At 38.0% G+C, this 104997-nt stretch overlaps 13 protein-coding genes and 2 non-coding genes across 28 annotated transcripts; 9 read left to right on the plus strand and 6 right to left on the minus strand.

The window, feature by feature from the left end:
- Positions 1-3867: 3867 nt before the first annotated feature.
- On the minus strand, positions 3868-10808 carry LOC137743523 (transcription factor Pur-alpha 1). Of its 4 annotated transcripts, none has more exons than XM_068483436.2 (5): positions 10027-10808; positions 9904-9951; positions 4826-4966; positions 4468-4707; positions 3868-4333 (listed from the first exon to the last, which is right to left on the minus strand). In XM_068483436.2, the coding sequence occupies exons 1-5, from the start codon at positions 10321-10323 to the stop codon at positions 4181-4183; spliced, it is 879 nt and encodes a 292-aa protein (XP_068339537.1). In that variant the 5' UTR covers positions 10324-10808; the 3' UTR covers positions 3868-4180. The 4 variants fall into 4 exon arrangements, with proteins under 4 accessions (XP_068339537.1, XP_068339536.1, XP_068339534.1 ...); XM_068483435.2 differs by having other exon boundaries at positions 4468-4710; positions 10027-10678; XM_068483433.2 differs by having other exon boundaries at positions 4468-4710; positions 9904-10323; positions 10463-10667.
- A 6754-nt stretch (positions 10809-17562) lies between these two features.
- Positions 17563-20766, minus strand: LOC137743522 (uncharacterized). 2 transcript variants are annotated; one of them, XM_068483431.2, is made up of 9 exons: positions 20605-20766; positions 20134-20284; positions 19906-19993; positions 19712-19771; positions 19229-19291; positions 18934-19134; positions 18726-18837; positions 18380-18597; positions 17563-17949 (listed from the first exon to the last, which is right to left on the minus strand). In XM_068483431.2, the coding sequence occupies exons 2-9, from the start codon at positions 20247-20249 to the stop codon at positions 17857-17859; spliced, it is 951 nt and encodes a 316-aa protein (XP_068339532.1). In that variant the 5' UTR covers positions 20250-20284; positions 20605-20766; the 3' UTR covers positions 17563-17856. The 2 variants fall into 2 exon arrangements, with proteins under 2 accessions (XP_068339532.1, XP_088536571.1); XM_088680445.1 differs by having other exon boundaries at positions 20134-20291; positions 20605-20756.
- Positions 20767-24077: 3311 nt separating this feature from the next.
- LOC137741544 (uncharacterized) lies at positions 24078-25706 on the plus strand. Its single transcript, XM_068481239.2, has one exon. The coding sequence runs from the start codon at positions 24400-24402 to the stop codon at positions 25369-25371; it is 972 nt and encodes a 323-aa protein (XP_068337340.2). The 5' UTR covers positions 24078-24399; the 3' UTR covers positions 25372-25706.
- A 1109-nt stretch (positions 25707-26815) lies between these two features.
- Positions 26816-30097, plus strand: LOC137742381 (expansin-A15-like). 2 transcript variants are annotated; one of them, XM_088680446.1, is made up of 4 exons: positions 26816-26866; positions 28979-29049; positions 29273-29585; positions 29794-30097. In XM_088680446.1, exons 2-4 carry the CDS (start codon positions 28989-28991, stop codon positions 30095-30097), a joined length of 678 nt encoding a protein of 225 aa, XP_088536572.1. In that variant the 5' UTR covers positions 26816-26866; positions 28979-28988. The 2 variants fall into 2 exon arrangements, with proteins under 2 accessions (XP_088536572.1, XP_088536573.1); XM_088680447.1 differs by lacking the exon at positions 26816-26866 and having other exon boundaries at positions 29031-29049.
- Positions 30098-36765: 6668 nt separating this feature from the next.
- Positions 36766-55156, plus strand: LNO1 (Nuclear pore complex protein). 4 transcript variants are annotated; one of them, XM_068483856.2, is made up of 18 exons: positions 36766-37180; positions 37285-37493; positions 38210-38378; positions 39015-39161; positions 39481-39605; positions 40410-40522; positions 40718-40857; positions 41186-41348; positions 41520-42528; positions 43349-43501; positions 44560-44617; positions 44726-44859; positions 44925-45049; positions 45706-46033; positions 52421-52619; positions 52729-53460; positions 53578-54675; positions 54789-55156. In XM_068483856.2, the coding sequence occupies exons 1-18, from the start codon at positions 36820-36822 to the stop codon at positions 54899-54901; spliced, it is 5376 nt and encodes a 1791-aa protein (XP_068339957.1). In that variant the 5' UTR covers positions 36766-36819; the 3' UTR covers positions 54902-55156. The 4 variants fall into 4 exon arrangements, with proteins under 4 accessions (XP_068339957.1, XP_088536556.1, XP_068339955.1 ...); XM_088680430.1 differs by having other exon boundaries at positions 52732-53460; XM_068483854.2 differs by having other exon boundaries at positions 52729-54675.
- Positions 55127-57118, minus strand: LOC137743926 (chromosome-associated kinesin). Its single transcript, XM_068483857.2, has 7 exons — positions 56751-57118; positions 56456-56533; positions 56257-56309; positions 56021-56157; positions 55864-55928; positions 55642-55700; positions 55127-55507 (listed from the first exon to the last, which is right to left on the minus strand). Exons 1-7 carry the CDS (start codon positions 57046-57048, stop codon positions 55418-55420), a joined length of 780 nt encoding a protein of 259 aa, XP_068339958.1. The 5' UTR covers positions 57049-57118; the 3' UTR covers positions 55127-55417.
- Positions 57119-64948: 7830 nt separating this feature from the next.
- Positions 64949-69846, plus strand: LOC137742587 (uncharacterized). Of its 2 annotated transcripts, none has more exons than XM_068482497.2 (5): positions 64949-65423; positions 65545-65738; positions 65848-66157; positions 68467-68556; positions 69304-69846. In XM_068482497.2, exons 1-5 carry the CDS (start codon positions 65328-65330, stop codon positions 69337-69339), a joined length of 726 nt encoding a protein of 241 aa, XP_068338598.1. In that variant the 5' UTR covers positions 64949-65327; the 3' UTR covers positions 69340-69846. The 2 variants fall into 2 exon arrangements, with proteins under 2 accessions (XP_068338598.1, XP_088536321.1); XM_088680195.1 differs by lacking the exon at positions 69304-69846 and adding an exon at positions 68710-68979 and having other exon boundaries at positions 65187-65423.
- A 1836-nt stretch (positions 69847-71682) lies between these two features.
- On the plus strand, positions 71683-74010 carry LOC137743058 (E3 ubiquitin-protein ligase SIRP1). Of its 4 annotated transcripts, XM_088679662.1 has the most exons (3): positions 71712-72043; positions 72153-72276; positions 72599-74010. In XM_088679662.1, exon 3 carries the CDS (start codon positions 72628-72630, stop codon positions 73765-73767), a length of 1140 nt encoding a protein of 379 aa, XP_088535788.1. In that variant the 5' UTR covers positions 71712-72043; positions 72153-72276; positions 72599-72627; the 3' UTR covers positions 73768-74010. The 4 variants fall into 4 exon arrangements, with proteins under 4 accessions (XP_068339077.1, XP_088535788.1, XP_068339079.1 ...); XM_068482976.2 differs by lacking the exon at positions 72153-72276 and having other exon boundaries at positions 71683-71921; XM_068482978.2 differs by lacking the exon at positions 72153-72276 and having other exon boundaries at positions 71726-72043.
- A 287-nt stretch (positions 74011-74297) lies between these two features.
- LOC137743057 (Pyruvate kinase family protein) lies at positions 74298-77691 on the minus strand. The gene is made up of 3 exons (XM_068482975.2): positions 76832-77691; positions 75730-76191; positions 74298-75349 (listed from the first exon to the last, which is right to left on the minus strand). The coding sequence occupies exons 1-3, from the start codon at positions 77042-77044 to the stop codon at positions 74537-74539; spliced, it is 1488 nt and encodes a 495-aa protein (XP_068339076.1). The 5' UTR covers positions 77045-77691; the 3' UTR covers positions 74298-74536.
- A 1559-nt stretch (positions 77692-79250) lies between these two features.
- On the minus strand, positions 79251-85400 carry LOC137742546 (glucosidase 2 subunit beta). Of its 2 annotated transcripts, XM_068482447.2 has the most exons (16): positions 84970-85400; positions 84758-84874; positions 84264-84359; positions 83768-84007; positions 83201-83433; positions 82807-82899; positions 82595-82675; positions 81659-81950; positions 81455-81559; positions 81259-81360; positions 81085-81142; positions 80897-80965; positions 80148-80235; positions 79813-79874; positions 79621-79672; positions 79251-79545 (listed from the first exon to the last, which is right to left on the minus strand). In XM_068482447.2, exons 1-16 carry the CDS (start codon positions 85118-85120, stop codon positions 79483-79485), a joined length of 1902 nt encoding a protein of 633 aa, XP_068338548.1. In that variant the 5' UTR covers positions 85121-85400; the 3' UTR covers positions 79251-79482. The 2 variants fall into 2 exon arrangements, with proteins under 2 accessions (XP_068338548.1, XP_068338549.1); XM_068482448.2 differs by lacking the exon at positions 82807-82899 and having other exon boundaries at positions 84970-85256.
- Positions 85401-86248: 848 nt separating this feature from the next.
- Positions 86249-89463, plus strand: LOC137742353 (antitermination NusB domain-containing protein). The gene is made up of 7 exons (XM_068482203.2): positions 86249-86784; positions 86983-87059; positions 87162-87296; positions 87629-87683; positions 87841-87928; positions 88884-88982; positions 89069-89463. The coding sequence occupies exons 1-7, from the start codon at positions 86480-86482 to the stop codon at positions 89207-89209; spliced, it is 900 nt and encodes a 299-aa protein (XP_068338304.1). The 5' UTR covers positions 86249-86479; the 3' UTR covers positions 89210-89463.
- Positions 89464-90560: 1097 nt separating this feature from the next.
- On the plus strand, positions 90561-90648 carry LOC137743960 (small nucleolar RNA R12). Its single transcript, XR_011069565.1, has one exon. It is a non-coding gene; the product is annotated as a small nucleolar RNA R12 (small nucleolar RNA).
- Positions 90649-90752: 104 nt separating this feature from the next.
- Positions 90753-90841, plus strand: LOC137743951 (small nucleolar RNA SNORD24). The gene has a single exon (XR_011069557.1). It is a non-coding gene; the product is annotated as a small nucleolar RNA SNORD24 (small nucleolar RNA).
- Positions 90842-94448: 3607 nt separating this feature from the next.
- LOC137741747 (TATA-box-binding protein) lies at positions 94449-98225 on the plus strand. The gene is made up of 10 exons (XM_068481469.2): positions 94449-94623; positions 95252-95371; positions 95844-95931; positions 96272-96343; positions 96711-96761; positions 97001-97045; positions 97145-97237; positions 97628-97729; positions 97831-97904; positions 98013-98225. Coding segments are annotated over exons 2-10 (645 nt in total). The 5' UTR covers positions 94449-94623; position 95252; the 3' UTR covers positions 98014-98225.
- Positions 98156-101397, minus strand: LOC137741746 (2-oxoisovalerate dehydrogenase subunit beta 1, mitochondrial). The gene is made up of 13 exons (XM_068481468.2): positions 100956-101397; positions 100399-100510; positions 100246-100281; positions 100054-100113; positions 99899-99956; positions 99708-99805; positions 99491-99580; positions 99316-99384; positions 99098-99184; positions 98829-98924; positions 98665-98742; positions 98476-98562; positions 98156-98380 (listed from the first exon to the last, which is right to left on the minus strand). Exons 1-13 carry the CDS (start codon positions 101150-101152, stop codon positions 98345-98347), a joined length of 1104 nt encoding a protein of 367 aa, XP_068337569.1. The 5' UTR covers positions 101153-101397; the 3' UTR covers positions 98156-98344.
- Between the last annotated feature and the right edge of the window lie 3600 nt (positions 101398-104997).

The raw sequence follows: 104997 nt of genomic DNA on the forward strand, positions 1-104997 counted from the left end.
TTAATGGGAAAATCTATGGAAGTAGTGGAAGTAATGGTAAAGAGAAGGATAAGTATTATGTGCCTCCAAGAAACTAAGTGGGTTGATCTTAAGACAAAGGATCTCGAAAACTCAGGTTTTAAAGTTTGGTATTCGGGCACAAATAGAACGAGAAATAGTGTTGGCATGATCATGAATAAGACCCTGACACAAGATGTTGTAGATGTCAAGAGGGTATGAGATAGAATTATGGCACTTAAGATTGCAATAGGACAAGAACTCATCAATGTGATTAGTGCATACGCACCTCAAGTAAGGTTGGATACAAGTTTGAAGAAGAAATTTTGGGAAGACCTTGGAGACTTGGTGCAAGGAATCGCTCAGACTGAAAAGGCATTTATAAAATAAGATTTAAATGGACGTGTAGGCAAGGAGATAGGCAACTATGGAGGTTTTCATGGTGGCCATGATTTTGGGGAGGGAAATGAGGATGTGAAGCCATCTTGAATTTTGCAATGGCATATGATCTCTTCTTAGCCAACACCTTCTTTAAGAAGAGAGAAGAACATGTAATCACCTACAAAAGTAGGTCTTCAAAAACACAAATAGATTTTCTTCTAATAATGAAATGGAATCGTATAACTTGTAAGGATTGCAAAGTTATACCGGACGATAGCTTGGCTAATCAACATCGCTTTTGTTGATGGATGTACATATCAAAAGAGAGAGAAAAAAGAACAAGATCTTAAAGTGCCCAAGGATTAGATGGTGGAATCTAAAAGGAGAAAACAAGTCATTTTCAAAGAGAAAGTAATCACCCAATATGTTTGGGATACAAAGGGGTAAGCTAGCCAAATGTGGGGTTTCATGGCTAGTTGTATCCAAAAGTAGCAAAAGGGGTTCTAGGAGAGTCCAAGGGTTTTGCTCCACACCAAAAGGAATCTTGGTGGTGGAAAGATGAGGTACAGACAAAGTTAAGGCTAAGAAGGAATGTTGTAAACCTTTATACAAGGATAAAACCGACGAACACGGTGAAAGCTATAGAATAGCAAAGAAAAAGGCAAAGAAAGTTGTGAGAGAAGCGAAGCTAACAGCTTTTTACGATATGTATAAGCAACTAGATACCAAATAAGGAGAATTGAATATCTATAAACTAGGTAGAGCAAGGAAAAAGAAGACAATAGACCTGAACCAAGTAAGGTGCATCAAGGATGAGAATGGAAAGGTTCTTGTTATAGAAAACGCAGTCAAATACAGATGGAGAGGTTATTTTCATAATCTTTTCAATGAAATACATGAAAGGAGTACTTCTTTGGGGGAGTTGAGTAACTCAGAAGAGTGTAGAAACTATTCCTTCTACCGCCGAATTAGGAAAGAAGAAGTGGTTGTAACTTTGGAAAAGATGCAACATAGAAAAGCAATGGGCCCAGATGATATATTGATCGAAGTGTGGAAAGTCTTGGGAGAGTCGGGTATAGCATGGCTCACAAACCTTTTCAATAAGATTTTGAAAACTAAGAAGATGCCAAATGAGTGGTGAAAGAGCACTTTGGTGCCTATCTACAAAAATAAGGGCGACGTACAAAATTGCATGAACTATAGGGGTATTAAGTTAATGAGTCATACAATGAAGCTCTGGGAGAAAGTAATTGAGCATAGATTGAGGCAAGAGACACAGGTCTCAGACAACCAATTTGGGTTCATGCCAGGGCACTCAACCATAGAGGCAATCTATCTCTTACCAAGATCGATGGAAAGATATAGAGATATGAAAAAAGATTTGCACATGGTCTTTATAGATTTGGAAAAAGCGTATAATAGGGTCCCAAGAGACATTGGTTGGAGGATTTTAGAGAAGAAATAAGTATAAGTAGCATCTATCCAAGCTATAAAAGATATGTATGATGGAGTAAGGACTGCCGAAAAATTCATGAAGAACAAACCAAAAGCTTCCCCATAACTATAGGGTTACATTAAGGCTCATCTTTAAGTCCTTACCTTTTTGCATTGGTAATGGATGAGTTAACGGGACATATTCAAGATGATATTCCTTGGTGTATGCTTTTTGCAGATGATATAGTGTTGATAGATGAAACTCAAGAAGGAGTAAACGTGAAGCTTAACCTTTAGAGAGAAGTGTTAAAATCTAAAGATCTTCACTTAAGTCGGTCAAAGACAGAGAGTATGGAGTGCAAGTTCAGTGCGAACGGAATCTCAAATGAGTTAGGGGTGAGAATTGGAGATCAAGAAGTACCAAAGAGCGACCGTTTTCGCTACTTAGGATATATCTTGCAAAAGAACAGAAAGTTGGATGGAGACCTTAACTATTGAATACAAGATGAATGGATGAAGTGGAAGAGTGCATTGAGTGTGTTGTGCGGTCGTCATATGCCACTAAAGCTCAAAGGAAATTTTTATAGGACAGTAATAAGGCCAGCAATGCTTTATAGCACGAAATGTTGGGCGATGAAGCATCAACACGTACATAAAATGAGGGCAACAAAAATGAGAATGCTTCGTTGGATGTGTGGGCACACGAGAAATGATAAGATTAGGAATGATGATACCCGAGGTAAAGTAGAAGTAGCTGAAATTGAAGGAAATATGAGAGAAAATCGATTATGGTGGTTTGGACATGTGAAACGAATGCCCATTAACGCTCCAGTTAGAAGATGCGATTACTAGACAGATGTTCAAGGCCAAAGGGGTAGAGGAAGACCTAAAAAGACTTTGGAAGAGACTATAAGAAAAGACTTTGAGTACTTGGATCTAACAAAAAACATGGCACAGACAAAACGGAGCGCAATGGCGTTCTAAGATTCATACAGCCGATCACACTTAATGGGAAAAGGCTTTCTTGTTATTGTTGTTAGTCATAATTTAACAAAAATTTTCAAAATGACCAAAATGATTGATAGTGGACTCATGAACCACTTTTATTGATTTTAAATCTCAGGACCAAAATGAAGAGTTATGCCAACCTCATATAGACCATTTTAGCTAAAACGCCCAAAAAAAAAACAGGGAATTGCTATGGAAAAATACACTCGTGAAAAGTGTAGAATGAGATTTATTTAGTGCTAATAACAGTTTCACACAAAAAAATAAAAATAAATAAATAAAAAAGGTCTAAATCGTCGAAAGCCGTCGCAATTTCCAATACATAAGCATCTCCAACACCATAATCGTTAACAGTGGGTTTATAGTTGGGGTGGGGTTCACGAGCTAATAGGATCGAGGTGTCGGGTCGATACTTCCTACGTATTGCGATCTATTTTACAGCGATGGGTAGGTATTTGCCGAGGGTATTTTAAATAAATTGGCGAGTCGTTTTTAAGGATATTTTACATGAATTCAAATTTTACAATGATTGGTAGGTAGATACTTAATAAGGCCATTTCTGTAAAGATGTTAAATGGAGGGCCTACGGGGTTTATTCACTAACTAGTAACTACGATGTCTTAGGCTAGCTCTGTTTCATTTCAAGCAGTTCCATGAAATAATAGGTCAATCTGTAAGGCAAAAGTGCATGCATGATGCCTCGCATAAAATTTACTTGGGAAATGAAGAATAACTAAATAAATATAAGCAGCACTAGCGGTGTAGATATAATGTGCAGCACAAGCGGTGTAGATATAATGTGCAGCACTAGCAGTGTAGATAAAAAATTTGCGCAAGCTAAATCATCTCTACAATCTGCCAGCAGAGTGACGACTAGTATAGCCCTCCTCAAAACCAAGTTTTTACCATCGTCGTAATTTTTAACATTCAAAGGAAGCATCACCAACCACAAGGTTACTACTAAAACAAGCGAAAACCTGCACCACAAGCTATAGTACTCAAAACAAATAAAGTAGATGCATTTGTGCTACTGAACAAAATAAAGCAGAGCTGGAATGGTCATTACTATTAATCTGGAAGGTTGACACACTATCAAACTCAAGTTACAAGTATCTTGTCTGTTTTTTGTGTTATTGATTGTTTAAATTAAGCTTGGCAATCATCTCCGAATTGTATGTTCAGCAAACAGAAAAACGGATATTATTTCAGACTTGAATGAGTGAACAGAAGAAGAGAAGAAAATAACAGAAACACAACTGTAAGGAGAATCCCACCCCTAATCAAACACCTACTTGTACCTCTAAAGCAATCTTGATATACTGGAATTATTGGTTTAATCACCAAACCCGAGGGGAGGGATTCATCTCTGGGGGGAATCCACTGTCCGAACATTTGCACCTGTCATTCCTTCAATTCGGTCTTTGGTTATCTCCACAAAGTGACCTACTATTTCATAGAACTGCTTGAGCCCTGACAGCGGAAGAATTATGGAGGACCGATCAGAACCTGCAACCTGTAAATTTAACATAATTCTAAAGATATTATGACTTCATTTACTGTCAGAAACCTAAAATTAAAAAGGTAAAACGAACAAGCAAATCCTTCTAGGGTCTCAAAGAAAACATTCTTTCACTTCCTGAAGCATACCTCGGATATTCTTAGGAAGTGACCCCTGTTATTATTCCCAAGATCAAAGAAGAATCTCTTTTGATCAGCTCTGATCACTTTAGATATCCCCATGTTACCAATTTCATCTTGTGCCGGCAACTCAGCGGATCTGTCATTCAGTTCAGAAGTTGGAGCAGTTTGACTACTGTGGCCAGATATGAAACCAGCGCCTACGTCATCTGAAAGCCCAACAAGACGCTCTGAAGGTTCAGAACTTTGCTGCTTTGACATGGAAACAACCAGGTGGAAATTCACAAGACTTGTGAGTCACTCCCAAAAGAGAAACTTAGATTACCTAGAAAGCAGGAAGGAGTTCATGTATGAAAAACAAGGACACCTGATTTGGCAGTATAAAAAGCCTTGATGCTTCATTGATCTCCGCCAAAATGTTTCTAAATGCTGCCCACCCTTCATCTCGGGTGCTTCCTGCAGGAACAATGATAGTACTGCGATTTCTACTCACAGAAGCTTCAGAAACCTGCACCAAACACGTCATCAGAGCAGTAAAAGGTGAACAAGAATGTGGAGTCTAGCCCTGGAATTGCCATCTCCTCAAAATGGTTACAACTCACACAAAGACAACAACAAAACTAACGCTAGCCCTGGAATTGTCTTCTATTTCAAATGGTTACAACTAGTGAAAAGACAATAATAAAAAAAAATAACACAAGATAGCTTCAAAGGTCGTTGCTTGACAAATAAAAGTTACCGTAGGCCATAAAAGACCCACATCTTCAGGGGCTGTCATCAATGGTAAGGTCTGACACCCTAATGTCAACCATATTAAAGATTCCTATAACTAAAAAGTCAGGGCAGGGGAAAGAAACCAGAGCTCCATGTCCAAACTATGGAGTTAAACCTAGAACCATCATTGTTTAATGATGGCGGTCAATTGATGTCTAAGAATAGGGGCTAGTGAGCACCTAAACATTTCAGCGTAATCCAGTAGCCCCAAAGTTAAGAAGTTAAATCAAGGTTGTAACATTTTAGGGGTTCAGGTGAGTGCACATTCTTTGTTAATATTTCAATCCAACATTGGAAAGCATGATAAGGTGGTAAATTCATGTAATGTAAGTGGAAATATGTGAGATATTAAATTATCAAAGAATAGAAAGTTGGGGGTGGAATAAGAGTAGATGTTGAAATGTGTTGCAACGGAAGGAGCATCAAACTCAGAACTCTTGTACAGAGAAATCTCTCGTCAGTACACACATTTAAGTCTGACTTGGTAAACTACCACATCATCGCGTTTTGAAAGGGGACTAAAGAGAGGTCTGAGTTAAGTAAGAGTTCTACCTGTACCAAAGGAAATCTATGCTTGTGGTTGTTCTTTTTCTTTTCTCCCAGACACAAAGTGGTCTTTAACAATTAATTTTTCAGAAACACAAGAAACAAAGAAGACAAACACTCGAAGGTCAGTACACAAGGTTCGTAACTTTGGAGAATGTGAAATGGTTTGTCTGAAAGGGCCATAATGTTTTGTTAAAAGTTCTTTACAAGAGTTTAACCTTTGACCGCTGATTGTGAAAATTTAAATTTTACTCAGTATGGAGCATGCCAGTAACTGGTTTCTCACTTGACATTTGATTGTAGTATGCCTCTCCAACTCAGGAACCACTTTGCTTCCATATCCGAAAGGTTAAATAGAAAATTCATTAAATTATTTAGGATACCACATCTTAAAGCATCTGGTTATAAATTTGAACAACAGTTTAAAGTATTGATACGATGAATACAAGAATAAGCACTAGATTCAGATGGTGTTCAAGAGGGGCAAAACAAACAACTCAAAATGAATAACTTAACCTAATTAGGATAAGTAGAAATAAAATTTAAATGCAACTGGGATCTAAGAAGGTCTTCAAACATAGATAAGTTCCTGTGGCAATTTGCAAATCAGGATAGACAAGAATACACGTGTTGCATTCATCGTTCATTGATACCCAAAATGAAAATGAAGAAGTACCATGCTATATAATACATGAATGCATGCTTGAGCACATAATGAAACTTATATATACAGTTATTTTCTAATACCTTAGAAAAGAGAATATTTTTAACCAAAAATCATATATGGACGACTGAGATTCCCTATGGTTGAGATCTCATCCATCCGCATCTAATATAACAGTTGAGTAACGTCTTTGTTATATTAGATATCTCTCTATGTGAAGGTGTGTACATACACAACAATGTTTTAAGCATTTGACGCCAAGTGCCATAATAGGATGTTAGCATTATACTATGCTCTAAGTTGTTGGGGAAAATAAAAATAAAAATCCAACAATTAGAATGTCTACGAGTTGGAGATCTTAAGCAAATGGTATGTTTCCTATTGATGTCAGATTTTCATCCACCGACTTAAGCATAGAATCTTTCCCCTTAAATTACTTGACATCAATTAATATGAGAAACAAATACCATTTAGTAAGTAATGTAGGGCTCCATGTTATATCGAGCCTACATAAATATTCAAATCATTCACAAGCTGCTCGCCCAACAGTGGACATGAGCTACTGAAGAGTAGAAGGGAGAGATTGCTATACTAATAGTTCTTCGACTGTTCAACAGTTGTGTCAGGCACAAGTAACTTTTACCTTGGTCGTAATAAGATTTGAGCAGTGACACAAAAATCTGGAAGTTGGTTTAAGATATTGATGGCATTTAAAATTTATAGAGTACCAATATGGAAATAAGGGGGTCATTTGATTTCTTCCTAAGGAGTACGGTGTTGATGAATTACACATAAAACCATATCAATATGATAAAATTTCCGAGATAAAGGTGAATTTTCTAGCAAATCCCCAATAAGTTGAACGTACGTAGGATGTATATATCTGAAACAAAGCTAGTTTACTGAGTTTAGCTTCATCTCCACTGGACATGAACTCACAAGTCACGACCATCAATCACAGGAAAAGCAATTAGTTGGGTTCCCAAAACTTCCCTGTCTTCTTAGCAAATGCAAACACAGAGGGGGTAAAATGACGATGGACAATGGTTTTTCACAACGCTAGCCCTAACCATGTCTTTGGGCAGATTGGAAAACCAAATATCCTACCTGCTTTAGACAAAAAACCTAAATGGCTTATGTTATGAGAAAATGAAAAGTGGAGAAAGTGAAAAGAAAAGCTAGAAGAATTACGAATTATTCATTCCCATGATCTAGGAATTTCAAGTTTTGGTTTCTCAAGTTCTATATTAAACATATAAATGGTCTGAAATTGTAATGATTTGGGATAAATGCGGATTAATGTTTATTTTTAGAAACATCTAAGTATTTTCCTTTTGGACATAAAATTGAGATTTCCTAAAGCTCCCTTCAGAATTTCCATGAATTTAATAAAATAGCCATTTTTAGGCAACTTTTACTTGTATTTCTACCGATCTTTCCATCTATATCCAAATTTTCAACCTTACCCTTGATACACTATTATGCTATCATATGTCATGAAAAGTAAGGGCGTGTCATCTGCCATTGGTCAAAGGCAGGTGAATAAAAACCCCCAAGACTAAAGATATTCCTCAATAGAAATAAAGAAAGGATAGTTTTATAAAAAATAATGAGATACAAACAAAGTACGTATAAGTACAAAGGTGACTCGAAAATCAATTAAAGACACTCGGGAAACATGGACAACACACATAAAATGTCTGCATTTGACATCACTACCTCCGATGGTTAGTCAACTACACTTCACATGAAACGGATCCCAAAGTGTTAACCAATCTCCATCTCTACCGTTATCTCAAATATCCTTTTAATTCTTCTTACCTCACAAAACCATCAGAGTTATTTGAAGGACCCATACATTCACCAACTACATCATCCTCCATCCAAACCTTGACTTAACAAGTGACCATTACCCCAAGTGTGTTGGAATCTTTAAGAGAAAATGCTCAAAAAGAAGTAGATGAACTACTTCAATATGAAATTTCGGGGATACACTTTCAAAACTTAGGAATTAGAAACATTTAGTGAGAGAAAATTTCAAGAGCAACATTAAACTAGAAAAATCATCCTCATTATCCATGAGAGAGGAGGAAAAAATACTTATGAATTTGGTGGTGGTGGAGAAAATGCTCAAAAAGAAGTACATGCCAAAACTACTTCAATATGAAATTTCAGGGATACACTTTCGAAACTTAGGATCTAGAAACATTTAGTGAGAGAAAAATTCAAGAGAACCGTTAAACTAGAAAAATCATCCTCATCATCCATGAGAGAGGAGGAAAAAATATTTATGAATTTGTTGGTGGTGGTGGTGGTGGTGGTGACTTCAATATGAAATATCAGGGATACACTTTCGAAACTTAAGAATTCGAAACATTTCGTGAGAGAAATTTTTGAAAGCAACATTAAACTAGAAAAATCATCCTCATTATCCATGAGAGAGGAGGAAAAAGTATAGCTTGAGTATTTACAACAAGCTATACATCTCTTTTGTCCCCCAACTAAAGAAGCCAACTTCTGAGGCATTTAGGGGACTCTTCATAGAATCAGGCTCTTGAGCTTGCATACAATGTGAAGAAAAACAGAATTCTAAAGCAATTCACTATGAAATCATATCCATTGACTAATCATCAGCATAGGTTTGTGTGCTTCTTCAGTTTAGATATCCTATCCCTATCAATTTCAATAGTTTTCTATGAACTCATCTCTTTTGTCCTCCAACTAAAGAAACCAGCTGTTGAGGCACTTTAGGGAACTCCTTATATTATCAGGCTCTTGGTCTTGCATAGAGTTTGAAGAAGGGGTGGTGCTATCAACACACCGAACACACCGATGATCGAATGAATTGAAGAAGACCAAAAGAACATAAATTAACAAGGAGTGTGTGGGATGTAAAAATGGGTGTGCGGATAGCACAACCCTTGAAGAAAAAGGGTTCTAAAACAATTCATTGTGAAATTAAAATAGTCCTTGACTATTCATCTGCATAGCTTTGTGTGCTTAATTTATCGACAGTTTCCCCAAAACAAGGATTAAGGATCTACATATCTATACCACGTAATCCAGAACATATGTAAACACCCATAAACATATGCATACAGATGGAAACGCAATTGTTTGCATACAAATCTTTAATTAGGAAAAAAAAATCCTGAATTCAGGGCCAGGTCAAGGTGATGAGGCAACCGCAGATGCAAGGCTAAATTGATGTGTGCCCAGTGCTTAGTCAAATATCATTATGCACAGGCCGGCAGATGCAAGTAAGTAAAACACCAAAAATTGATCCTAAGTAAGTAGAGTCTGTGAGTATTCAAGGATGTGGTTGGAAATTAGCAAGAAAATTTGATGGGATGGGATGCCTGTAAGATTTTGAAACAGACGATAGAATATATTTAAAATTAAAAAAATTTAAAAATTTAAAAAAAAAAAAAAAAGAGAAAGGGATAAGGGGATAAAGGGACCTTCAAGAAGCGGCCCCTGCGATTTTCGCCAATGTCAAAGTAGAAGACCTGAGGAGGAGAAATTAAGGTCAGCCAGAAAAAGAAAATAAAGAAGAAGAAAGCATGAGGAGGGAGGGAACTTGCCTTGGTGTCGAGCTGCAATTCCTTGCTGAAGACTTCCTGGTCATCGGAATTGACATAGTAATTGAAGAGGTCGAGAAACCAAGAGATGCCGGAGAAGGGAACGATGATGGTGGACCTGGTGGCCGACGTCTTCTCGGAAATTTTAAGATAGCGGCCGCGAGGGTTCTCTTTGAGATCGAAGTAGAAAAGCTTGTGCTCAACCTGCAGCGTCTTACACAGGAGCTCGACATCGTTACCACCACCTCCACCGCCTACTGCCGCTGCACAGCCTCCTACGCCCCCCGAATTCCCTTCCATCTCCAAATCCTTCTGTTTATGTTATTTCGTAATTTTAACCTAATCCAAATAAATAAGCACCAAATTTGCCACTCCACCACTAGTACTAGCTAGTTGTTTCGTTGAGAGTCAGTCGTGAGAGTTGAGAGTTGAGACATACCACCGACGCAAGCTATGGAGCTCTGGTTGGTTGGTAAATTGCTACTTGGTAGATGTCAGCCCCTAGATCTCACTTCTCAACTTGGAATTGCTCCTCGATTGCTAGTTATGCAAACTAGGGTTTTGGGCCCATGTGAGGGCGAAATTGAACCACTCATACTCTCAGCCTCCAGTTTCCACCCTCCACTTCCCATCCCCCTACATGCAAGTTTCTATTATATCATTTTCTTTTGTTTTAATTATTCATTTTATTTTGATTCATCAACTGTACCAAATTTGCATTTTCGTTCCTCGACGCCAAATTTGCCTATTTTCACACAAAATTTCCATTTGTTTTCCGCACAACTACTTTTTCTCGTTTTCATGAAGAAGGAATATGTAAAAATTAACAAATATGCATTTGTTTTCCGCACAACTACTAAACATTTAAATTAACAGTTAATGAGTGTTTAAAATGTGAGTCAAGTCTAAAAGCCACATGGCGTAACATGTAAAAATTGAAATTTCGTGGCACATTTTGCAAATGAACCACAAACCTTGTGATGTAAAGTACAGTTAACCCTATTTAGTTTAAAGTTTTATTAATTTTAATCAATTAATGCATATTTAATATTTTATTTTAATTGAAGACTAACGGAAGCGACCAAAATTGTTAACTTTTGACATCATAGTGATCATACTGACTAAATTGAACACAATGACTAAAAGAGATTTTGACCCAAAGTTCAGTAACCAAAAAAGTTTGTAACCCTTTATTGGGAGACTTTTAGGTTGAGGTGGACTTGGGCTTTAAGAACGTCATCTTGTCTCCTTTGGTGTGGATTCGTACCAAGTTCCAAGATATCTCAAAAGAGTTAGTTTGTCTTAGGAAATATCCCAGTAACATCAACGGCTCGAAGATAGCATAATTAATCAAAATAATGACTTCCTCAAGTGAAGCGTGGTGTGGAAGCTAGAAGATTATCGGTTTAACATAAGAGAGAAGGGATTTGCATGGTTGCATGGCATTCTTGACTGGATGATTAGGGTTTTCCTAGGGTGATAGTAAGGCTTCTAATGGTTGAGATGTTTAATGGAAGGTTGTGGGAGTTACTAAGGTTGCATGGATGATGATTGAGGCTTGGAGTATGCTTCTAGGCTAAGTGAAACTCTCTGGGTTTACTTCCTGGTGGTTCTCTCTTCCTGCATTTCTACTCTATCTCTTCCTGTTATCTCAATCCCCTACTCAAATGGTTTCTCCCTCCTTATGTAAGTGAAAGGTTCTTCTCTAGGCTTTTAAGGAATCTCATTTTGTGGCTTGGCCTTCCCCTTCCTCAATCCCTAGCCCTCCTACTATTTCCCTTTTGGTGTAAGGTAGTTGCACTATTGAAACATGCAATCTGCTTCTTCCCGAAGTGCATCTTTCCCAGGTCGGCCTTCCGCAGTCGCTACTTCTGGTAGCGCGCCTTATAGCTTTCACATGTTGGTTGTTTGTGCAAGCTGGGAATGGAAAGTTAGCATTAAATGCCTGACTTGCTGAGCTTAGCATGCATTTAATGCAGGAATCTAGGTTAGTCCTAACGAAGAGGGTTGGCTTGCTAAGGAAAAGGGTAAACTAGGTTAGTTCTCTCTCAATGTTGCCTGCATGAAATGCAAAGAGTATTAAGCTTGGATCTTTAGGCTCCCAAGCAACCCAGAGTCTTCCATAACCCCGATTCCACTTAGGCCCAATAACCTTCCGTAACCATCCACACCATAATCCACTTGACAAGCCCTTAATATGTGACTTGGGTGTAACATGAATACTGACCAGCATGAGGAAGCTTGGTGTGATTTATGTGAATATCCAGCTTAATTAACGTGGCATGGCATATTTGTAAATATATTCCTCATCAATCCTGCGCCTTGGCATATGTTTGGGCTTGAATGTAGGCTTTACATGACAACTGGGTCTTGAGACTTGATTGGATTGGTGTGTAACATTTTTGGGCCCCAACACCCTTAAAACCTTGATTGATAATGTAACTAGGTTAAAACAAGCGGAATAGTGAAAGTGTTTTTCTTTTATAATTGATAAATAAGAGAATGAAGGTTTTCCCTTTTCTTTTTTTTTTCTTTCTTTTTTTTTATTGTTGAGAAAACATAAAATTTTATTAAATAGGAAGCAGCCCAACAGATATTGGGGACAGCCACAATGCCCAATCAGCAATAAGACAAAAAAAAAAAGGAAAATCATAACCTAATCCTTATCAAACAAAATGCTACCACTGCTGCAACCTTTTCGTCAGAAGCTACAAGAGCAACCGCCCTCAGAAAAACCAACTCCTCGTTGAATTCAACGAAGGTATCGCAATGCAAAACCTTTAAACTTGCAACAATGAAGTATTCTCAACCAAATTTTGCCACCAAAATTGCCGCACCAAAGAAGATTCACCAGATCTGAATCACCATCACATGCCCCTGCAAGTAGAACCAAGAACCAAAACAAAAAGGAAGGAGATGGGGCTAAGGGGGCATTTAGAACATTGTCGGTTTGGGCAAAGCCGCAACATGCTTGCCCCGATTTTTTGGCATGTCGGTCGGGTGCGGAGCAGTAAAAGGATATAGATCTGAGAGCCAAAACAAGTGAAATGCAAGTGGCTTTAAGCAAAGAATGAGGAAGGGATGGAATGTGAGGAGGAGCAAATGAACAAAGTGGAAGAGAATGAGTGTTGGGAGTTGAAGGAGGATAGTTGTAGGATGGGGTTGTCAAAGGCAAAACAAATACCTAGAAACGACAAAAGACGCCGAGAATAAAAGTCGTCACCTCACAATTCGACATCTATAGGCAGTGAAAGAGCAAGTGGAAAAGCAAGAGAGTTGCTGCCAATCCCTACCAAAGGAAGAAGTAAGCCAGAAGAGCAGGGGAGTTTTGGTTTTCTCATTGATAATCAAAGAATGGAGGTAATTTCATTACACGGTGTAACGTGCAACAATTAGCTAAAAAGAATTATAACATTCATTTCTATTTTGCACACACATTTTCTCCTTCTGGATGTCCTTATTCTTTCTGTCTCTCAACTCTCGTTTGATTTATTCAATCCAATAATAAAAAATGAAGAACAAATCAAATAATCAGAAATGATGAAGGGTGGACATGAAGAGAAAATTTGCATGTGAAAATTACCTCCCTCGATATTTCAGATGCACAACCTCATTATAATGAGGTCTGTTAAAAAGTGGGAATGATTGAGATGGGAGAAATATTAAAGCGCAAGCCGTTTGAGTTGGGACAAGAAATGAATAATTGGCCCTTGTTGCAAAACGAATAAATTAGGGTAAATATCAGTTTACTATCCTCAAATTTCGTGGTTTTCAACATTTAGTACATGAAATTTTTTTCGTCCCAAAGTTATACCTAAAGTGTTAATTTTGGGACAGTTTCATATATCCGTTAGTCTGACTGTTAAATCTCCCGTTAGTTGATGACATGGCGCATATGTGGACAATGACTGGACATCACGTGTCATTAAGGGAATTAAAAATTCAAAAAAAAAAATTATTTAAAGGGAGAACAAACAAAAAAAAAAAAAAAAAAAAAAACCCAAATCCCCATCCGTGCTCACTCACCCATCTTCCACCTCTCTTCTTTCTTCCCTCTGTAACACCCTATTTGGCTCCCCCTTTTCTCTCCCCCATTTTTATCCCCCCTTCTCCACAACCACCTCCTCCTCCACCATTCCTCTCCTAACCCCACCCTCCTCTTCCTCCTCCTTATCTTGCATCCCAACCCAAACTCAGACCGAAACCCCCACCATCTTCCTCCTTATCCTGCACCCTAGCAACAGCACCACCACCAGCCACCGCTCGATACTTTATTCCTCAGTCCATGGCCCAACAACACCCATCACACTCTCACTCACTCCGAGCTCTGCACATCATCGGTTCCACCTACTTTTCTCAACAAACTCGTCGGATGACTCGACTTCGCAGTCGTCCTAATCTACTCACCAGCTGATTCACCCAGTTCATCCAGCTCTAAGACATTACCCGTATTGGCATCTCTGGTTTTGTGTTCCTCGGGTTTCGGATCTATCATCTTCCATTCGTCAAACGATCGACCGTCACGCGACTGCACAATTGTAGGTGCAGACGACGAGTATTTGGGGGGAGGTAGAAGATGGGTATTTGTTAACCACGCGCTCCGACTGCACGAGGATCGACTGCATTCTCCGAGCCAATGGTGGTGGTGTTGTTGCTGGGGTGCAGAATAAGGAAGAGGAGGAAGAAGAGGGTAGGGGTTAAGATGGATGTACAGAGGTTACGATCGATTTTTCAAGATTTGTCGTCAAATTTGCATGGAGAGTGAGTGATGAATAGTGGGGGGAAGGGGGGAATATGGGGGTTGAGGGAATGTGGTGGTTGCATAATGAGAAATGGGGTCGTCGAAGAGGATAAGGGTTGAGTGTGAAGTCAAAGAGGGAGGGGGAAGGATGGATGTGCAAAGGTTGGGTAAGTGCAGAGGAGAAGGGAGAAAGAAGGGAAGGGGGTCGAGGTGGGGAAGACGATAGGGTTTTGGGTTTTTTTTTTTTTTTTTTTTTTAATTATTATTTTTATTTAATTAATTATTTAATATTTTTAATGATGCGTGATGATAGGAGCATATTTATGCGCCTTAGTTTGCTTGTTTTCTTGCATTTATGTTGCTAGTACTTAGTAATTTTAGTACCTTAAGCTATTTTCGTGTGTTTGTAGGTCCAAAGGGCTAAAGGAGCAAAAAGATGCATTTTGGAGACTTTTGGAGCACTTTTGGGCTAAGGATGGATAGCTTATGGTTGGAGCCAAAGTGTTGGACGAAATTGAAGACCTAATTGAAGACCAAAGTGTTGGAACCTTGTTCCCTTTAGTTCTAGGACATTTAAACCTTTCCTATATCCTTAGCCGTGCATTCCATCAATTCCAGCACCTCCATTTCCACCATTGCCGTGCATAACATTCTAGCATTCCACTCCTTCATTTCAGCCACACTCCCACATGCATTCATCATCATTCACCCTAGCTTTAATTCACATGCTTTCCCAACAAATAAAACAGTCATTCCACATGCATTTGCAACCCACATGCACCCTTTAATCATTTAACCTAGCTGTCATTGCATATGCATTCCTTTAATCCACATGCATCTCCATAAATCATTCAACACATGCACCCATAATCATTCTTCCATCCTTGCCGTGCACATGCATTTCCTTCATCATTTCCAACCCACATGCACCCAGAAATCATCCTTGCCGTGCACATTCACTCACCACAAACAAGCCACATGCACTCTCACTCTTTAATCCATTTCAAAGCACATGCACATTCACCCTAATCACTCACATACACAACCTGCCATCATTCCAGAAAATCACCATCATTGCCGTGCATCCCATTCAACTTTGCACATGCATTCATCATCATAACCTAGCTGTCATTCCACTTTAATCCACATGCATTCCCTTCATAAATCAGCCACATGCACTCATAAGCATTCAACCAACTTTGCACATGCATTCATCATCATAACCTAGCTGTCATATTCCCTCTTTTTCACCTATAAATAAGCATCCATTGCAGCCACAAAACATACACTCTTCCATTTCAGAAAACCATCCCTTGGTGCCGTGCCTTAAGGCACCATTCCATCAATTCCCTACTAATCCAAACACCACCAGAAATCCATCCCTTGGCCGTGGCTTCCCATCCCTCCAAAACACTATCCTACCACCCCACTCCATTCTACATCATCCATAATCCCCAAAACTCACCTTAGACTTTGTGCTACAACAAAGAGGAAGAGAAGCGGGCCTAAACGTTCATACAATTCAAGTTTGAGTTGTTGGAATGTTTAGGTGTTTCTTTTCCTTTGAATTCAATGTTTAATTTCAATTCTCTTTGTTTTGTACGTATGAGGAACTAAACCCCCCTTGGCTAGGGGGGGGATTCGAAATATATGTTTATGCTTGCATTTTGATTTGATTACTTCTAATTGCGTTTCATAAGTTGTGAATTCAATTTGTTTAACTATTTGATTGATAACTTATTTATGTATGTTTATTGAGAGTGCACACTTAATTTTCATGCATGAGTATGACGCTAGAATATAAGTGAGTTTCACCTAATAGTTACGAACTTATATTCACAAGTAGTGGAGGTTGCTTATAAACAATCGCGTTAAACAAATTCTTGGCATAAGTTTCATGCATATTCCATAGTTATGAATGCCTAGTCGATGTTTATAATTTCCGTTGAACTTAATGATCTTTGTTGAATGTCTCTATCATGCGTATTCCATAGTTAGGGACTTTGATTAGGAATAATTTGGTTGTAATGCGTATTCCATTCAATCCAATGAATCTAGGGAAATCTGAAAGTTAATTTAAGCAGATCTAATTAACTTGTAGCATTGAGAATTCATGGTTTATTGACATACAATTGGAAATCATTTTATTTTGCAAGTGTAACATGTGTGGAGATGAACCCCTTGGCTAGCATCCATTCATTCCATTTCATCAATTTCATATTTACATTCTGTTTTAATTGCAATCTGTCCATTTAATTTAGTTTCGTCAAAACCTTAATCCCCCTTTACTTTAATGTCAAATTAATTAGAAATCAATTTAGTTTGTGTTCATAAGTGTTTTGATTCAATTTGTTACACGAATTCGTCCAAATTCACCAAAGTGCTCAAAACTGCCCAGAAAGTGTTTTTAAGGCAGTTTTGAGTGTTTTAGGTGATGTTTGAGTCTTTTAGTTTGTTTAAGTGTTTTAAAGTTTAGTTTTGCATTCTTTGAGTCTAGTATAGTGTTTTATATTGTGTTTTTACGTTTTTGAGTCAATTTCCAAGAGATTTTGCAATCCCTCCTAATCCCCGGTTAAGAATGATCCCTACTTATACTTATACTACAATTGTCAAAAAAGAGAGTTTAATTTGTGTGCGTATAACATTCGCATCACGTGACGTCCAATCATTGTCCACATGAGCGCCACATCATCAGTTAACGGAATACTTAACAGCTAAACTAACGGATGTATAAGACTGTCCCAAAATCAACACTTTAGGTATAACTCTGGGACGAAAAATACTTCATATACTAAATGTTGAAAACCACGAAACTTGAGGGTAGTAAACTGATAAGATTTTCTGTACTGTAATCAGTTACACAGCCAGACAATCGATAGAAAAAAAAAAGAAGCAAAATTATCATGAGGATACACATTCTAAAATAACCCTAAATCATTATTGCCAACATAACAGAACGCTCTTGAGAAAGTGAACAAATATTACAAAGGTAACATCCCACTGCAACTACATATAACAAGCAACAACTTTTGAGTTACCTAAGATCCAATTGCTAGCACCATAACAGATGACTGTTATCTCGCATGTACAAGTCAAGACTCTTGGGGCGTCTCAAATCTCGTTGGAGTGTCAATCCCCATCATACAGCAAATGCCCGATATTAAGATTATAAGCAAAACGATTCCCTGAATCATCACAATAAAAGACATCATCAGTATCGTGGATACTTGCATCTTAAGGAACTAGAAAAATATATAGGCCACACGTACTTGTCATTATAATAAATCCACACAATTACCATGTCTGAATAGGGATGTATGAGTATATTTGCATCTATGGGCCAAAGAGAAAAAGGAAACGGAAAACTTTGTGGAAGGAGCATTGGACATCCTGACGACAAGTAATAGTTACAAGAGTGTCCATATATGAATGGAGTGGGCAATTATACTTTTTAGCAGTAAAAAAGATGTAGAGGTGGGTATTAACTTAAGTTATTTTGTCTGAGAACTATCTGGGTACGATTTGGACCATAGGGAGATATCAAAATGTAGTGGCTACAAACTCTTATAGAAACCATAGTGTAGCAAAACAAAAGATGTGGACAAGGATACTTACAACTAGAAGTCCCTCTAGAAGAGATGATTTTAATAGACAAACTTCATCACAGGCCGTAGAATTGGCTGATGCATTTCCTGAACCACTTTCGGCCAGAAACCTTTCTAATTCTCGATGAGAAGGATATTGGATCGACTTACTGGGATCTGAAACATATAGAACTCCATACTTTGCCCCAGATTGATCCAAGGAATTAACAAGCTCAGAAAAAACTTTACCTGCAAAAATCGAATTGAAATATTTGAATGACCATCCATGTCCTAGAGCAGTGTGACTGAGTACACAACCAAAAAACTTATATGATTCATATATATCACAATATACTAACAGTTTTAACTTAACAGACCTTCAGAATGTGGTTGGTCAAGTTCTTTGGAAGATTCAGATCCTTTATGGCAGAACACAACCAAATCTACTTCCCCATTGGATCTCTTCTCCATCCTTGAAACAAGGTAATCCTGCCATATTTTTATTGGGGAAAGAAAGACATCAGATCTTTTTCATAGACCAAACATGTTTCTAAAGTAATATACACGATCGTCAAGTTAATTTACATGGAATGATTGCACATTTGTGAGCTTTTGAACATTTTCACCCTCAATAGAGCATGACCCCAATAAAGCAACATTACTGAGTCCTAAATCCTGTCCACAAGTCTCTGAAATCTCTGACACCAAAGAATTTTCCATAGAATCATCCTCCGGTGCAGCAACATAAGGGAAGGCCATGGAGAAATTGGATCCTGAGAAAGAGGTCTATTGAAGACCATGGAATGGCAGCTATTAAACCAAAATTTTCATCATTTATATCAACCAAAAGACCACAAGCAATTGGGCAAACTCTACCTACTTTCAGCAAGTCCACAAGAGCTGGATCTGCATGTCTGTTTGCAGGAATATCTGAAGATTGTAACTAAGAAAAGAAAGAAAGCTCAAGAAATAACAACGACAAAGGCTTTTCTCTGTATTGCAATGTCAATAATAAAGCTCATCAAAAGTGAAAGCTCTCTTTGGTTCTTAGAGAGTGATTCTTATACTCATTCAAAATCTTGGAAATTTAAATCCAAATTACATCCACGTTACTTCCCCGGCATTGTTATTTATGCAAAGCAAGCAACTGTTTTGATTCTAGAAAAACAGTTTACAATTTAATCCCCTAAAAGATAAAAACGTAAAGTAGCTAGACACCTAAGCAAATAAGAACAAATTGCCTCAGCACTGTATAACATCCTCGGCCACCACAAAGGTTCAAAGATGAAGTAGCTTTCATCTGAACTGGGAACATGTATATGGAAGTTACCCGATGAAAGGAAGACAACATCGAAATTCTTACCTCCTGACCCACAAAGACAAGAGCCAGCTCCAGAGGCTGATGAACGTTGTTTGCAGAGCACTATGGATTTGAAAACAAATACATAAATATAACTTGGAAAACACATCAATAGCACGAAAACCTAAAGGATAAAAAGAAAGAAAACCAAAGAGCACAATAAAAGAAGCGCAATAAACTATCGGAAAAGAAAATACCAGTACGTTGGACCAGCCACCTTCGGTAAGAAGAGACTTTGCTAAATCCTTGGGGGATATTGTCTGATAATTTACGGCTGCCTTGACTCTGTTTTCAGAGAGCATGTAATCAGTAAAAAATGATAAGAGTATCTGATGGTAAGTAATGACTAATGAGACTAAGAAACTTGAGTGGATTGGTAAAATAAGGTGTTAGGTGAAGGAAGGAAGGACGGAAGGAAGGAGTACATATGGTAATGAGGGGACCAGAGGAAAGCTGGCACTGTGGAAGCTGAAGTGGAAGGTGCTCCTGCAAGCGCAAGCAAACCCACCAAAACTAGCATCAGAGGCTGAGCTGCCTTCATCTTCTTTGCTTCGTTGCTTCTTTGGTTCTTTGCTTCTACACACAGCCAACCCACACAACACACAACAAACACATATGGATCAGATTCAGCAGCAAACCAAAACCACAGATCAAATTTTTGGGTTTTCCTTATTGAATTCGAATCTAAACAATCTAACTTTAAACAGATACATCATATATCACACATAGATAGACTAATTGAAACTGAGATCGATCGGTCGATTTAAAGAACAAAGTGCTGAAATAATCTAATCCAGTATGGGCGATGGTCGCGAAATGCAAATCCAAACGGAGAATACCCGAAAAAAGAAAGATTGGGAGATAGATCGATCGATATCGATCGATCGGGGACGAACCTGAGGGATGAAGGATGACGGATGAGGCTGAGGGATTTTGGTGGATTTGTCGGAAATTATAGAAATCAAAAGTGGAGAATCGATTAAGTTATGGCCGCCCTCTCTTCTCTTTGGGTACGGGTTGGGGAAGCACTTTGGATGTCAAACCAGGCCCTCGTATCCAGCCCACCTTTTATTCTCATCCAGCCTGCTCTTTTGTTTTTGGGTCAAATCCCGCCTGTTTTGAAACCGCCGGGCCCATCAAACTGTTATTTTTCCCTTTTAAATTTGGAATATAAATCATCTCCAATCGAGAGATTTTGTAATGTACCTGGAGTGGTGAGATACTTGTGTTAAAAAATTAACAACTTTAAAAATAAATTTTTTTATTACTTGTATAATGATACATGGTGTATCACCCATGTCCCGAGCACAATGAACAATTTCTCCATCGAGGCTTGCTCTGCTGCGCTTTTTTTTAAATAAATAAATAACAGTTGATATTTAACAAGAGCTTATTTAATTAAGAACAATATTTTGTTATTTAAGGATGAGTATGAACTTCCACTCGAAATTTTTTGTGTTCGAATCACGGAGATTTGTAATTATGATCATAACTGTTCAAATTATGAATCACTATATAAATATTATCTCTGCAAAAAATTTTAAAAAAAATAAAAAAGAATTAAAACTTTGTTGTAATCAATCTATTGTATCACATAACTAAATGTTTCGTAATGTTTTTACCAATTTCGTTCATTTGTTTTTATACAATTTGACGATTAAACGATCTTAGTTTTAGTTGATTTTTGCATAGGCGATATTTATAAACTAATTTATAATATGAGCGATTCTGATTATAAATACAAAGTATTATTCTTTAGTTAAATCTCATGACAATGTTGAATAGGAACTCTTACTCATCCTTTGAGTAGCCAAGTATTATTCCTTAGGAACTTAAAGAACAATACTTAGTTACTCAAAGATGAGTAGGAACTCCTACTCAAAATTTCTCAAAATTGTTCGTTGTCAATTTATAGAACTTCATGTTTATAATCAGAATCGTTCATATTATAAATTACCACATAAAGATCACATTTGCAAAAAATCAATTAATACTAAGGTCGTTTAGTCATTAAACTATTTAAAAACAAATGAACGGTATTGGTAAAAGTATTATGAACCGTCTATGTATTTGTTACAATAAATTGACTAAACGACCTTAGTTTTAATTTATTTTTTGCAGAGATAATCTTTACAATGTAATTCATAGTATGAACGGTTCTGCTCATAAGCATAAAATTCCGCGATTAAAACATTAAGACTTTTGAGTAAGAGTTCCTACATCTTTGAGTAGCCAAGTATTGTTTTTAGTTAAATCTCAACTATTCAATCCTGAATAAGAAAGTGTGAGAGAATTTACATAGCCTCGTCAACATTTTGTTTTTAGAGAATTTCCCGGTTGATTAAAAAATGGCATCCAATTTAATTTGCATAACCAATCATTCCAATCCAATTTTGACGATTTCAATAACTTTAAAATAATTGACTTGACCGCTAAATTCAAAATCCAACACCTCTAGTCTTTGAAAGATTTTACTGGACTTCCCGACCTAGATTCCCTAGGTTGGGTCTTGAGCACCAAGTTCCTTAGTCCGAGTCTCAACGTTTCATATCCGAGTCCTGGGTGCTAGATTCTCAAGTCATTAACAAGGCCCTTGGGTCCTCGATTTTGAGGCGCCAAGTCTTCTAGACCATATTCGGAGCGTCAGGTTCCTCAAGTCGATCTTGGGTGTTAGGGTCCTCATGTTAGGTAAGGGCTCATGGTCGTCGAGTTTGATCCAGGGATGCAAGTCTTCGACCATAGTCATGGACTCATGGGCATTATGTTTCGGCTCTAGGGATTTGCAAGTGGTAGACCTTTCTCACCAACCCACTAGTTCGAACTCTCCCCGCTCTCCTTTGTAGTTGAATATTGTAAATTATCCCTTGTGGTAAAAAAAAAATCAAAGTGAAAATAAAAGATGATTGGGATTTGAGTTAAGTGAGACAATAGAAATATGAGTTACGATAATTACGAATTAACTTGTCATTTAGGTAAGCAGAACATATACCTCTCACGTACAAGTGAATATAAATATCACTATATCATCAACATAGTACTAGTGTCAATTTTTTTTTTCACTAATTAACTTGCAAACAAAACTATAGAGTTGAATTCTTTAAATGAGTTTCATATGTGGGGCTGTGTTATTAAAAAAGAAAGCGAATATGCGTGTGAGTGTTGGGTGGGGGTTGTATGGATTTTGTGTATCTTGAAAATAAGACGTTGTGCACAAGATTTCCACCAGAAATTGAATGTAAAGGGGTCAAGCTTTGCTTTTATTTATCTCTTCACCTCCAGCAGGCATCTGATGAACGAAGCTCTTTGTCCTTGATGGATATGAATGGACGGATGGACGGATGGACGGAAGGACTCATCATCCTTTTTAATTAATTATTACCCCTGTTTAACAGGTTAGCTTGAGAGTGAGTGAATGATCGACCATCATATCCCTCAACCAATTCTGGTGAAAACCATCTTTAATATTATATTATTATCTATTCTATTCTATTAAGACCAACTCCAATGGTGGGCTAAAAGCCAAATTACCCCCCAAAATTTCCCTCCAAACGCACTCCAACCAAGGGAAAATTTTGAGCTAAATGCTAAATGCTAAACCAATGCCAAATTCCCCCCGAAATTTAGCCCTGAAATCGAGGTGGACTCTACCTAATATTTATCGGAATTTAAATTTTTTTAGATTAAAATGTTCATAAAATTAATTTATGATAGTCTACATATTTTTTTTAAAATTTAATTTAACAAAAAAAATAGCCTAAATTCATTCTTTAATAATCTCGGGCTAAAATTTTAGGGTAGAATGGTTGGAGTAGAAAAGCTGTTTTTGGGCTAAAAATTTAACTTTTACCCCAACCATTGGAGATGGTCTAAGAGAATAGCCCTTGTCAACTTTTTTTCCTTGTTTTTATCAATTTTGCTCTCACTTTTGAATACACAATATTGACATGAAGAGGGTAAAATAGTAATCTTGTACCTTTTGACTTACCCTTTTTTTTACAAAATGGCAATCATATTCTTATTTTTCCTATTTTACCCTCACTTTTGATACACAATATTTATATAAGGAGGATAAAAAACAGTAATTATGTAATATTAAGATAAAATATGCACTTATTAAGAGAAATTGTTCACACATACAAAATGTATGTTCTCTGCTAGTTATTATTATTATTATTATTATCATCAAAATGAATTTAAGAGAGAGTAAGTACGGTATGTATATTGCTCGATTGGCTAGTCGCTGGTGAATTGATTGATATTTGACGTAAATTTAGTAAAGTAAAAGCTTAATTTGCAGAGACCATGACCAGGAGGAGATGAGAGGGGACAAAACTTGTGAAGCCCCCCGCCCCCGCCCCCCACTCCTCTTCTTTTGTCATGTGAATGCTATTAAGGCTATCTCTATCTATCTATATATCTTAGCTCTAGCTGTAGCTAAACTTAAAATATCATCATCCACACCGCCCACCCCACAACATTCCCGTTCTGGTTCACGTTCTGTACTAGTATGTTTTTGTCTCCATCCAGCTCCTGATGATTTTTTCAGAACCGGATCGGATCCCCTGCACTAGCTCCATGGATCAACCTTGAATACTATCCACTACTTAATATATTAAGGAGCTAGCTTGCTTCAGGGTTTAGGGTTTCGGGTTGAAGCTCTCGATCTGATTCTGATATCAACCTTGCGCTCAATGAGAGACCTGTCCTTGTTTCTAATCAAGAACTCTCTTGGAGTCAAGATGAAGAAAGGGTTGAGAAACTTTTGCAACGATGATGGCTCAACCTCTACCCTCAACCAACATCACAAGACCACCTGCACCGATGCTGCTGCTGCTGCTACCTCCTCTAATCCTGCACCACTTCCGGTTGTTCGCTCTCCTACTACTGATGATAATTACTATTTGCAGGAAAATAATACCAGCAGTATTAATGATTCAGATCATGATCTTCATCAGCCGCCGACGTTGGAGGAGATGATACTGAGGTTAGATTTAGAAGAGGAGATTGCGAGATCATCAAAGTATTCAAAACCTACAGATTATAACAAGTACAAGTACTACAAGGGAAGAATGTCTTGCGTTAACAATTCTGATATTTTACGGTCCGCAAGGAATGCATTAAATCAGTACCCTCGCTTCTCGCTCGATGGCAAGGATGCCATGTATCGCTCCTCGTTCAGAAACAGCTTGGATCATGATTTTGAGCATGATCTTACAAATGCTTTTACAAGGACGGAACTGCAGTACTGTAGGCTGCCAGCAACTGTAGCAGGGGAGAGGGTGAAATGGTGCAAACCAGGAGTAGTAGCCAAGTTGATGGGGCTAGAGGCCATGCCAGAGCCTGTGATGAGTAGTACTGGTAGTAAATTAGACATTGCTAGCAGTAGGATCATCGATGTCATGAACATGAAGAAACGGAATCTCATGATCAGGAGGAGAGCTCATGATCATCAGAGACATGAACTGGGGAGAAGACTTGTTAGTAGTTATATGGATGTCAATGGCAACGGTAAGCAATGTGATCATAGAATTTTCAATAAGAAAGCTGCAGCAGCTGGCAAGAGGACTGCTGCTGCTTTCTCCTCATGCACCACTTCCAAAACTACGAGTGCAGGTTACAATAATAATTACGGTGTCATGAAGGCAGGTGTTGCCAACAGCTAGCTAGCAGAAGAGAGGCTGGTTTTTCCCGTCTAGTCCACCAAACTGCGTGCGTATGTCTTTTGTAATTCATTAGCTTCTCACTGCAGATCAGCTTCGGATTTCCATTCCATGCATCTGTCCAGTGATTAAGCTAGGTAGCGCTCCTTATTAACAATGACAGCCGCTTTTTTTTTAATATATAGGTCATATGTACTTGGCAGAGCAAGTCTCCCTGGTTTGTATAATGTTGCAACATTATTGTCACATTGCATGGCCCCTCAACCATGATCGTGAAGACTAATACTCTCATCTGTATATTTCTGTTTTGTACACCATAAACCAAAGTCCTTTTGTCATCTTAAAAGGCAAATATGTGAACACGCATGCTTAAGTAGACGTTCATCCGTGTGGTGTGGGTGTGTAAAGCTAGTTTTGTTTGGCAAATTTACCGACAACTGTAATTCCAATGATGATAGTGTGCTACAGGATCATCTTTTCATCATCCAAGTGCATGCCAACCCAAAAGTTATAATAAGCTTTAGAGATTAAGGTCGCTAAACATTAGTTAGAGTACCAATCATGTTCACTAGTGCTGTAGGCTCTTTTAAGCTGTAAAGTTTGGATATTAATTTGTATGCTATAATGTTACATTTAGCAGGGAATGGTACACTATGAGCTTATGACTTCACAGATTCACTTATAATTTAGATGAAATATCAGTAAAAAGAAAAAGAAAAATAATGGAGGCTAAGCTAATAATATTATTTACAGAAATAGTTTATTGTCATGAGCAAGTTGGGCAGGTGATTCTTATTGTTGCCAACTTGTGAACTAATTAATATATTATTACATTATATTCTTGATAGAGCAATTCCACTCCTAAAGATTTTGCGTCAGCACTCAGCGCATTTATCCACTCAGTGAACAGTGATAGACCACAATGAACAGTAATAGGCCAAGAGCATCTCCACCTCTAAAACTAAATAACCTAGTCAATTTTATTAAAATATGATTAATTTTTATTATAAAATAATAATTTGATTTATTAAAATATTATCAATTTTGTTAAACCCCATTTAATCCACCACTCCCACTCCCCCTCAAAACCTCACCATGTCGCACTGTTCCCCTGGAACCTTCCTCTGCATCTCTCTCTCTCTCTCTCTCTCTCTCTCTCTTTCTCTCTCCCCATTCAGATTTAAGGAACTCTTCTGGTCTTCCCCACAGAAAAATGAAACACCGCAGCTGTAGTAAGGTTCCTCGGCCCACCTTTTCCATCCTTAGCTGGTTTTTCCTAGAAAATCAACCAAACAGCCAACAAATCTCACAAAAACCAGTTCTTCCTCAAGGGTTCTATTGGAAGGTGGCCTTTTTCTATCCAAATTTTCAGAAAAATAATTTCTTGAGCTCGGTATTGCAAATTGTGATATGGGTTTTTCTTGGTTTGCCGGATTGCTTTCTGGGTTTGTTTATCGTTGTTCTGTTATGCTGCAGCTCGGAATCGAAGGTTGTCACGGTCGATGCCCCAGCTGACGTTAGATGGCCCAGCATTTGGGTTTGTCGATTTTGAGCTGGTCTCTTGCCTGGCTTGGGCTGAGTGCCAGCCTATTTGCTGAGTTGAAGGGAAAAGCCTGGGTACCGGATCATTTTTTTGGCTGGTTACCGACCTATCAGTTCCCTGGTGGAACTGCTCTTAGTAACACCGAGAGCCTAGAAGCGGACAAGGGCAAGCATATTGCTTTCAAGTTTCAAGAAAAAGAAATTATATTACTTGCCTGCCGGGCACCACGGCCAGAAGGAGGAGAAGAGACCAGTTTTAGGAATCAAAATAAATAATTTATATACAGATAATGAGGGAAAGATCGACTTCCCCTTTTACCATGCAACCTTTTAACTTGTCGAATAAATAAAGTCCTACTTTAACTATAAACTGTCATGCAGCGAATATAAAGCATATACATGGTTAGGTGCGAGTGTATGGCAGACTTTATTTGAGAATGTTTATGTAAGAATGACTTATCTCACTTAGTATTACGATTTAATGATATTCTTTTTTATTTGTAAATAAGAAGTTTTAGATTCGATTTTCGTTAAAGGTGAAGAACCACATTATTATGACAAGTCCATTGTAAGACTTAGCCCGCTCCCTCATCTCCTTAGTATAGATACTATCATTTGTCAAAAAAAAAAAAAAAAAAAAAATAGAAGCACTTACGTTTGTAAGTATTTATACTAGATGCGCTTTCATCTCAAGCTACCAAATAATATTTAAAACATTTTAATCATCTAGAAGCGTTTATGGTCATTTTAAAAGCATTTCCGATAAGCGAAATGCTGAGGAAACTCTCTCAAAGTGGGACTCTCTATGGACTTTCCGCCACTTCATTATTTTGAAGTGAGTAATACTAAAAATATGGGAGCATTTTTGCTCATCACTATAAACTATAATGTATGCTCATCATACACTTAATCATCCGTCACGTGATTTCACTTAGCTATCATTAAAAATTTTCAAAATTGAAAAAGTAACATTTAATATGAAAGTTAACTATAATAAGATGAAAGGACACGTAACAAGTGATTAGGTGTATAAAGAACATACATCATAATTATGATGGTGAGCAAAAATACTCTCTTAAAATATTCATCAATTACCACCACTGCTCTACTTGAGCTTTAGGGGTGTTCAGTTCACCACTCTCTTGCAAACATACGAAAAGAACTAAAGAAGGTCAAAAGGCCACTTGACTGCACTAACAGCCAGGCAAGGCATAAAATTGCCATTATAGTTATTTTTTACACTAGAAGAGAGCGAGAGTTCAGCAAAACTACACAGTGAACATCCTAATTTAATTATCAACCTATATAGTGTTAGTGGAAATGTGGAATAAATTAAGCATTATTCTATTAGTTTGAGACTTCCAGTGAGTTGTCGGCATCTTAGTTTTCTATATTCTACAACTTGGCCATTTACGTAAGTCCTTAATCTTCTCCCATCGGCCATCTCTGTATCCAGATCTATAGGTATCGTTTGGTATGCAGACGGGACGGGACGGAACGAAATGAGACGGGATGGGACGGGACAGGACGGAACGGAACGGAGCGGGAGCAAAGATGCCCTTGGATGGAAACAAGGAGGAAGAAGAAGGAGACGGAGAGGTTATAATTTTGTGTTCCACGGATGTGGAACGAGTCGTTCCAGGGGGTGAGGTGGAACGAAAATTCACCCAAAACTCGTCCCGTGGAACAGCTCGTTCCACCCGTTTTAGGCGCACCAAACGTGGGACGGAATGCCTTGTCCTACTCTGTTTCGTCCCATCCCACGTACCAAACGGTACCCATATGAACAATACATACATACATACATACATATATATATATATATGTTCCATCTTTCTCCGTCAAACTTCACCATCAGTTACGAAGGCTCCCAGTAAGCTTCTTAACTTAGTTTACTTCCCAATATCCATTTGTTTATCAAGATTTAAATTAATCCCTATCTCGTGTATTTCTCATCAAACCATGTTATTAATTTTCTTTTTTTCTCGCTTTCTGGCAGGATATGGAATTTCGATGTCAGTATATCATCGTAGCCCTACTTACGGTATCGATTTTGAAGACTGTCAAGGGTTTTGGAAATGGGTGGACAAATGCACATGCTGCCCTTTTACGGAGGCAGTGATGCCTCTGGGACAATGGGTACGTACCCACAATAACCTTTCTAATCTTTACTGTTCCCATCAAAATAGAAACTAATTAAACATGCATGGATATATATATTTTCTGCTGTAACTTGTAGAGGGTAGATATTTAGAATTATATACACGTGTGCTATCAATAAAATGAATGCACGTACGGTGGTTGTTCGGAAAAGTGAAATAATGTGAATTAATTGGGGGGGTGGTGGTGGGTGGTGGTGCAGCTGGTGCTTGTGGTTATGGGAATCTATATAGCCGGGGATATGAGACAAACACAGCTGCATTAAGCACTGCTTTGTTCAATAATGGATTGAGCTGTGGAGCCTGCTATGAGATTCACTGTGTGAATGACAAAATGTGGTGCTTACCCGGAGCCATTACAGTAACCGCAACCAACTTCTGCCCGCCAAACTTGGGTATTTCTAATGACGCCGGAGGCTGGTGCAATCCTCCACTGCGACACTTTGATCTTTCACAGCCCGTTTTCCAACACATTGCTCCCTACAAAGCCGGAGTTGTCCCTGGTCACTACAGAAGGTAACCAATTATATCCTCAATTGGCATATATTTAATACTAACTTTAACTAACTAATAGCACATGACATGATTGATCCTGTGGTCTAGCATCACTCAGTCTTTACTGTGTTAGACGAAGTCTTGAGTTCAAATTTTATGGCCACTGGACAACAGTTGATAAATGAAAATACTAATGTTAACTAACAAACCAATTAATATTGCAATGCAGGGTTGCTTGCAAGAAGAAGGGTGGAATCAGATTCACAATAAATGGGCACCCCTACTTCAATCTGGTGCTTATAACCAATGTTGGTGGAGCTGGTGATGTGGTGGGTGTGTCTATTAAGGGTTCGAAAACCAGTTGGCAGGCTATGTCCCGGAACTGGGGTCAGAATTGGCAAAGCAACTCCTACCTTAACAGTCAATCCCTTTCTTTCAAGGTCACAACTAGTGATGGCCGCACACTCATCTCCAACAATGTAACTCCTCCCAACTGGTCTTTCGGCCAAACCTACACTGGATCCCAGTTCTAATTAACTTACCAAGTATCAGTACTAATTAATTATAGTCTATAGAGAAAACATATGAATCATACATGAAGAATGTGAGACCCTTTTTTAAAATGGCCTCGCAACTCGCAGGCAGCGATTTGAGTCCAATACATTTTGTGTTGGGCTGGCTTTTCAGTGGCACTGTGAATATTTCACAAAGGGCCACTAGCTTAGCTTGCGTGTGTATTTTTGGTTTTCGTTTTGATGTATTGGCTGAGGTGAAGGGGATTTGTTTGTTTGTCACCCGCCAAGGCAAAGAATGCAAGTCAATTCTGCATTGTATCAGTTGTTAGCTGAGTTTATGTTCTTGGAATACATTTGCGAAATAAGTAGTTCCTTTCTAGTTCCATTTGTGTCACCATCAATGGTATGAAACTATACTAATAGGTGGTTTACTGACGTGTTGAAGAATAATTTGTAATGATTTCGTTCTCTTTGCAAAAACTCTTTCACCTGTAATGCAACATAATTAAAATCAAGGGTTAATCTTAGTTTACTACCTTGAAGTTTTGTGGTTTTCAACATTTAGTATATGAAGTTTTTTTCATCTCAGAGGCATACCTCAAGTCTTAATTGTGGGACAATCTCATACTTCCATTAGTCTTTGTGTCAAGAGCTCTGTTAAAACGTGACATGGCACTTTACTGAATGATGACTGTGCAAAAATGTTGCACTGTGGGCCCCACATAGACATATAAACCCAATTAAAAATTCAAAAATATTTTTTTTGCCTATCCCTTTCTCCAGCAAGGAGACTGAAAAAAAAATATTATTATAACCTCCATTCTTTATTGCCTACACCTTCTCCAACCACCCCCCATCTCCCCCTAACAACCCACTGCCAAAGCTTCCCAAGCCGCCATTTTTCACTCACCCACCACACCGAGAACTCACATGCTTCACTTTCCTCACTGCCTCCCTCTCATCCTTCACCTATCTCGCTGTCATAATTATCTCCTTCACCAACCCTCTCGCTGCCATAGCCGTTGATTACGGCGATCCAAATCCGTACACCTTCTGGAAGATTCCACGGTGTGTTGAACATGGGCATGATGGTGATCGACGGCTTGGATCTGGCTGCGACGGTGAATGAGTTGTCTACGATCGAGTACCCTGACCGGATTGGGACGAAACGACGGCTTCAGATCCTGGCTTTGTCCGTACGATTTTAGAAACAAATTCTTCGAACCAGGAGGAGTCCATGACCTTGGCGACGTCTTCAGATCTTGGTGGTAGACGCCATTGTTGTGGCAGAAATCGATAGTAGAGAAAGCTTCTGGAAATAGCTCACCGCCGCAGACCAGATCCATTGCAACATAGATCTTGGACTTGCTCGCCATGACCTTTTGGAGCTGGACGATGTTGGGTGCTTCACCATCCTCATCATAGAGGACGATGTTGGGGTTCATTTTTAGGTTTTAGGTTTTCAATTTTAATGTTTTTTTTTTAATGTTTTAATATTGTTATTTTTTAATTTTAATTTTTAAAAAATTTTGACACGTGTCATTCAATCATTATCCACGTATGCGTCACATCACCAGATAACGACTTAACGGATGTATGAGACTATCCCAAAATTAAGACTTGAGGAATGACTCTAGCATGAAAAAAACTTCATATACCAAATGTTGAAAACTACAAAACTTCAAGATAGTAAACTGAGACTAACTCTAAAATCAATCATCCAGTCACCCGGGAGAGTAGAGGAGTTCACTCCAAAAATTGGTTCATGGGTTTTTCATCAAATAGATTATAGGCACAATTTTCTTTACCAACATATCAACAACCACAAACGTTAGACATGATATGTTGAGTCTTTCTTGGAGGCGACAGATGGTTGTCCAAGCAGCACGGGCGAAAATCCACCAGAAGAAGATATGATGGGATTTGAACGATTTGTTTGCACCCAGAACCAGAAGAAGAAGGTGAATTTTATCTCTTAAAACCCGAATAGGTTGTGGTTGTTAAATCGGTATGCAGTTTTGGATGCCAAGATATGAATGATTAAAATCCAACCACTGATCACTCTCGTGTTCCTGAAGAGATTTTCTAGAGAACGGTACCCATATGTTATCATACAAGTTGAGGAAAATTTATTTTTTCAAGTGTTTATCTATTTGTATAATGACAAATGATGAATATGCTCGTGTTCCAGGCACATTGAAATATCTCTCATGGTCCTGGGATCACGCCTTCAATCGGTTTAGAAAGGCTCCAATTCTATCTCTGTCTATCTCCAACAAATCAAGGAAATTGCAGATTCATCACATGCTGTGGGTGCTTTTGTCTCCGATTGTGATCTCATTCCTGCCACTTTACATGGTTTACCTGATGAGTTTGAGTCCTTCATTGATTCTATCATGCTTCGCTTGTCTTCTATGTCTCTTGATGAACTCCACAGTCTTTTACTTACCAATGAACTTTCTATGACTCGAAGGAAGACAGTTGCCTCTGCAATGAAACCATTTTAGGCTTTCTCAATGCAATCTCAGCCTCATCTACTTCCTACTTCCCTCTATCTTTGCTGCTCAGTCTTCACCTCTTCAATTTGCCTCTCGATACAACTCCAATCGTGGTAAGCCTCCTCGGGGTCAATTTGTTTCTAATCGGGCCAATCGCAATCATCGTGGTAATTTCACTCCTCATCGTGGTAATCGGATCTATTAAGGCTTGCGAACTCACCAAGGTTCTTTTACCTTCAAAGTACCCTGTCAAATTTTTTATTTTACCAGTCATGAGCCTATAGACTGTTTCGATCGTATGAATCCCGAGATCTGTGGTCGTATTCCTCCAGCTAAACTTGCTGCCATGTGTGTGCATCATTCTGCTAAATCCTCTCAGCCTTGGTTAATTGATTCTGGCACTACATCCCACATCACCAATGATGTTGCTAATATTTCTTCTCCCACTCCCTACACTGGAGAGGACAAAGTGTATATTGGAAATGGTAAAGGTTTATCCATTCATAATGTTGGTTCTTCTACTATGCACACTCCTCATCATTCTTTTAAACTGTAGAATGTTCTTCATGTTCATTCCATGGCACATAATCTTTTATCTGCTTATCAATTTCTTAAGGATAATGATTGTTCATTGACTCTTGACCCTTATGGATCCACTGTCAAGAATCGTATTTCGGGGAGGATGCTTTTGCGGGGACCGGTTAGAGATGGTTTCTATCCATTGCAAAGTTCCAATAACTCTTATCCTGCTTTACATTCTGCTTTCTTCAATGTTAAAGCTCCTATCAAAGTGTGGCATCGGCGCTTAGGTCATCCTTCTTCTTTAATATTTCGCAGGGTTATGTCTACTAATAAGCTTCCAGTGCATGGCAAATCTACGGTTGACTTCTTCTGTTTAGACTGTGCTTTAGCTAAAAACCACAAGCTTTCTTTTGGAGTGGCTTCTTCAACTACAACTCGCAGTCTTCAACTGTTGCACTGTGACGTGTAGGGACCTGCTTCTGTTCAATCTAGTAGTGGTTTCCAATATTACTTACTTCTTGTTGATGATTTTAATAAATATAGCTGGTTTTTCCCTTTGAAGGCCAAATCTGATGTATTTTCTACATTTGTTGTCTTCAAAAACTATGTAGAAAATTTACTTGGAAATAAAATACAAGTACTGCGTTTAGATTCAGGGGGCGAGTTCACTGGTCATTCTTTTGCATCATTTCTTCGTATACATGGTATACTTCATCAATTTAGCTGTCCACATACTCCTAAACAAAATGGTTGTGCTGAGAGAACGCACATACATCTTGTTGAAACAGCTTAAACTTTACTTGTTACCTCTCATGTACCTCATGTGTTTTGGGTTGAAGCATTCTCTACTGCCATATACCTTATCAATCGTCTGCTAATCTCTGGTATTACACTGTCTCATTGGGAAATTCTCTTCCATCAGCATCCGGATTATTCCAAGCTCAAAGTATTTTGATGTCAATGCTTCCCATGGCTCAAACCTTATGTTCATAGTAAACTGGATGCTAAGAGCAAAAATTGTGTGTTTTTGGGCTATAGTCTTTAACACAAAGGCTATCGATGTTTTGATCCTATTGACAACCGAGTCTACATCTCCAGACATGTGATTTTTAATGAAGACACATATTCTTTTCAGTCCCTGCCACTTCATCAATCTCAATTTGACAGTGTTTCTCCAGTTTCCTCATCTTCAATGGATCTTTACTTTACCAAGTATACTCAACCTTTTATCCCTGATGTTGCATCTTTATCTTCCCCTAGGCTGAGTTCATCTCCACCTACAGGTGCTTCTCATCTTGACAACTCTATTGTGTCCCCATCTGTGCCAAGTCATCTTCCCATTTTTGTTAATGTTCATCCTATGGTTACCAGATCTAAGGTAGGAATTTACAAACCTAAGGCTTATGTAGCAACTAAACATCCATTCCCAGTTCCTCTTGATTTTGTTCCAAGCACCTATTTACAAGCCTCTAAGTATGCTCACTGGAGAGCTGCTATGCAAGATGAATATAATGCATTACTTTCTACAGGAACTTGGTCTTTAGTTCCTTCTCATTCTACTCAAAACGTAGTAGGCTGCAAGTGGGTGTTCCGTATCAAGACAAAAGCTGATGGTACTGTCGATCAATACAAAGCCCGGCTAGTAGCCAAGGGCTTCCATCAGCAAGAAGGAATTGATTTTCAAGAAACTTTTAGTCCGGTTGCTAAACTGGTTACTATTCGAATTCTGCTTACCCTTGCTGTTCAACACAATTGGTTTTTAAACCAATTAGATATTAGCAACGCCTTTCTTCATAGTGATTTAAAAGAGGATGTTTACATGCAGCAACCCCCTGGTTTCATTGATCATTTCTTTCCCAGTCATGTTTGCAAGCTCAGAAAATCCTTGTATGGATTAAAACAAATGCCTCGCGCTTGGTTTGATAAACTGTTTCAAGCATTGCATGCTCTTGGTTTCACCCAATCATCCTCTGATGCCTCTTTATTTGTACTGAATGGTTCTCAGTTGGTTATAGTTCTCGTGTATGTGGATGACATTCTCGTCACTGGGCCTAATTCTACTCTCTGTCATCAGTTTATTCAACAGCTTAGTGATAGATTTCCAGTGAAGGATCTTGGTCTTTTACACTACTTCTTAGGGTTGGAAGTTCAGAGGTCTACCAAAAGGATATTTCTTCATCAAACAAAATATTTGCTTGATCTTCTCCAGAGGACAAATATGGAGGGTGCAAAGCCTTGCTGCACACCTCTTAGCTCCCAAAAACTGGATCACAGTGGGTCTCTTCTCTCCAATCCGACTGAATATAGGTCTCTTGTTAAAAGACTTCAAACCTCACTTGGACTCGACTAGACCTTACTTTTGCTGTTAATCAATTATGTTAACTCATGCATGTTCCGCAAGACTAACATTTTCAAGCTGCTAAGAGAGTTCTTCGTTATCTCAAGGGTTTTGTTTCACAAGGTCTATGGTTTACCAAAAGTTCTGTTGATCTCTCAGCCTACTCCGATGCTGATTGGGCTGGCTGCACGTTTGATAGGCGATCCACTAGTGGCTATTATGTATTTCTTGGTTCAAATCTCATTAGCTGGAGTGCTAAGAAACAAAGCACAGTTGCAGAGTATAGGTCTCTGGCTCACACAATTGCAGAACTTACTTGGGTCTGCAAAATTCTTCGTGATCTTCACTGTTCTCTTCCTAAACTGCCTACACCATGGTGTGATAACATTTCCGCCATCTCATTAGCTTCCAATCCTGTCTTTCATGCTCGTACTAAGCATGTCGAAATTGACTACCACTACATTCGAGAACTGGTTTTAGCTCATCTGCTTAAAATGCAGTTTGTTTGCAGTGCAAATCAATTGGCTGATCTACACACCAAGTCCTTGTCTAAAACCAGGTTTCGCTACTTGTGTTCCAAGCTTCCTCTTGGCATCAATTTTGATTCCACATCTCGCTTGAAGGGGTGTATTAGGAAAGATGATACGTCATCCATTTCTGTTAATGAAAAATAGTTTGGAAAAACTAAATGTGGTTAGTTTTATTATTAGTTGTGGTTAGTTAGAATGGTAAAAGTTTAGTTAAGGAAGTTAAGAGTATAAATGTAACGAGCCCAGGGCTATAAATATACACATCCATGTAATTGTTTATTTACTGAATGAAATACAATCTTGTAGAAGAAACTTTGCTTTTCTTTAAGAAGTGGGTCGGGGAAGACATGGGTTTTAGGTTTTTTTTTAATTTTTTGTTTTTTTTAATTAATTATTTTAGGGTAAATTGTTATATTTTTAAATGCATAGAAATTTTTTTTTACCACGAGGCACAAAATTGACAGCCACGTCAACACAAATGTGGATTTCATATTTAACATGTCATAATTAACAAATTTTCTAATATATGTATAAAATTAAAATAAAATAATAAGTAAATATAGAAAATTAAAATGTTTTAAAGATATTGTATAAGGTTGTAATCGATCCCAAATTTTAAGAGAGTAAAATGTAATTTATCTAAAAGAAAAAGTGAAAAAAAGAAGAGGAAAAGAAAAAGCGGAAGATCAGCATCTTCCACGCACGCACACCATACATGATCAAGGGTAAAATAGTCGCTTCACTGTCCACTAACCTAAAAACCATTAATAAAATGAGGGACAAAACCGGCGACGCACTGTATTAATGATAGTGATCCACGGGCTTTTTTTTAGAAGGGTATAATTTCTTCAAATGAACAGTAGTCATCCACCAGCTTTTAGAAGAGTATCATTTCTGCAGACTCATTTCATTTGCGTTAGGGCAAAAGGTGAGGCGGTCAGTGTTCCCGCCCAAACTCATCATGCTCTAAGTGTTGCTGTTAGGGTTCCATCCAGAAGAAGAAGAGAAAGAATGTCAGATAGTGGGAAAGTGACTCGAGTGGAAGAAGAAGTTGAAGGAGAGCATGTGGAGTCGGCCGACTACATTTTCAAAAGGATCGGCGACCCCCTCCCAATCACGCCTCATGATTCCAGTTTCGATCCCCGAGGCAGCCCTTCCCGGCCTCTCGCCGTCTCCGAGAAACACGGCCTCGTCTTCGTCGCCCATTCCTCTGGTTAGCTTCTCGATTCGATTCCTAACTCCGAATTGATTGATTGCTTTCTGATTTCGACCAAACAAACATATAAATCAACTGTAATTGTTGTTGTTACTTGTCAGGGTTTTGCGTTGCGAGGACCAAAGATGTTATGGCTTCGGCCGCTGAGATGGAGGAAAAGGGAAGCTATTCTTCTGTACAGGAGCTGAGTATTGTGGATGTTCCTCTTCCCAACCTACACATTCTCGCACTCTCTACCGACAGTTCTACTCTCGCAGCTACTGTAGATGCAGACATTCACTTCTTCTCCGTCGAATCACTTCTCCATAAGGTGCTTTTGCTCGCTTTCACTTCATCTCCATTATGTTTGTTATTGCTCTATTTCTGTGGATTTTCGATGCTAACTTGGTCTCTGCAATTCTGTTGTTCTTGTGTCTATTAATTAGTATCACATCAAAGAGCATCGCCTCCTTCACTCGAGTTCGAATTCCGTCTTAGATTAGAAGAATTAGAATATGGAATTGTTCGGAAAAAGTAAAGTATTACATCAATTTTTTTATTCATTTTGGGTAAACCAGCATCACTTCAATTTTCCGTGTGTCATGTTCATTCTTTTTCCAACTTCAGCCTCTCACTTTTGAACCATGTGCATTTTATTTTCACGGCTCTGATCGTACTTGTTATATATTTACACTAACATACTAACTTTTCCCACCTGTAATCGTATTTCGTTGTCTGTGTGGTTTAAGCGTGCACACTTTCAAACTGTTTAGTTCTTAAGGATCACTAGCCATTTCAGCAACTTCCATCAGAGGCCATTTGAATTGAACCTAATCTTTTCTAGTGTAATCCTTGATAATTTTATCTTCTGTTTTTATCTTCTAACCCTTGGGCCTTGGCTGGGGTGTTATTTCTTATATGTTTTGAATAGGATTGGGGTAGGTCCTGGGATTTTCCTTATGACTTGAACATTTCTGGAACATCTGCTTTTACCACAAATACAGTTTTTGTTTATTCCGTGTTTGGTTTCTTCCCATTTTTATGCAGGGTCTCAAACCATCATTGTCTTGTTCGCTCAATGAATCCAAATCTATCAAGGATATGCAGTGGACAAGGAAACCTGAAAACCTTTATGTGGTCCTTTCGGATCTTGGGAAGTTATCTCATGGATCGGTTGGTGGCCTTATGGAAGATGTAATGGACAATGTTGATGCTGGTATTTCTTTTTTCACTTCTCTGATGCAATCTGTGAGGCACATCTTGTTGATTACATGAGTGTCCATATGCATGTCATGAACTGATGAACATGATCATCCTGCATACTTGCCGTGGAGTTCATTATATATTTACTGCATTGTCTTAATATGGTGCATGACAAATTTGTATTTACGGTTTACACACATGCACACACAACCGCGCACATATTGTGAGTTCATATGTGTGCATGACTGTATGTGCATGTGCATAAACAGTTCTTTTTCCTACTCCAGTAAACTTCACTTATCACAAATATTTATAACTTTTAGCCATTATGACTGAAACAGAAAAATTGTGATTGTGATGTATAGAAATGATATAAGGTAGCTGTGCAGGCTCAAGGTTTCAAGTATACGCTAGTGTCATTTAGTATCTAGAGAACCTGTTTATGTATTATAAATAATTATTTGAGCAAATCCTTTTATTTCTTATCATCCATGTGTTGCCCTTGTTTGAGGAATAGTTTCAGTTTAATCATGTTTTGTTTATGGGTATCTGCAACAATATGTGAAATGCATTCCAGAGCTACGCAATAATTTCCTACCCTTTTACATAGGTGCAACTAATGCTTGTTTTGACGTGTGTTTTGTCATAGTTGGATGGAGTTCTAAAGGAAACTTAATTGCCGTGGCAAGAAAGGATAATATCAGCATTCTATCATCTAACTTTGAGGAGAGGTCATCTATGTTAATTTATTTCAAGCCCTGGGATGAAGATTCTGATGAAAACTGCATTGTAAAAGGTATGTTGCTTTTCACTGTTACATTTCAGTATTATTTTTTATTTTGTTCAGCATTATTTCACTGTTCTTAAATTATTATTTTTAAACAAGAATTGTCTTCGCTGATATATCAGCTAGATTGTATATATTACCATTGCACAAGTACGTTTAATAGATAATATTCTATGAAGTCTTCCACCTGCATGCTATTAATTTTCTGTAATGTTTTATATCTGGACCTGATTTTGATTTCTCTTTTCTTGAAGAAAGGCTATTATATTACATTTAAAAGATTGATCGTTATAAACCTCTTAAACTAAAGTGTTTCCTTGATCATCAGTGGATTCTATCAGGTGGGTACGCCATGATAGCATCATTCTAGGATGCTTTCAACTGACTGCTCATGGCAATGAAAAAGGTTACCTTGTTCAAGTAATAAAAGTCAAGGATGGCAAATTTACTGATGTAAGTAATTTGTTTATGTATTTTATCTTCAACAATTTTTAATCTATTCTTGTATAATACTTGTATGGAATATATCCCCTCACTTTTGAGGATTGGCTTGGCTGGCCCTGTGGGTAACTAAAGTTGTCCGATCGGACCTGTTGGGGAAACCTTGACAACCCACCTGTTATACATAGTTGTGCAATAGATTACCGCTAAAGGCCACTATTAAACTAAATGAAATTGAGTAATTGATAATGTAAGTTAATTTTAAAATATTAAAACTCATAAATATATATATATATATATATTTTTTTTTAAACCTATGCCGAATAGGCTTTAAATATATGGTTGAAGTTGTTTAAGGAGATTGGTACAAGCTGGTTTTACCGAGGGATTGTTATTCTTTTATGATAGAAAAGCATAAATTACTAGGAAAGGGGAAGAAGGCGAAGGTCTTATGAAGTGGTATACAGTCAGTAGAAGGGAAGATCTATGGGATAAAGTTCGGTTATGGTCATCTCTATGGGCATCGGTTATTTCATAATTTAGAGGTTTTTCCTTTTCAGAAATGTGGCGTAATTGGAATGCTGATATTAGTTAGTTTTGTGACGTTTTTGTAGTTTCTAAGTGGCAGGGTGATGTTGCTATTTACCCTGTTTTTGTGTGTGCTTTGCGGACGTCTTGCCCACTCTTGTATTTTATTGTTTCTTTACAATAAAAATTTGTTTCTTCTTAAAAACCAATTTGGTTCATGCCTAGAGGCATGCCTTGGCCTCTTTTTTGAAAAGTAAATGTACACTTAACTTTTTGAGTTCTTTGTAGGATTCTTGCAAGCCAGTTGTGATATCTTTCTATGATTTGTTTTCAAATGTCATTGACGACATTCTGCCCTCTGCAAGTGGACCATACTTGTTATTGAGCTATCTGGAGCAATGGTATGCATTTTAATTTATATCACCCATTTTGAGAATTGATTTTATAGAATTTAGGCTGCTGCTCTCAACTTTCTTGCTAAGTGCATGTGGTTCTATAACTTTGTATGATTGTCTTTTGCATCTTTTCTATTATCTACTAAACTTTTATATTTCCTATAATGGCAATAACTAACTTATTCTTTTGGTAATTTTCAGTGAACTTGCAATTGTCACTAACAGGAAGAATGTGGACGAGCATATTGTGTATCTCAGTTGGTCGCTAGGAGAGGAGAAGAATGAAGTTGTAGTTGTTGATATTTTCCAAGATAGTTTGCTACCAAGGATTGAGCTTCAAGGTGTTTAATTTTGCTATCTAGACTTAACTTCTAATGGTTCAGCTGATTGTATCTTTTTCTTAATGTTTAGTATAACAGTGTCATTGCCCAGTTCATTGTGCTTTCTCAGCATATTGTTGTGGTTTCTTATAGACCTGTCTCATCCTTATTGATTCTCACTTACAATGTAACGTTTTAATGGCTGAAATTTGTATGGATTTTCAAACCTATAAGTGGTTTGCCATGTATGGATAAATAGTTCATTCATTTACCTTGTCTCACATGTTATCTTTTGTTGGTTGTAAGTTTGATTGAATTAATCTGTGCTTGCTTGTGTCCCTTGTTTCAGATAATGGTGATGATAATTTGATTCTGGGGCTCTCAGTAGATAAAGTTTCAATAAGTAAAAAGATTAGTGTACGGTTTGGAGAGGAACACAAAGAACTCTCACCATTTTGTGTTCTGATATGTCTTACGCTAGAGGGAAAACTGATTATGTTTCATGTTGCCAGGTACTTTCCTGCTCTCCTAATTTTCCAACCATTTTATAAGTGTTGAATGGTTTTTTGTTTGTGTGGTATAGCTATTTAAATTTTATCTTTAGTCGTGCTGCAGTGTAAGGATTATTTTCATGAAACGTATCTTATAGCTATCTATCTTAACAACTGATGAATTTTCTGTAGTGTCAGCGGCATTACAGCCTCACCTCCGGTTGTTTCCTCCCTTTCTGATGGTGAGGAGGATTCCACTGCATTGGTACCTGTAGAAAGTGGATCAACTAAACCTTCTTTCCAGCTGGGGAAGGAACAATTTGAAAAGGCTTCTATGGATGTTCCATTGGTTATTGAGGACAGAAAAGAACTTGACAGAAAATTAGGTCTTGATGTCCATGTCAAAGATGACTTGAAATCTCTTAACGCGAATGAGACAGTGATGCCTGGACTTCTTACTCAAATACTCAATAAAGAAATTACTAGTTACAAGGAAGTGGAGCCCCTGAAAAACACTCAATCATTTAAAGCTGAAGGGAAACAAGAAGTTATTGTCCCAAAGCGACATGAAGATGTAGATGGAAACCAAATACAGCTTCCTGGACTGGGAAACAGAAATACTGAGCAAGCATCTACCAACGCTTCTCTTCAAGAAGGGCCTAATTATGTGTTCAGTGACTTTAGCAAGACAGAGGCTCAAAATATTGAAGGACGAGGAACTGGGAGCGTATCTTTTGGTGGTAACGTTGCTGCTGATGCTGCTATAAAATCAAATTCAAATGATAAACGTAATAATTTTGGGATGGGGACAGAATCTCCCGGAAAAATGGAGTCAGCGGGTTTCCAAAGTGTTTCATCTCAGTCACGGTTTGGTGGAACAATCGTATCTTCAAAGGACACTGACGTGAAATCACCACTCATAACTTCAACTTCTATTCAAGGCAGCAGGTCTGGAAATGCTAGCCAAACAAAATCTATTAATATCAAGGATGTATCTGTTAAACCTACTTCAGTCAACTCTTCTGATAGGCTTGGGGAGATTGGCAAATGGAGACCATCAGCGGCAACTGGAAATATTGTGTCAGTGCCTTCCATTTCAAGCTCCCAAACCTTATCGCATGGAAGTTTTTCCTTTGCGAATTCTCCCAACCAGTCAAGGATGCCAAACTCCGAACCGAATTTATCAAAACAATTTGGCAATGTAATGTACCTGTCTGTGGATTTCCTTTTGGAATGCATTACTGCACACCTCTTTATTCCACGTTAGGATAGAATGTTTATGGTGAACTCCAAGTTGTCTTATCCATTATTGTTTAAATGCTAACATATTTCAACTTCAAATTAAACCATTGCCTGCTCACACCATTCGCAGTTTTTACCCTATTGTTTGTAATGTACCTGTTTTTTTGTTTACTTTTGATGATAGGGAAATCACTTTTGTTTTGGACAGGATTAGGTTTCTTGTTTTCTTTTGGATGTCTATGTATGAGCAGTTTAAAAATGTCCCTTTAGTGTTATTCATTGGTACTCTAGTTGTTCTTGTGTTTGTAGAAGGCTTTCCCTAGGTAGACTGTTTGTTCTTCTGCTTTTTTGTCATTATTTTTATTATGTTGTTTCCTGTGTAAAAAAAAGCTTTGGTTAGAAGATGTGATTATGAGACAAAGGCTCAGGGCCAAAAGGGGTAGAGGAAGACCGAGGAAGACTTGGAAAGAGACTCTAAGAAAAGACTTGGACTACTTGAATCTAACGGAAAACATGGCTCAAAACCGAGTAGTGGTGTTCTAGGATTCATATAGCCAACCCCACTTAGTGGGATAAGGCTTTGTTATTGTTGTTGTTGTCGTTGTCCTGTGTGAAAAATTATAGTCTGTCTATTTTTCTGTATGCTTTCTTTTGGTTATTATTGATTTTATACATGCGCACAGATTCATTTTGCTTCCCTATACGCTACTGGAGGAATGTTCTTGAGACTGAACTTGTTAATTTTCAGAGTTCTTAGTCTTTTTTTCTTTTTCGTCCAGATCAAAGAGATGACCAAGGAGTTGGATATGCTTCTGCAATCTATAGAGGGAGCAGGCGGTTTCAGGGATGCCTGCACCGTTAATCAGAAGGGGTCAGTTGAAGAATTGGAGAGAGACATAGAGACTCTGTCTGACAAGTGCCGACTTTGGAAGGTGATATTTCCTACTGCCACTCGGGCCAAGTTTAGGGGCTAACAAATCTAATAATTTTGTTGATGCCCAAAATGGGGTCCATATTGGACCAACTTAGATCCGACCGTAAAAGCACACAAACACAAGAACACATAAGATATATCGTGGTTCACCTGAGGTGGGGCTACGTTCACATTGGTGTAGATCCGTTTCCACTATGTAAATGTGAGTTATATTGTACAAGAGGCTTGTTGCCTTTGAAATAGTAAAGTGGCTAAGAATGAGCTCTCTCTAAAATGCGGGTGAGGGATCCCTTTTATAGTACTAGGGTTCCATTTCCTTTTCATAGCTCGTGTGCTAAACAAGAGGCCCAAATAGTGAGGCCAAACCATAGTACAACAAATTTAATTGGATGACCAAACTGAACCTAATAATCTAACTGATGCTGCACTTTACTCTTCTGTTTTGTGAAACAAAAGCTTCTTCCTGTCTTGTGCACCTAATAATCTAACTGATGCTGCACTTTACCCTTCTGTTTTGTGAGACAAAAGCTTCGTCCTGTCTTGTGCAAATTATGAGAAGTTAGCAATGCTGATTTCTTCTGTAGGATCTAAAATCTGCCAATTGCTTTTTTTCAGAAAGAGTGCACTTCTGTAACAGGTTGTTTCAAGTGTATTCAATCATCGTCCAGAAAAAGCAAATAAACCTTGCCTGTCATTATAGTTTCCTGTCCATATTTCTTATACCTAGTATGCCACCTATGCAAAAAGGGAAAAACAGTAAGAAGTTATGGGGGTTTATGATGGTATTGTTGACATAAGTGTTCGAGCTCTCAGGTGGAACTTGCGGGGACGCATGCTTAGACTTTTAATCAGTCTCAAAATATGCTATTTACTGTGCATTGAAAAAGTTTTCAGCACTTGGTAGTTAGAGAAAATCCCACAATCTGAGTTCTTAAATGATTGTGTGTTATTTTAATAGGATTGTGGATGTTTGTTATTTGGTGGTACTACTTGATTTTCTATTTGATTATTGTGTGTTATTAATGTTTGGAACTCAGTTGCCTTTGTACTCTACAGAGCATTATGGATGAACGACTTCGAGAAATACAACATCTGCTTGACACAACTGTACAAGGTACTTGTACTAAAAATTATTCATTTTGGTTGGAGAATTTTTCAGATTTACACATGGAGGAGAGTATATCATTCTTTTATTGAACTGATGATTGTCCAATCGGTTCAGTATTGGCAAGGAAAATATACATGGAGGGAATTGTGAAGCAAGCGTCTGATAGACGATACTGGGACTTCTGGAATTGCCAGAAATTGAGTTCAGAACTTGAGCTTAAGCGGCGACATATTTTAAAAATGAACCAGGTAGTTCAATGTTTGATTTGTTACCTTGACATAAGATAGTTCTTACATACTTTTTTCTCTTTCAGGATTTGACTGACCAATTAATTCAGTTAGAAAGGCATTTTAATGGCCTTGAACTCAATAAATTTGGTGAAAATGCTGTAGCTCGTGTCAGTGGAAGAGCCTTGCATAGTCGATTTGGGCCCCCAAGGTACATTGAACGTACTTTCTTAGCATATGTAAAAATAAGAGATTAAAGTCATTCCACAATTTCCTTAATTCTTTTTATTGAATGTAAATTAGATGAATAGATAAAATCGAAGGCACAATATGATATACAAGGTGAAAACGTCAAAAGGAAAACCTAAAGTCTAAGAAAGCTGGAAGGATGTCAATTGAATAAATGAATAAGCAAGTGTTTATCTCATTTATAGCTTTATAAGTACCATCAATGCTCTGGGTACAAACAAGCTGTGTCAAAGCTTTGTACTGTGCAGGCTCAGCCTGCTTGGTTTATAACCAACATTCATTCAAAATTCTTGCATATCTCAAACTTGAAAGCTCAGCTCCTTTACTTTCAACTATTTAGAAGTATATTCAGGATTATATTCTTATGACTTTAAAAACATAGATATCTTGTTCACAAAAGCATCTAAACCTACTAGCTTGTTTCCATCCCTAATCTTATGTAATATCTTCATGCCAATTCAGGGCTTTCCTTACAATATTCCAATACATTGTATGCTTCCATTATTGGAAGCTGAGATGCTAAAAGCCGATGCTAAAAGCCTGAGTAATGTTGTTGTTTTAGTTCTTTGAAAGCTGGACATTCAGATTTCCTAACTGTCCTGAGGTATTTCCGTGCAGACACATTCAGTCCTTGCATAGTTTACATAGCACAATGACGTCACAATTAGCTGCTGCTGATCAACTTTCTGAGTGCCTTTCAAAACAAATGGCAGCACTGAAGATAGAGTCACCTTCTGTAAAGAAGCAGAATGTAAAAAAAGAGTTGTTTGAAACAATAGGGATTCCTTATGATGCCTCTTTCAGTTCCCCTTCCCGTACTCCAAATGAAAAACTATCATTTTCTTTTGGTTCTGCTGCTTCTAAAGATCAGCCCAGGAGAAATGTTAATGCCATAAAAAATTATGAACCAGAAACTGCAAGGAGGAGGAGAGACTCACTGGATAGGGTAATGGCCTCTGAACTCCTATGTGTTATATTTTCTTCTTGCAACTTGGTAATTGGTATCCATTGTGACCAACGCTCAACTGCAGGAGGACAACTCATTTTTGTGTGCTTAGTTTAATGTTTGTCAAATTTATGCCAATCTTCCAAGGACCTGGCTCGTTCAGTTATTTGGCACATGAAGGTTTTTTATATTAACAAATATATATATATGTTAACTGAAGCAGCCAGCCATTGTAGACTTGTAGCAGCCAGCCATTGTAGACTTGTTAAACTAAATCAGCCATTGTTGACTAAAGAATTAGGAAATCAGACATGTTTTCCATTGTAATTAATAAAGTAGTTGTAAGCTGTAAAGTTAGGTATAGGCAGTAGTTTCACAGCAGTGTTTTTATGACTTCTTGTACTGGTTTCATACCTGATCATCATTGCTTGTATTCCTATATAAATCCTCCGATTGGGAGATGAATAGATCAAGAAATTAACTCTATTTTGGCATGGTATCAGAGCCATTCTGATCCAAAAGGAGTTTCTATTCTAATTAACCTACTGGCACTACTGCCATCTACCCCATAAGACCTGCAGAATAGCAGGTCTTCTACTTTCATACAAATCCAATCTCTCTTTGGCCATATCTGCCAACATCACTACCCATATTGAGCTTGTTAACCATATACATTCCGCTGCATCTCTACCCATCTTCTGTCCATTTGCAATATCTCCACGAACCCATACCCTATAAACCCAAAATTTTAAATACTACCCCATACCCTATAAACCATACCCGTTGGAATCACCCAACAAACCCGTGCCATTGCCTCTTCCTCCTTGCATTTTGTTCCTGCATCCCTCTCAGTGAGACTCTATTGTTTCAATAAAGAGAATTTGTTGCAGTAGTAATGGGTGACTCCAAGACCACTGTTTCAGCTGCTGTTACACAAAATGATATGTCTCTGCATATCACCCCAGACAAGTTGGATGGGTCCAACTATTCCTCGTGGTCCCAAAGTGTCCGCATCTACATCACTGGCAGAGGCAAATGGTCTTATGTCAGTGGAAAAAATAAGGCACCAGCAGAAGCCGATGCATTGTATGCTATATGGGAGGAAGAGAATGCCATGGTTCAATCTTGGCTTCTCAACTCCATGACTAGAGATTTGCGGGCCATTTTTCTCCGACTCTCTACTGCAAAAGATGTTTGGGATGCTGTTACCCAAACTTACTCAATTGAAAAAGATGCATCAAAATTATATGAACTTCGCCGTCAAGCACTGGCGACTCGCCAGAATGGTGAGCCTTTATCTGCATATTATGGTAAACTCCAGCAAACATGGCAAGAAATAGATTTCTTACGTCCTGGAAAATTGAAATGTGCTGATGATGTTGCTGCTCGAGAGACAGAAATTTCAGAAGAAAGATTGTATGATTTTCTGGCTGGCCTTGATCCTCATTTAGATCATGTTCGCAGTCAAGTTTTGACTCAAACACCTTTGCCATCTGTTCGTGCTACTTATGCTCTTGTGAATGCTGAAGCAAGTAGGCAAACCATTATGTTGGTTGGCCCACAAGTGGAAGGATCAGCCATGGTAGCTGCTCCGTCTCGATTTCCCCGTGGAGTCTCGAATTCTCGATCAGGGGGATCTAAAGTTACTGATACAAGGAAGTGTACTTATTGTGACAAGGATAAGCATACTAGAGACACTTGTTTTAAGTTGCATGGATATCCTGATTGGTGGGTTCAAAAGAAGGAGAATCAAAAGAAAAGCATTGTTGGATCACAAGCACACCTGTCTACACCAACGCCTTCCGTGCCTCGAGTAGATCAATCTGCTCACTCAGTTTCTCCTACTACTGCTTCCACTTCCTTAGTCGACGCAGGTAACTTTGGTTTTGCCTTGAACACCACATTTGGTGCTCCAAATAAACCTTGGATCATTGATTCGGGGGCTTCTGACCATATGACCAATAACTCTTCATGGTTTGCTTCTCACACTACTCCACCTTTAAATACCGTTAAAGTTGCTAATGGTATTTCCACTCCAGTGCTTGGAGCAGGCTCCATCTCATTAACACCATGCCTATCTCTCTCATCTGTTTTACATGTTCCTAATCTTTCTCACAATTTGCTTTCCATTGGTAAACTTACAAATCAACTAAACTGTCTTGCCATCTTTTCTCCTACTCATTGTTGGTTTCAGGATATTCGAACGAAAGCGTTGATTGGTCATGGTAGAGAGAGGGGAGGTCTATACTACTTGGACTTACCACCAGATTGTGAGAAGACAAGTTACAGTTGTCAAGTGGAAGCTAAACAAGTTGAAGCTTCTAAAACAATTTGGTTATGGCACAAAAGATTGGGACATCCTTCCTTTCAGTACCTGCAATATCTATTCCCTTCTTTATTTTCTAAAGTCAAGGTTTCTAATTTCCATTGTGAAACTTGCATCTTTTCTAAAAATCATCGTGTCTCATTTCCTTTAAGCTCCAATAAAAGTGATGTTCCTTTCTCTCTTATTCATTCTGATGTTTGGGGACCATTTCATATTCCTACTCATACTGGTGCTAAATACTTTGTCTCTTTCATTGATGACTGCACTCGAGTTTCTTGGGTATACTTACTAAAAAGTAAGAGTGAGGTTATGTCTGTTTTTCCAATATTTCATCAAATGATTCAAACCCAATTTAATGCTAAAATTCAAGTTGTTCGATCTGACAATGGGAAAGAGTATTTGAATTATGGACTTGGAACATTTTTTCAACAAGAAGGTATCATTCATCAAACATCTTGTCCACATACTCCTCAACAGAACGGTATAGCAGAACGTAAAAATCGTCACCTCTTGGATGTGGCTCGATCTTTATGTTTTGCTATGCATGTTCCTAAACGTTTTTGGGGTGATGCCATTCACACAGCTATTTTTCTTATCAATCGCATGCCATCACGTGTTCTCCAATTTCAAACACCTATCCAAACCCTTTCCCAGTATCATTCTCTTCCTTCACTCCTTCATATTCCTCCAAAAGTGTTTGGTTGTGTCTGCTATGTTCATGTCCACATGCAAAATCGTGATAAGTTGGATCCTCGAGCCATCAAATGTATGTTTATTGGCTATTCTGCTACTCAGAAAGGGTATCGATGTTACTATCCTCCCAATGGGAAAATTTTTGTCTCTATGGATGTTACCTTTCAGGAACAAGAGGCTTATTTTTCAGAGGGAGATTCGGTGATGGGGAGTAAGGAGGAAGAGCAGTGGCCACTTGACATTGGTGGTATGCATTCTTCGGATGAACACTTGTCTGATGCCGGTGATGGTCCAAACTTGCCTAATGATGAGGCAAAGAGTGAAAAAATATTGAAGGTATATGAGAGGACAAGAAAAAGGGGAGATAAAGGAAAAGAAAAAGAAAAAGGTGCTGATGAGATAGACCACCCACATATAGATCCCCTCATTGACCAACTCTCTGACCAATCAGCTGCTACTCATACGAATTATCTTGAGGTAACCACTCATTCTCCTTCTCTCCAGCCTACTATATTTGATGAGTCCAATCATGAGATTTCATTAAGTGCTGATCCAAATGAACCACATCATGAGTCTGTTTCTCGTTATCCTATTCGAGAAAATCGAGGGATACCCCCTGTTCGTTATGGTTATTCTTCTACAAAGGGTATTCAATATCCCATATCTAATTTTGTTTCATCTCATCGCTTGTCAGACTCTTATATAGCTTTTGCAAACCAATTGTCATCAGTCTCAATTCCTAATAAGTTACAGGATGCTCTTAAAAATCCAAAATGGAAAAAAGCTATGATTGAAGAGATGGAAGCTCTTCGAAAAAACTCCACTTGGGAACTGGTTAAACTTCCTGAAGGCAAGAAACCTGTTGGGTGTAGATGGGTGTTCACAGTAAAGCATAAAGCTGATGGTTCAGTGGAGAGGTACAAGGCCAGATTGGTAGCCAAAGGTTATACTCAAACCTATGGCATTGATTATCAAGAGACATTTGCGCCGGTAGCAAAGATCAACACTATTAGGGTTCTTATGTCATTGGCAGCAAATCTGGGGTGGCCTCTACGACAGTTTGATGTGAAAAATGCATTTCTACATGGAGACTTGGATGAAGAGGTATACATGGATCTTCCTCCTGGATTCACTACCACTTGTGATATTGGCAAAGTATGCAGGTTGAGAAAGTCCTTGTATGGATTGAAGCAATCACCAAGGGCATGGTTTGGCAGGTTCGCTCAATCCATGAGAAATTATGGGTTCAAGCAAACTCAGGCTGACCATACCTTATTTCTTAAGCATGATAAAGGTAAACTTACAGCCTTAATTGTTTATGTGGATGATATGGTGGTTACAGGTAATGACGTCGAGGGAATTCAAAAACTTCAAATGTATCTAGCCAAGGAATTTGAAATGAAGGACTTGGGTACTTTGAAATATTTCTTGGGTATTGAAGTTGCAAGATCAAAGCATGGCATTTTTCTTTCTCAAAAGAAATATGTTATAGACTTATTAACTGAGACTGGGATGTTAGCTTGTAAACCTGCAGACACACCAATTGAGCAAAACCATAGATTAGGAGACTATCCTGATCAAGTTTCGGCTAACAAGGAAAGATACCAAAGATTAGTTGGGAGGTTGATTTATTTGTCTCATACACGACCTGACATAGCCTATGCTGTAAGTGTGGTGAGTCAATTTATGCATAGGCCAAGTGAAGCCCACATGGATGCTGTACAACGCATTCTCAGGTATTTGAAGTCTGCTCCTGGAAAAGGCTTGATGTTTTCCAATCATGGACATCAAGAAGTTGAAGGATACACTGATGCAGATTGGGCTGGGTCAGTAACTGATCGCAGATCGACTTCTGGATACTTTACATTTGTTGGAGGAAATCTAGTTACTTGGCGCAGTAAGAAGCAACATGTAGTGGCTAGATCCAGTGCTGAAGCTGAATTTAGAGGTATGGCACATGGCGTGCAAGAATTGTTATGGCTCAAGATTTTGTTGAGAGAATTGGGTTTCAATTCTACAAAGCCATCAAATCTTTATTGTGATAACAAAGCCGCCATTAGCATTGCTCATAATCCAGTTCAACATGATCGTACTAAACATGTTGAAGTGGATAGGCACTTTATTAAGGAAAGGTTGGTTGATGGTACCATTAACTTGCCTTATGTGAAGAGTGATGATCAGCTAGCAGATATTTTAACAAAGGCAGTGTCAAGTAGGATTTTCCATCTTTCACTCAGCAAGTTGGGCATTCGAGATATTTATGCACCAACTTGAGGGGGAGTGTTAACTGAAGCAGCCAGCCATTGTAGACTTGTAGCAGCCAGCCATTGTAGACTTGTTAAACTAAATCAGCCATTGTTGACTAAAGAATTAGGAAATCAGACATGTTTTCCATTGTAATTAATAAAGTAGTTGTAAGCTGTAAAGTTAGGTATAGGCAGTAGTTTCACAGCAGTGTTTTTATGACTTCTTGTACTGGTTTCATACCTGATCATCATTGCTTGTCTTCCTATATAAATCCTCCGATTGGGAGATGAATAGATCAAGAAATTAACTCTATTTTGGCAATATATATATATATATATATCATTGTTATGCAAGAGTTTTTCTGCTCTCTCTCTTCTCCTTGTGGTGTATTATAGTCTGTCTTATCTGCCAGCTTGTAAATTATATGTTCATATAATGGATGAAAGTTCGATCTCTATGAGTAAGTGTGCAGTCCAATCTAATAGGTGACAGTCTCAGATTTAAGTTAAATGTTCATTTCCATGTACTTGAAAATAAATCCCTCAGGTTTGTTCTTACTTCACTCATCAATTCAAATTTGTGGTTTATGGTGGCTTAGGGTTTCCTTGTTTATGAATTATGATGAGATTTTTCTTGTTTATAATAAGAACTGTTGCAGTCATTTCTTCCACATTTTTCTTCACCTTCTTGAATTATGTAATTTATGAATTATGATGAGATTTTTCTTGTTTATAATAAGAACTGTTGCAGTCATTTCTTCCACATTTTTCTTCACCTTCTTGAATTATTTAATTTTACTCAAAGCACCTTCATTATATTATATTTTTTCTCCTTCACAATTTTTAACTACTGGTATCTGTTGGTATTTTGAAAGTTTCAGTAAACTCCTCTTCTCCCTTTACACACACACACACACACACACATATGGATATTAGTTCCTCTTGATTGGGAGACTTTTGACTTGATTATTTTTGTTTGATGCTGTACAAGTCATTTGATGCACTTTTTGTCCATTGTTCTTGGAACATTTCTTTCTTTTACAATAAGTTTTTGTTTCTTGTCAAGAAATACAAAAATTGCAAGACTCACGTGTGCATTTTATTTTTGTTGTCCTGATCAAGAGCTGGGAAAGTTATGAGCCTACAAAAGCAACTGTGAAAAGGTTTCTTTTGAAAGAGAGTGGCAAGGAAAGCGTTAATAGATCATCATTTCCCATTGATAAGCAACAGTTAAGTCCTCCCCCGCTGGAGGGATCAGCAGTTACTCGCCCAAGGGACCACACAAGCCCTACATCCTTCTTGCATCCATCCGTAAACAAATGTGAGCCATGAAAAAACGCAAACCAGAAAGTTTTCTGATTTTTTTTTCTTATCTTTGTTCATGGTGAGAAACACCCGCTGATTGTTGTTGCATGTAAATGTATTTTCAGCAGGTATTCAGGGTGCACAACCGAAACAGGCTTTTGAGAGCTCAGCAACGCCATTTGTTTGGGCTGACCTTCCAGGACCATTCCAACGTACTGGGCTGAAGTCTCTTATGCAAGAACACAAAATGTCACCAACATCCCAATTATTCCCTGCAGCCGGGCAAAATTTTACAAGGGAAACTAGCATGACAGCAGAAAGATGTGGCGATGGCATGGCATATATTGGGAAGTATGATTCAGTTCCTATGAAGGAAAAGCCTGTCTTACCATCAGACACCACTCAGAAACCATCATCTTCTAAGGTATCTACACAAACACTGTCTTTGCAGAAGAAACAGAATGATATGCTAAATTCATATGCTAAAGATACTGCACTTCCACCAAAAGAAAGTGTGAAGGATGGGCCTTTGACCACAAGAATGGCATCTACTGAAGCTGGGAAAAAACACGACTTTCCATTTTCTCCCTTATTTTCTGTTCCTATGATTGCTAGCGAGCCTGGAAAGTTTGCCCAGACCGATGCTGCAACAAATAAAAGCCAGACTGATAAAATGCCACCACCTACCACATTCTCAATGTCAGTTTCTGCACCTTCATCTCCAATAATTAGTTCATCATCAGCTCCTCTATCTTCGTCATCAATTCCGCAATCAGTTGCACCAACCTTTTCCTCAACGATGCCCTTAAACAAATCTTTGGCTAGTTCTATCACTGCTGCAGATGAAAGCAAACCTGGTAAACCTGCATCAACATCCTCATCATCTTTTTTCTCCCCATTTGTTTCTTCTTCTAGTTCTCTCTCTTTTAATGTTTCAAATTCACTGGTGTCTACATCTACCCTTTCACCTTTAGTGAGTTCAACATCAGAATCTCCAAAGACAGAGATCCAACCACCTTCAAAACCAGACATGAATGCTAATACTACATCACCACGCGTGGAATTTGGGCCTTCCACAGTTGAAGGTAATTTGGAGCTTAAACCTTCAGTGTCATCTCCACCCTCAATTGAGACTTCAACAGGACTTTCATCTGGAGATGAGCCGAGTCTTATCAAGGCTAGTCCTGCAGCAGTAGTGGCATCTGGGAGCCAGACTGGGATGAACGAAACTGCAGGCCCTAAACAGAATGTAACAGTCAATGCTCAACAAGATCAGCCATCTGCTGGGCATTCTCCATTTCCAAATCTACCTACAACGTTAGGGAGTGTTACTGGTGGGATCGATGGCTTGGATGTACAAAATGCTGAGGAGGATGACATGGATGAGGAGACTCTGGACACAAGTAGAGTAAGTGAACTTAGTTTGGGAAGCCTTGGTGGGTTTGGGCTTGGCTCTGCTCCTAAATCCAATCCATTTGGTGGATCATTTGGCAATGCACAAACTGCACAAACAAATGCGACTTCTCCTTTCTCCAGGCCTGTTCCTAGTGGAGAGTTATTTCAGCCTGCCTCCTTTAACTTCCAATCTATAGAGCCTTCCCAATCATCTCTGCCAGCAAATTCAGGTGCATTTGCTGGTGGCTTTGGCACCAGTACTACTGCCCAAGCTCCCATTCCGAGTGGGTTTGGCCAGCCAGCACAGGTTGGGCCAGGGCAGCAAGCATTAGGGTCAGTTCTTGGTGCTTTTGGACAGTCGAGACAGCTTGGTACTAGTCTACCAGGTACTGGTTTTGGATCACCCAGTGGTTTTGGTGGTGGCATTGCTGGCATTACTCCCACCGGTAACTTCACAAGTGCTGCTACTGGAGGATTTGCTGGTGCTGCTTCTGGTGGTGGTGGATTTGCTAGTTTGGCTTCAGGTGGCGGTGGTTCTGCTGCTGCGGCTTCAGGTGGTAGTGGTTTTGCTGCTGCAGCTTCAGGCGGTAGTGGATTTTCGGGTGCAGTTTCAGGCGGTGTGGGATTTGCTGGTGCAGCTTTTGGTGGAGGGGGCTTTGGTGGTACAGCTTCAGGCGGTCTGTTTTACTTGTCAATTTTTTTTTTCAATTTTTTCAGATGTTATATTCTTTTTATTTTTTATTTTTTAATAAAGATATTTAGCTAACATGTATTTTGGAAATATGTTCAGGTGGTGGATTTGGGGCATTTGGTGGCCAACAAGGATCTGGCAGTTTCTCTGCTTTTGGTGGTGTAGGAGGAACGGGAAAGCCACCGGAGTTGTTCACACAGATGAGGAAGTAACCATTGTCTCTTTCCAGATTTTGAGCAATCCATCATAATGCAATGGCCAATTGAACATACTGAAATCACTTGAAAGCTTTTTTAGTTTGTATACTACAAAAGAAGCTAGGTTACACATTCTTCTCCTTCCTCTCGTGTAGGTTTTTGTACTTTCTCATCACCATAGTTCTTTGTAATTGAAAAGAACATCAGAGATATCACAGGTAATTCGGTTATTCACAAATGTTGATGCAAGCGAAGGGAAAATTGATAGCCCCTCCTAGAGTTACAACCTTTTTATTATTTGATGCAAGCGAAGGGAAAGTTGATAGCCCCTGCTGGAATTACAACCTTTTTATTACAAAACAGAATTACACGGGTGCACTCTTAAAAACAGCATTACCGGGCGAGATTACAAAATATTAGTACTGGTTGTATGCCAACAGAGTCGCCGAAACAAAAATGGGGCGTATATTGCACCCTCTATTTCAGATATCAAAGTTCCCAGATAAATAGCCTTTCAGTCTCTTGTGGTGGTCACACTGGGAGTCCTAATTCTGAAATCTTCATTATGTGTTTGTCCAGCACAGACCTCTGACGTTTCAAGATCGATGTCATTGATGCAACCTAATAAACATGAAACAAAAAGACAGAAGGGCAATCTTACGTAAACATACAAATAAATGCGCAAAGAGAAAGAGAAAGAAAAAAAAAAAAAAAAAAAAAAAGCTACTGAAGGAGATATTTTGTTTTGAACTTGCCTCTGCTCTAAGCTTCAAAGCCTCCCTATTAGGAATTTCCCGCAGCCCATCCATTAAATCTACACAAAAACGTAATAAAAATGAGGGCATGATTCTAGTGTAATGACATCCAAGGCTCAAGGGAAACATAAGAACCCGCAAAACCAGTTTAAATTTTAAAGTCTTTCATTTAACCACATAGCTATAACAAAATGAAATAGGGAAGAATTCATGACCACAAACCTGAAGCTTGAGATTCAACCTTATGAACAGATTTAGATAGGTGTTGGATTTGTCTTCCGACATCCCTGCATGAATTACTTGGATTAATCAAGACACCGACAGACAGCCAACGAAAACATCTATAAGAGAAGCAAAGACTAGTTGAATGAGAGAGTACATGAGATCATTATGGCCATATGTCATATCCTTTTCAGCAAGTAGTGCCCTTTCAAGAAGTTTCTTGCTCTCCTTCTTCATCAAATCAACTGAAAGGTTCAACTCCTTTACACTCTTTTCAGCGCTAAGAAATTGTGCCTGCACATATATTAGTTGTAATTAATATCGGAAGATACGGAAACTAGAGGTAAAGGTTTGGAGATTCTGAGTTTGAAAGGGTATATAGTATATACAGACCTCCTCGCTCTGAAGTCGACGAAATGTCTGGCGAAACAGGAACCTTCTTGGACCTGCACAGTTGTCTTGTTAGTTATTCGGAATGCAAGTAGAAAAATACATCGACTGCAAAGTGGAAATCCCACGTTGAATACCAAATTGTAGGGTTTATCGGACAAAAACCATGACATGTCACTATCTCAGCAAAGTAAAGGAGGACCTGGCAAAACAAGGAAGGCGGCAGTGAGACCAATTCCAAGCGTTGGTGCTGGGTTTTCTATTGCACTCGTCAACCCTTCTGCAATGATTCAATTACAAAATACAAAATATACACACTCACATCAATACATCAATATATGAAATGATTGATGATCAATTTTGGGTACCTATTTACAATTCAATTCAAATAAATTCATGATTCCTGAACAATTCATGAGCATTTAGGCTCTGATGTAAGAATAATCTGATAAATTAGATAAGAAACGAAAGAGTGAATGTATGAATTTTGAGCATACCTTTGATCTTGGTGAAGAAAGCATGCTCGTAGATCCTGTAATTGTCGACGGCTTTGCCGATATACTGGGGCAAGTGATGTTGGATATACCGAGCTGAGCAGACGGCGGAGTCCGTGGATTCCATCACCGTACGCTGCAGATCCTCCGCCATCGTTGCTGCCAATGCCATGTTGGCATTGGAATTGGACGATGCTGATGCTCCCGCCCCCTGTTGGCTATCTTTCTGGTCATTATCAACATTCGTATTCACCTGCTCCCCTTGCTCCGACGGTGACGGCGTCGGCATCGTCTCTGCCATTTCCTTCTTTCTTTTCTAAATGCTTTTCTCAACTTGTGCAAATTTGCTGCGCTTTGCGCCTTTGTCGAATAAGAGGCATTTCGGCTTTTGCTTTGGGCTTTCATTCTCACTCCTCCCGTCATCCACGACGACGCATATGGGCCAAAGCCCAACTTACCAATCAACCTATTTTCACCGGATTCAAGATATTAATGCACCGTTCAAATCAATATAACAACATTCTTTTGACAACCAAAAAGAAAAACTTATTCGAGGAGAAAATGAGAGATATTTTGTTCCACCACATAGAATTATTTTATTTTTTCATTTAAAAGAATTTACATGATACATCAGAACAATCATTTTTAAGATTTAACGATTCCTAAGAGTGAATTTATCCTTTATGGGATTTAATGATTCGAAAGAGAGAATTCATCATTTTACGGTCATTTGATTTGGTATTGGTAGTAGTAATAAAAAAAAAATAACGAATAGAAAGAAATGAACAGTTTGAATTTGTATCAATGACCATTTTTCGTTAGAAGAGAAGGTTCCATGAGAACAGTTATTTATTTCTATTTTCAAGGTACTTCATTTCATTTTTTTTAAGAAAAAAAAAAAGAAGAAAAAAAGTGTGGGGAGAAATGACAATAAAAAATTTCAAAGAGTTAGATTTCATAAATACTAATATTTTTATTCTTTCAAAACTTTGGTTTATGCTTGTTTTGATAAAAGGACAAAACAAAGGTTTATTTGGTTTGGATTTTTAGTCATTATATCTATTCATTGAATAAGTGATGATCCAATGGTTCTTAATTAGGGAATTTTGGGACTTAGACTTAGTTTGAGAGGGTTTTATTGAATGATCGTGATTTTAGTATGGATCTGAGCTTTTAATCAATTCATAGGGTCTTTGGGACTATGACTCCTAATATTTAATATCTTCTAATACTTTATATTGGAATTGAATAAACAAAACACTACAAAGAAAATAAATGGGCCAAACAATTATTTCAGGAAAAAAGATTTTTTAGATCTCTTCCCTTTTTTTCTTTTTCAATTCCCTAGTATCATATCGTAATCTTTTTTACTACAGATCAAATATACCTTTATTTATCCCTTATTTATATTCCCTAAGTGGATTACCTTGAATCACGCATACATTACGTCAGGCTAAGACTATGTAACTAGTCAATGATGACCTTCCATGGATTCGCCTATATAAGCCGCATCTAAGGTTGCAAAAATAGGAGCTTGAATTCTGCTTGTAAATAATCCAAGGAGCATGACAGGTACATGAACTACTTAAGGTACTAAAGAAACAAGAACAACAACTACTAATCCATTAGCTAAAATATTTCCGAAAAGTCAAAAACTAAGCGATAAGGGTTTCGTGGAATCTTCTAAGATGTTAATTGTCACATCCCGGCCTGGGACGGACCACTTCCCGGGCCCGCTCCACTACCGTAGCATAATATTGTCCGCTTTGGGCTTACCATTCTCTCATGGTTTTGTTTTTGGGAACTCACGAGCAACTTCCTAGTGGATCACCCATCATGAGATTGCTCTAGCCCCCTTCTCGCTTAACTTCGGAGTTCCTACGGAACCCGAAGCCAGTGAGCTCCCAAAAGGCCTCGTGCTAAGTAGAGATGTGAATATACATATAAGGATCACTCCCCTGGGCGATGTGGGATGTCACAGTCCACCCCCTTAGGGGCCCGACGTCCTCGTCGGCACATTTCTGGCCAGGGATTGGCTCTGATACCAAATTGTCACATCCCGACCTGGGACGGACCACTTCTTGGGCCCGCCCCCACGATATTGTCCGCTTTGAGCTTACCATTCCCTCACGGTTTTGTTTTTGGGAACTCATGAGCAACTTCCCAGTGGGTCACCCATCATGGGATTGCTCTAGCCCCCTTCTCGCTTAACTTCGGAGTTCCTACGGAACCCGAAGCCAGTGAGCTCCCAAAAGGCCTCGTGCTAAGTAGAGATGTGAATATACATATAAGGATCACTCCCCTGAGCGATGTGGGATGTCACAATCCACCCCCCTTAGGGGCCCGACGTCCTCGTCGGCACATTTCCGGCCAGGGATTGGCTCTGATACCAAATTGTCACATCCCGGCCTGGGACGGACCACTTCCCGGGCCCGCTCCACCACCGTAGCACGATATTGTCCGCTTTGGGCTTACCATTCCCTCACGGTTTTGTTTTTGGGAACTCACGAGCAACTTCCCAGTGGGTCACCCATCATGGGATTGTTTTAGCCCCCTTCTCGCTTAACTTCAGAGTTCCTACGGAACCCGAAGCCAGTGAGCTCCCAAAAGACCTCGTGCTAAGTAGAGATGTGAATATACATATAAGGATCACTCCCCTGGGCAATGTGGGATGTCACATTAATGGGTAAAATGATTGGAGTTGGTTGAATGTATTTACCCAAAGTTCATTGATATCTTTATAAAACAATCGACTTCGATTCTTGAATAATCCACGTCACTTCTACTTTTATTGTAACAAAAGATTCCTTCTTTTTTTTTTATGTGGAAAAGGCATGTATCAATAATTATGATTTTACGTATGGTCCAACGAATTGTTTATCAATGAATGAAGAATATGAACTTTCTACTTATGATCGTTGCGAATTGAATTATAATCAAATTACTTTGGGTCGTTTACCAATGTCAATAATTGACAATTATATAATCCGAACAATTTTGTATACACCTCAAATAAAACAATAAATCTCTTGATTAACGAATAATTTAGAATTACTTTACTAATAACTTCTTCCCCAAAAAATAAAAACTTTACTAGTAACTAATACTAATTAAGGTTCAATTTTGATCTAATAGGGGTTTATCGGGATCAATGTTGCAAGCTTCCAGAATAAAATGGGATCTTCAAAAGGTTGATCATTATGAATGTTACAAAGAATCTGGTTGGGAAGTATAGTGGCAAAAAAAAAAGAGATTCAATAGATGTCTTTCACATCCAACCGAAAAACCTATTATAACTTTTTAATGGCAGTTCCAAAAAAGTGCACCTCAATTAAAAAAAAAAACAAAAAAAAAACGTATTTGTAAAAATATTTGGAAAAGGAAGGGATATTGGGAAGCATTGAAAGATTTTCGTTAGCGAAATCTCTTTCTATGGGAGTTCTAAAAGTTTTTTTGGTGTAACAAATAAATAATCTGAATCGTTCTGATAACTAACAAAGTAATATAATTGTGTTTATAATTCATCTATAAGATTTATAAGTTATAAAAATGATAAATAATATTTATCAATTATAATTAATATTAACATCATAATATTAAAATTAATATAACATCATTATAGCAAAAGAATAAATATTAATATATAATTTAAAAAAAAAAATATATGTATATATATAAGATAAATTACAATATAAACAATATACATTAAAAATAAATAAAAATGAATTAGTCTCATAATGTTTTAATTTAAACAAATAATAAATTGAATTTGAAGCCAAAATTTTTTTTTGTTTCTGATATAGATAAGAATTTTATTGTCTACTAAATTGAATCTTTTGGGTCTTGCAATATCAATAGTTTGATTGTTTCGCTCCTATATCTTCCAAAAGGAAAAAAGATTTATGAGAGTTGTTTCCTGGATCCGAAAGTGAGCAATAACTAAAAAGTGTATCATGCCTGAATCTAACTGGGGTTTGCAATGGTGGAGGAACTGGATCGGAAAAAGAGGGATTCTAGAGTAATGATGAATCGAAGAACACCATGCATTAATGGGTGGTGGGGGCCCACATTGACTACTGTAAGATCCCACATCACCTAGGGGAGTGATCCTTATATGTATATTCCTATCTCTACCTAACACGAGGCCTTTTGGGAGCTCATTGGCTTCGGGTTCCGTTAGAACTCCGAAGTTAAGCGAGTAGTGTGCGAGAGCACTCCCATGATAGGTAACCCACTAGAAAGTTTTCGTGTGAGTTCCCAGAAACAAAACCGTGGAGTTGGGCTCGGGAAGTGATCCCGCCCGAGCCGGGATGTGATAACTATCGTAAGGTCTTTCTTGTAGGTGGTATATTCATAGGTTTTTACTCGATTCATCTTTCATGAATTCCTTAAAACGAAAAAGATTCATTAAAATTCAAGATCTAATATATCAAATAATTCAAAATGCCTTTATAAAATTAATGAGTTTTCGACTCCTGAATATCCAACCTATGAATTAATGTTTTAAAACAGATACTATTTTTCTTTGAATACCAATCAGTATAACTATCATTCTTCTGACACAACAATGCAATTTCACAATCAATATCAAAATGAAGCGTTAGATAATTTCTTTCTTCTTTTATTGTTGCTTGTCGATGTAGAATTTTGTACCATTTAACATAAAATTCCTCAAAATCTTGTAGTATAAGGATTTTCTTCTGTAGAAGCTGAAGATCCAAGTAAAATGTGAATTTGATAGGTTGATTTCCAATAATTTATGAAGGAGATTCTCATATTCTTACAATTCAATTAGACATTACATCTAAAAACATACGTTTTGTGGTTGTATAAGATGTATTTTGTTGGAATCTTTTTTTGTTAGGAATTGGTTGGCCACCTAATAACAAGTAATGACAGTAGATATTATTCAATGAAAGAAAGAGGAACAACGAATAAATAAAAAACAATACAATAAATATTTGTGATGCACACATTATTGTTTAGTCCCCCAAGGGGGTCCTTCGTGACCTAATTACAAAGATTGGTCTTTGTAATATGGAAAGATAAAATGTAAAATCCAGTTTCAATTGATCTTATCGTGCGATACTTTTTTCTTTTCAATTGCAAGATTATGTGAATGAACTACTATTGAGTTCGCTTTAAAGTAAAAAAAAAAAATGCAGAGAAGTGTCGTCCTAAATCTTTTGGGTTGCTTTTTCCAATAAACATTGGTTACATTTCCTTATGTTATTTGTACCAGTAACCGGTTTATGGATGAGTGCTCTTGGAGTGGTAGGTCTGGCCTTGAACCTATGTGTCTATGATTTTGTTTCTTAGGAAATCCATACAATAGAAGATCCTGAATTTGAGACTTTCTACACCAAAAATATTCTCTTAAATGAAGGTATACATGCTTGGATGGTGGCTCAAGATCAGCCTCATGAAAACCTTATATTCCTTGATGAGGTTTTACCCTGTGGAAACGCTTTTTAATGGAACTTTAGTTTTAGCCAGTCATGACCAATAAACCACCGGTTTCCGTACCAACTCAAGATATGATTATTGGGCTCCATGTATTAACGAGGGGAAATAGTCGAGGTATTTGTGTAAATAGGTATAATCTATGTAATCGCAAATATTATCAAAATAAAAGAATTGATGATAATAACTATAAGTATACCAAATAAACTTTTTTTTTTTTTTTTTTTTGTAATTCTTATGATGCAATTGGAGCTTATCAACAGAAAATAATCAATTTAAATAGCCCATTGTGGCTTTGGTGGCGACTAGTTAAACGCGTTATTACTGCAAGAGAAACTCCCATCGAAGTTCACTATGAATCTTTGGGTACCTATCATGAGATTTATGGGCACTATCTAATAGTAAGAAGTATAAAAAAAAAGAAATTGTATATATGTACGAACCACAGTTGGTCATATTTCTCTTTATCGAGAAATCGAAGAAGCTATCTATGGGTTTTGCCGAGCTTACTCATATGTTACCTAATCATATGATATCTAAACTAAGTAATGCTATGACACTCGTGTCATTTTGGGTTTCTCCAGTTCATCTAGGACCATAGCTCCTGAATTTCTATGTGAATCAAGATCGGGAAAAGGAAGTTCTCCAATCATTGACTCAAATCCATTGTCAAACCCCACTCAGCTGAATAGGGAGGTACTTATGGTAGAACGGGTCAATTTGGTCTTTCACAATAAAGTGATAGATGAAACTGCTATTAAACGACTTATTGGTAGATTAATAGACCACTTTGGAATGACATGTACATCACACATCCTAGATCAAGTAAAAACTATGGGGTTCCGACAAGCCACTGCTACATCCATGTCATTAGGAATTGATGATCTTTTAACAATACCTTCTAAGGAGTGGCTAGTCCAAGATGCTGAACAACAAAGTTATATTTTGGAAAAACGCCATTATTATGGAAATGTACACACGGTAGAAAAATTACACCAATCTATTGAGATATGGTATGCTACAGGTGAATAGAGCCATATGGCATGTATCCACACATTGGAAAAGAATTAATAGAAAAAAAAATCGAAATTGATCGATATATTTCTTGAAACAAACAAAAAGGAAACGAAAGATGAAACATAAACCCTGGATCAACTAAGCCCTCTTGGGAACTTGTTTAAGAATAAGAAAGAGGAATCTCATGTAAATACCACGGAATAAGGTTTGTCCTATTCATGGGGAATTCGTAAAAATTTAATTCCAAAAATAGAAAGTTCGAAAGAATTGAGATTTTTTGGAGATTTGATACAGTTACTAATTCATGATCTAGCATGTACAGAATGAAAACTTCATTCTCGATTCTACGAGATTTTTTATGAAAGCCTTTCATTTGCTTCTTTTTTATGGAAGTTTTATTCCTTCCTTTCAAGGAAAGGGTTGTAATGGATTGAGTAGATTTCTTAATTTTGTTTTATTCATTATTTAGGTCGATAAACTAAATCAAACAGTTATGTGAGTGAAAGAAAACAACTTATATATAAATTCGTAGTAAAAAGACTGATTCTCATTTTCTATGTATAAGAGTTAGAGAGTTAAGCGGAAATAAACACAAATAGAAGACATTGGTTCCCCCAAGATTGGTTGATTAGTCATCCTGATTTGAAACGGGTTTAAAAGATCAACCGTGTTGAGTTTCACTATCATTTTTATGTATTAGCATAACAGGGGATTGAGCAAAAACGAGTGGATGGTCAGAAACACAACATATGTAAAGGATTAGTAATGGAGAAAAATGACATTTTTACATAATATACAAACAAAGAATACTAATTGGGGCTTTAGGTTGGTAGAAATGATCGGGCAATACTCTTAATGACACGACTCCAATCCAGAATATACTTATATCCACCGATTTAATAAATAATTATTTGAAACGAATTAATCATTTACTTTATTTTGAAAACCCTTTTTCTCAAAAATAGAAAGAAGAATAGGAAATGAAGAAAAGGATATACTTTTGTTAAGGAAGATATCTCGGGATAATTCGTCAATATTGTAAATTGATTCTTAGTTATTTGATTTCCTATTTAGTTCATAATTAGCGTTGTTCGTAAGCAATAGAATAGGGATCCTGATGTATAGCCTTTGTATAAAGCTGTAACTCTAGCTTGATGAATATACAAGAAAACATTTCACAATCCTACCTTTCGTATGAACTTTATTTATTCTTTGTTACTTTTATTTTTTCCCATATACATATTAATAGATATATAATTTGTGTCATAATTAATTAATTAATATAGAATTTTTTTTCGTCCACGAAATCAATGGATTATTGATATTTTTACAAGAAGTATTTTATTGAACTGTTAAGTTATTACTGAACAAAAAGAATTGAAATTATTATTGATTCTTCAAATCTAAATCAGGATGTAGCAGCCTTTTATTGGTAGTAGAAGGGAGGAGAAAAAGAGATAAGGGAGGACAAAGGAGAGTGTGGAAGTCAGGGTGATCGGCTGATATCGATTCATATTTGTTTTAATTTATTTTTATTTTTATTTTTTCACATTACTTAGGAGCAAAATGGATAGTTTAGGAGGAAAAAAATTTAAGTCGGGTGTATACATCACTCTAAATAAAGTTTCCCTAACCTAATGGTCAAATGACAACAAAAAAAAAAATTGGTAAAATTAGGTACCTGCCTACTTGTAGAGGAGAGTGAAAGGGGTAAAAAGGCCAATTAGCTAAGTGGGAAAAAAAGAAAGCAGAAAGAAGTGAAAGGGGGAAGAAAGAAAGAAACAGAAACGAAACTGAGTTGAGAGAGAAAATTAGCAGAAGTTAGTGACGAGGAGGAGGAAGACGAAAACGAAGAGATGAGTTGGCCTCAAACTGCCTGGCAAATGAGAAATTAGACCGACCCTTAAAGGCCCCTACATCAATTCACGTAATGCTCATTTGTTTACGACAGGCTTTGTGAATCATAACCAGAAGAAGAGTGAAAGAAAGAAAGAAAGAAAGAAGGAAGAAGAAGATTAGCGAGAGAGAGAGAGAGAGAGAGAGAGAGAGAGAGAGGCGGAGGGTGGAACCGGGGCAGAGGATAGGAGGTAGGAGGTGTTTATGATGCTTTGCGATTCATTGCGTGATCGAATACAGCCATGGCTTCGTGATTACGACAGGCTTCAGTCATTGGCCGTCATTCTCCTCTACATTCAGGTTCTTCCTTTCCTTTCACTTCGTCTTCGTTTCAATTACAAAACCAAATCAATACGAATGAATGATTGATTCATATAACAATATTAAAGATCCATCCTTTGATGCATGCATGTATGTATAGATTGGGTGCGCATTGGTGGGTTCGCTGGGTGCACTGTACAATGGGGTTTTGCTGATAAATCTGGCCATTGCATTGTTCGCCCTTGTCGCAATCGAGAGCAGCAGTCAGAGCCTCGGCCGCACATACGCCGTCCTTCTCGTCTGCGCCATCTTCCTCGATGTTTTCTGGTTCATTCTCTTCACCCACGAAATCTGGTAATTCACTCTTCCCCCAACATTTTCCCTTTTGCATTTTGATGTATGTATATGTACACATGTATGCTTGATTCTGGTGCTTTTGTGTTTGTAACTATGTGTTGTGCAGGAACCTTTCTCGCCGGAGTGGGAGTAATACAACTTTGTACATCTTCTCCGTAAAGCTCACTCTGGCCATGCAAATTATCGGCTTTTCCATCAGGTTATCCTCCTCCTTGTTATGGATTCAGATCTACAGGTTGGGCCTTTCCTATGTAGACACTAGTGCAACTCCTAGAGAAGCCGATTTTGATTTAAGAAATAGTTTCTTGAGTCCTAGTACTCCCGTTGTACCGCGACAAACTTCAGATTCTAGTGATGCTATAGGAGGCGCTATCTATGATCCTGCGTATTACTCCTCACTCTTTGAAGATGGTCAGGTCAGTCCTCTCTCTCTCTCTCTCTCTCTCTCTCTCTCTCATTACATGCCTACTCAAATTTTCATTTCTCATTGTTCTTCTCTTGCATCTACAATTGGAATATGTCATCACCTCACTTTATTAGCATCTGTAGTTTAACAAACTTACTATGGAGCATCTTCATCTTATTTTGTATTTCTATTTACAAACTGTATAGTTTCACCCACTATATCTGTTTAAAATCTCGTATAATCCATGCTTCCTTAAAGGTGGCTCATTCAAAGAAACGCGTGTTGTTACCTCATCCAGTGTATATGTTCATCTAAAACCTCATTTTAGTTTACTTTGGAATTGGTGGAAACTTTGTTTAGCAGCGAGTATCATTGCAAACCTAACCGAAGTTTTCCACCACCGATCTTCATGGATGTTAACCTCAGCAGATAGGAAAAGTGAGGATTCCGTAATTTTTTGTTTTCATATAAGAACCAAGAAGTTGGAGTATACAATTGTAGGACAAAATATAGTGAGGCTAGTGACGTACAAGATTCTATGAATATCTACCTACAAGACAACAGTAAAGTTCTTTTTGAAGATTAACGAGTCTCACTCTTCCAAGGAAACTATAACAATCAAGTCTAGTATAGCTTCAAAATGGTGTGATGGAGAAGGTAGCTGGAGCACTAAGATTTCAATGGTTGCAATGTATCATGTACGTACCTTGGTCTGTGAAATATAGATGGCCATCAAAGTCCACTTGGAGGCAAGAATATTCATAAGGGGACATGAAGATTGCATACCATGAACAGTGCTATCCTTGACATTCATGATTTATAAATTTTGCTTCCCACTTGGTTAAGGAACGAAATTCTAATTGGGCTTCCTTGAAAAGAGATGTAATGTGTCTGTTCTGGACGTATGTTCACTGTGGGAAAGTTTTCTGCTCTGTTAACATTTGCATTCTGGCAGAGGGCTGAAAGGTTTGACATCAATTGCTGTAAGTGGGTCTGGATTCTAGACAACCATGCATGTTGGTCTTCGATTTTCCAGGGGAATTAATGCCACTGGTGGCCCAAAACATTTTCTTTAAATAAGTAAAGGTCCTGTGCATCAAAGGAATCATGCCGGATTTTGGATGATGGGCTAGGCAAGAGTTAAGAGTTGATGATCTCACCGTGCTACCCCATAAACCCTTGCTAAAATTGGCTTCGATAATTGAGTCACTGTGGTGACCACAAGAAGGGTCTTTTGTGACTGTTTGTGTGGCAATTGAAGAAGAGGGGTTCTATGCAATTTGTTCTCTCCTCCACTTTGATCTGAGTTCATCATGGCGGTGTGCAATCACAAAAATGTAGACTTGCTCATATAATAGTGAAAGATTCAAGAAATCAAAGACAAACTCTGCAAATACTTTTGTGTCTATCCATCCAATGAATGAACATGTTCTTAACACAAGTTTTGTTGTAGTCTAATGTTTGTTGACTTGGCTTTGTGCATCATGATTTAAGCATAGGACATATTGATTAGAAATACACTGATGCATTTGACGATGTAAGAAGGCTTTTATTCAGATCCTTGTTTGGGATGTGAGAATGTTTTCCTCCACTTCTGATTTTTATTTGTTTATTTGTTTTGTTGGGGTTGGGGCATCATTACTGTCACTTCTTCTTCCAGCTAGATTCTCGTTTACGTATAGTTATAACAAAATAAACAATAATGGTCATAATAATCTAAAAGGAAGGAGGTTGTCAAAAACCACCTAACACGAGATTGTGCAAATATGTACATGGAAGAAGACAAGAAAGAAAACCCGTATGTAAAGTTAGAGGAACAACATTTATGGTGTGTACCAAGAACTCTGTGGCAGTAAAGCCTTTAGGTAGATTCAGAAATCATAATATGGAAAGGTAATTGGGAAAGGAGTAAAGGATTTAATTTTTCTATTAACGTCATTGAGGGTTAACTCAAAGGAATGAGTATGTTAAGGTGTCTTCGGCTTAGGTGTCTATGAAGTCGCATGATAATAAAAAGAAAAAAGAATGCTAATGTTTTCATATTGCATCTTGTTATGGTTCTGTGCGTGATGGTTTTTACAGTAATCAACCTGGGGAAAGAATGAAAGGAATATATGGTGTACTTTTGCAACACCTAGTTTGGAGAATTACATTTTGCTATGATGTGAACTACTGAGATTTATGTTGGTGTTTGAAATTTGGAACTGCTGATATGTTCTGTTTCCTTAGATATTCATAATACTGTTCTTTTCTGTTAGAAGGTAGCAACGAATGTTCGTCATCCGTTACTAAATTGAAACCTCTGTTATTTGTCTCTAGGGAAAATATTGCAGTGGCAACGGATCCACTTCTGCTGTCGAAGCTTCTAAGACAAAACCATCCGTAGTCCGATCGTTTCAGTTCGTAGATGTAAGTATCCATGAATATGTTTCTGACCAGTTATATGAAATTTGGTAACATGTCTGGTGACGCGGGTGTGATCCCCACTATTATACCATTTGGTTAGTTTATTTGATATAGAAGATCTCATGGTTTCTTTCTCACCCTTCTGTTATCTCCCAGCAACACCAACTGGCCAAATATTCAATCCACATGTTTATCTACGTTGAGTACTTGGTTGGGTGGCGTTTTGAGGTTGTTTTCTTGGTTTTGACAGACAGATTTCTCAATTGGAAATTTGGATAATTCATTTGTGCACCTTCCTACACAAGATTTGATTGTATGATGGTTTGTGGTTGTAATATAACATTACCCATACTCGTATCATGTGCAAGCACCATAAATCTTGTGTAAAATGATTTTAGTCACCCAGCTGACAAGGCCTTTTTATTACCTCATTAGTAGTTATGCTCCTCTGCTGCTTTCTTATTCCTTTTCAACAAGACATTCCAAAATTTTCGTGGCTCATGCATTCTTTCGGCCACCACATTTTGCTACATATGCCATTTAACTATTAGTCATGTACAGGGCAGATTGTCATCAGGTAGCTCTGTGCATAGTAGAAGAATATATTAGACTGTCCATATCGGGGCTGTGACTGTTACCCGCTTTTGGTTAATAGGATTTTGTTTTAATTATAAAAATCTGTTATGGTTATTATTTCATCCAGATGAAATGTCATCTTTGCTTCTTCTAACTCGATTTGAAACCGCGCAGGAGGAGAAGGCAGCAAGCCAGCCTAGTTCAGTTTAATTTTGAGTGTGCCATCTCTGTCTTCTTTACGGATCAACTCCCCTAGCTAGTTGTCTAGAGGACCTTTCAAATGATGTAGTCGCTGCGGCGAGATTGTGTTCGGGAGTGGGCCTTGTACAGTCGGATCACATATAATTGCATTTTCATTTTGCCCGGATGAGGATGGGAAGCTGTTGATCAGATGAACGTGTTAAAAGGAGAAGCACGTGGTCCATGTGGTTTGGTTTGGTATGCCAAAAGCTTTGGATCAAGATCCAAGTCCAGTGGTACATGCGTATGAACATTGTCGGATATGGAGTCGTGTTAGCGTGTTGGCTTGACCACGCAGCAATCGGACATGTGGGTGTTAGTTGAGTTGACAATAGGAACCATGAGAAGGCAATTGCCTATTGTTCCCCTAATAGCATTTGTTCCCCCTATCAATGGAGCTTTGTTTTTCTGTTGGATTTTACACCCCCTTACAATGTCATTCGCTACATAATTGCAAGAGGTTTTTTTTGTCCCCAAGTACGTACGCATGTAGAAAATTTATGACACAAAAATTTTGGATAGTTCGCGGATGGAAGGGAGTAGTGTCTTGGGGACTTGGACTTGTTTGTTCTTGCTAAGGAAAAAGGGGTTTCGAAATTCCATCGCCCCTTCCTTTTTTTTTTTTTTTTTTTTGTTGGTATAATATAATTGATGCTTTTCGAATCATGGACATGGGAGGAATATATTGACGTTTTAAATAGTGGGTTGAAAAAGCGAGTGAGCATTCTCCTTCATTTACATTGTTTTGTTAGCGTGGGACAAATTGAAAGCCGGCATACCAGCCAGCATTATAGATTCCTTTTTTTTAATGGCTAACTTTGGATTTATAAGAGGCACAGTCTTAGCTAACTAATTTCGTTACGTGTTCAGATTTGTTGCTACGTGTTAGCTTCCTTCGCTCAGAGCTCAGCACCATGCTAAAAGATTCACTCACGAATATGTGCTTTTGCTTCTTGAGACAAAAGATTCGCCAACGATGTGTGCTTTTGCTTCCTCAGACTTGAGACTTGAGACTTGAGACTTGAGACTTGAGACTTGAGACTTGAGAGATAGTGGAAAGTAACGAAGTAGGAATGAGACGTCAAAAGGGGCAGCGGGCAGGGGAGGGGGCCATGAGGCAGAAGCTTTAATTGTTTATGAGAAGACGTGTCGGCCATTTGAATGGATTGTCATTAGTCAACGTTCCCATAATAATCTATTCTATTCAATTCAATTATAAGGAATTAATTATATGACCAAATTGGATCAATGAATTAAAAGTATGTACACTTTTGATATAATGGAGAGTATGGGTTAATTTCATTTGAGATGCACGGTGGTCATATATAGAATCGGATCTGCTCCAGACGTTAGTGTGTGGAGTTTAAGGATCAATTAATCTATATTGTACAAATTGAATTCAACGGTCTTCATTAACTTATTTTTCTGGTATACCACACACGCTCTGATTTTTTTTTACACATCAATTAACGGTTTAGATGGATTGATTCTTAGGTTCCGGACACTAAGCTCCAATTCCGTCATATATTACAAAACATAATTTTATATTATAATATAATCGTATGCTTACAAGGTGTACTGTTTAGACAAAAATACTGATGAAAATTGGTTAAAATAATTGACGCTTCACATTAAATCTAATTAGGATACCAAATTTATCATATTCTTAATTTAAAAATCAAAGCTCCCGTGTGATTACAATTTAATGGCTATTTCTGTTTGCTGCCAATTTCAATCTAAATGCAAATGCGTAATTAGCTCATTATATTTTTGTTTTGTGTCAAAAACTATATTTGCTGCATATATTCATATACAATAATCAACTTCTTTTTCCACCAAAAAGAAAAGCACTGTTATTTAATTTTGGTAGACTAAAATTGGATATGAAGGGTTCTTAATATAGGAAAAGAAAAATAAAATAAGAAGCGAAAAGAAATCAAACGATTGGCTTCGGATTGGAATGGGATTTTTGGGACTGGGAGTCTTCAAAAACAATGAATGACAGACTGCCACCAACAACACAACACGTTTAAGGAATATTTTATTTTTTCCGACAGATAAAATGAAAAAATAAAAATGTATTTTATTTTTTATTTTAAATCACAAAAAGAATTATTATTAACACTTAAAAAATCTTATTTGACATTTTAGAATTTTCATAATTAGAAAAAAAAATACATTTATGAGAATTGTAAAATAAAAATTTTGAAGTGCTAATAACAATTTCCATCACAAATATCCAATTCCAATTCATGGGAACAAACAAAAACAAAGAAAAAAAAAGAAAATAAACGAACGGTGGACCAGTAATTTATATTGCAATTTTTTTAAAATAAAGCAGTAGAATAAAAATAATGGAAGGAAATTAGCAAGTTGGAAACTTGGAAAGGGAATGGGATAGAGAAAGTGGGGAGGGGGAGAGAGAGAGAAGGAGAGGGACAGAGAGAGGGGAAGGGTTGGTGGAATCTTCTTCTTTCCCTCAGTTTTCTCTCTTTTGCAGCTCCAAAACGAAGGAGGAAGGAGACGTAAAATTCTGTTTGCTGAGCATTTGGGTACAATTCTTCGATTTCTATCTTTCTTTCTGAATTATCATTCATATATTTATTTCTTTTAAAAAAAAAATTTAATTTGACCTCCCGCTGCTGCTGCGGTAACAGATAGGAGGAGGAGGAGGGTAAGTAATTAGCAAATTAATTACTTTCAGTTTGCGTGTCGAATATCATCTTCTTCTTCTTCTCCTTGAATTTTGATTATTATTATTAATTATTGTTGGTAAATACTAGATATATAGCTGGGTCTTGAAATATTTATAAACGGACACACACGATTTGATTTCTCAAGCTCTGCGCTTTTGCTCTTGCTCTTGTTCCTCGCTCGTCTTCTCCCCTCCAATTTTGTTTACTTTTGGTAAGAATGAAGGTTCAATTCTCCTCAGTCTCCGTCTCCGTCTGCGTACCTTTTTTTTTTTTTTTTTTTTTTTTTCCTGTTTTTATTTTTACCCCACCTTTCCAGAAGATTTCTTTTGTGTGGTTCATCGGAGATGCTCTGCATATTTTCTGCTTCGTGGACCTGTCAAATTCTGAATTTTATTGTATAATTATTCCTGAAAATTAAATTGTGTGTGTGTGTTGGGGGGTTGAAGGGCAATATTGTTATGATGGCTTAGATCTGAAGTCAGGCTAAAATCTTGATCTTTTTGGTAATTGATTTTGATATGGTATTGTGACAGTGACTGAAGAAATAAACAAAGAAGGAGAGATGGAGGACGCAATTGCAGCAAGGTATTGGTGCCACATGTGTTCTCAAATGGTGAATCCCATCATGGAAATAGAAATGAAATGCCCCTTTTGCCAAAGCGGATTTATTGAGGAAATGAATGGCACTACGAGGGATAATCAAGAGGCTGACTCTGATTTTGGATCCGATCGAGCACTCTCCCTCTGGGCTCCGATCTTGCTTGGCATGATGAACAATCCCCGTCGTCGTAGAAGATTAAGACGACTAGACTTTGATGAAGATGATGATGATGACAATGACAATGATGAAGGTGAGACTCGCCAGGGCAGAGACACTGAATTGGACAGAGAACTTGAATCAATCATCCGAAGGAGGAGGAGAAGCTCAGCTTCTTTTCTACAGCTGCTTCAAGGCATTCGAGCTGGCTTGGCATCTGAATCTGAGAATTCTGAGGGTGATAGGGATAGGGATAGAGGGAGAGAAAGAGAACGGGAGAGGGAGCGTGTAATTCTTATCAATCCTTTCAATCAAACCATCATTGTTCAGGGATCTTACGATTCGAATCAGGGTCAAATCAACAATCACACCCCTATCAGTTCATTAGGCGATTATTTCATTGGGCCTGGTTTGGATTTGTTGCTGCAACATTTGGCAGAGAATGATCCTAATAGGTATGGGACTCCGCCAGCACAAAAGGAGGCAGTGGAAGCGCTGCCCGCTGTGACAATCAAGGAGAATATGCAGTGTTCAGTGTGCTTGGATGATTTTGAGGTTGGTGTAGAAGCCAAAGAGATGCCATGTAAGCATAAGTTTCATAGCGGGTGTATTCTGCCATGGTTGGACCTTCATAGTTCCTGTCCGGTTTGCAGGTTCCAGTTGCCTACTGATGAATCAAAGCGTGATTCAGATATTTCCAGGACCAGCAGTAACTCGAGGGAGAGTGAAGAGATTGGCGATGTTGGTGGTGGTGGTGGTGGGGAAGAGGGAGATGGGGATGGGGATGGGAGAAATGGAAACGGGAGAAGGTTTTCAATTCCGTGGCCTTTCAGTAGTCTGTTTTCTCACTCAGGATCTCAGTCGGGTGGCAGTGGGGGAAATTCATCGTCAGCAGCAGCGAATGCAACTGGAAGTGGAAGTGCTTCTCAAACAGAAGAGAATTGAGTATATTTTTCAATTATTTCAGTTGGTGTATGATGTTCTTGTCCGTTACGTGGCTTCAATCGTTTTCTACGCTGCTGGTGTACATAGTATCTTACTTGAATGTGAATCATGGAATGTTCGAATTGTGTTTTTTGTTTTGTTAGAAGGATGGTCATTTGTAGATGTTTTGGCCTCCTACCCAGTACGACAAGAACTACTCATGTTGCTATATATACATGATATGTGAGTGAATTGCTTTCTCAACTTATGTTGCTATATTTACGTGATATGCGAGCGAATTGCTTTCTCATTTTTTTGCTGTTGCACTTAGTGTCATTGTCTCGTATAGATGCCATGAAACCTTGAATTGGTATTGAATCGTACGCAGGCAGAACTCAGAAGCCAAGCCATTGAGAACCGAACTGAATTTGTATCATATGCGTAGTTCAAACTCTGCATCTTGTCGTACCAGTATTAAGTACAAGTGGTGGAATAAATAACATCAATATATGACATACATAACATGCATAACTCAATAATAAGGAACCATGTTCAGCAAAAGATCCTATTAGTAAACGTATTGCATAAAGTCCCATATCGCAACATCGGCAAATTGTGTAGCTATCAAAGCCTGCTCATCACATACACTGATGACGGCGGTAGATGTAGATGTTTTTTGCATCCAAAAACACATATTAAACGAGGCAAGTCAAAATCATAAGCATTGTCATTGGCTAATTTTGAGAACGCCAAAAAGGAAAGGATGACATAACAAATCATCGGATGAACATCACTTCACGGTCAAGATCTTGATCACTGATGCAGTTCCATCACGGTGCAGAGCCACAACAGCATCTCCGTTCTTGCAGAGCCCCTTTGTCTTGGCATGTTGAAGGGCAAAGTCCAGTGCCGCTTCGGTTGTCTCTGCATGAGAGGCCCTAGAAGATCCCGCGCTTAGAACTGGAACCAACCCACGGAAAATCAGACTATGCCTTGCTGGAGCTTCATCACTGCATGACCAGTCAAATGAATCTGTCTTGATCTCGGGGACAACAACAGACAGTATAGGCATGCCAGGTCTGTACTTGGCCACCAGCTTTGCGGTACTTCCTCCTCTGGTTAGGACCAATATAAGAGCTGCTTTGGATGAGTTGGCTGTTTTAACGGCCGAAGAAGCCAGACTCTCTAGCGGGCTCATAGGCACGGGGGAGTGTTCCATAATCCTTTTGAAGACATCTCCATAATGAAGGGTGCTTTCTGCTTCTACGCAGATTTTTGCCATGGTCCGCACTGCAAGTTCAGGGTATGCCCCTGCAGCAGTCTCGCCACTTAGCATCACACAATCTGTGCCATCTAGAACGGCATTGGCAACATCAGTAGCTTCAGCCCTAGTTGGACGGGGAGATTTGATCATTGACTCCAACATCTGTGTTGCCGTGACCACAGGTTTTCCTTGGATGTTGCACTTGTAGATCATCACTTTCTGTGCAAGGAAGATCTTTTCAATTGGAATTTCCATTCCAAGATCACCTCGTGCCACCATGAATGCATCTGATTGTGCAAGGATGTCATCAAAGTTTGCCACCCCTTCCTGATTCTCAACCTACCAATCAAATTTTCAAGTAAGAACCAAAGGAAGGAAACAAAAGGTGAAATTCAACTGTTAATAGTATCTATATAAGAGGGTAGATACATTGCTAACAGTTGCATAGTTTTATGAAACCCTAAAAAAACCATCCACATAATGCCACTGCCAGTAAACCTTTTTTATAGACATGATTTTAAGCTAAAAATAAATCGGTTCATAATACTTTGCATACCAAATGGCACCAAGAAGAAGTAGTCCCAGTTGCAAAATTGCAATCACTGATTAATCCAGGCAAGACAAACTTGTACTAGGTTCTCTCTATAGTCAAAAGCAGTAAAAAGAAGCAGAAAATCCAAAATGGCTCAGTTTATCTTGTCTTTAATAAGGGAGCTTACCTTTGACATGAGAAGGATATTCTTAGAATGCTTTCCAAGGAGCTTCCTGACCTCCACAAGATCAGAACCTTTCCGGACAAAAGACAGTGCAATCATGTCAATCTTATTTGGAACACCCCACTTGAGAATATCTTCTTTGTCTTTCTCTGTTAAGGTTGGGAGATCCACAACGACCCCAGGAAGATTAACGTTCTTCCTCTCACCAAGAACTGCAGAGTTCTCACAGCGGCATTGAACCAAACCCTTTTGCTTGTCACAAGACAAAACCATAAAGGAGATGGTGCCATCAGCACATAGAATCATGCTCCCTGGCTTGACATCCTTAGCCAGCTTTTTGTAACTCATACAAATCATATTTGCATCACCCTTGAGGGTATAGTCAGTGGAGATGGTGATCTCTTGGCCCTGTTTGAGCTGGACAGGTTTCTCATCTTTGAGAAACCCCGTTCGAATCTCTGGACCCTGTGGTGGTGAATTTGAGAAACAAACAAACAATCAATCAGGAATTAGTCAAAGCTTCCATAATCTAATCCATTTGTGTAAAAGTGGGCACTAGTATGTGCTATTAGCAATTTAGCATTAGTGAATCTAGAGTGGACAGTGATCTATTTATCATTCTACTATTCTAGTCATCGTTTGCTGGCTAGGATTGTACTGGATTATATAACTCTGCTAGATTCAAAGCAGGTTGAAGGAGCAAATGGAGGCCAATCCAATCAAATCCAATCCAATCCAATCCAATCCAATCCAATCCAATCCCATCCTAGGCAGAAAAGTTTCCAAAAATGTGCGTCCCAAGGCCTAACCTACAAACTAAGGGAGGGAAGAAATTCATTGCACACCCATTAACAGAGAGAGGGAAGGAAGGGGGAATGTGTAAGTGTCTGCAAATTTTCTAAAAATGAAAAAAAATCAAACACAAATTATTAAAACTGTGAACCCTAAACACAAAGAGAGCAAACAAAACAGAGATACAAACAGAAAAGTAGCAAATAAGCAGCAGCAATGCATGTTGTATTGTATGCTTGAGAATCCGAGAAATTCGGATCAGATGGGATCGGAAGGATGAAAGGAGGGATGAAAGGAGAGAAGAAAGGCAGACCTTGGTGTCGAGCATGACGGCGCAGAGGATGCCGGTGGATTCCATGGCGGCCCTGAGATTGTTGAGGGTCTCCTGATGGTACTCGTGGGACCCATGGGAGAAGTTGAAGCGGGCGACGTTCATGCCGGCCCTCAGCAGCTTCTCCACCATCGGAACCGACCGCGATGCGGGTCCAAGGGTGCACACGATTTTGGTCTTGGGCCTCTGATCCATTTTTTCCCTGAATTTCTTCTGCTTCTCTCTCTGTTGGTATTTTGGAGGAGGAGTTGAAAGAGAGTTGGTTGTATTGTGGGAAAATATGCCAACGGCGATGTACTTGTCAATGACTCCGGATCGACTCCGACTCTCTATCTCTCTTGAATAAAATGATGTATTATATAAAATATAATAATAGGAAAAAATAAAGTGGCCCTTTGATTTGCGAATACCGAATACCGATTACCGATGGTGGGAATGGAAGGGAGCAAGTAGACCGAGAAACAAGCGTGAAGCGTGAAGCGTGAAGCGTGTTCGCCGATGCCTCTCGGTGTTTTTCCTTTTCTTTCTTCTCTCTTTTTAATTATTATTATTTACTTTTTATAAGAATTTAATAATGAGAACGGTAAACAAGCATAAGGAAGCATATTCTTCCTGCTGCTTGGGCAACAAGCTGGCCTATTCTATCAGCCCAAGGAAAGGCCAATTAAAATTTAAATATACGAACCAACAAATAAAGTCATTTATTTGGGGCCTTGGCCTTGAGATATGAGAATCTTATGCTATTTTAATTCGGTTTCTGATACTTATACAGGTCAATTTACACTAATAATTCTTGTAGTTTATTCGAGTTTGAGCTCTTGTTTGTCTACTTTTTCTTTTCACGCTTTATAATTTTGATTTGTTTTCACTTTTAGTCAAATTCGTCAGCTAAGTTTGTATTCTCTTTTTTTTTTTTTCATGTATTTTTGTCACATCTTTTCATTTGTAAACCCCTAATTGAAAGAAAATTTTGCCTAAATTGAAAAAAAATGTGCTAATAATAAAATGAAACCATAAATACGAGTATAGATAAATACAAATAAAAAAAACTAGAACGACGAAAGTGAAAATCCAAGTAACCTAAATAAGTTATTCTATTGTTTGTCCACCAATCTGGAATGTTGAACATCATGATTTAGGCTTCTTGTTGTATTGTTTCTAATATTTCTAATCTATAGGAGCAAAAATGCACCAATTAAAACTTTTTATGCGTATTATTTTAGTTTATAATTATAGGTATCCCAGCCCAGCTCAGCCTTTCTATGAGGACCGACGAAGAAAGGGAATGCTTCTATTTCTAATTTTCAATTACTACGAACGTCGCACTCATGCCAAGTCAACAATGGCGTCAATACAATCGAATACCAATGGGCATCAATATTACCCAATCTCTGCTCTCAGTGACATTTGTCTGTTCCTTTCTTTTGCAGACACAAACAAAAACTCCATTTGTTTTCTAGTCATGTATTAGAATAGTTAGGAAATTGGAAGTTAGGTAGGCAGGCAGGCAGGCAGATCTTGGCATTGTTCGTAGTTGAGAGTATGTAAAACTACCGTCTCTTCAAAGCTGACCCACTTGTGCTCGGTTTGGCACACCCTTGTATTCGTTAAAACTTTTCACAGAAAGAGAAACTTACACACACCTGTAATACAGACACAATAACATCTCTAGTCATCCTTGTGTGTTGAGTGTATGTATTAGCTGTTAGTTTCTGACCGTAGCACTTATCATGTGACTGACATGTTTATATGGAAGGAGGTCAAAGCTTTTCTGCGTGCGTTGAAGAGCAGAGTGCATTGCAGAAATACAAGTGGAAATGTGTTAGGAGGCTTACATCTCGTCTCCCGCCTCGTGCGGTGCTTATTTCAGCACACCTCCATTTGGTTCGATTGTGACTCCTAACCGCTGAGTCACGAGTCGCAAATAAGCCCTATTAATTATCAAGCTTTCAAGATCTGGTTTTGTCTCCGAAACCAAACCCAGCAAAGTCCTCCATTCTAATTCCTATGGGCACAATTGGGCAATTGGGCAATTGGGCAGGCAGCTATGCGCCGTGCCGTGGTATGTAATGTATGGGGTCCTAATTTTCGACACCAATTGCCTTTCTCAATTCTCAACGTCCCTCTAGTCCTAACCACCAGCACAGCACATAGACATAAATTCTCGGGTTGTTTGGTGACCAAAAGAACTAGACGCTTACCTTCAAAAATAGCCATGTTAGGTTATTGAGACACCGCCCCCTTTTTTTATTGTCATGTCAACATTATGATCCACTTTTATCTGGCTTCATACTCAGTTGTAAATAAAATCACAGGGACTCGTCAAAATACAGAAATTTAGATCATACAACTACAATTATATATATATATATATATATATATATGTTATATAATCATATGATTTTGGAATTACTACTACTCTTAAGCTCATTTCAAAATTGTATCAGAGGATCAATCATTTCATATCACTTCGTGCTACTAAGTCAGACTTTCCTGTTAAGGGCTCCTCATCAAAGCATCCATCCACAACCCCTATAAATAAATTTCAGGGGACACTACTGGAAATTTGCTTGAAATCCTTCAAATCACTTTGCGTAAAAGGCCACGTTGCAGGGTAAATCCGTCACGACCATTTAAAGTTCATCGTGGCCTTGTGGTTCTTCTTTGTTCAATACGACTAATTTGTGTTGCAGTTCCTGTCACATTTTAATCCCATTAGACATTTCAATGCTAGAGAGCAACAGTAAACAACACTCTTAACGGAACAATACCTTAAGTTTTTCCTCTAAGCAAAGCGCTGGTGTAGAAAACAACGCTACGTACCTGTCGCAGGAAGCTGAAAAGTTAGACCCAGGTAATACCACTACATATCCACAATGAGAAATGAGAAACTGTGTGTGTGTGTGTGAGAGAGAGAGAGAGAGAGAGAGAGAGAGAGAGAGAGAGAGCTGAGTGTGACTTACTCGCAACGACTTGGTTCATCAACATCAGCAACCTCATTTTTCAATCCACATCTAAGTCTGACCTGAAGATAAAATAAGACGTGTAAGACTGCAATCAGGATAAAAATTAAACCAATAGTTATGTGACGTTTGTCTAATTTTCAGTCAAAATATTAATGGGCAGTAATACTGGTTGTTTATGGTGTCTATTAAAATCATAACCCACCATTGTCTTACAAATTAGAATTTACCATTCAATAATCTCATTTCTAGTTCTTCATGGAGACTATAAATGTGTGTTTCATAAATGACAAAATCACAGCATAATATATATATAGAAACGTGATGATAACTACCTTCAAACTTCTATCAGGCCCATTCCAGCACTTATCACCATTTGCAAAGACCATGACTTTGTACGAGTCCTCAAATTTGTCCCAGCTCCTATTTTTCCAAAGATTATATATAAAAAAAAAAAAAGTAAGAAAATTGAAATGCAAGAAACATATGCTCTCTCAGTCTCTCTCCCTCTCTCACACACACACACAGAGGTACCTGTGATGGTGACATCATCAGTGTCAGATGCTTGAGTATTTCCTAAGAGAATGCCAACTTAATCTATAATGTTTGCGCCATTATCTACATCAAGCTGCTGCTCCACACCGGGACGCAGCAAGACATGTTCAATTAGTTGGACTTAAAATCCAATGATCTAACCTTTTCCAAAATGACTTGCCAATTGAAGGCAAGGCCGACAATCTAGAAACTAATTGCAAAGTGGACAATGGACAGCTAAGATGTGGTGCTTGACCTATGGCAAGGATCTCTTAGGAGTTAGGTGGAAGAAGAATAAAAGGTGCTCCACACCCAGAAAAAAGAAACATCTAACCCCCAAATGTTTCATCATTCCATGATTAGTGATAACATGAACGCAAAGCCGTATTCCAATTTCAAACCAAAATCAACCCCTTGACAACTTGAGCAAACCCCTAACCCTAAAAGCTAAGAAAATGGTAGATGCATAACTTGATCTTTGTTTCCGTCCACCAAAACAACACCTCCTTTTCTTGTATGACATACATAGGAAGAAAAAGTGGACACCTACCCTAAACGGGTTGTAGAGTGGCCCTCCACCTGGGAAGCTTGTTTATATGGGCATACTTTGTAAACATACCTGAACAGAGAATTTTGCGTGCCCACAGGTCAGATACATCAAACATGAAATTTCCTCCAAAATCAAAACTACAACACCAAGACATTTGAATGCTAAAAAAGTAAGGCAAAGTTCGTAACTTATTCTGCTTGCTTTCAAAACAACGATCATAGAATGAGTAGAACTCCTTATCTGGTCCTGTAATATCAAATAAGAGCTCAGTTTAAGAATGCCTAGCAGATAACCAACTATGCCATAAAAAAATTAAAAAAAAAAAAAAACGTACATAGAGATGCAGCTCAATAGATACTAACCAAAATCATGTTTTAGCTTTTTTGTCAAGCTTGATATTCTTGAACTTATCTTAGACAACTTGGCACTGGATTCGTCATACTCCTTGCGTATACTAGCAGCCTCTGAAAAACAGATAAGTACAAAGATCTGAAACATTCATATGTTCTTATTTCTGTAATCAAGCACTTAATAACATCCAATTTTTTTACTGACTACCTGATTGGTTCACTGGAGTTTGGAATAAATTAACAGCCTGTAGAAGGTTCCGCACAGTTTTTTGTATCTTCTCCAACCAAGATGGAGTACTTGAAGTTGTTACATCTGAAAACAGTTATGTAATACATATAAGGAGCATAATAATCCAATGAAACAGCTTGGGTTGTAAAGTGATGAACACAAGTCCACCGAGCTGCTGCATACCTGAAAAGTCTGAATCAGTGTCTGACTCGTATTTGTAAGAAGAATCAGAATCGCCGTGATCCTCCTCTCCAAAATCATTATCTGCTGCCTCCTCCACATCTTCGTCGTCATATTTTTGGTTGTCATCATCAGTTTCTGAAGCATAGCCATCATACTCCTCATGAGTGTCCTCTTTTACAGCATCAACTTCTTCTCCTTCCTTTGTGGTATCTTCACCAGTCCAACGAGAAGCAACACGGCGGCCTAACTCTTCCCTGGACAATGACTCGGTCTTTTCAGATTCATCCTCGCCCTGCAGAATGATAATCAAGCAAATGAAAAAACCTATTGGCTCCTAATAAAAGATACCAGCGGGAATTATAAGAAACACTTGGAAGTTTTTGGCTAGTCATGATTTAGTTTCACAAGTGAAGAACCCAAAATACAATATCAGATAAACTTTAACGCTTCTCACGTTTAGATACTACTACAAGCAAAACATAAGATAAAATCCTTGAAGTCCCTTTAAAATATGTATTGTTTTGATGAATATCAACAACTTCAATCTTGTAATGCAAGTATTTCTGCTTGACTTCATTTTTCTTATATATAAAAGTGTTAACGGAATAGAAGAAGGCCATTTGGTGGCACATGCAAGAAAGAAGTTTCTAATTATTTAGTATTGATACAACACACTTTACACCTTGGAAGTTTGGAACTGCCAAAATGTGTGCCATACCATCACCAGTCTAAACCTTGATGGACTACCTACATGTCTTCATGATAGACCTTTTCCCTTTAAAGAACTTAATAGACGAAGGGGTGTTCATAATTTCGCATAGATCAGGTCACCACACTATGTGAACTCAATAGGTGAAAAGAACTAGTGAAGGATACCTTTCAGCAGACAAATCAATTAATAAGGCAATCAAAGAGTGTGCAGCTATAAGCTATTACCTCATCAGGAGGCACCTTGCTTCCAGAATCAAATTCATTTTCAGATATAGCAACAGGCTCTTCTTTCTGCTTTTCTTCATGCTACATTGAGACAAAAGCAACTTTTATGTCCCAACAAGATATCGTAATCTAACATGTAATGCAAGAACTGAAAGCTTCAACTGAATAGATTTGTCTTTGTCGAAGAATATTATTTCAAAGTCTTGGTTTACCTGTTCTACACTCTCAACCAATGATCCTTTATGTTCAGGAGTATAACTATGATCATCTTTAGCAGCTAAGTCATCATGGTTCTCTGCTGTATCCTATGACAATGCTGTCAATGTGAGAACTAGAAGAAAATAAACCATTTCAACTACCAGTGAGCTGTGGTTATGGTCAAAGACTAATTTCAAGTAACAGAACTTATACTTATTCATAATTTTTGTACATGTACATGCATGATTTCAGTTAAATGAATTCAATTGGCAGAAATCCATTTTTAATGCAGATGAAGAATATGTATCTTAGTTTAAGAAACCTATAACCTACATATTTATTTGCAAATTTCTCCAAATAGCACTATAAGAAGAGAACAAAACAGCCCGTGTAAGCAATTAAACTAACCTGAGATAAGTGAGAACCCTCCAAAATCCCAATTTTCTCTTCATACGTACTTTCTGTACGTCTGACTTCACCATCAGAGTTTTCCAAATCCTCACTACTGTCCTGCTTAGCTTCCTCTTCAATTTTTCTTTTCCCTTGGTTAGCTTTCTCTTCGGCTTCTTTTCTCTCCTGCTCTTCTTTTTCTTTCTGTAACCGTTCCTTCTCTTCTGTCTTCTCTATTTGTTCTTTTTGTTCTACACAACAGGTGAGGAGAAAACAAAAACTGTTATGACATTTAACCATTGTATTACCAGATAATAGGAGAGATTTTAAGTTATTTACATTGATCAACCTCAGCATCGACACAACAGTCAACGACTCAACATGCCTAGAAATTTAGAAAATGCATAGAGAGGAGAGAAGGGAGAAAAAAAAAATCTTACATCCATTATTCAAAAGCGAAAAGCCTTTTCTTTTTAAGAATTTGCCAAAATTATTAAATTCCCACAACAGAAAATATATTGTCTTAGAAGAAGAAGAAATAAGAATAACTTTGTAAGAATAAGACATGACAAAACAGAAGTATACCTTTTAGATGGTCAACAAGCTTTTTCAGAATTTTCTCCTCACTTTGCAACTTTGATAGTTCTGCTTCATCTTTGGCCATAGCTATTTTGGCTTGTTCAACTTCCTGCTTTCGTATAGCGACCCCCTCTTGGTAAGTAGAAATCTTCTTTTTGAGCTTATCTCTAGCCACTTTCCCAGCCTCCCAACATGTATTTGGGCACTTTACTTGACCATCATATTCATCACTCCCATCACAGCAGTCTGCAGATTGCAGACAGGGAACAATGCATAACAGATTAAATAAATCAGCCGGGTAAAATAATTGTATGATTTTTATGTTAAGGAATGGAGAACTGGTTTTCTTAAGAGGCAACATATCAATATAATGAGGCTTTTTTCTAAACCTCTCTTTCCCCTTGCCGACTCGCCTTGCAAAAATGAAACGCAAAAATGCTGTCTGTGATGGTGCTCTTAACAAATAACTTGTGCGGCTATTTGTATTGGCACAAACACTTACCGCAAATTCCATCATTCACTCTAGACGAAAATATCAGGAAAGGAGCGTGTCCCACATTCCGACAATAAAATTTTCCAGCTGGGCATGCAGATGTACCTGCAACCCACCAAATCCAAGTTCAACCATGAGCGAAACAGTATATCAAGTCAAGAAACACGTAAAACCACACCGAATTCTAGCAAGAAGTTAATAGAAAGTTGATCGCTCTGAAACAATATATACATTGAGAGAGAGTCCCATTTGGCTAAAACATTGTATTAAAGTAAGGAACAACCAAATCTACAAGTAAAAATGCGAACAAAAGACCATTTGTTATTAGAATTTGCAATAGCTAGGTAATGGCAACTGATAGAAATTATAGCAATATCAAATGGAAACCTGTACAAATTACAGCAATGGAAAATGGTGGCAAGCAGCTCAAAAATTCAAAAAAAAAAAAAATTATATTCAGAAAAAATTTAAGAGAAAGGGAAAGAGGAAGGAATGAGTAGTACCAGGCTCGTCGGTGCCGTCAGGGCAATCGCAGAAGTCGTCGTTGAGCTGAGCCCTGCTGAATTTCTTGGATCCATCTTTGCATTTGATCACTTCCGAAGATTTGTAGTATTTCTCATCTGGGAATTCCAAACCCAAACTCGGATTTTAAAATTTGTTGTTTATACATAAAATGAAATAATAATAATAATAAATTGAGAAGGAGTTGGATGACCTTGGGGGGAGATTCCGAGAAATTGATTCGTGGTGGGAGAAGAAGATGCTGATCCAACAATTGATATTGATATTGATTCGAGGGAGAGTGAGAGGACACACAGAACGCACAGCGCCGCCGCAATGAAGCTCCGCTTCACCTTCATCTTCATCTTCTTCCTCAGTCCTCGGTCCTCAGAAGGAAAAGACGATCAGAGAGAAGAACGAGAGAGAGAGTGGTCTTTTCGCTCTCGATTGTCGATTCGATTCAACCAAACCACCACCAAGTTAACGGGAGTTCTTAAGTTTTACCAAGAGTTAAAAACTCTTCATATCGTATGTTAGGGGCAGTCAGGGTACTTTAGGCTATGTTTTCTAGTAAAAGAATTCAAGCCCCAATGAATGCTGATCAAGCTATCAAGAAATAAACTTAATGAGAATAAAATATTATGCAAAAGAAATTTTGTTAAGAATGAATTTTACATTAATAGACTGAAGTACGGCCTTAAAACATATAAACAAATTGAAAGTGTGTCAGCAGAAAACTTTTATTTTTCTTTGTCAATGAAAGAAAATTTTCATTTGAAAGTTCTTTTTGAGTAATGTTTGTTACAATGCATTTGTAAAATTCTTCTTTTTTTTTAATGAACAAAGCATTTGTATTATTCTTAATAGCAGCTTTGTAGGCTGTAGTCTTTGAGTAAGTTTACAGGTAGATTTATGATTTAGCCACCAAATCCTAATGGTCCTTAGACTTGGTTAAATCAAGTATCATTAGCAAACAACAAAATCGCACCTAAACTCATATGCAGTTTTAGCTCCTATTACAGCGTTGGATTACAATTTACAATGCTACATAGGTACTGATTTTATGCAAGATTTAACCATTATAAAGATTCATTAGACTTTTTTCTAAACCACTTAGTGGTATGTATTGTGAAAGAGTGTGCGGCAGCAAAAAGAAAGGGAGAAAGTTGAGTAATTTATGTGATAATTTTTTCATTATTTGTGTCTTTTTTTTTTTTTTTTAAAGGACAACTTATGGTAAGTCTTGGTTATCCACTCCTTTTGGGGGCTGAGAAGATTTACATATGCATTTTAGCCTCTCCATGGCAAAGTCTGGCTTCCATACCAGTAGCGGGGTTTGAAGGAGACCTTGCAGCCCGCCTTTTACCACTGGACCACCAACTCGTGGTTCATTATTTGTGTCTTTACTTAACAGTATTGCAAGTACTACAAAAACTAAAAGAGTAAGATCTTTTAAATGAATCTGGATCCTCGCCGGATGCTCTTTCTTTGCTACCAAGAAAATATCTCATCTCATGTTACCCTTTTTTTTTTACCTTTTTTTTTTTTTGGGTAAACTCATGTTTCCTCTTTTTGTTGGTAAAAAGTTTTTAACTTCAAAGAGTCAAAAGACTAAAACCCCTCCTCGCAAAATGGCTGAGGCCCCAGGGAAGATACTTTGGTATACGCTGTAAAGGGAGAGGCAGTCACGTTATCTAAAATCTCCCACAGCCTGAGCCTCAACAATGGAGGGAAGCTTGCTTCTCAGTCTCGGCTGCTCCTCTTGTTCTCCCCATTTAAAACCTCATTTCTCTTTCTCCTCCTCTTCTTCCTTGCTCTTCGGAAAATCCCACCTTCTGGGTTTAATCCCCAGACCCTTACTCGCCCACAGCACCCTATCACTCCCCTCCCCTCGAACCGCCCTCCGTACTTCGTCCTTCCCTCTCGACCAAGCTCTCGAAAAGCCCAGCAATGGCTCAGCAGATACGTTGCCCAAGATTGATAAGAGTGGCAGATTTTGCAGCCCCAGAGCCGCCAGAGAGCTCGCTCTGTATGTCTCTCTGTCTTATCCTATCTTTTTAATTACTTATTTATCTTCCTCAGTTACTGCAAACTAAACTAAACCCATGTTTGTTTATTGGAGAAATAGTGAAGGTAAACGAATGATATTCAAACAAAAAGTAGTAATTTTGGGAATTGTTTCATTTCCAGCCTTAACCAAGTTTGTTTTGGCGGGATTTAAACGCAGGTCGATTGTTTATGCTTCTTGTTTAGAGGGTTCTGACCCAATACGTTTATTTGAAAAGCGAATAAATGTCCGTCGAGGTAACTACCCCCTTGTTATAGTCTTAACGTTTGTATATGAAGCATTGAAACGTTCAATATGCTTGTGTTCTGAATTACTCATCACACCTTTTCTATTCCCAGAACCCGGGTATGAATTTGACAGGGCATCATTACTTGAATATAATCCCATGAGCTTCGGAGGACCCCCTGTCACAGTTGAAACCGTTGAGGAAGCAGATGAGCTCCTGCGCAAAGATGAAAAGGAATCTGCAATAGGTATACATGTGACAATGTACTAATGTGGTTTATATGCAATCATGTTAGTTGTTTGGCTCACACAGTTTGTCCTAGAACTTGTGATGACTGATTCTATAACTTAACGGGGTCTTTCTCCCACTTGTTGGGTCTCATGAGCTCCAACTCCCCCTCTAATCAAAATTATTGTGCAACTTCAATGCTATAATGACCTTTTCTGTAATTTACATGTCCTGTTATTCATAACTTCATCAAAATTTAGTTGATAGTGCCTTTACATTTTGCTCAGTTTTCCACTTTATATGCAACCCCTATTTCCAGAGTAATAGTCTGTGTAATTTTTCTCTTCTCAGAAGCAGAAGTTCTTGCAGCTCCTCCAAAATTGGTATACAGCAAACTGATTTTACGGTAAACCATCTACTCTATTGATCAAAATTTTACTTTGTAACTATTTGATGTAGCAAGTGAAGCATATCATTTTTCTGTTTTTCTTCCAACATTGTTTATTGAGGGTGACGGGAAGTTGTGGAGAGACCAACTAATTTTGTCTTTCTTTTTGTTACAGATTTACAAGGAAACTTTTGGTTGCAGTCATGGATAAATGGGGCAGTCATGTGCTCGTTATTGACAACGTTGCCCCTCCAAATTGGAAGGTTGGGTACACCAATAAGCTTAATACATTTTGTTTGCACATTATCTTTGTTGAGTTTTGTAGCTCCTGAAGTGTATTACTGGTTCGTGCTTCTTGTAATACACTGGGGAGAGAGGGGGGGGAGGGGCTTAGGTTGTGCGTTACTTTTTTGTGCATTGACTATCCAGGTTTTATATGCTTTTACTTTTCTGGGTCTTTGTTCTTTCTTTTGGCCTGCTTACATGTGGTCGTTTCCATAATTGATGTGTACACTAATTCTTAATCGGCTCAAGGTATAAACGCAATATAGGCATTGGTGAATAGTTGGTTTCCCCGTCTTTTGGAAAGGACAATTAGTATCTTTATGCAGCCAAAATGAAGCAGGAGTTTTGTTCTTTGAAATGAAAAGAAACAAGGAGGTTGATGCACTATGATTGTCCAACCAAGTTATACTATTCAACAGTCTTTCACATGATGGCTTTTGGTCATGGTGCTACTGGTTGTGGGGTGTGTCTGATGTTTGCTCATCGGCTGTTTACCTCAATTCCCCATTTAGGATTTACTTATTGTCTATTCTGCTTTCCAACGTCAGGCAAAAATATGGAGGATGATACCAGGCAGATGTCCATTAAAGGCTTTAGTTACCTAGAGCCGCATCTTATTTTCACGTAGGTATAAATGAACTTATATCTAGTTCCAGATAAGGTGGGAATATAACACATGCTTTTTGGAGATCGGGGGTTTCTTAATTCAGTCTATGTATGTTTTCATAGCACATGTTTTGTACTTGGGTAGCATTACACCATTAGAAAAAATATCTGTTTCATAAATTGCTCGTCTTCTAAACGAGGCACCAAATCCAGTTCATTGTTTTATATTTGGGTGAAAAAGGGTATTATTACAGAGGTATTGATATTTTACTCCCATTTTTCTACTAAGTACAAATGTTTTACACCATGTTCATCCGTAATCTTCAGGATGAGCCAGCAGGCAGAATATTGGAGCTTTGCATCCTCCACTTGGCAATGTCAGAAATAACAGTGCTCGAAACAAGACACCCGATTGTCATTAACGAGGTATGATGTTGTTTACTTTCATAACTTGTAAGTATATTTGTTTTGCCATAGTTGCTTGGTTTGATTGAATATGGCATTTTGTGAAGGCCGTAGATCTTGCTAAACGGTTCTGTGATGGATCAGCACCCCGTATTATCAATGGTTGTCTTAGAACATTTGTCAAACAAATTGAAGAAGCTGGTGGTTTAACTCGGGCTTTGGGGTATAAACAGAATGTGGTCACTTGATGAATGAACTTGTCTTGTTTGCACGTTTTCGGACAGTTGTTGGTAGGCTGAAGAAGAGTGTCAGTTTAGGAGTAATGCATTAGTTTGTAGGTGGTGGAAACATTGTAGGGGAACGGAGGCCATCGAGAGAGGCGGGCAAACCAATGTTTTATAAATGATGTACCTGAAAATGTAAGAATTATTCATATCAAGTATATGATAAATGCTGTAATATTTGTATTCAGATATTATGTATAGGTTTTTTTTAGCCAAAATAGTCTCTGAGATTGGCATAACTCCTCACTTTGGTTTTTGAAATTTGAAATTTGAAATTAATAGAAGTAGTTTCTGAATTTGTCTATCATCAATCATTTTGGTCTTTCCTTGAAAAATTATCTTAAATAAGAACCAAAAATGACAAAAATATCCTCAATTTAATAAATAAACTCAAGAATCGCTTCTATCGATTTTTAATATGAGGACCAAAGTAAAGAGTTATATCACTCTCAATAACTATTTTGGCTAAAAATCCTTATGTATACGATAATGTCAGTAGTAGACTACTTAAAGTTAAAACGTTTTGTCAAGACACCCTGAGCACCCTTCTGCGCTCCGACGGCGATGAGACCCCCTTTTGCGCTCCCATCTAATTTCAAAGATTGGGAAGAATTGCATAATTGAAGAGCTTCATAATTTCAAAATCCCAAACAGTAATTCAGAAATTAAAGTCAATAAGCCCCAATACTAACACAAAGTATTTAAGAACAAAGGAGTTATATGAACTTGATTTTTTTTTTCTTTTTTTTTTGAACAATATGAACTTGAAAGTTAAAAGAAACTAACAAGTATAACGATGTGCGGAAAATAAGATCTAGCTAAATCTCAATTGCTCACTCATAAAAAAATGTTGGAGTACAGAGAATCTGCTTATACAAGCACGGCATCTGGAGGCCCAATACTTGCATTTAAGGGCCGAATTAATGTGGGCTGGGATGAGTTGTCCATTGGGTTTTCGCGAGAAATTAGAGACAAGTGGGATGAATAGAGAGGACCGCCGCCTCCCCTATCTCGTTTTGTAGTCGTCTAGGGTTTTAGTTGTACCAGCCCTATAAAAGGAGAAGGAAAGCTCCATTCACTTCCAAATAACAGACCCGACTGGTTGCTCTTGCTGGAGGCTGTACCCGCCTTATGCCTCCTACTCCTCTGATTTTCCATGTTTCTTTCCCTTATGCCTCCCGCTCCTCCGATTTTCCTTGTTTCTTTATTATTTCTCTTTCGGGCTTTTATTTTTCTTTAATTTCAAAATTATATATTTTTTTGTTTCTGCAAATAAATTGTTTGTTTTTGGAGGGAGTATTGATGGATTGAAGGATGTAGAATGATGAAAAAAATTGGACGGATTCCCAATGATAACATTCATTCGTGTCTGTATGATATTAAACCAGCTACTTCTGACTACATCATTCAATCAATTCCCTCCATTTCCTCTTTTTGTGTTTTTAAAGATTTGATCTGAGTGTTACTGTTGTTTTTGTAGAATTATTAGGAAGAAATCGTAGGGGAAGGCCGGTGATGTAGATAGGTATTTGCTACTCTTGATGGGAAGGGATCCTTCCCATCTGATGAATCTTATCCACCAAGATCTCTGAGGCCTTTCTTCTCTCTCTGTCTGTCATTGATTTCATGTTGAATCAGTTGAAACAAACAATTCTAAAGGTGTCGGAGCAAAGTTGATTATCCTGGATTGGATTTTGTTTCCGGAATGATTATTAGTTATAGTTGTGAATGTGTGATACAGACAGAGGGTCAAAGTAAATTTGGAACAGAGAGTAGGACGACGAGAATAATTTTGACAAACGCTTCTCCCATTAGTTACAAAATCCTAAATAAACTACTCAAAATAGATGGAACTTAAATTTGAATCCAATCAAGAAAAGTAAAAATGTCGAGTTAGAATGTGGAAGTTCGTGCCAACCAGTAAAAATGTTGTTGAATCTAGTTTAAGTTTTGAGTTCAACAATCTCGCATACCTTCTCTAATCCAATACTGTCAATTTGGATTTAAGAGAGTTTTAATGAATTTTTTTTAGTGATAGATTTCAAAGGAAATAGACTTTATATTTCTTGATGGATTTTAGGAGATTTATATGGATTTTCATTATGATTTTTGTGGATTTGTATGGATTTATTCCGTGGATTTCTTAGGAATTTGAAAAAATTAAAAATCACACGCAGAGCCGACGGATCATTTTTAATGAAATCATGTGGCTGTGACGCAAACAACTCCAATGCTCCAATGTGTGTTCAGTTATGGGTCTCCTCCGTCTAACCTTCATTCAGTCTAGTAGACCGACCACAAGCCGTAAGCTGTAAGCATATTCACCATGGTACTTCCATTCCCTTTCAATCCCATGCTCACCAGTTTCCTAAACTTCAATGCACACTCTAGCTTCCTGCCCTCCCAACACCCACCAAGCATAACATTAGAAACCACATTTCATTAATTTCCGGCAAGCTCCACTTCCCCACAACGACAATACATATGAATCAACAAGTTCTGCACATGCAGCACAGAGTTCACCCCAAAACTAGAATGTATAGCTATTGGGAACAAAGCTCGGAACAACGCCTAACTCACTGAGCTTGTGCAAGTTATATGGGTTTGGGGTAATGGAGATTGGATAATTTTTGGCGATTTGAGGCGATTTTCCATTGAAAATTGGTTTCTTGCGAGGAGAACATGGGAGAAAAAAACTGATTGCAGCAATATGTTAAAAAATATTGAACCATCGGATCTCAGGTAGGGCAAAAAATGGAGGAAGATTGTTCCTCTTCTGAGGAAAGAGAGAACTTGCCAGAACCCAATAGTTGTTTAAGAGTAGAATTTGAAAAAAAAGATCCATGATAGATGAGAATGAAGACGATGAATTCGAAGTCGAAGAGGACGATGGGATGTTTTCCGAAGGGGAAGGTATAGATGAAGATGAAGGGGTTGGGAGGTTCATTTTTGTTTGAGGGCGTGAAAAGAAATCAGATGGGGGATGGTAGGATTCCTGATAGCATTTGGTATGTATACCCTCCACTTTCAAATTCATCAAAATCCCTCTCTCATTCAAATCCTATCAAATCTTTTGGATTCTTACTGACTTTGGATTTAGATGTATTGTTTAAAATCCTCTTAAATCCTATTTTGACTATACCATGATTTCTAAATCGTTTAAAATCCTCTTTTAAAATTGTAATGGACTACACCCTAATTTTAAAATCTATTAAAATCCTATCAAATCCTATTTTGACTACATCCCTAAAACTCAAATTTTGTAATATTCGTCTGAGGGTATAACCAGCCCATCGAAATTTGCCTTTACATCGAGATTTTAGTCCAATCCCACCAAAAGAAATGTTATTTAATGAATAAAAATAAAATTTGAGTTTTTAGTATAATAATCTTCAATGCACATCCTAGACATAACAATTAATCTTAAAGTTGTGAGTTAAACTATTTCCAATCCACAAACCTCAAAATTGAATTCAATCTTTTCTTTTCCAAAACAAATACTCAAATTTTAAAACTCAAAATGTTTAAAACTCATCTGACCTTTTCAGCAAAAGTGAGATCGAGATATTTTAGACTTTTTTTAATTGATTTGTATATGTATACTGTCACCACTAATTCGTGTAGATTGTATAGATTGGCCTAGTAAATCTCTGTATAAATAAACAGTAAGACTAGGTAAATTAATTTTGTAAACAAAATGATGTGTCACTTATAAAAATAATCTCCTTAGTCAATATTTAAGTAAAGATAAGGGTAATGCTAGAGCGATCAAAATTTTAAACCAAATTTGCAAACCAAATGATGTGTCACCAAAGCCACTTAGTACTACGGTCTAGTGGTATTCATTAGTACTACGGTTTGGTGGTATTCCTCTTCACTTGTAAGTGAGAGGTCATAAGTTCGATTCTCACCAAATGCGAAGTTGAACCATATTATTGCTAACACATTGTAAGACAAAACTCACCTCCTCTCCCTTAGCATAGATAATATATTTGTTAAAAAAAAATGATGTGTCACTAATAAAAAATAAGCACGTTAATTGACACTTAATTAGTAATCCAATCATCAACAACCACATCATTTGGTTTACACAATGTTGGTTAAAATTTTGGTCTTCCTAACATTATCCCTTAATTAATAATCAAATTATCAATTTCTTTGTCATTTAGTTTATAAAATTTAGTCTATACATTAGTCTCCCTAGCATTACCCATAAATAAATGATAGTTTTATTGGAACCCCACATATTATTGAATCCACCACACATACTAAAATATTGTACATTTATTTTTTAAATTAAAAATGACCTTAGTGTCATTTAGTACTAGAGTCTAGTGATATTCTTCTTCACTAGTAAGTAAGAGGTCTTAGGTTCAATTCTCGTCAAAGACAAATTTGAACCAAATTATTGATAACCAATTGTGAGGCTAAGCCCATCGTCTTCCCCTTAATGTAAATAATATCATTTGTTCAAAAAATGATCTTAGTACCCTCACACCCCACACACACAAACACTCCACACCAAACAACTTCATTCTGGTGGTGGTATTATTTTGCGTGATATGGAATCCAATGGATTATCGTGTGCTTCATATCATATTTGATAGCTTTATGGTTTATGCTCACCTGGTGTTTCTGATACTCATTCATACACCATCTTACTTTAATTCTGGCAATGCCTGAAGATACATGGAAGCTGCTAGAATAACAATGACATTCAAAGAGTGTTACTAGACTAGACATGCTTTTAGAAGCCGAAAAAGAGTTCAAAACTAGGTGGGGCTGATGATAATGGGGAAGCTGCTCGAGCTTTAAACACGCGTTCTAGGTATAACACTAACTGGGTTTTGACATTTTCTTAGTGGATGAAAATTTAGATTGTATTTCCAGCATCTTGAAATTCTGAGTTTGGTAGTATGGAGTCATCGTTGTTGTGGAATCCGAAGCAGAAACCGAAGCGTAATATGGCAGTGAATTTGCACGCATCGGTCGGTCGGTCAGTCAGCCAAAGGAAACAAAAACAGAAAAGGAACGTGGCAGATTTCTATAAGAGAAAGGACCATGTCACGGATGCAATGCCAGATTAGATTCCAATAATGGCCCTCGTAACTGGTTGAAAAAAGCGGGTAGGCAAGAGGGCATTACGGGGAACTACATTATACAGTATTAGGGTAAGATGCATTCCAGACCCACACCAACACAAGACGCTGTCCTCCTCTCTTTTTTTAAGCTTCGGAATACAAAATTCTTGTATAAAAGGGAACCCCCATTCAAAGTGTTACCGCTCCTCCTCCTCTTCCTAAGTTCTAACCCAACTCCTCCTCCTCGATTTCTCGATTTATCGATTGATCTCGCGGTCGGATCTCTGCAACCAAAAGGTCCGATTTTTTTATTCAAACTTCAAACTTTGGACAAAACTATCCTCCTGATATGATTTCTTTTTCCCCGTACTTAAATCTTGAAGATGATCCGTCCTTTTCATGTTCCTAAACGATAATTAAGAAGAATATTTGCCCCAACTTTAAAAAATTAAAACAAAATAAAAGATACTTAAGAATCATACCCGAAATCCCAGAAACAACTCATCTGATTTTCTCAGGGATGGTGAAAGATTTGTTTACCCATTAACAAAGAACACAAAATCCTATCTTTTTATTTATTTATTATATATATTTATGTTGTGTGTGTGGGTATTTTTGTTTGATCTTCCCCTTTTGTCTCCATGAAAAGGAAAAAGAGAAGATTAACCTTTTTTGTTAATAAGAAAATTGATGTTTGGGTATTATTGGGATGAGAAAATTGATTTTCCCTTGGTTTGTTTTGATCGGGGTCTCATATGGGATCCATATGAGTATTATCAGAGTATGTATGTATGTATGTATGTATGCATGTATGTGTGATGGATGGATGGATGGCTGGATGGTTGGATATATGTATCAAACTGGCTTGGTTGGCTTGTATAATTTAGTTTGTATGATTGTGTGATGGATGGTGTATAATATGTAGAATGGAGGCACAAGGTCTCAATCAGTACCAAGTCGATAAAACAAAGGGAATGGCAGAAGAAGGAAGCCATCCAGTAGTAGATCTGAGCAAGCACCCTTCTGGGATTGTCCCTACTCTCCAGTGAGTTGTTTCTTTCCACCTCATCAAACTCTCATAATTCAATTTACACAAGCCATTTGCTTTCACTTGCAATCAGTTATTGTAACTTGTCATGTAGTCAAGCCACCAGTTTGTGCTGCGTCCTCATCCAGTAATATGTTGAATTATTATGTTGGCTGTTGTTGGTCGTTTCTCTGTTTAACTCATCTTTCTCCATCTCCACACTTGCTTGTACCTTTGTTTCATGTTAGCATGTTTTATGTGATCACCTGTGCTGTCCATGTGGATATTCATCCGTGGAACCATTGAATTCAAGTTACATGATTGGGCTTGCTGTATGCCAATTATTAATGATAGATTTGTTGATACTGATGCAAATATTTATTAATCTAGACATGGCAAAAATTTATCTGTAGTTATATATTTTCTGAAACTCTGAGCGCTTTTCTTGATTTACTTCATGCGCTTAACAAGGTTTTGTCTGTGCTCTCAGGAATATTGTCTCCACAGTCAATCTGGATTGCAAATTGGATCTTAAAGCCATTGCATTGAAAGCTCGTAATTCTGAATACAACCCAAAGGCATGTGATGTTTCGAGCATAGCTTCCCCCGCTCTCTTCTCCTCTATTTTTTTTTACCTTTCTTTTGTTCAAGAGCTATAATATTTTTTATACAATGGATCCCTTTTGTGGAAGCCTTTGTTTAACAAGTACATTAACGTTTGGGTAGTTTGTTGTTCCCTAGGTCTGTGTAGAAACAGATTTTACTGTTTAGATGGAGCGCAATTCGGTTCCAATTTTATATATTTAGATGCTAGAGTTGCTACGATATCTATTTATATATGTATACAAAATCGGTTTTCCTTGTTCAAACTTCAAAGTCATCTTTATATTGCACACTAATTCTGTTGTACCCTTGCAGCGTTTTGCAGCTGTGATCATGAGAATAAGAGAGCCGAAGACCACTGCCTTGATATTTGCATCCGGTAAAATGGTAAGTCTCAATTTCCAAGGATCTTGTTCCCTCCCTTTTTCTGTTTTTCATTGACTTCTATAGATTTCTGCATCTTATGCTTTGATTTCTAATCATTTCAAATGATTAATAGATGAGGGTTTGTTTTATTTATGGTCTCCCTCTCCCTCTCCCTCTCTACCCTTTTGTAATAGGTAAAAATTCTGTAATGATTTCAAATATACCAAAAACCTCTCGTCTGTTTCTTATATCCTTAGCTGTGGCAGCATTGGTAGTTGATAAATTTTATGCCTCTTTGCGATTTTATGCATCTCTCTTCCCTTTTCAAATCATGCTAATTAGTCCTTCACACTCATGTTAATGCTGGCGCATTATTGTTGTGGTATAGGTTTGTACGGGAGCTAAGAGTGAAGAACAATCGAGATTGGCAGCACGAAAGGTATTCTTATTCCTTTCCACAGTTACCAAGTACATTTATATATGGGGGTAGTTTTGGATGTCCCATTGTCCATATTCTGGCTTCTGTTTGAAGTTTTATCCAAAAAAGGAAGAAGCCATTTTGGTGTTTTTGTTTAAACCATGCAGCTCTAACACATGCAAATAGCCCTTCGGTAGATTTTAAATATGGTGTAACATGTCGTATTTACACAATCTTACATGACCCTCTTTGTTCTTCAGTATGCTCGAGTCATCCAGAAACTCGGTTTTCCAGCTAAGTTCAAAGTACTCTCTCTCTCTTTCTCGTCTCTCAAACACGCACATGCTTTATGCTTTGCACTATCACTTATTAAGTTTTTAATCTGGCTTCAATTTGTGGTGCAGGATTTCAAAATCCAAAATATAGTTGGTTCTTGTGATGTAAAATTCCCCGTAAGACTTGAAGCCTTGGTAGTATCCCATTGTGCTTTCTCCAGCGTGAGTTTTCTGGCTTCACCTTTGCGTCTGTTTTAGCAATCATATTAAAACTGAATATCTTTGAACAAGGTTTCTTATTGTTGAGGGTCCAAAGTTTCAGGAAAGGGTTTGTGCTGGAAACCGGATAAAAACTAAATTTACTGGACGTAACGTTAATAGTTTACTTCAGCCTGTACACCTCTCGCATTTGGTAACTAATGACATGCATCTTAAGTTTGTCAAACACAGTTTCTACTTTCTACTTTTCATCATTCTACCTATTGTTGTTTGAGCATGAGGAAGCTGGTAGATTAATCTAGTAGGAAATTTCTTCTGGAAACAAATTTTTGTGCTGCTAATCCGGAAAAATTCCAGTTAATCATCTGAAAGCGTTTCTGTTGTGGTGGCCAGTATGAACCAGAAATTTTTCCAGGCTTGATATATCGAATGAAACAACCGAAGATTGTGCTTCTCATCTTTGTGTCTGGAAAAATTGTCCTGACAGGAGCGAAGGTGATAGTTTCACAATGCTTGTTTTGATGTATGAGTTTTCGGTTTTATACTTTATTATGTTTGTACATTATCTGGAGACCATTGTCATTTCGATGATTCAGGCAAGAACCGAGACGTATGAAGCCTTTGAGAACATTTACCCAGTTCTTACAGGATTCAGGAAAAATCAACATTGGTATGAAGTTTAATTATTTAATTATGTTAAAATTCCAATCAAATTTCCGGTACAAACACCAATTATGCTTTTATAACTAATGTCGTTTCATCTTCAAATTGACGGCAGACTGTTTCTGGGTAAGCACAAATCATATTCTTGGGGCTGAATGCTGCGGAAATTGGGCAACTTGCCTGGGTTGAATTGTTGATAAGAAGATTGTGCATTGTTGGAGTAGCCAATGAATATAAATTTTGACTCTTGGTTCTGTCTTTTGTTTAGTTGAGTGATGTGATGTTACCTTTAACAAAATGCAAGTAAACAAGTAGTTTTTGACACAAATCTCTCTCTCTCTCTGTGCTGGTTTCTTTTACACACTGATACTGGTTTAGATTGAGGAAGAACTGAAACGTTTATTTCCTCCATCATGTGCAAGACTAGATGATAATGGGCTCATTACACTAGAAATTTACGGTTGATTTGATTGCATCCAATATCTGCATCCAAGGAAGAAAAAGAGGGAGAAGTTTACATAAGCACAGAGCCAGTATCAAAAGCAAAAGCCATTTTGGAAACATCTCGAATGACTAACCTTGTTTTTGGTGGGCATATAAAAGGGCTCGAAGATGAGAGGGAAGGGGGTATCCAAACCGCATACTCTTGCAACAGGTGCTTCTAACTACACAACAGTTCAAAGATAAAGTTATCAGCTCCCTCCACAACCTTAGCAAAAGTTAACCACCGAAACATCTAAACAGAAAACATAAAGGCGCGAGAGTACCCTTAGGAAGCAGCGTTCAATAATTGAAGCGGATATTTCAGCACCAAATCCTCCAGTAACTGGCGCTTCATGACTTATCTACAAAAAAGGGCATTCGATTCGTCACCAAGAGTGCACCAACCGATTTTCATCAAGTGTCCCCTGTAAACAGATACCATACTTACAAGAAGCCTTCCTGTCTTTCTGACAGAGGCCTCCACTGTATCCTTGTCCCACGGTAAAAGAGTTCGCAGGTCTATCAGTTCGCAAGAAATTCCATCCTGAAAATTCTCACTAGTCATTTAGCATTCATTTTGACTATAAGGATGAGATAATTGTAACCTTGACAATTACATGAACCTTCGCCGCATAAAATAGACAACACCAAATCAAATGTAGTGATTATACAGAGCAGAAAGGGAATAATATTTTCTAGCAGTCGGAAAAAACATACTTTTTCGGCTTCTTTACAGGCCTGTTCCATTACAGATAATTGAGCTCCCCAACCAACAAGCGTTATATCAGTGCCCTCTCGAATTACCTGCGTATCGCAGTTCCAATTTTCAAGTATGAAGTTCCATCAATTATATCAAAAACATGACCGCAAGTCTCATTCTTTTTTTCAAACATTAGAAACTTGGACTACAATGCAACTAGGCGGGTAGTGTGTACCTCTGCCTCTGATAAAGGCAACATGTAATCATGCTCAGGAACCTCTTCTACTGATAATCTGTATAACCACTGAAGCCCAGGTTGTTTTTGTAAAATTTCATATCAAAATTTTTTGTCAAAATAATTTTATTTGCTAATGGAAAATTAATTTATTCTGTAACCAAAACTAACCTACCTTTGGTTCAAAAAACACAACAGGATTTGGATCACGTATGCACGACAGCAATAAGCCTTTTGCTTGGAGTGGACTTCGAGGGATGACCACCTATACGAATTTTTAGTACTCTTTAGATATCAAGTTTGTAGTACTCGTTCAAAGAAAGGATCGCAAAAATGCAGCAAGGGTTTGTGGGGGCAAAAATCACAAAGTGATTGAATGGAAGAAAACATACTTTGAGACCAGGGGCATGACAGAAGAAAGCTTCAGGAGATTGTGAGTGATAATGTCCACCGTGGCCGACAGCTCCATAGGGGGCTCTTATTGTTAAACCTAGTGAGTAATAAAAAAAACCTCATAATGCGCAAATAACATGTGGGAAGAAAAAAGTACGGTTCCCAAACGATCAAGAAAAGGAAGTTTCACCTCCACAATTAAATTGATTTCCACTTCGGTATCTGAACTTTGCAGCTTCGTTGACAATCTACAAAGTGAGATTCACGCAATTAATTATCATTTTTCATTTGTGAGGCTATGAGGCTATGACTGAACTCATCACTGAAGGGAATTGGGATGCATGCCTGATCAAAAGCTGGAAAAATATAATCTGCGAATTGGATTTCTGCTACAGCTCGATTACCCTATCAAGTCAGATGAAAACAAGGGTAGTGAGGCTCGTGCCTATAAGATAAGATAAAGAACTGAAGGTAAAATTTGAATGGAGGTACGTATGATTGTAAAGGTCACGTGTAAGACTAAACCTTCAAACTTACCATAGCTGCTAGACCAATGCCAAATCCTACAATGCCCTGGGTGTAAAGACAAAAAGGGAGGTTATCAAGTTGACAGAAGACATATTTAACATAGTGGAAGGGAGGGATACATGGTAAATTGGTACAACGGAAGACATAAAGCCCGCCGGGTACCTGTTCACAAAGAGGGGTATTAAAAACCCTTTGATTACCGAAGCGATCAGCTAAGCCTGTTGTGCAGCGGAAGACCCCACCAAAGCTCACATCTTCTCCAAATACATAAGAACTGAGAGTGAAACGAAAAAATGAGTTAAGTGATTAACCCATATGCTAGGCTAGGCGGCGCATAAGAACAATGAGGTAACTGATCAATCCAAAATCACACTGGTGGGTGCATCGAAATCTGGCATGAACATCTGTAAAATTCAAGCTGTAAATTTTACCGAATTTGATATTTTTCAGCAAAGTCAGTCGAAGTTGCAAAACTCGTGGATGATGATATATATAATTGTTTACAGTGGAGTCGATAGACCGAAAGCAAGATTACCATCTGATCTAAGAGATAAGATCACATCACAATCACCTACGATTCAATTAACGAGAATAGTTGAATGAATGCAGAGCAAACCCAATTCAGAAAACGATTAAAAACACCGCAGATCGAATTCAGTCCAAATTATGAAGCAAGCAAGCAGATACAACAGGTAGAATTGAAGAAAGAAAGTGCTGACCGAGGATCAGTTTCCAAGGCGATGTGGAGCGCTTGGTTGATGGCAGAGTAGAGGTTCAATGATTTGCTACCCGTGCCACGAACAATCGTTCCATCACCGGCGGCGGTGGAGGAGGAAGAGGAAGTGGAGGTTGCAAATGGCCTTCTCCTGACAACTCCAAGCCCTTTAACCAATCCTCCAAATCTGCTCAGCCCCATTTAATCACTGAAAACAGAGAGCAAGCGAGCTCAATCTCTTCGAATGGAAGACTCAGACGAAAAACTAAAACTTGATGATGATCTTATCTCATTCTCTTCACTATCACTAATCACGCTATTGCATTTTTTGGTAGCTAAGATTTCATTTGGTATTATTATTTTATTTATTTTTACTGATAAATTGGAGTGAATCCATCCACAGTACACGTGTTCAGTCAGTCTTTCATAGTACAGTCTGAACTTTCAAGTCAACCTCTTCTATACCAACTTAAATTTTGAAGGTAAAATGTCTTTTATGCCGTATTTCATAACCACCATAAAAGTGATCTTCCTAGCATTTTTCTTGCTATGTTATGTGACAAAACATAACTATAAGTGTGCTGCAATTTTTAATTTTGTAGTTTTAATGATTTATTTTTATATATTTGCTCAATCATGAATTTCAAAAATTAGAAAGGAAATGATAGATGCTATCATGAGGATGACGGTTACTGCAGTGGTGAAAAGCATTCATATCTAATATACATTCTGGTGCGGGTTCAATCCTCACCAATCGATTTCCCTCCTCTCTAAAAATTAACTAATTATTTAACACACTAGCACTACTCAAAAGAAAGGAAATGATTGATACAAAAACCAATATTAGAGGTGCATGTAAGAACGTGAAATCATTAGGCAAGAGATGCCAATGTGATCATCCAAGTGAAACAGTACATTCCAGACATGCTAGAAGTTAAGTGGTCAATTCTGAATTAATCTCTCAAACTTTTAAGAATGTAAGTTACAAACTTAACCATCGAATGTGTTGGATTTATTTAATGCAATTATTAATTAAAAGTCATCCACCCAAATGTGGAGATGGATTATGCTAATATCTCTTGGTAATACCTTTTATTGTTATTAATAGATATTCTCTTATGGAATATGCTTGGCATAGTAGGCTAGGGTTCGCCTCCTAGTTTTCACTCTAACCCTAGCTAAATAGTGGTCTTAGGGAGAGGGTTTAAGCAGTCTGTACAGCAGCCATTCCATACCCTCATAGCCAAAATTCCTAGAGAAATTTCTCCCACACACCCTTCACACAAATCTCTCCCCTATAGTTTGGTTCTACAAAACTAGGTTTGATCCTTGCGTTAGAGCACATGGTACGTAGGCAATCTAGCCGGGCTAACAAAGAAGTCTAGTAAGAACGAGATGGTGGTCAGAAATTCGTCAATTCCGCTAGGTATAACCTAAACGAATTCTATATATTATTGCACATATTTCCAACAGAATGAATTTTGAGGTTTTTAGCCCAGGAGTCTGAACTTACGTTTATATATTTTGATCTCTTTACTTTGCCGTGCTTTCTCCTATATCTATAAACAACTGCCAGATGACAGCACCTATGGTGTTAAAAGACTATTGGCTACAATTGGATCAGAGAAGGCGCGGTGGTTGGCAAACCAATTACAAGATGGAAATAGGAAAGATCCAAATCCCGCTCGATTAGCCTTCAATTACAAGTGAAGATTACATACGCTATAAGAATACTAAAGCGACAAGGACTAGTAACACACTCCTAACCCTAGGAGGGATTGGATCCCAAAAGAGGATTATGTATACCACCATATGGAACCCGGCCTATGTCTATCGAAGTACTACTCCTCCACACTCATATGAACTTATTATGGAAAGACATAGATATCTCATGACAAAGCGTTCATGGTCTGATCTTCGCATTGAACTCTTAAGCCTAGTGGCTCAACGTCTCTCCTTTTTTGACCTGGTTCGCTTCGGTGTGGTATGTAAGAGTTGGCGGCAAGCTGTTCTAGATGGGGTTCTCAGTCGACCTGTAAATGATATGCCATGGTGCATGAACTATGCTTGGTTTGAGCATGAAAGAAAAATCATAAGCATACTGGAGCTCTCTGATTTAATGGCAAAACAAACCTACTCCGTCGGACAAATCATAAGAGAAGAAGCGAGAGAATTGTTCGTTGGTGCGAAAGTTTGTGCTTCGAAAAAGGGTTGGTTGCTTCTCTCTAAGAAATGTACAGGGCATTCATGTATCTTCTTTTTCTATAGTCCTTTCTGTAATAAGATTATAGAACTGCCACCATTGGAGTCGAAATGTGGGATCTATGAACATGCTGCCACATTCACGAAGGTTCCAACTTCTCCTGACGGTTGTCATGTTTATGTCGTATTCGGATGCGATGACAGCATAAGATCATGCAACCTCAGGAATCGAACATGGAGTACTATCTCCTTACCTAATAATCTCTGTCACAGACGAATATATGATCTGGTATATTTTGATGGAATCTTACTTTGTAATTTTCGATCAAGTTATTTGGGTGCGTTCACTACCGAGCTTCAAGTCTGGGAGACGATGGACTTGTTCCCCTTCCTAAAGACGCCGTCGCTGCAAAGACAAGAGTGGGACTCACCCTCTAAATCTTACTTGGTTGAAGAGTCCGACGGGAAACTCTACTGGTTAGTATGTGTATATTGGTGGCATGCTCTTCAATTTGATCGGTCAAACAATAAGTGGGCTAGGGTCAGCTATGGAGAAGTGTTTAAAAAACGAACGGTGTTTTACGGGTGCCCATTGTCAATTTCAACAGGTCCCCTTGTGGGGGAAGCAAGTGATGAATTTGCAGGCAAGACTTTCTATAAAACGGAGATTGACATCCTAGGTGAGAGATGTATAAAGTTCCAAAACAAATCCCAAGCGAAATGGGATTTTGAACTCTTGTGGAAGGAAAAGGAAAATTTGCTAAGGGCGGCTATGATTCAACTTCCGGATTCCATTGATTACAACAAATGAAGGTTCAACAAATTATTATTTTTTTGGTGGTATAGCAATATTCTAAATTACTTTCATCGAAATGAAGATTCAAACTTTTATGCAAAAGAATATGTATAAAACGAATATCTCACATTTTCTTTATAATGCAAGCAATATGTGACTATAAATGTAATATATCCGTTTCATGCTAACATAAACTTTTTCTCGACTAAGTTAATAAACTTCCTAGTGTGTATTGTGTTTGATTATGTGTGTGACTTCAAAGTTCAATGGACAAAGGGAGAGAATATCTGAGACACAAGTTAGCATAGAAACTAGAAAGGAAAAGGGGTGCTTGGGAATGTTTAGAGGTATGGGATATGAGAACAAAGGAGGGGGACAAAAGTGAGGGTCTTCACTCTTCTGTCGTGATTTGAAGTCTAAAGTGAAAAAGCAATCTGAGTATGTCTGACCATGTCCACACTTATTGTTCGGGATTTGAAATTTTTCTTGAACTTCTTCTTTTCCGTACGTTCGATTTTTCTGTGTTTTGTGCACGTAAATTTTCCCAACATATTATCTTGTATTTGGGCAGTTTACATTCTTGCCAACTCCACGCGTGAGGTGTGCATTAGTCAATACAACATGCATCTGTCACAGTTTGGACACAAGCTTAGGTCAATAAGGCCTCGTTTGGCACACCGTATAAAGCACCGGATAGTACTAATTATATGAGTACGGTGTTTGGTGTCCGTTCGTATTAAATAGTCATCGGATTAAATAATCCGACCCACCTATATTATCCGGTGAATACCCGCTTCCTTATACTCTCCAAAACCACGGGACAATTTAGTCGGGGCTCTCTCCCTCCCTCTGTTCTTCTTCTTCGTTTCCCCTCTCTCTCTTCTTCTTCCCAGCCGCTCTCTCTGCTTACAAAAACCAACCACACTCCCTCTATTTTCCCAATCAAAACTCTCCAAAATTCCAAGTAGCTTCCAAGAAACCAAAGAATGTCACAAATCCTAAAACCCAATTCCTCCGCCAGCCACCATGAACCATCACCACCAGCAAG

Source organism: Pyrus communis, chromosome 11 (assembly GCF_041283825.1).
Source record: "Pyrus communis isolate YQ-2024b chromosome 11, ASM4128382v1, whole genome shotgun sequence".
NCBI lineage: Eukaryota > Viridiplantae > Streptophyta > Magnoliopsida > Rosales > Rosaceae > Pyrus > Pyrus communis.

Excerpts from the sequence above, each read along its gene's own strand:
- LNO1 (XM_068483854.2), top strand. The coding sequence starts at position 36,820 with ATGAACAGTAGTCATCCACCAGCTTTTAGAAGAGTATCATTTCTGCAG. Across the intron at positions 52,620-52,728 it reads GCATCCATCCGTAAACAAAT|CAGGTATTCAGGGTGCACAA; the intron begins GTGAGCCATGAA and ends ATGTATTTTCAG. Across the intron at positions 54,676-54,788 it reads TGGTGGTACAGCTTCAGGCG|GTGGTGGATTTGGGGCATTT; the intron begins GTCTGTTTTACT and ends AAATATGTTCAG.
- LOC137741747 (XM_068481469.2), top strand. The coding sequence starts at position 95,253 with ATGGAGGCACAAGGTCTCAATCAGTACCAAGTCGATAAAACAAAGGGA. Across the intron at positions 95,372-95,843 it reads GGGATTGTCCCTACTCTCCA|GAATATTGTCTCCACAGTCA; the intron begins GTGAGTTGTTTC and ends CTGTGCTCTCAG. Across the intron at positions 96,762-97,000 it reads CGAGATTGGCAGCACGAAAG|TATGCTCGAGTCATCCAGAA; the intron begins GTATTCTTATTC and ends TTTGTTCTTCAG.
- LOC137743058 (XM_068482976.2), top strand. The coding sequence starts at position 72,628 with ATGGAGGACGCAATTGCAGCAAGGTATTGGTGCCACATGTGTTCTCAA.
- LOC137743057 (XM_068482975.2), bottom strand. The coding sequence starts at position 77,044 with ATGGATCAGAGGCCCAAGACCAAAATCGTGTGCACCCTTGGACCCGCA. Across the intron at positions 76,192-76,831 it reads CCGTCATGCTCGACACCAAG|GGTCCAGAGATTCGAACGGG; the intron begins GTCTGCCTTTCT and ends TCACCACCACAG. Across the intron at positions 75,350-75,729 it reads ATATCCTTCTCATGTCAAAG|GTTGAGAATCAGGAAGGGGT; the intron begins GTAAGCTCCCTT and ends TTTGATTGGTAG.
- LOC137741544 (XM_068481239.2), top strand. The coding sequence starts at position 24,400 with ATGAGAGACCTGTCCTTGTTTCTAATCAAGAACTCTCTTGGAGTCAAG.
- LOC137741746 (XM_068481468.2), bottom strand. The coding sequence starts at position 101,152 with ATGGGGCTGAGCAGATTTGGAGGATTGGTTAAAGGGCTTGGAGTTGTC. Across the intron at positions 100,282-100,398 it reads ATACCCCTCTTTGTGAACAG|GGCATTGTAGGATTTGGCAT; the intron begins GTACCCGGCGGG and ends CTTTACACCCAG. Across the intron at positions 98,925-99,097 it reads CCTGTAAAGAAGCCGAAAAA|GATGGAATTTCTTGCGAACT; the intron begins GTATGTTTTTTC and ends GAGAATTTTCAG.
- LOC137743522 (XM_068483431.2), bottom strand. The coding sequence starts at position 20,249 with ATGAAGGCAGCTCAGCCTCTGATGCTAGTTTTGGTGGGTTTGCTTGCG. Across the intron at positions 19,292-19,711 it reads TTGTCTTTGTGGGTCAGGAG|TTACAATCTTCAGATATTCC; the intron begins GTAAGAATTTCG and ends TTCTTTTCTTAG. Across the intron at positions 18,838-18,933 it reads CAAATGTGCAATCATTCCAT|GATTACCTTGTTTCAAGGAT; the intron begins GTAAATTAACTT and ends AAAATATGGCAG.
- LOC137742546 (XM_068482447.2), bottom strand. The coding sequence starts at position 85,120 with ATGAAGATGAAGGTGAAGCGGAGCTTCATTGCGGCGGCGCTGTGCGTT. Across the intron at positions 84,008-84,263 it reads AGTGAATGATGGAATTTGCG|ACTGCTGTGATGGGAGTGAT; the intron begins GTAAGTGTTTGT and ends TGCAATCTGCAG. Across the intron at positions 80,236-80,896 it reads CACTCTACAACCCGTTTAGG|GAGCTGGGACAAATTTGAGG; the intron begins GTAGGTGTCCAC and ends TTGGAAAAATAG.
- LOC137742353 (XM_068482203.2), top strand. The coding sequence starts at position 86,480 with ATGGAGGGAAGCTTGCTTCTCAGTCTCGGCTGCTCCTCTTGTTCTCCC. Across the intron at positions 86,785-86,982 it reads GCCGCCAGAGAGCTCGCTCT|GTCGATTGTTTATGCTTCTT; the intron begins GTATGTCTCTCT and ends ATTTAAACGCAG. Across the intron at positions 87,929-88,883 it reads TTGCCCCTCCAAATTGGAAG|GATGAGCCAGCAGGCAGAAT; the intron begins GTTGGGTACACC and ends CGTAATCTTCAG.
- LOC137743523 (XM_068483433.2), bottom strand. The coding sequence starts at position 10,323 with ATGGAAGGGAATTCGGGGGGCGTAGGAGGCTGTGCAGCGGCAGTAGGC. Across the intron at positions 4,967-9,903 it reads GCAGGGGCCGCTTCTTGAAG|GTTTCTGAAGCTTCTGTGAG; the intron begins GTCCCTTTATCC and ends TGTTTGGTGCAG. Across the intron at positions 4,334-4,467 it reads ACTTCCTAAGAATATCCGAG|GTTGCAGGTTCTGATCGGTC; the intron begins GTATGCTTCAGG and ends TTAAATTTACAG.
- LOC137742587 (XM_088680195.1), top strand. The coding sequence starts at position 65,328 with ATGATGCTTTGCGATTCATTGCGTGATCGAATACAGCCATGGCTTCGT. Across the intron at positions 65,739-65,847 it reads CTCTTCACCCACGAAATCTG|GAACCTTTCTCGCCGGAGTG; the intron begins GTAATTCACTCT and ends TGTGTTGTGCAG. Across the intron at positions 66,158-68,466 it reads CACTCTTTGAAGATGGTCAG|GGAAAATATTGCAGTGGCAA; the intron begins GTCAGTCCTCTC and ends ATTTGTCTCTAG.
- LOC137742381 (XM_088680446.1), top strand. The coding sequence starts at position 28,989 with ATGGGTGGACAAATGCACATGCTGCCCTTTTACGGAGGCAGTGATGCC. Across the intron at positions 29,050-29,272 it reads TGATGCCTCTGGGACAATGG|CTGGTGCTTGTGGTTATGGG; the intron begins GTACGTACCCAC and ends GTGGTGGTGCAG. Across the intron at positions 29,586-29,793 it reads GTCCCTGGTCACTACAGAAG|GGTTGCTTGCAAGAAGAAGG; the intron begins GTAACCAATTAT and ends ATTGCAATGCAG.
- LOC137743926 (XM_068483857.2), bottom strand. The coding sequence starts at position 57,048 with ATGGCAGAGACGATGCCGACGCCGTCACCGTCGGAGCAAGGGGAGCAG. Across the intron at positions 56,534-56,750 it reads TTTCTTCACCAAGATCAAAG|AAGGGTTGACGAGTGCAATA; the intron begins GTATGCTCAAAA and ends GAATCATTGCAG. Across the intron at positions 55,929-56,020 it reads TATGGCCATAATGATCTCAT|GGATGTCGGAAGACAAATCC; the intron begins GTACTCTCTCAT and ends TAATTCATGCAG.